The 144,179-nt window shown below is 42.7% G+C and overlaps 1 protein-coding gene and 1 pseudogene across 1 annotated transcript; one reads left to right on the plus strand and one right to left on the minus strand.

The window, feature by feature from the left end:
- The first annotated feature begins 5,235 nt into the window (after positions 1-5,235).
- On the plus strand, positions 5,236-69,798 carry LOC123171454 (probable O-methyltransferase 2). The gene is made up of 4 exons (XM_044588949.1): positions 5,236-5,524; positions 6,854-7,068; positions 69,067-69,369; positions 69,499-69,798. The coding sequence occupies exons 1-4, from the start codon at positions 5,236-5,238 to the stop codon at positions 69,796-69,798; spliced, it is 1,107 nt and encodes a 368-aa protein (XP_044444884.1).
- Positions 69,799-74,442: 4,644 nt separating this feature from the next.
- On the minus strand, positions 74,443-77,096 carry LOC123170416 (BURP domain-containing protein 12-like; annotated as a pseudogene).
- Between the last annotated feature and the right edge of the window lie 67,083 nt (positions 77,097-144,179).

Here is a 144,179-nt window from a genome sequence, read left to right on the forward strand (position 1 = left end):
TATTTTTATTCACCACATGATATGTGTTTTGCTTGGAGCGTCTTGTATGATTTGAGTGTTTGCTTTTTAGTTTACCACAATCATCTTTGCTGTACACACCTTTTGAGCGAGACACACATGATTCGGAAATTATTAGAATACTCTATGTGCTTCACTTATATCTTTTGAGTTATATAGTCTTTGCTCTAGTACTTCACTTATATCTTTTAGAGCACGGTGGTGGATTTGTTTTATAGAAACTATTATTCTCTCATGCTTCACTTAGATTATTTTGAGAGTCTTAAACATCATGGTAATTTGCTTAATCCCAATATGCTAGGTATTCAAGACTAGTAAAAACTTTCTTATGAGTGTGTTCAATACTAAGAGAAGTTTGATGCTTGATGATTGTTTTGAGACATGGAGGTAGTGATATCAAAGTTGTGCTAGTTGAGTAGTTGTGAATTTGAGAAATACTAGTGTTGAAGTTTGCAAGTCCCGTAGCATGCACGTATGGTAAACGTTATGTAACAAATTTGAAACATGAGGTGTTCTTTGATTGTCCTCCTTATGAGTGGTGGTCGGGGACGAGCGATGGTCTTTTCCTACCAATCTACCCCCCTAGGAGCATGCGCGTAGTGCTGGGTTTTTGATGACTTGTAGATTTTTGCAATAAGTATGTGAGTTCTTTTTGACTAATGTTGAGTCCATGGATTATACGCACTCTCATCGTTCCATCATTGCTAGCCTCTTCGATACCGTGCATTGCCCTTTCTCACATTGAGAGTTGGTGCAAACTTCGCCGGTGCATCCAAACCCCATGATATGATACGCTCTTTCACACATAAACCTCCTTATATCCTCCTCAAAACAGCCACCATACCTACCTATTATGGCATTTCCATAGCCATTCCGAGATATATTGCCATGCAACTTTCCACCGTTCCATTTAGCATGACACGTTCATCATTGTCATATTGCTTTGCATGATCATGTAGGTGACATAGTATTTGTGGCAAAGCCACCGTTCATAATTCTTTTATACATTTCACTCTTGTTTCATTGCATATCCCGGTACACCGCCGGAGGCATTCATATAGAGTTATACTTTGTTCTAGTATCGAGTTGTAATCATTGAGTTGTAAATAAATAGAAGTGTGATGATCATCATTTTGTAGAGCATTGTCCCAAGTGAGGAATAAAAAAAGAGATAAAGGCCATAAAAAAAAGAAGAAGGCCCAAAAATGAGAGAAAAAGAGAGAAGGGACAATGCTACTATCCTTTTCTGCACTTGTGCTTCAAAGTAGCACCATAATCTTCATGATAGAGAGTCTCTTGTTTTATCACTTTCATATACTAGTGGGAATTTTTCATTATAGAACTTGGCTTGTATATTCCAACAATGGGCCTCCTCAAGTGCCCTAGGTCTTCGTGAGCAAGCAAGTTGGATGCACACCCACTTAGTTTCTTTTGTTGAGCTTTCATATATTTATAGCTCTAGTGCATCCGTTGCATGGCAATCCCTACTCCTTGCATTAACATCAATCGATGGGCATCTCCATAGCTCATTGATTAGCCTCGTTGATGTGAGACTTTCTCCTTTTTTGTCTTCTCCACATAACCCCCATCATTATATTCTATTCCACCCATAGTGCTATATCCATGGCTCACGCTCATGTATTGCGTGAAAGTTGAAAAGGTTTGAGATTACTAAAGTATGAAACAATTGCTTGGCTTGTCATTGGGGTTGTGCATGATGAGAGCATTCTTGTGTGACGGAAATGGAGCATGACTAAACTATATGATTCTGTAGGGATGAACTTTCTTTGGCCATGTTATTTTGAGAAGACATAATTGCTTAGTTAGTATGCTTGAAATATTATTATTTTTATGTCAATGTTGAACTTTTATCTTGAATCTTTTGGATCTGAATATTCATACCACAATTAAGAAGAATTACATTGAAATTATGCCAAGTAGCATTCCACATCAAAAATTCTGTTTTTATCATTTACCTACTCGAGGACGAGCAGCAATTAAGCTTGGGGATGCTTGATACGTCTCCAACGTATGTATAATTTTTGATTGATCCATGCTATATTATATTCTGTTTTGGACATTATTGGGCTTTATTATACACTTTTATATTATTTTTGGGACTAACCTATTAACCGGAGGCCCAGCCCAGAATTGTTGTTTTTTTTGCCTGTTTCAGAGTTTCATAGAAAAAGAATATCAAACGGAGTCCAAACGGAATGAAACCTTCGGGAACGTGATTTTCGGAACGAACATGATCCAGAGGACTTGGACCCTACGTCAAGACATCAACCAGGAAGTCACGAGGTAGGGGGCGCGCCTACCCCCCTGGGCGCGCCCTCCACCCTCGTGGGCCCCCTGTTGCTCCACCGACGTACTCCTTCCTCCTATATATACCTACATACCTGCAAACTACCAGATACGGAGCCAAAAACCTAATTCCACCGCCGCAACCTTCTGTACCCGTGAGATCCCATCTTGGGGCCTGTTCCGGAGCTCCGCCGGAGGGGGCATCGATCACGGAGGGCTTCTACATCAACACCATAGCCTCTCCGATGATGTGTGAGTAGTTTACCTCAGACCTTCGGGTCCATAGTTATTAGCTAGATGGCTTCTTCTCTCTTTTTGGATCTCAATACAATGTTCTCCCCCTTTCTCGTGGAGATCTATTCGATGTAATCTTCTTTTGCGGTGTGTTTGTTGAGACCGATGAATTGTGGGTTTATGATCAAGTTTATCTATGGACATTATTTGGATCTTCTCTGAATTCTTTTATGTATGATTGGTTATCTTTGCAAGTCTCTTTGAATTATCAGTTCGGTTTGGCCTACTAGATTGATCTTTCTTGCAATGGGAGAAGTGCTTAGCTTTGGGTTCAATCTTGCGGTGCCATTTCCCAGTGACAGTAGGGGCAGCAAGGCACGTATTGTATTGTTGCCATCGAGGATAACAAGATGGGGTTTATATCATATTGCATGAATTTATCCCTTTACATCATGTCATCTTGCTTAAAGCATTACTCTGTTCTTATGAACTTAATACTCTAGATGCATGCTGGATAGCGGTCGATGTGTGGAGTAATAGTAGTAGATGCAGGCAGGAGTCGGTCTACTTGTCTCGGATGTGATGCCTATATACATGATCATACCTAGATATTCTCATAACTATACTCAATTCTGTCAGTTGCTCAACAGTAATTTGTTCACCCACCATAAATACTTATGCTCTTGAGAGAAGCCACTAGTGAAACCTATGGCCGCCGGGTCTATTTTTCCATCATATTAATCTCCCGACAACAAGCTATTTCTGGCGCCGTTTTTATTTTACTTTCTTTACTTTGCATATTTATCATAAAAATACCAAAAAAAATATCTTATCATATCTAACCGATCTCACTCTCGTAAGTGACCGTGTAGGGATTGACAACCCCTTATCGGGTTGGTTGCGAGGATTTATTTGTTTGTGTAGGTGCGGGGGACTCGTGCGTGGCCTCCTACTGGATTGATACCTTGGTTCTCAAAAACTGAGGGAAATACTTACGCTACTTTGCTGCATCACCCTTTCCTCTTCAAGGGAAAACCAACGCCGTGCTCAAGAGGTAGCAATGTTTCCTCCATACTTCGATAACCAATACATGTCTAGTATCACATCCAATCCTTGTGATTCCAGAATAATGAGGTCGGAGGGGAAAACATGTTTACCTATGTTCAATGTCAACTGCTAACATCCTCGGGTAGCCATATATTCCGCTCCTGGTGAGCTCACTAACATGGGTGACCTAAGGGCTATGGTTTGCAACTCAAACTTAGCCACAAATCTCCTTGATATGAATGAATGCGATGCACCGGTGTCAAAAAGAACAAGAGCAGTAAATGACTTAATAAAAAACTTACCAATAACTGTGTCAGCCTGCTCTTCAACTTCCTCCACATTGACGTGGTTCACCTGACCTCTGGTGAAGGTATTTTGCTTCTTCCCTGGGCTCCCATTTCCATTACCATTCTTTGATTCAGGACACTCGGTAGCATAGTGTCCAGTCTTCCCGCACTTGAAACAAGTAATGTGACTCAGATCCTTCTTGGCGGGTGTAGAGGGGTTGGAACGGCTCTGACTGCTTGTTCCTCCATTCCCATTTCCATTCTTAGGGCCGTTGTGGTTGAGTGAACTTCCTCCATTGTGGGAATGGCCTCCATGGTTATGTCCTCCATGGGTATGAGTATGTCCTCCCGAGTACGGGGAATAGCAAGGCTTCTGCTGAGCTCCAGAGTTGTACTTCCCCTGTCCATACTTCCGCTTGCGGCTCTCTATTTGCTGCTGCTTGCCTCCAATCATGAGGGCCCTGTCTACCAGCTCCTGGTAGTTGGTGAATGTTGCCACCATCAACTGCATACTTAGCTCATCATTCAGTCCTTCAAGAAACTGCTCCTGCTTCGCGGCATCTGTGGCCACATCATCTGGGGCGTAGCGTGCTAACTTGCTGAACTCATCCATGTACTGTGCCACAGTACGATTCCCCTGGAGTAAGTTGCAGAACTCACGCTTCTTCATACTCATATCTCCAGCTGAGAGATGTGCGGTGCGGAAAGCCTGCTGAAATTGATCCCAAGTCACATTGGCCACGGGGAAAGTGGCAGTGTAGTTCTCCCACCATGAGGCTGTGGGTCCATCCAGTTGATTTGCAGCAAAGCGCACCTTCCCAGCATCAGTGCAACCTGCGGTTGTTAGCTCCCTTCGAATCTTGCAGAGCCAGTCATCAGCAACAATCGGCTCGGTGCTCCTAGAGAACACCGGCGGATTCAACCTTAGGAAACGGGCTAGGTTATCAACTGGGGGTGGTGGCGGTGGGTTTTTGTTGTTGTTGCCTTGGTTCTGAATGAGCGTCTGCATCAAGGCATTCTGCTGTTGGATCAACTGGGTGAGCTCCGGCGGGAAAGCGAATCCGAGGTCACGTCTCGGAGGCATCTGGTAGGTTAGAGGGGTGAGAACAGAATAGAATAGGTCTAATGAGATATTTCACTACCCATATGCACATGAGACAAACATATTCAATCCACACCACTCAATTTCAAACAAGATTCATACAATCGATCCAAGATACTATTACAAAATCTCGCGAACGATTACTATATGCATGGAAGAACTCTAATGGTAATATGGTGGTCAACTAGAAATTTTGATCGGTGGAAGACTCCATAATATCCGCTCCAGCTTCGTACGCCGATGGCGACTGCGGAGGCGGAGGGTGCAGATGCAAAGCAAGGGGGAGAGGGTGTAATGGACGGAAATGTGACCGAGTGCGGGATTGGGTGGGCCGGGGGTGTTAGAGTCCTACGTGGCTGCTATCCAGACTCCTACAAAGTCCAGCACGTTTGTCTCCAATTTGCGGGAGGAAAGCGTCCGAACCACCCCGTGAACCGAGACAGGACTGCTCTGGACTGTTTTCGCGGTCCGAACTGCGCGACCCAGATAGATTGGGGCGGTTTGAGGGTTGCTGTTGGAGATGCCCTAAGTTTGTATATAATCTTGTACTTGTTCTCGTAATAGTGGAACAATGACGCTGAGCCTATGCCTCGCGAGTACATTACGACTCCTTGCAAGTTTCCCTCTCTAGGTCATTCTTATCGATTTATTCCTTAATTATATATTTTATGACTTGTAATCTGTTTTTACCTGAGTCATCACTGCGAGACATATACTAGAGGATACATCGGAAGTTGCTGTGGGAATTGTTCAAAAAATGAGAACTAACATTAAAAATACATATGACTCATTATATTTGATTATGTGTAGTTGTAATAATATTTATTATAATTGTAACAATATTTAATAAATACAAGTAGAAAAACAGAATGGAAAACATTTTCCATGCATGGGTGAATGTTGTGATAGGTTTATTTCTCATACATGATTGCACGTTGTGGTGGGCCTTATACCATTTATAATGATGAGGTGTCATGCTTGCATGTTCAAATAAGTAATTTAGTGGGGATGGTTCTCTTATGTACATAGGATTTCGACCTATGGATGATAACTCAATGAAGGTTTACAAAAATGCATGCAAGTCTGGCTACCAAATAACAATGCAATTGCTTGACTTAAACTGCAGAAACCACACGAATATTTCAAGGTGGACAAATGCTTGGCTGGAAGCGGCCAAATTAGTTAGAATGCACCGACATAAGTTCTTACGAATATCAAATCTTAAACTGCAGAAATCACAAGAATATCTGAACTTCTAGACTTCTACTAACTAGAAGCATACTCTTAATGTTGTGGAAAAATCACTCTCAAATACTGGTTGCGGCGAATAGAACATCACTTGACACTTAAAATTTGTTGCTTGCATTTTCTATATTTGGAGCATCTCTAGCAATTCCTCAAAATTTAGGACTTTACATGGCCAAGGTCCCCTTATCCTTTAACTCCTTATAATTTCTCTGCTAAAAGGAAGCACATCCTAGCCGATATCTTAAAATTTCCTCCCTAAGAAAACATTTCACACAAATTTGAACGTTGATAGATCAACTTAAATTAATCTACATTGCAAATATGGATATCACCATAGATGGCATAATCAAGTTCATACAACACTGCATAATAATTTTTTTAAGCTACTTGATTCAAATGAAATAATAAAAACAAACTAATTTTATGGGCCTTCCGCAGCCACTATTCCGGCCTCGATCATCGCCTAATCCAGGTTTGAGTTGTTGCCGTCGGAGCCAGAATAGTCTTCAGAGCTGTCCAACGAGAGATCGATCACGACCGCTCCCCCCCTACACACACATGCACACCAGAGTGCCCGACATCATACTCGTATGCCATCCCTTTATTGTAGACCTCGAGACACCGGCGCTCCTCGGTGATGAGCTTCGTATGCTTCAGGCCGAGCTCGACCATGTGTGCTTCATGGGCACACTGCGCCTTGAGCCGGTCGAAGGCCTCTGGGTTCTCCCGCAGCTCACGGTTGGAGACCTCTCAGGGGTCGAGGTCGATGGCCATTGGGACATTAGTGCCGCCAAAGGGGAAGTTCAACTTCGCCTTCTTGCCAAGGTGCGCCACTGTCTTTATGTTGGACGCCCTCGCCGCCAGCTCTGCCGATTGAAAGGACCTCAACCTGTACTATACGTGCGGTGTCCGATGCTATCAAAAACAAGCAAGATTCTGTACAGTTGAAATCTTGTCAAATACTCCCCCTTTCCGGTTTATAGGGCTCAAATCTGAAATCTCATCAACCAAGACATTTTGTGAGTGGAGGAATGTATCTCATACTTTAAAAATCTATCCCAATTAAACTGATGCATTAATTTGGATTAATTGCAGTGCATGCATGCTTGGCCACTAGATGAGTGGGAACATTACATGCATTAGTGTGTTCCTTTTTAATTCTTGCATGCAAAGTTTTAATGGAAAGTTTTATTTTTTGGCAGTCTAGGAGAGCAAGATGACTTAGTGCGATGGGATATGGACTACATAGCGCCCCATCACTTGCGCAAAATAAGCTTTTGCCCTGCTTTATATATAAAGCAACAATGCCTTTGAGATTTTTAGAAATTTCTGGTTTATATGAGCTAAAGCCCTTCATTTCGAACACCTACATGTCTACAGTGTTGCCATTTGTTATATGACCGACCAGTGAATGATTAACCACGTTGATTCTATCAGTTGACTCATCGCATAGGGATAGCCACATAAAGGCTACGGATTTAGGCAATTAATTAGTTTTTTAATTAAAAATGGTCCAAGACGTGTACCGCGGGCTCTTGAATGCGTAGCTGGTCATCTGATCTAGAGATGCAATCGACCTGATCTGCTTTAAAGCTGCATGCCAAGTGGTTGGTCATATAATCAACCCCAATCAGCCACACAATAACAACCACCCCTCCTATTTGGATGGGAAGATCAATGATCAGGTTCTGGCCTACATTTGAATATATGGTAAGCTATATTATCAACTCATTAACTTGCGTCTTCTTTAGGTTTATAATTTTATTCATCCGATAATTTGCTATTTTGTCGATATGAATGTAGTGCGTCCCTGTTATTATAAAATAACCACCTGGGGGCGGGGGGGGGGGGGTGGATAAATAGTGGTGACGATACTTTTAATTTGAAATATGTTCATATACTATATTTTAAATATTTTGAAAGCAAGTTACACAAAAAATTGCATATGAGTCCATAGTTTTTGTTATATTCGTGAAATACGTACATATTTTTTCGTTAAAAAATATGGTACATACTACCAAAAAGTAGTGTATTTTCATGATTTTTTTCTAACCGCTCGTCAGAACGATACAAATGATGCGATGTTCGAAAGATATCGCCGAGGCACAACTTTTACATATAAAACACTCTCTCTAATTCCTGATGGTTTAATAGGAGTTTCAAAATTACCAAAACATGCAAAACTCTGTTTTTCAAATTTGCGATATTTTTGCTACAATTTTTTAACCGATTGTCAACACGGGGCAAGTGATACCTTACGGTTGAATAGGCGCAATTTATGGTTTAATAGGCGAAACTTTCATATGTAGGACATGTTTTGAGATTCCTTACGGTTTTAAATTAATATTGAACAAAGTGCCGCAACCGACGATTTACAGTTGCCTTTTTTCTTGTTTTTTACAAATCGCTCATCGGAATGATAAAAATGATACGTTGTTGGAAAGATATAGATGACGCGCAACTTTTTCATGTAGAACAATCTCTCTAATTCCTTGCGGTTTAAGAGCAATTTTGAAATTACCGAAATATGGACACTCTGTTTTTGGCGATACCAAAAATCGACGAGTGAACCGCATCAGATAGAAAAACGCAGCGCTCCAGATTGAAAGCCTCATTGCATCAGACGGGCAGGCGAACTGCATGAGTTGTTTTGTCAGATGTAATTCTTTCCTAAACGGGGAACTGGACTGTGCTTCACATCGGGCATGAGTGAACCACAACACTATCGAGAAGTGAACTGCATTAAAATAATTGTCATTTCCGTAACATTTTTTGCACTTCACAGTTGGGAGTAAGTGAATCGCGATGATACTGAAAGTGAACCGCGACACTACCCGTATGTGATCCGCATGAGTTTTTGTTAGTCTTTTTTCTGAGTTTTTTATGAACGAGAGTGGAACGTAGAGACGAGGGCAAGTGAATCACAACAGTATCGAAAAGTGAACCTCAGAGATGAGGGCAAGTGAACCACATTATTTGTTTTCTTAACATTTTCACATTCCATATTGAGCGCAAGTGAACGACATCACTCTCGAAAGTGAATCGCGGAGCAAAAAATAATGAACAACATGTAAAAGAAGTGAACTTGCGAAAGTGAATCGCGGGGCAGAAACTAAAGAACTACATCGAAAAGAAGTGAACTTCTTTTGGATATGTTTTTTTTCTCGGTTTTACCCAGTGAACCACATAAGATTTTACACTGAACACCATCCGACTATAAGTTTACAATAACAAACTAGCTTTTGCAAATTGACACTCCATTATTTTACACAAGTAGCACACACCTTTTTCAAATAGGAAATTCCACTTGCATGCACACCATACACAACCATCAAACCATATAAGACTGTGGCCGTTTGCCGAGTGAACCACATTTCTTTGTTTTTTCTGCATGTTTTTGCTTACTAGACTTCTCACTAAAATGTGATTTGATCGACTTGTCAAAGTGAACTTCTTCAATAAAATGCATATGCTGCCAATCCGGACTGATGGGTGCCGCGAGTGAACCGCATAATAAACATTGAAAATATGCAACAACATGAACTTCTAAATTATGGCGCTCACACGTCCATGGCTCCTCGAGGGGGAGAGAGAGCTGCATGACTATGGGGACTGCAATTTTTTTGCACAATGACCATGGCGGTGGAGCCCTTGCCCCGATTAACTACATGCGGGGGGAGCTCCAAACTGCACGCGGAGTGGACTCCGGGTCGGCGCGTCATCATCCTTCGAAAACTACCGATGATGGTAGTGGAATGAAGTGGCCGAGGCCCAACGTGGCGGCGTGTAGACGAAGGATGAGGCGATGCAAGGCTCTGGCGCTGGGTCGATCTGTCGAGGTAGGTTAAGGTGGATGGGCAGGTCGGAGCAGGACCTCACTGGCGTCACCCTTCATTGGGTCGGTGTGCCAGGCAAGCCGGGGTGCTACAACATCCCGATGCACACTGGATCCAGCAGCCGGCCACTTGGATCTGGCAATCTCTAGCACCAAGACACGCCCACCACCGCCCCCTCTACGCGAATTCGTCAGATCCCAGGCTCCGCTCCTTCCCCCAACCTCCTCCTCTGGTAGCGGTGACCGGGAGCGACGGGCGACCGCGATGCGTGGCATGGGTGGATGATGGCACCATGGCGACATGAGGGTAGGTGGGGGGGCAGCGGCGCAGGGGGGCCGTGGGGCGACGGTGCGACAGTGGAAAGGGGGGAGGCGGTGTGGTCGGCTGGGAAGGGGGAGGTCGTGGGATGGAAGAGTGGAGAGAGAGAGAGAGAGAGAGAGAGGAGTGAGGTGGGTGACAGGATAAGGTGGGGTGCTTTCTTTCTTTTGTTCGTGATGTGAAGCACCTAGCATAATGATGTGTAAGAAGAAACAAACAAGGGATAACATTTATGCAATGCTCTTTTGTAACAAAAAAAGTGAAGCTTGAACTACATAGGTATGCTGCTGAAGTACACAAAGCATACTTTCCACTACAATATGAAAATAAATACAAACTTTATAAATGGTATAGCTTGTATATATGATTTGCTGATATCGTAGGGCTGCATGGATAGGCTAATGGCATGCACTGCTAGTTATATGGCAGGTCTAGATGGACATGTGAAAAAGTTGTGCACAACAACTATTTCGGTATGGAGGATGCACAAATTTAAATGTACCTCATGGTGTTGTTCCCTAGGCGCCTCATAGATATGCTGCATGAAAATCTCAGTGGAGATTTTTACACGAAGTCGAGGGTATTTACTATGGAACATGACATGAGTGGTTCGACATGACGTGTAATATATTATCAAATTTGTTGATACTAGTGCTGCAATAGTTTGTTAGTACGACCAAAACAATTATGTCAAGCACAGAAGAAAATGCATCTTTTTATGAACTATGGAAACTAACCAATTAGCCCACACAAAATCTGGCTAATTGTTCTCATGATAGTGGAACAATATGAAGGAAATATGACCTAGAGGCAATAATAAAGTTGTTATTTATATTTCCTTATATCCTGATAATGTTTATTATTCATGCTAGAATTGTATTAACCGGAAACTTAGTACATGTGTGAATACATACACAAACAGAGTGTCACTAGTATGCCTCTACTTGACTAGCTCGTTGAATCAAAGATGGTTAAGTTTCCTAGCCATAGACATGAGTTGTCATTTGATTAACGGGATCACATCATTAGAGAATGATGTGATTGACTTGACCCATTTAGTTAGCTTAGCACTTGATCGTTTAGTATATTGCTATTGCTTTCTTCATGACTTATACATGTTCCTATAACTATGAGATTATGCAACTCCTGAATACCGGAGGAACACTTTGTGTGCTACCAAACGTCACAACGTAACTGGGTGATTATAAAGGTGCTCTACCGGTGTCTCCGATGGTACTTGTTGAGTTGGCATAGATCAAGATTAGGATTTGTCACTCCGATTGTCGGAGAGGTATCTCTGGGCCCTCTCGGTAATGCACATCACTATAAGCCTTGCAAGCAATGGGACTAATGAGTTAGTTGCGGGGTGATGCATTACCAAGGAGGAGGAGGCGGCCAAGGTGGGGGCGCGCCCCCCAAGCCCAATCCGAATTGGGAGGGGGCCGGCCCCCCTTTCCTTCTCTCCTTCTTCCCCTTCCTTCCCTCTCCTACTCCAACTAGGGAAGGGGGAATCCTACTCCCACCGGGAGTAGGACTCCCCCCTTGGGCGCGCCTAGGAGGCCGGCCCTCTCCCCCTCCTCCACTCCTTTATATACGGGGGAAGGGGGCACCCCATAGACACACAAGTTGAGCATTGATCTCTTAGTCGTGTGCGGTGCCCCCCTTCACCATACTCCACCTCGGTCATAACATTGCCGTGCTTAGGCGAAGCCCTACGCCAGTAGCTTCATCATCACTGTCATCACGCCGTCTTGCTGACGAAGCTCTCCCTCGACGCTCTGCTGGATTGTGAGTTCGTGGGACGTCACCGAGCCGAACGTGTGCAGATCGCGGAGGTGCCGTACTTTCGGTACTACGATCGGTCGATCATGAAGATGTACGACTACATCAGCCGCGTTGTCATAACGCTTCCGCTTACGATCTACGAGGGTACGTGGACAACACTCTCCCCTCTCTTTGCTATGCATCACCATGATCTTGCGTGTGCGTAGGAATTTTTTTGAAATTACTACGTTCCCCAATAGTGGCTTTGGAGCCAGGTTTATGCGTAGATGTTATATGCACGAGTAGAACACAAGTGAGTTGTGGGCAATAATAGTCATACTGCTTACCAGCATGTCATACTTTGATTCCGCGGTATTGTTGGATGAAGCGGCCTGGACCGACATTACGCGTACGCTTATGCGAGACTGGTTCTACCGACATGCTTCGCACACAGGTGGCTGGCGGGTGTCAGTTTCTCCAACTTTAGTTGAATCGAGTGTGGCTACGCCCAGTCCTTGTTGAAGGTTAAAATAACACATACTTGACGAAAAATCATTGTGGTTTTGATGCGTAGGTAAGAACGGTTCTTGCTCAGCCCGTAGCAGCCACGTAAAACTTGCAACAACAAAGTAGAGGACGTCTAACTTGTTTTTGCAGGGCATGTTGTGATGTGATATGGTCAAGACATGATGCTAAATTTTATTGTATGAGATGATCATGTTTTGTAACAGAGTTATTGGCAACTGGCAGGAGACACATGGTTGTCGCTTTATTGTATGAAATGCAATCGCCATGTAATTGCTTTACTTTATCACTCTGCAGTAGCGATAGTCGTAGAATCAATAGTTGGCTAGAAGACAACGATGCTACGATGGAGATCATAACAGTGCTTTGGAGATGGAGATCAAAGGCACAAGATGATGATGGCCATATCATATCACTTATATTGATTGCATGTGATCTTTATCCTTTATGCATCTTATTTTGCTTAGTTCGACGGTAGCATTATAAGATAATCTCTCACTAAATTTCATGGTACAAGTGTTCTCCCTGAGTATGCACCATTGCGAAAGTTCATCGTGCCGGGACACCACATGATGATCGGGTGTGATAAGCTCTGCGTTCACATACAACGGGTGCAAGCCAGTTTTGCACACGCAGAATACTCGGGTTAAACTTGACGAGCCTAGCATATGAAGATATGGCCTCGGAATACTGAGACCGAAAGGTCGAGCATGAATCATATAGTAGATATGATCAACATAGTGATGGTCACCATTGAAAACTACTCCATCTCATGTAATGATCAGACATGGTTTAGTTGATATGGATCACGTGATCACTTAGATGATTAGAGGGATGTCTATCTAAGTGGGAGTTCTTTAGTAATACGATTAATTGAACTTTAATTTATCATGAACTTAGTACCTGATAGTATTTTGCATGTCTATGTTGTTGTAGATAGATGGCACATGCTGTTGTTCCATTGAATTTTAATGCGTTCCTAGAGAAAGCTAAGTTGAAAGATGCTGGTAGCAACTACACGGATTGGGTCCGTAACTTGAGGGTTATCCTAATTGCTGCAGAGAAGAATTACGTCCTGGAAGCACCGCTAGGTGCCAAACCTGGAGCAGGAGCAACGCCAAATGTTATGAAAGTCTGGCAGAGCAAAGCTGATTACTACTCGATAGTTCAGTGTGCCATGCTTTACGGCTTAAAACCAGGACTTCAACGACCTTTTGAACGTCATGGAGCATATGAGATGTTCCAGGAGTTGAAGCTACTATTTCAAGCAAATGCCCGGATTGAGAGATATGAAGTCTCCAATAAGTTCTATAGCTGCAAGATGGAGGAGAATAATTCTGTCAGTGAACATATACTCAAAATGTTTGGGTATAACAATCACTTGATTCAACTGGGAGTTAATCTTCCTGATGATAGTGTCATTGACAGAATTATTCAATCACTGCCACCAAGCTACAAGAGCTTCGTGATGAACTATAACATGCAAGGGATGGATAAGACAATTCCCAAGATCTTCGCAATGCTAAAGGCTGTGGAGGTAGAAATCAAGAAGGAGCATCAAGTGTTGATGGTCAACAAGACCACCAGTTTCAAGAAAAAGGGTAAAGGGAAGGAGGGGAACTTCAAGAAGAACGGCAAGCAAGTTGCTTCTCAAGTGAAGAAGCCCAAGTCTGGACCTAAGCCTGAGACCGAGTGCTTCTACTACAAAGGGACTGGTCACTGGAAGCGGAACTGCCCCAAGTATTTGGCGGATAAGAAGGATGGCAAGGTGAACAAAGGTATATGTGATATACATGTTATTGATGTGTACCTTACTAATGCTCGAAATAGCACCTGGGTATTTGATATTGGTTCTGTTGCTAATATTTGCAACTCGAAACAGGGACTACGGATTAAGCGAAGATTGGCTAAGGACGAGGTGACGATGCGCGTGGGAAATGGTTCCAAATCAATGTGATCGCGGTCGGCACGCTACCTCGACATCTACCTTCGGGATTAGTTTTAGACCTGAATAATTGTTATTTGGTGCCAGCGTTAAGCATGAACATTATATCTGGATCTTGTTTGATGTGAGAAGGTTATTCATTTAAATCAGAGAATAATGGTTGTTCTATTTATACTAGTAGAGTGGCCCGCCCGATGTGCGGGCTAGAATTCTCAAGTGCATTATTTGATTTTTTTTTCTACAGAAAATTGTTACCAAATGTGATCACGTTTAGAAAAATAAGCCTTTTGCAAACATAGTTTTGTGTGAGGTAATTTTTGTTTTCTCATTAATCTATAAATATGTATGTTGCGAAGTATTCATGTGCTTTCTTGTTATGGTGACTATACACTATTTTTTGCGGGGGACTATAGACTATATTAACTATACATAATAAGTCCTATTGTGCAGTTTATATTTGTATCATTATTTTGTCTTCCATGTTGGCTTGTTTGAAGGTTTTCTATTGAAACAAAGGTAGACATATGTATATTTGCTAATGTTGTGTAAGATTGACTTCCTGTAATATTCGCCACCTATATGTGATTTTGTATTTTAATTTGGAAATCTTAAACAAAGTTATATGGCCTAATTTTATGGAAGGGGGATGTAAGAACAGAAGAAAAAGAAGAAGATGTTTTTCTTGACTTGCCAGACAATGACCATATTAGTAACATAGTAAGAGACCATTCCTACTTGAATATTTCATTCATGGGTAATAGAATTTAAAAGACAGTATAGAGTCGTTAATAAGAAAGGTATAAAATAAAGAATTGGATAACTCTCCTATATTAAACCACATAAAAATTCAATGAAACAGGAAGAATCAATCACAAACATCTACGAAGATCAACCATGGAGACCCATGTGGTAAGTCTAGCCAAACATAAGATTAGAAGAGTTTATCAAAATTGGTTTTCTCACCTAGAGCAAAACGTATGCAATATCAACCATGCCAACAAAGGCAAGTTGTGCTTTTTTTAATCCTTTTATGTAGGGGCATCTACATGGCATGTTGCTATGCACATGTTGTTGGTAGATTGTTTATTTGTACATGATTGGTAATATTAGGAGTTGTCGCTCAATGAGATGTCCAGTAGCCTGGAAGCAAACAATCAAGATACTCGAAAAGGATTAGTCATTTACATAACACAAATAGAGTGGATAGGCAAACATAGGAAATGAAACAAATACATGAAGTTGTACACAATAGGAAGGGGAAACAATCCATGTTAAAGACTTATGTGCAATTTCTCGCCATGATTTATATGAGTTATGCAAATCTACAAATAGAACGCACAGAGTAAACTACAGAACTAATAGTACGCACATATGCTAATACTTTGTTTCCATTATTAAGGATGTGAATTCTCTACCTCTAGTTCCATCAGATCAAGAAACCTCGATCATCAAGTCGGATATGAACACCAACAATCTCTCTACTGTCGTCACTCACTTGAAACAAAGGCTGAGATAGATTTGTGGTCTCTGGCATCCATCACCTAAAGTCACCATGCCAAGAGAGAACGCCGACTTCTTTCATCCAGGGTTCGCACCATGGCGGCGGCGTTGAAGCAATAAGGTTGAAACATTACAATTGAGTAAGGTGCGGCTGATGGAAATACTCACTATATCAGCCTCCTCCATGATTCATCCCTGTTTCACTTAATCTGCATGTGTCGTGTGATTCTTCTCCATAGCATGAGCCACCCTAGCTGACTGCCATCTGCAGTGGGATAAAACCAAAGAGGTTATTTATAATAAATATTTGTGGAACAAATAAACTTAGGGTTGGTAAGTCCATAAGTACTCTAGCAGGAACCAATATTTGATGGATCATGCTCATTCTCCCGTCATCTCATTTTCTGGATACCTTGTCGTAGCAAACAACATTTTTTACCTCTAAAAATGATTTATTTTACTTGTGATGGCGTTGATTTAATTATCTTTGAAGGCGAAGTTTCTATTGGTGCAAAACAATGTGATTCGAGTAGGCATAGCCTATCAACCTTTTACCATGTGTCCTATTGACAAAAAAAAAACTAAAAAGAATGCACATTCCTGCAAGGAGAAGATACACTGACCGGAGACCTGAATGACTTCAGAATTGGTCAACCACCAGCCTCAACAACCTGTTGCTGCTGGCACTTGATAGTTTGCGTTTCGAGCCACCTAGGGCCGAGCTATGTATTGCAGCCTTGTTTGGTTGATGTTTTCCATTGCACTGAATATGTAGTGAGGAGAAATGGCATGGGGCTAATTAATAGAATCCGTGTACTTATGTATAGAAAGTCACATGACCAAAATGGCATATATCTTTAGATTTATATGTTACAACATGGATATGGTTAAAGAAACTAAAAAATCGGCATGTATGAGTTTTGGCCTTGTCATGGATGTATTCGATTTGTCCCTTGATCCTTGAGCACCTACTCCTCCTTTTGTCGTTCTGGAAACATGCAATAGGCAACAGGGTCCAAGGAATAGTGCAAAAGGATGTGTGCTAATCTTTTTTTCATGCTTTCATATTTGAAGAGGACAAAAATGCTTGCATGCCGTGGTAGTGGCACAAAAAAGTACCGACGGAGGTTGTACGACACACAACCTATGAACCCGTATATAGAAGTAAACAACGGTGGTAAAAAGCAACATTTTTTACCTCTAAAAACGATTTTATTTTACTTGTGATGGCGTTGATTTAATTATCTCTGAAGGCGAAGTTTCTATTGGTGCAAAACCATGTGATTCGAGTAGGCATAGCCTATCAACCTTTTACCATGTGTCCTATTGACAAAAAATTACTAAAAAGAATGCACATTCCTGCAAGGAGAAGATACACTGACCGGAGACCTGAATAACTTCAGAATTGTCAACCACCAGCCTCAACAACTTGTTGTTGCTGGCACTTGATAGTTTGCGTTTCGAGCCACCTAGGGCCGAGCTATGTATTGCAGCCTTGTTTGCTTGATGTTTTCCATTGCACTGAATATGTAGTGAGGAGAAATGGCATGGGGCTAATTAATAGAATCCGTGTACTTATGTATAGAAAGTCACATGACCAAAATGGCATATATCTGTAGATTTATATGCTACGACATGGATATTGTTAAAGAAACTAAAAAATCGGCCTGTATGAGTTTTAGCCTTGTCGTGGATGTATTCGATTTGTCCCTTGATCCTTGAGCACCTACTCCTCCTTTTGTCGTTCTGGAAACATGCAATAGGCAACAGGGTCCAAGGAATAGTGCAACAGGATGGGTGGTAATTTTTTTTTCATGCTTTCATATTTGAAGAGAAGAAAAATGCTTGCATGCCGTGGTAGTGGCACATCAAAGTACCAACGGACGTTGTACGACACACAACCTATGAACCCGTATATAGAAGTAAACAACGGTGGTAAAAAGCAGCGGCGGGACCTGAAATAGCAGAGTGGAGCAGAAACGCCTCAAAGCATGCCTAGAGTTTGGTTAGAGTCAATTTGTCTCGCTTTGCGATAAAAGGAATCGGTCGAGGCAAGGTGTGTTAGAGGAAGCTGCGCAACAAAACAAATACCCCTTCGGTTTGGTCCTTGATCCTTGAGTGCCTGCTCCTCCTTTGGTCGTTCTGGAAACATGTAGTAGGCAACATGGTCCGAGGAATGGTGGAATAGTATGGGCGCTAACTCTTTTTTCATGTGTTCATATTTGAAGAGAGGATAAATGCTTGCATATAGGGAGGTATCATCCATGCATTATGCTAGTTTTATTTGGAAATTGACCAGCACGTCCTAGCCCATGCTGTTTTTTTCAATGGAGTCTCACGCTGGTCTATATTTTAGTCAGAGTCCCATACTAATTTATTTTTCTACCGTATAAGGAAAGGTTTCAAAAAAAGGTGTAGCCTGATGTTGTTTTATTTTTTTACATGAAGTGCCACACTAATTTTTTTATTTAGAAATTGACCAGCACGTCCTAGCCCATGCTATGTTTTTCAATGGAGTCACACGCTGGTCTATATTTTAGTCAGAGTCCCATACTAATTTATTTTTCCACTGTGTAAGGAAAGGTTTCAAAAAAAAGGTGTAGTATGATGTTGTTTTATTTTTGTTACATGGAGTCCCACACTATTTTTTTTAGGGAGTCCCATGCTATTTCTCTTGGCAGCCAGGTTTTTTTTTTAAGTTGAGAGTCACACGCTAGTCTTTTTGTGGCAGCGACGCTAGTCTTTTTAAGTTGAGAGTCCCAGGGAATTATAAAAAATAAATAAAAGTTGAGAGTCCCAGGCTAGTTTTTTTTTGTTGGTTGAGGGAGTCCCACGCAAGTTTTTGTTTGGCAAAGTTGAGAGTCCCAGGCTAGTTTTTTTTTTCTTGGTTGAGGGAGTCCCACGTAAGTTTTTGTTTGGCAGGCACAGTTTTTTCTTGGTTGAGGGAGTTCCACCCAAGTTTTTGTTTGGCAGGCGCAGTTTTTTTTTAAGTTGAAGAGTCCCACGCAAGTTTTTCTTTTGAGGGAATGAGTCCCACGCTACTTCTTTTTCCTATCGTACACATAGCTGATCGAAACGTTTTATTGTAATGGCAATGGTGGGTAATATTTCTGACTTTCAATTACAATTACAATCTAAAGGCTATAAAAAATTAGTCTATTAAATTAACGGTTGGATAATTCTAATTTTTGTGGTAATTTCTAACCTATTTCTCTTCTCTCTGGTTAACCCATCAAATACTTTATATATATAAATAGATAAGTAATATCTTTTATGGTCATGCATCCTTGAAGAGTTGTCTATTTTTGTTGAATCTCGATAGTAGTGACACACATATTCATAATATTGAAGCCAAAAGATGCAGAGTTGATAATGATAGTGCAACTTATTTGTATCACTGCCGTTTGGGTCATATTGGTATAAAGCCCATGAAGAAACTCCATTCTGATGGAATTATGGAATCACTTGATTATGAATCACTTGGTGCTTGCGAACCATGCCTCATGGGCATGATGACTAAAACTCCGTTCTCCCGAACAATGGAGCGAGCAACAGATTTATTGGCAATCATACATACTGATGTATGTGGTCCGATGAATGTTGAGGCTCATGGCGGGTATCGTTATTATCTCACCTTCACAGATGATTTGAGCAGATATGGGTATATCTACTTGATGAAACATATCTGAAACATTTGAAAAGTTCAAAGAATTTCAGAGTGAAGTGGAAAATCATCGTAACAAGAAAATAAAGTTCCTACGATCTGGACGTGGAGGAGAATATTTGAGTTACGAGTTTGGTCTTCATTTGAAACAATGCGGAATAGTTTCGCAACTCACGCCACCCGGAACACCACAGCGTAATGGTGTGTCCGAATGTCGTAATCGTACTTTACTAGATATGGTGCGATCTATGATGTCTCTTACTGATTTGCCGCTATCGTTTTTGGGGTTATGTTTTATAGACGATTGCATTCACGTTAAATAGAGCACCATCTAAATCCGTTGAGACGACACCTTATGAACTGTGCTTTGGCAAGAAACCAAAGTTGTCATTTCTTAAAGTTTGGGGCTGCGATTCTTATGTGAAAAAGCTTCAACCTGATAAGCTTGAACTCAAATCGGAGAAATGTGTCTTCATAGGATACCCAAAGGAGACTGTTGGGTACACCCTCTATCACAGATCCGAAGGCAAGAAATTCGTTGCTAAGAATGGATTCTTTCTAGAGAAGGAGTTTCTCTCGAAAGAAGTGAGTGGGAGGAAAGTAGAACTTGATGAGGTAACTGTACCTGCTCCCTTATTGGAAAGTAGTTCATCACAGAAATATGTTCCTGTGACTCCTACACCAATTAGTCAGGAAGCTAATGATGATGATCATGTAACTTCAGATCAAGTTACTACCGAACCTCGTAGGTCAACCAGAGTAAGATCCGCACCAGAGTGGTACGGTAATCCTGTTTTGGAGGTCATGTTACTTGACCATGACGAACCTACGAACTATGAGGAAGCGATGATGAGCCCAGATTCCATGAAATGGCTTGAGGCCATGAAATCTGAGATAGGATCCATGTATGAGAACAAAGTGTGGACTTTGGTTGACTTGCTCGATGATCGGCAAGCCATCGAGAATAAATGGATCTTCAAGAAGAAGACTGACGCTGACGGTAATGTTACTGTCTACAAAGCTAGACTTGTTGCGAAAGGTTTTCGACAAGGAGTTGACTACGATGAGACCTTGTCACCCGTAGCGATGCTTAAGTCCGTCCGAATCATGTTAGCAATTGTTGCATTTTATGATTATGAAATTTGGCAAATGGATGTAAAGACTGCATTCCTGAATGGATTTCTGGAAGAAGAGTTGTATATGATGAACCTGAAGGTTTTATTGATCCAAAGGATGCTAACAAAGTGTGCAAGCTCCAGCGATCCATTTATGGACTGGTGCAAGTACCTCGGAGTTGGAATAAACGTTTTGATAGTGTGATCAATGCATATGGTTTTATACAGACTTTTGGAGAAGCCTGTATTTACAAGAAAGTGAGTGGAAGCTCTGTAGCATTTCTAATATTATATGTGGATGACATATTGTTGATTGGAAATGATATAAAATTTCTGGATAGCATAAAAGGATACTTGAACAAGAGTTTTTCAATGAAAGACCTCGGTGAAGCTGCTTATATATTGGGCATCAAGATCTATAGAGATAGATCAAGACGCTTAATTGGACTTTCACAAAGCACATACCTTGACAAAGTTTTGAAGAAGTTCAAAATGGATCAAGCAAAGAAAGGGTTCCTGCCTGTGTTACAAGGTGTGAAGTTGAGTCAGACTCAATGCCCGACCACTGCAGAAGATAGAGAGAAAATGAAAGGTGTCCTTATGCTTCAGCCATAGGCTCTATCATGTATGCAATGTTGTGTACCAGACCTAATGTGTGCCTTGCTATTAGTTTAGCAGGGAGGTACCAAAGTACTCCAGGAGTGGATCACTGGACAGCGGTCAAGAACATCCTGAAATACCTGAAAAGGACTAAGGATATGTTTCTCGTTTATGGAGGTGACAAAGAGCTCGTCGTAAATGGTTACGTCGAAGCAAGCTTTGAAACTGATCCAGATGAGTCTAAGTCACAAACCGGATACGTGTTTATATTGAATGGTGGAGCTGTCAGTTGGTGCAGTTCTAAGCAAAGCGTCGTGGCGGGATCCACGTGTGAAGCGGAGTACATAGCTGCTTCGGAAGCAGCAAATGAAGGAGTCTGGATGAAGGAGTTCATATCCGATCTAGGTGTCCTACCTAGTGCATCGGGTCCAATGAAAATCTTTTGTGATAATACTGGTGCAATTTCCTTGGCAAAGGAATCCAGATTTCACAAGAGAACCAAGCACATCAAGAGACGCTTCAATTCCATCCGCGATCAAGAGGGAGACATAGAGATTTGCAAGATACATACGGATCTGAATGTTGCACATCCGTTGACTAAGCCTCTCTCACGAGCAAAACATATTCAGCACCAAGACTCCATGGGTGTTAGAATCATTACTGTGTAATCTAGATTATTGACTCTAGTGCAAGTCGGAGACTGAAGGAAATATGCCCTAGAGGCAATAATAAAGTTGTTATTTATATTTCCTTATATCATGATAAATATTTATTATTCATGCTAGAATTGTACTAACCGGAAACTTAGTACATGTGTGAATACATAGACAAATAGAGTGTCACTAGTATGCCTCTACTTGACTAGCTCGTTGAATCAAAGATGGTTAAGTTTCCTAGCCATAGACATGAGTTATCATTTGATTAACGGGGTCACATCATTAGAGAATGATGTGATTGACTTGACCCATTCTGTTAGCTTAGCACTTGATCGTTTAGTATTTTGCTATTGCTTTCTTCATGACTTATACATGTTCCTATAACTATGAGATTATGCAACTCCCGAATACCGGAGGAACACTTTGTGTGCTACCAAACGTCACAACGTAACTGGGTGATTATAAAGGTGCTCTACAGGTGTCTCCGATGGTACTTGTTGAGTTGGCATAGATCAAGATTAGGATTTGTCACTCCGATTGTCGGAGAGGTATCTCTGGGCCCTCTCGGTAATGCACATCACTATAAGCCTTGCAAGCAATGTGACACATGACTTAGTTGCGGGATGATGCATTACGCAACGAGTAAAGAGACTTGCCGATAACGAGATTGAACTAGGTATTAAAATACCGATGATCGAATCTCGGGCAAGTAACATACCGATGACAAAGGGAACAACGTATGTTGTTATGCGGTTTGACAGATAAAGATCTTCGTAGAATATGCGGGAGCCCATATGAACATCCAGGTTCCGCTATTGGTTATTGACCGGGGACGTGTCTCGGTCATGTCTACATAGTTCTTGAACCCGTAGGGTCCGCACGCTTAACATTCGGTGACGATCGGTATTATGAGTTTATGTGTTTTGATGTACCGAAGGTAGTTCGGAGTCCCGGATATGATCACGGACATGACGAGGAGTCTCGAAATGGTCGAGACATAAAGATCGATATATTGGATGACTATGTTTGGACATCGGAAAGGTTTCAAGAGAGTTCGGGCATATACCGGAGTACACGGGGGTTACCGGAACCCCCCAGGGAGTCAATGGGCCTTAATGGGCCATAGTGGAAAGGAGGAGGAGGCGGCCAAGGTGGGGGCGCGCCCCCCAAGCCCAATCCGAATTGGGAGGGGCCCCGGCCCCCCTTTCCTTCTCTCCTTCTTCCCCTTCCTTCCCTCTCCTACTCGAACTAGGGAAGGGGGAATCCTACTCCCACCGGGAGTAGGACTCCCCCCTTGGGCGTGCCTAGGAGGCCAGCCCTCTCCCCCTCCTCCACTCCTTTATGTATGGGGGAAGGGGGCACCCCATACACACACAAGTTGATCATTGATCTCTTAGCCGTGTGCGGTGCCCCCCTCCACCATAATCCACCTCGGTCATATCGTTGCAGTGCATAGGCGAAGCCCTGCGCCGGTAGCTTCATCATCACCGTCATCATGTCGTCGTGCTGACGAAGCTCACCCTCGACACTCTGTTGGATCGTGAGTTCGTGGGACGTCACCGAGCCGAACGTGTGCGGATCACGGAGGTGTCGTACTTTCGGTACTAGGATCGGTCGATCGTGAAGACGTACGACTACATCAACCACGTTGTCATAACACTTCCGCTTACGGTCTATGAGGGTACGTGGACAACACTCTCCCCTCTCCTTGCTATGCATCACCATGATCTTGCGTGTGCGTAGGATTTTTTTTGAAATTACTTGGTTCCCCAACACAATAGCTATGTCATAAGAGATATTTTGTGCATTGGTTATTCCCCCTTCCCAAGTCATATTTTTCTTACTATTCGTTGATTGTATACTTATATTTGTACTTTTTGACTTGTCATCCTTTTGTGCTAGTGCAAATTGATACGTCTCCAATGTATCTATAATTTTTGATTGTTCCATGCTATTATATTATCCATCTAGGATGTTTTGTATGCATTTATGTGCTATTTTATATGATTTTTGGGACTAACCTATTAATCTAGAGCCCAGTGCCAGTTTGTGTTTTTCCTTGTTTTTGAGTTTTACAGAAAAGGAATACCAAACGGAGTCCAATTGACGTGCCAATTTTTGATGATTTTTTATGGACCAAAAGAAGACCCCAGAGTAAAAGAGTTTGGCCACAAGAGTCCCGGGCCGTCCACGAGGGTGGGGGGCGCCCCACCGCCCCCCCGGGCGCGTGGGCCTACCTCGTGGACGACTCGGGCACCTTCTTGACGTGGCACCTACGCCAAAAATTCCTATAAATACTGAAACCTCCAGAAAATAACCTAGATCGGGAGTTCCGCCGCCGCAAGCCTCTGTAGCCACCAAAAACCAATCGCGACCCTGTTTCGGCACCCTGCCGGAGGGGGGCAGCCCTCACCGGTGGCCATCTTCATCATCCCGGTGCTCTCCTTGACGAGGAGGGAGTAGTTCACCCTCGGGGCTGAGGGTATGTACCAGTAGCTATGTGTTTGATCTCTCTCTCTCTCTCTCTCTCTCTCTCTCTCTTGTGTTCTTGAGGTGGTACGATCTTGATGTATCGCGAGCTTTGCTATTATAATTGGATCTTATGATGTTTCTCCCCCTCTACTCTCTTGTAATGGATTGAGTTTTCCCTTTGAAGTTATCTTATCGGATTGAGTCTTTAAGGATTTGAGAACACTTGATGTATGTCTTGCATGTGCTTATCTGTGGTGACAATGGGATATCACGTGATTCACTTGATGTATGTTTTGGTGATCAACTTGCGAGTTCCGTAACCTCATGAACTTATGCATAGGGGTTGGCACACGTTTTCGTCTTGACTCTCCGGTAGAAACTTTGGGGCACTCTTTGAAGTAATTTGTGTTGGTTGAATAGATGAATCTTAGATTGTGTGATGCATATCGTATAATCATACCCACGGATACTTGAGGTGACATTGGAGTATCTAGGTGACATTAGGGTTTTGGTTGATATGTGTCTTAAGGTGTTAGTCTAGTACGAACTCTTGAATAGATCGATCCGAAAGAATAACTTTGAGGTGGTTTCGTACCCTACAATAATCTCTTCGTTTGTTCTCCGCTATTAGTGACTTTGGAGTGACTCTTTGTTGCATGTTGAGGGATTGTTATATGATCTAATTATGTTATTATTGTTGAGAGAACTTGCACTAGTGAAAGTATGAACCCTAGGCCTTGTTTCAACGCATTGCAATACCGTATACGCTCACTTTTATCATTATTTACCTTGCTGTTTTTATATTTTCAGATTACAAATACTCATATCTATCATCCATATTGCAGTTGTATCACCATCTCTTCGCCGAATTAGTGCACCTATACAATTTACAATTCTATTGGGTGTGTTGGGGACACAAGAGACTCTTTGTTATTTGGTTGCAGGGTTGTTTGAGAGAGACCATCTTCATCCTACGCCTCCCACAGATTGATAAACCTTAGGTCATCCACTTGAGGGAAATTTTCTACTGTCCTACAAACCTCTGCACTTGGAGGACCAACAACGTCTACAAGAAGAAGGTTGTGTAGTAGACATCAAGCTCTTTTCTGACGCCGTTGCCGGGGAGGTGAATGCTTGAAGGTATATCTTTAGATCTTGCAATCGAATCTTTTTGTTTCTTGTTTTATCACTAGTTTAGTTTATAAAAGAAAACTAAAAAAAATGGAATTGAGGGTGCCTCATATGCTTTATCTTTTTAATATCTTTCATGAGAATAAGGATTCTGACAATTGTGCTCAATTGGTAGAGGAAGAATGCATTAGAATTCTTGGCACTAAATCTTTGAATGATGAGCTTGATTGCAATGTTGTTAGTATGAACTCTTTGAATATCCATAGTACTAGTGATGATTGCACTAGTCATGATGAAAATGTCTCTTATAAGCATGTCAACTTTTGTGGAGTACATAGAGTTTGCAAGTACACACCAAATAGGGAAGATAGATTTTGCAAGAGGCATAAGTATTTAGAAACTAAATGGTTGCAAGAAAGGCTAGATGTTTGTGCTGAAAATTTAAAATTTCTTTGCCATCCTTGTGAACTTTGCAATGAACGTGATCATTTAAATCTCCAATGCAAATTGTTTCATGATCGAATCGTGTCCAAAAATTGTGATGACTTGATTTCCCTTGCACATCATAATGAACTTAGTTTGCTTTTTGGTTATGAAGAAATGAAACGTATAACTAAGGATATGCCAGAATTTGTCCTTGATAAAGTTCTTGATTTTGATCTAGAAGAAATTTTTATGTACTGTGCGGTGAATTGCATTGAAAATCCTTATATTGCCAATTACATAAAGAAAAGAAAACAAATAGAAGATGAAGAGAATACTAATGAAAGGGAAGAGACTTCCCAATATCCTCCTATTATTTCTTATGATGAATCAGGTAACGAGGAGGAGCTTTCTATTCAACCAATCTCATTAATAAGGAGCTCAAAAGAGAGGGTTAACCCACACATGATGTGAAGAAGAAAAAGAAAAGACGGAGAAGCAAAGGTAGAAAGGTATCCCTCCCAAATGATGTTGCTCCTATTACTCATTGTGATGATGATAATTGCTATACTATTGATGCTATCCATACTATTAATGATGAGAGTGATTATGCTTATGATATGAAAAGGCCCAAGCTTGGGGATGCTATGTTTGATGAAGATGATATGTTTAGTCCCCCAAGTTTTGATGAGAAAATTTATTATGATGAAAGCATGCCTCCTATTTATGATGATTATTGTGATGACGCATATGCTATAAAGAATAAAGATAACCATGAAACTTGTCATCATGATTTTAATTTTCAATTGGATTATGCTTCACATGATAGTTATTTTGTTGAGTTTGCTCCCACTACTATTGATGAGAATAAATTTGCTTATGTGGAGAGTAGTAAAATTTCTATGCAAGTGGACCATGAAAAGAATGCTTTATGTGCTGGTTATATGGTTGAATTCATTCATGATGCTACTGAAAATTATTATGAGAGAGGATCACATGCTTCTACATATTGCAATAATATCAAGTTTCCTCTCTATGTGCTTACAGTTTTGAAGTTATGCTCGTTTTGCCTTCCTATGCTAGTTGATTATTTTTCCCATAAGTTGTTTGCTCACAAAATCCCTATGCATAGGAAGTGGGTTAGACTTAAATGTGCTAGTCATATTCTTCATGATGCTCTATTTATGTTTCAATTCTTATCTTTTATGTGAGCATCATTGAAATCATCATGCCTAGCTAGGGGCATTAAACGTTTGCGCTTGTTGGGAGGCAACCCAATTTTATTTTTGTTCTTTGCCTTTTGCTCCTGTTTAGTAATAAATAATCCATCTAGCCTCTGGTTAGATGTGGTTTTATGTTTTAATTAGTTTTTGTGCCAAGTAGAACCTTTGGGAAGAATTGGGTGAAGTCTTTGTGATCTTGCTGTAAAAAACAGAAACTTTAGCACTCACGAGATTAGCTGCCATTTTTCACTGGAGAGTGCTTTTAGGTTGATTATTTTTGCAGATGATTAATAGACAAATTCCTCAGGTCAAAAATTTATTTCAGAATTTTGGGGTTCCATAAGTATACGTTTGATACAGATTACTACAGACTGTTCTGTTTGTTGACAGATTCTGTTTTCTATTTGTTGTTTGCTTATTTTGATGAATCTATGAGTAGTATCGGAGGGTATGAACCATAGAGAAGTTGCAATACAGTAGATATTACACCAATATGAATTTAGAATGATTTCACAACAGTACCTAAAGTGGCGATTTATTTTCTTATACTAACAGAGCTTACGAGTTTTCTGTTGAGTTTTGTGTTGTGAAGTTTTCAAGTTTTTGGTAAAGATTCGATGAACTATGGAATAAGGAGTGGCAAGAGCCTAAGCTTGGGGATTACCAAGGCACCCCAAGGTAATATTCAAGGACAACCAAAGCCTAAGCTTGGGGATGCCCGGAGGGCATCCCCTCTTTCGTCTTCGTTCATCGGTAACTTTACTTGGAGCTATATTTTTATTCACCACATGATATGTGTTTTGCTTGGAGCGTCATTTTGTTTTATTTTGATTTTGCTTGATGTTTGAATAATATCCCAATATCTGAAATTCTTAAATGTTAGAGAGTCTTCACATAGTTGCATAATTATTCAACTACTCATTGATCTTCACTTATATCTTTCGGAGTAGTTTGTCATTTGCTCTAGTGCTTCACTTATATCTTTTTAGGGCACGACGGTAGTTTTATTTTGAAGAAATAGATGAACTCTCATGCTTCCCTTATATTATTTTGAGAGTCTTAAACAGCAAGGTAATTTGCTTGGGTTATAAAATTTAGTCCTAATATGATAGGCATCAAAGAGGGATATAATTAAAACTCTCATATAAAGTGCATTGAATACTATGAGAAGTTTGATTCATTATGATTGTTTTGAGATATGAAGATGGTGATACTAGAGTCATGCTAGTTGAGTAGTCGTGAATTTGAGAGATACATGTGTTAAAGTTTGTGAATCCCGTAGCATGCACGTATGGTGAACCGTTATGTGATGAAGTCGGAGCATGATTTATTTATTGATTGTCTTCCTTATGAGTGGCGGTCGGGGACGAGCGATGGTCTTTTCCTAATAATCTATCCCCCTAGGATCATGTGCGTAGTACTTCATTTCGATAACTAATAGATTTTTGCAATAAGTATGTGAGTTCTTTATGACTAATGTTGAGTCCATGGATTATACGCACTCTCACCCTTCCACCATTGCTAGCCTATCCAGTATCACGCAACTTTCACCGGTACCAAACACCCACCATTACCTTCCTCAAAACAGCCACCATACCTACCTATTATGGCATTTCCATAGCCATTCCGAGATATATTGCCATGCAACATTCCACCGTTCTATTTATTATGACACACTTCATCATTGTCATATTGCTTTGCATGATCATGTAGTTGACATCGTATTTGTGGCAAAGCCACCTTCATAATTCTTTCATACATGTCACTCTTGATTCATTGCACATCCCGGTACACCGACGGAGGCATTCACATAGAGTCATATTTTGTTCTAAATATTGAGTTGTAATTCTTGAGTTGTAAGTAAATAAAAGTGTGATGATCTTCATTATTAGAGCATTGTCCCAGTGAGGAAAGGATGATGGAGACTATGAGTCCCCCGCAAGTCGGGATGAGACTCCGGACGAAAAGAAAAAAAAGAAAAAGAAAAAAGAGGCCATAAAAAAAGAAAAAGGCCCAAAAATTGAGAGAAAAAGAGAGAAGGGACAATGTTACTATCCTTTTACCACACTTGTGCTTCAAAGTAGCACCATGATCTTCATGATAGAGAGTCTCCTATGTTGTCACTTTCATATGCTAGTGGGAATGTTACATTATAGAACTTGGCTTGTATATTCCAATGATGGGCTTCCTCAAAAATGCCCTAGGTCTTCGTGAGCAAGCGAGTTGGATGCACACCCACTTAGTTTCTTTTGTTGAGCTTTCATACACTTATAGCTCAAGTGCATCCGTTTTGCATGGCAATCCCTACTCACTCACATTGATATCTATTGATTGGTATCTCCATAGCACATTGATACGCCTAGTTGATGTGAGACTATCTTCTCCTTTTTGTCCTCTCCACAGCCACCATTCTATTCCACATATAGTGCTATGTGCATGGCTCACGCTCATGTATTGCGTGAAGATTGAAAAAGTTTGAGAACATCAAAAGTATGAAACAATTGCTTGGCTTGTCATCAGGGTTGTGCATGATTAAATACTTTATGTGATGAGGATAGAGCATAGCCAGACTATATGATTTTGTAGGGATAGCTTGTTTTGGCCATGTTATTTTGAGAAGACATGATTGCTTTGTTAGTATGCTAGAAGTATTATTGTTTTCATGTCAATATTAAAGTTTTGGTTTGAATCTTATGGATCTGAATATTCTTGCCACAATAAAGAAGATTACATTGATAAATATGTTAGGTAGCATTCCACATCAAAAATTCTATTTTTATCATTTACCTACTCGCGGACGAGCAGGAATTAAGCTTGGGGATGCTTGATACGTCTCCAACGTATCTATAATTTTTGATTGTTCCATGCTATTATATTATCCATCTAGGATGTTTTGTATGCATTTATATGCTATTTTATATGATTTTTGGGACTAACCTATTAACCTAGAGCCCAGTGCCAGTTTCTGTTTTTTCCTTGTTTTTGAGTTTTACAGAAAAGGAATATCAAACGGTGTCCAATTGACGTGCCAATTTTTTACGATTTTTATGGACCAAAAGAAGACCCCGGAGTAAAAGAGTTGGGCCAGAAGAGTCCCGGGCCGTCCAAGAGGGTGGGGGGTGCGCCCACCACCCCCGGGCGCGTGGGCCTACCTCGTGGACATACAAAAAAATGAAAATATTATTTGAAATACCTAAACTTACAACGAAAACCACAGGAATATCTAAATTACTACCAGAAAAAATTAGACACATATTCTTATTATCCTCATTAGGAAGCATCTTCTCGTAATGGGTATATATAAAGTATATTAGCCTTTGATGCCGAAGATGTCAATCTCCATGAAATCCATCTCACGATTTCTACATGGAACCCTGTAGGCAATGAAACACCACTATCAGAGATGGTTGCTGCTATTTTCAACTTAAAATCTACTGCTTTGACTTTTCTTATTCTCTCATGATTGCACTTGTCTGATTAACTGGAAATTCCAGGAACATTTTCAAGTCACCCTCGACACCTAATGGGGAAATTTGGGAAAACCGGCATGAAGTTATTTTTACCTCTGACATCAAATCTATGAAACTTCTCTATGTTCTTTCTTGTTCTTTATCGTAAAATGTTCACCCTGTGCCGCTAGAAGTCATGAACCACTAAAGTCTGATATGGAGGATACCTATCACTCTCTCATCAAAATTGTCACTTTACCACCCACACACTAGACTACTGTTGGCTAGAAAGACCAATGATTAGGTTCTGGCTTAGATTTATATAAATAGCCCACTATATTTTGTCATAAAGACTCAATAAGAAATCTGATTATGTGAAACCTCAGCCAAGATGTCGTCGCGAAGCCCATGGTATAGAATGGAATATGACAAGAGTGGTTCAACATGTTGACTTAATATAAGTTATAAATTCATTTCATTGCAACACAAGTAATTTAGCTAGGACAACTAAACAATGAGGCAAACATAGAAGCAATGTTGACCATTTTATTTGGACTATGGAAACAACCTGTCAGTCCATATATAATTAGGAAGGAGTACTTATTATTGTCTATGGTGAAACAATGGCTATGACCTAAGAGAACATTAGGAGTCATTTCCTGTTGCCCCTTTTTAAGTCCTTTTTTATTTTTTTCTCTAATATATTCTTCATTTTGTATTCTATTACTTATCAGTTTTTCCCTGTCAAAGACACCAATGACGGATATACATTTCTACATGTCAATACTAATAACTTAATTTTAAGGTTTCAGACAAAAACATGCGTATCTACTTCACAACACTATTACATCAAATTCCTACTAACAGCATTTGGAAATATTCATTAGTGGCAGACCACCCACATGCCCCTAATATCATGCAACTGTGAAGGTGTGACAGGTGGCATACCTATCCGATGGCACTAATGGCCCACACATAAGTTACCGTGCTGCCGCACGTCACTACTTACGTACTTACCATTGGTGCCACCCGTCATACGCCATAGGTATTTCCTGTATTGGTGGCATTTGCGCTTATCCATTCACCAGTACTAAATTACTCCCTCCGCTCCTAAATATCTTTTTAGATATTTCAATAAGGAACTACATACGGATGTATAAAGACATATTTTAGTGTATAGATTCATTCATTTTGCTTCGTATATAGTCGCTTGTTGGAATCTCTAAAAATACATATATTTAGGAACGGAGGGAGTATATATTAATGGCATTCAGTTATATTTGGACGATACTAGTCAGTGTTGACAATCATATATAAAAAAATACTAAACACGTGGTGTTCTGCCTAATCAGTCCACATTCTGGGGTACAACCTACCTTGAAGCAATAAAATATAAATCATAGTACTATTTTTATTATGAGTAGTACTCGTTCCTACTTCTATCAATATACCACAGACACCTATACCCTCCATCAACTGGTAGAATAGCCCAGACCAAAAAAACAATGGTGCCGTGATCGCATTGCTGGCTGTTGTGGCAGGATTTTTAATTTTCTATAGTAATAGTAATATCTTATAGGCTACATATAGTATCATATAGCACAATTGAACATACTTAAGTTTAACAACACTCATGTGTTTAACATTTAATGTAACAATAACATACCATATAATATGTATAACGAAATTCTAATATGAACACGGGACAACACCGGGAACTATGGTGAGTTGGTGGAGTTGAACCACACATAGATGTCGTCGTTATCATGTCTCGCAGGAAACATCAACAGAGTCTTCCGAGCTACCATCCAGCATTTCGCTGCAAGGTCCTTCAACAAGAGCAACAAAAGAAAGTTCGTTCTACCTCATTGGCGACAAGAACGTTGAAGGGTATGCCATTTCTAACATGGCTAGTATGGCCTCAGATGTGAACTTTTCATCGATGCCATGTTCCCCTTATTCAGAAAGCCAGCCATGGCCCAACAATGGATGTATTGAGCAAAATTAGAAGAAGCAACAATTAGACATTTTTGGGCACAACTATAAAGGGTTGCGCTATTCGTCACGCTGGGTGAGAAATAGTTATTCTTCATCCCTATCTTATTAGTCCCTCCATTACTTTATGTAAGGTGTATTATATTTGGCATGCTGACCACGGCATATAATTATGGAGAAGTTAGGATGAAATCTCCCTTTGCAAAGTTGTTGGTTAGTGGCAAGTATATCTGTTAGTCCAGAAAAGTAAGAGGTACATACAATCGGTAAAGGGATACTTTCCTTATATACACACAATCAAGAGAGATAGTTTCCTTTTTTCTGGAGGGCTAACAAGCGAACTATGAGGAATTAAAAGAAATGCATCTTACATTTTTGAATTTTATCAAAAACAAATAAATATTATATGAAGGAACCGAGGGAGTAGGGAAGTGACAATAGAACTTAAGAAAATGTATGTTGTTTCAAATGGATATTTTAGGTGATGTAAAATTAGAAACATAACTATATAGTCTAACATATACATATAAATAAATGTAAATTTTGTGGTTTTATGACTCATATGCAAACATAAACTCTAAATGTAACAGCTTAAAAAAACTCAGGCCCAAAATAATATACTCCCTCTGTCCCAAAATAAGTGCCTCAACCATATTACAACCTTGTACTAAAGTTAGTACAAAGTTGAGACACTTATTTTTGGGACAGACGGGGTATATATATAGGACAAATGTTTCCTAGCACTCGGTGGTTGCTACCTTCATTTGAGTTTTGTATGTTGTATGTAGTATGTGTCAAAATCAATAGTATGTACATGTAGTTTGTAGTATATAACAGTATTTGAGAAGTATATATATACCACTTATTATGTATTATGTATTTTTAAGTATGTTGTTTTATACGTACAACTATGAAGGTATTTTCGAAATATCCAAAAAATATGGGCTCATGGGAAGTTTTTTTGTATAACTTGCTTTGAAATATCTTAGAAGATACTTAGAATGATAAAGTTGTATACATACTATCACATGGAAGTATATGAGACATGAGGATAGCTACCTCTGCGTGGCAGGATGTGTTTTTTGTATAACTTGCTTTGAAATACCAGCTATTCTATTTCGCGTAGCTGAATATTATTCTGTTAATATACTCGAACCGATGACTTAGAATGGTTGAACTAATGCTTTTTAGCTTGTCGAACAGATCGACTTCTTAGTTTAAAATTTTTGCGAATTTTGTGATCCGAACTGGGCGTATAATATATCATTGCAGAGCTCCTAATAGCTAGATTACATGTCATATAGGACTTTTTTGTAAAATCCTGACGGTTTAAGAGCAATTTTGGAAAAACCAATTTTGTGAAATTAGAAAACGGGAATCATATTGTGGACTTCATTTTCAAACCGTAGTCTGGAATTGAGCAAAGGAGATAGGTTGGTGAAATCTGCTTCTTTCATATATAAAATGTTTTTTCAAATTCTATATGGTTTAAAAGTAATTCAAAAAACTGTGAAATAATGAGCAAAATGTATTTCCGCGATTTTTTGCAAACGGTTTGTCACATTGACGCAAATGATACGGAGTTGAAAAGCTACGGAAAATGTGCAACTTTTGCATATATAAAGCTTTTTCTAATTCGAATACAGTCAAAGTTGATTTTCAAAGTAATTTTTTATAAAGTTTGTCGAAATGAGACAAGTAATATACCATTGAAAAGCTATCAAAAAATGCAAAATTTCTCATGTCGAATTCTCAAACCAGCAAGACTTACACGTAGTTTCTGTCTCTCAAAAAATCTCTACTCGAATTTGAAATGCAACTCAAAATTATTCTGCACATTTTTTATTTTCAGGAAAAAAACATTTTTATTCTACCCATTGCAACACATATACCAACACAAACAAAAAAATATAGACTTTGCCATGGAGTTCAATGCCATGTTTTCCCCATTGAGGCATGTCTTGTTAAGTAAGCACCTTCACCGACCTGCACACAGAGGAGAGTTTACAAAACTTCTGCAAGTCAAGAAGAAATAGCACAGAATAAACGAAAGAAGTTCAAAATGAAAACACTGAGAAGAGAACATGAACAGGAAGATCACATGCATCCACCAGTTACTCGATAAACTAATATATTAGACCAACGCCCAGAGGCCCAAAACATTAGAAGAAATTGGAACGGGTGCATAATAAATTCTTAGTACAAAGTCTAGCTCTATATTAAAAGCCATCATAACCAAGAGTTTGTGGTCATTACCCGCTTACAAAATTGTACATCTCATAGGCCTCCGGGATTAGGATCAGTACAAAATAGCAACATCGATAGAGCACTTAGGAAGTTATCATATAGTTCTCATCGACCCACAAATAATCCAACATATGATAAGTAGTACTACTCTAGGTGGAAAAGTAGCAGCGGCACAAAAGAAGGTCACCTACAACAGTGAGTTCTATAACTTTCCAGTTCACATGTGCTATAACACAATGCTTTAACTTTCCAGTTCACATGTGCAGACAAAACTGATTGAAAATCCCGCAGTTGGGGTAGTGAACATTTTTTCTGAACAACTACAATTTTTTCATATATTGAACTGATGTATAACAAGAAGACGGTCTGTATTTTTTGCACACACACATTACTGTTATATGTGTTTTTCACCATATGTATATTTTTGCTTCCAAACGTGGTTGCTATTTTTTTATTTGATGAATGTTGCATTATTGAATTGCTACAGGTTTGCAAGTTGAACTTTTAGTACTTTTTAAAATTTTGCATCGTTTACTGTAAAAATCTTCACCACAAAAGAACACATGTGCATTACCACATGGCACCTATGGTATGATATCTTCAAATGTCCAGGATATGAAGAAGAAAAAAAGAAAGTTTTTTTGTGTTAAAGAATGCATGCCTTGGTTTGCTGAGTAATTCTTCTGAACACATACGCATTACAACGTGATGTTCACCACAAAGCATTATCTTGTGCTCTAAAAGGCTACACAGAGCAAGTGTCGTTCTATTCGAGCCACAAACTTCTTTTCTAGCTTCGTTAGAACCATGAATCTCCAAACATTTTTGGAACCATGGACTTTAAATCTTTTCCTTTTTACTTTACACTCTTGCATGCGGGAATAGAGTGAAGCCCCATTTTGCCCATGTTTTGAACTGCCTGGGTGTTTGATGTGATTGGGGCTTGGGGCGAACAAGTGCACCTTTTCACAAATGGAATTTATGAACTAAAGCTACACCCCTGTTTGAACTTACCCACGTAGACAAACAATATTTTTTTTATTCAATTCAAACAAACTACAAAGTGTGGAGTTCATCGAGCCTCAACTATTAGTTAATAGAAACTATAGAGGATGAAGAGACAGTGTCGTACCTATCAGTTCAAAGACACTACAAATTCATTGAAACTACAAAGCCAAAGCCCACACCGACAGAAAATAGATACTCCCTGATGTGGTGCGTACAAGTTAAATTTTATATTTGGTGCATAAACCTGAGCCGTGGGTGAGGAAGGGACGGCCGGTGGATTTCACGCTGCATCATGGCCAATGTTTTTCCTGATCCTGCAACAACATCGACATAACGTAATAGTTTTCACAATTCAGTTCATGCTCCCAATTTGCTGAAGTCCAAATTTACATGTGCAATCGATAAATTGGATCTAAAGACTGAGAGTATGCAGAAGAGTGGACGGGGTGGGTGATGGTGTAAAGTGGCGGATCTAGGATTTCAAGTTACCCGGGGTGGACTTAGAAAGGAAAAAAATGAAGCCACAATGCAATCATTATCCCATGTAATTTGCCAAGTAGTAGTATGCATTTAGACAAGACAATCAACACAGTTATATCTTCAAAGCAGTTTCAAATTCAAGAACTAGGTAAATAACACTAGTTCACTCAAAATATAAGATATGTATTTACCACGAAATTGTAGTTATACGTGGAGGATTTCACTAGTAGAAAACAGGGCTTTGGTTGGGGCCTGGCCAGCCCATTAGTCCCGGTTCAGTCACGAACCGGGACCCATGGGGGCATACGTCCCGGTTCGTGAGCCCAGGGGGCCGGCCGGGGCCTCGTGGGCATTGGTCCCGGTTCGTATGGACCCTTTTGTACCGGTTCCTGGCACGAACCGGAACCAATAGGCCTCGCTCCTGGCCCACATACATTTGTCCCGGTTCGTGGCTTGAACCGGGACAAAAGGTTGGGCTTTAGTCCCGGTTTCAGCCACGAACCGGGACAAATGAGTTGCATATATATACCCCATCGCCGCGGCACAGCACTCCACAGTGCTCTTTATTTTCTGGCCGGCGAGGGGAGGGCATTTGGGTGTTCTATCTCACCTCCTATGCACATGAGGTGTTCAATGAAATGCCCGAGCCACACTAGTTAAGCTTTCTCCTCTCGAAGCTCGACCTTCAAGCTCCATTTTCCCCGAGATTTGCATAGGTTTAGCGGTCCGTCACGTCCTGTCCCCGTCTTCACCGCCGTCGATCGCCCGCGCCGATCTCGTCGCCGGCACCACCGTGGTGAGCCTCTTGTTCTTATCTTCTTTCTGAAAGAAAAGAATTCTTACTTTAGATAGATACTTGTCTAATTATATATAATGCACGTAGATGAACCGGCAATGGATGTATGGTGACAGACACACCTCCGAGTACGTTAAGGGCGTGCATAATTTTCTCGAAGTGGCTGAGGCAAACAAGCAGAATGGTTTTATATCTTGTCCATGCCCTAGTTGTGGGAATACGAAGTCTTACTCTGACCGGAAAATCCTTCACACCCACCTGCTTTATAAGGGTTTCATGCCACACTATAATGTTTGGACGAGGCACGGAGAAATAGGGGTTATGATGGAAGACATTGATGAAGAAGAGGACGATGACAACTATGTGCCCCCTGAATACGGTGATGCTGCAACGGGGGAAGCTGCTGAAGATCAAGATCAGGAACCAGACGATGTGCCCGATGATGATGATCTCTGTCGGGTCATTGTTGATGCAAGGACACAGTTCGAAAGTCAAAAGGAGAAGCTGAAGTTCGATCGCATGTTAGAGGATCACAAAAAGGGTTGTACCCCAATTGCGAAGATGGCAAAACAAAGCTCGGTACCATACTGGAATTGATGTAGTGGAAGGCAGAGAATGCTGTGACTGACAAAGGATTTGAGAAGCTACTGAAAATATTGAAGAAGAAGCTTCCAAAGGATAACGAATTGCCTGACAGTACGTACGCAGCAAAGAAGGTCGTATACCCTCTAGGATTGGAGGTGCAGAAGATACATGCATGCCCTAATGACTGCATCCTCTACCGCGGTGTGTACGAGGATTTGAACGCATGCCCGGTATGCGGTTCATTGTGGTATAAGATCATACGAGATGACCCTGGTGATGTTGACGGCGAGCCCCCCCCAGGAAGAGGGTTCCTGCGAAGGTGATGTGGTATGCTCCTATAATACTATGGTTGAAATGTCTGTTCAGAATTGAAGAGTATGCCAAGTTGATGCGATGGCACAGAGAGGGCCGTAACACTACTGGAATCAGCTAATTTGCCATCTGCCAGCTCTTTGCCGTCTGCTAGCTGACGGCAAAGAATCTTTGCCGTCCGCTGGCAGACGGCAAAGAGAGAGGTGGCCCCCACCCCCCGCCCGTTTGGAAAAACTAAACGCCCCACCTAGCAGACGGCAAAGAGACAAAAAGGCGGACGGCAAAGATTGGCGGACGGCAAAGAGGAGAGTACCTAACGGCCCGTACCCCCCCCCCCGCCCGTTACTCTCTATTCTCTCCCTCTCTCTCCTCCCCAACGCGCCCCGCCACCACATCCCACCCCACCGCCGTCGCCGCCGCCCGCCGCCCCCCAACCGCCGCCCGCCGCCGCCCGCCGCCGCCCCGTCGCCCCCCACCCGCCGCCCGGCGCCGCCCCGTCGCCCCCTCCGCCCTGTCGCCCCCCACCCCTCCGCCCCGTCGCCCCCTCCGCCCCGTCGCCCCCCACCCCTCCGCCCCGTCGCCCCCTCCGCCCCGTCGCCCCCCATCCCTCCGCCCCGTCGCCCCCACCCCTCCGCCCCGTCGCCCCCCACCCCTCCGCCCGGCCAGCGCCACCCCGCCGCCCCTCCGTCGGCGAGCGCCACCCCGCCGCCCCTCCGTCGGCGAGCGCCCCACCCCTGCCGCAGGTGAGCCCCACCCCTCTTCTCCTTTTTTTCTTCTGTTTTTTCTGTTTTTTAGTTTAGATTACTTTTAGTTTAGTTTTAGATTTACTTTAATTTAGTTTTTTAGTTTTAGATTTTTTTCTTCTGTTTTTTCTGTTTTTTAGTTTAGATTACTTTTAGTTTAGTTTTAGTTTTGTTTAGGTTACTTAGTGCTAGGTTTAAGAAGAGGAAAAAGGAGAAGAAGAAGAAGAAGAAGAAGAAGAAGAGGAGGAGGAGGAGGAGGAGGAGGAGGAGAAGAAAGAAGAAGAAGAAGAAGAAGAAGAAGAAGAAGAAAGAGGAGAGGAGGAGGAGGAGGAGGAGGAGGAGGAGGAGGAGGAGAAAGCTAGAGGAGAGGAGGAGAAGAAGAAGACCACCGACACCCCGACCCCGACCACCAACACCCCCACACCTGACACCCCGACCACCGACACCCCGACCACCGACACCCCGACCTCGACGACCGACACCCCCACCCCGACGCGACACCCCGACACGACACCCCGACCCCGACACGACACCCCGGCACGACACCCCGACACGACACGACACGACACCCCGACAGGACACGACACCCCGACCCTGACACGACACCCCGACACCGACACCCTGACACCACACCCACCCTTACCCCGACACCGACACGGCACCCCGACCCCGACCAGGCACCCTGACCCGACACCCCGACCACGAGACCCCGACCCCGAGACCCAGACCCCGAGCCTGACCCGACACCCCGACCCCGACACCGACACGGCACCCCGACCCCGACCCGGCACCCCGACACCGAGACCCCGACCCCGACCCCGACCCCGACCCTGAGACCCCGACCCCGAGCCTGACCCGACACCCCGACCCCGACACCGACCCGACACCCCGACCCCGAGACCCCGACCCCGACCCCGACACGGCACCCCGACACTGACACGACACCCCGACCCCCGACACCTCCCGAAAAGGTGTTCTTTGGCCTTCGAGAAGCCGACGGGGTCATATATTTGTGAATTATTAGTTAGGTCATATATTTTTCGATTTTGTTATGAAAAACATCATATATAATTGTGTTGATCGGGTAGTTTTAAATGTGTAGTTGTTTCATCGCTGCGAGGTTTGGTGTTCGATGACCTCGCCATGCGTTTGACGAGCTCTGCCCCTTCGTTCGTGGGTGAGCACAAATGACATGTCCTCCTCCCCCATTAATTATTTGATCTATTCCGATGAAACTTGATAGCTAGCTATATATGTGTCTTGAATCATCAGTATGCGTAACCAATATGTGTCTCCCGTTCGAAAGCATCATAGTTATAAATATGCATGCATTTGCATATTTATAACCTTGATTCTTTCGAATTGTCCAACGCTATCCATGGACAGCCCGAGTATGTTTAGATTGGGTTCGTTTTTCCATATGCTTTGCTCCGGATCCGACGCATAAATTTCGTCAGTGCCTCCCCTGTTGTTCTCCGGGTACACATCCTCTCTGTTTATTGCAGATACGTGTATCAGGAGAACAGCGGGGCGGTGATGCCAAAATTTTGCGTAGGATCCGGAGCATAGCATGGGAAAATGAACCCAATCTAAACATACTCGGGTGGGATTAGGACCTATCATTACCTATTAGAGTGTAGGTTGCATGGACGTAATAAAATTGACAAAGTAGATCAACTGATGAATATATACATGGTGAATTATATATATATATATTTTTTTGTTGTGTGTCTAGTAGCTTTGAAAGTCAAGATGAGTGATCGTGCGTGGATGTACACCGGTCACACTGGTCAGAACAAATGGAGCAGTGAATGGTTCACAAAAACCAAGGGGTTTGTGCGAGCCGCATTTGCAAATGGCCAGAGGAAAACCTGGTGCCCCTGTTTACGGTGCGGCAATTGGGAAAAGAGGACAGAGGCTGAAATGGGCAAACACCTGCAGAAGAGTGGTTTTACGCCCGATTATACGGTGTGGACATTTCATGGTGAGTCTGCCCAATGTGACCGAGCTGAGGTGGATCGTCGTCGCACCGACGAGCATGGTACCGGGATGGAAAACATGGTGCAAGACTTTGATGATGCTCGGGATTCGGACGAGGAGATGGAGGATGCAGAAGACGCTTCGACAAAAATGTAAAAATAAACGTAGAATTGAAGCATCGATGGCTGAGGCATTCATCACTGAGGAGGCGGCAAACTTCGTGACAGCACACTACGAAGCCAAAAATCGTCATTTGCATAATCCGAAGCCTCGGTACAATGCTGACGACCCTAAAAAGGGTGGATCCAACCTCAGCCTATTCAAAGGGAATCTCGCACCAGCCAGTGTTTCAAATCTAGTATCTTTGGATAACGAACAATGGCGGACCATTTCGTTGTATATCTTCAACAACCTGATAGAAGTGCGGCCGTACATCGAGTAAGTTCTCTGTACATAGTTTCACAACTTCTATTTCCTTTGAAATGCTCTTATTCCTGGATATTTCATACAGTCGATACGTCGCCTTATTCTCGTATGGAGCGGTGATCCAAAAGGATTCTGTCGAAGAGTATGAGCTTCTCGCAAAGCAAGGAGGCGGCTATCCCGGTTTCATCTCTTGGTTCAAACAAACGGTAATTTCTATTAGACAATTTCATTTCATTCACTAATTTGTGCGTAATGCAACAATCCTTTCATATTAAACTTGTAGGCTAATTCAGAGTCTATGGACGCCGAATTGAGACAAGCCGCTAATGGTTTTGACTATAAGGTCCGTTCATTTGAAAAATACGACATCAACGGGTATCGCTTTCGTACCTATGGCAAAGAGCTATCTATGGCCGACCGAAAGTCTACAAATTGTTTTTATCTGCTATCGGCGAAGGAGGTACCGAGTATTATGGGAGAGTTGAAGCAATTTATGAACTTCTATTCTATGGTGAAAACCCACCGAATGTCGTAGTCTTCAAATGTTATTGGTTTCAGCCGAAGGAGACTAGAAGGACTCATGAACATATAGGGCTAGTTGAAATCAACCAAAGCACCCATTTAGATGTTCCTGATGTCTATATTACGGCTCAACAGGCGACCCAAGTATTCTATCTACCGTGGGCCTGCCAACCAAATCCAAATCTGAAAGGTTGGGATGTGGTTTATGAAGTGCCGCCACGTGCTAGACTATCTCCCCCAAAGGAAGAGTATTATGAACCTCACATTAACCCAGACACATATGAAGGAGAATTCTTCCAAGAGACACGTCTTTCCAAAAAGCGTTTCAAGAACCGCTATACTTCACCCCAAAACATTGAAGTAGACAGCGACAGTGAATCCGACATCACCCCAGAGGAGGAACAAGAAGAGCCGGAACAAGAAGAGGTTACTGCTGCGGATGACCTGTAATTGCTTGACCAATTACGTCAAGGTGGCCTTCCACATGTTGATGCCACTGAACCCTATGAGCCCGTCATTGATTATAGTGATGATGATGATTATGCATTTATTGATGATACTGATCGAGACTATTAGGAGTGTCAGGTATTAAATTTTTTTATGTTGTACTTGATGATGATACACTTAAGTGATACTCATATTTTTATTCATGTCGGTCTTTTTTTTATGTTGTACTAATTTCGTTTACTGTTTGTCATGGCAGGTGTTGAAAGATGGTGGGCGCTGGTCGGGAGCGCGCCAAGGCCCCTTCTTCGTCAGCGCGTGGTCTGAGGTCTTCCATTCCAGACGCACCTCTCCGCCGAGCGTTGCTGGACAGTATGGCCACACCGTCGGGCCCTTCTTCGTCGACCGCGGTGCCCAGCAGGGGACGAGGTAGGAAGAGAGGAGGTGGGGCACGTGGTCGCGGGAGAGGAGGTAGGGTGACTGCTACGGCGCCTTCCTCGCCGCCACCCCTAGCTGTTTCACCCGAGCACGTGACTGCTTCGTCCGAGGAGGAGGCTACACGGACTCCGGTCCACGAGCCTCCGGTCCACGGATCTTGGGCCCATGAGCCTCGGGTCGACTGGCCTTCGACCCACGAGAGTTCGGCCCACGAGACCCCGGAGGAGCACACGTCCGGATGGGGTACCTGGCCGGATCAGCTCGAGGAGCCGAGTGGCCATGCTGATGATGGCGGGGAGCCGACTGATTTTGAGGAGGAGGGGGGCACCGTCTACCAGCGTGGTGCTACTCGGCTCCCGTCCGTGTCGGCGACCCGCGAGCAGAGGTGGTTGATTTTCCCTGATGGGGAGAGGTACGTAAGTGCATTTAATATTTTTGTACCTTCTGCATTCACGTTTCTTCAAATAACTAATGCGTTGGCCTTTTCATGCGGCAGGGGTTGGGACCACCATCATAGTGTCCGCCGGCCCAACTCCGTCCTTGGAGTTCTTTGCCGGCAAAACTTCCCGGGGTTTGTCACGTTGCCTGGTGAGGGTCGGCTTCCAGAGCTTGGATTGAGCTGGGAGCACTACGTGGCTGCCCTGGCCCCGCCGGATGAGATTATCGACGGTGTCGTGTGCGACACGAGGGCAGACATGGTGATCAGAAAGTTCTGGGTAATTTCTCCTTTACACATTTAAAAATCTTCAACTAGCTAGTTATTAATTGTACTAATCAATATTGTCTCATTTGATTGCAGACATTCTACAGGTGTGAGGAGGGATACGAGGAGGACGCGGCACATGTTATCGAGAACGTCTGCAAGCGCCTACTACAGAACTTACGGCACGAGGCTCGGGTGCAGGCTGTTCGAGACTACTACGCCTTGCGTGGTATCAAGAAGACCAAGCCGGCGTGCCGCGATAAGTTCCTGAGTAAGGAGCAGTACATGAAGGTAATTCTTAAGGCCTTCTACTTAAGTTCCTTCATTTAGTAATTCTTAGCCGTAGCGCTCAAGTTTCTATTTGCTAACTTAGGCGCCTCCGAGATGGTGTGCGGATCGGATGGATTGTTGGGAGGTGTTGGTCAATGAGTGGTGCTCAAAGGAATGGCTAGCCCTCCACAACGAGGCCAAGGACAAACGTGCCCAAATGGAAGGTGTGCCACACCATCAAGGCAGCTCCAACTTATATCAGTTCGGGCGCAACTGGGTATGTGGTTTGCTTCATGATTCATGCAATTCATTCATCATGCTAGCTTGAGCCTTTAATTACTAATTTACATTGTTTCTCTCTTTCAGGCACGCCACAATAAGGTGGATAAGGTGCCAGAGGTGTACGACCTGTATGCCATGGCCCACACTGCCTCTTTCAAGAAAGTCAAGGCTTTCTCTCAGTCTGACCTCGATGATGCAAACAACTTCACCAACATCTCCTCCCACAACAAGCTCGTGAGATATAGAGATGAGGGGAAGGCGAGGAAAGGGGAGGACTTTAACCCGAGCCAGGGTCCCATTGATCCAGAGCTGGTGATGATATCTGGTGGCGGGAGGTCCCATGGCTCCATAGCCATTGGAGATGGACTTATCCGTTGTCCTAGCACTCTCCCGGAGATCAAGGCGCGCCAGTCGAGCTCCGCTCCTGAGATAAGGCCTCGTGAACGGCCAGTGCAACTCGCCATCAAGGTTAGTGATACGTACTCAGTTATCTTTCTCCATTACATTGTGTGCGCTTCCATCAATGATTACAAATGGTCATGTGAGTGGTGTTGCAGGCTGCTATACAGAGTGAGAGAGATAGAACGGAGAAACTTCTGGCGGAGGCGGCGGAGAGGCAGCGGGAGTTGGAGGAGAGGACGACAAAGATGATGGAGGAGGAGAGGGCACGGAATGACATGCAGGCAAGGGCCATGTACGAGCTCCTTGTGGTAAGTTTCTTCTGCAGATTAGCCAAAACATTCATGTAGTGTTTGTCTCATTACTAACTAGTATGACTGAGTCGTCAAAACCAAATGTGCAGTCTGTGTGCGAGAAGACCGGTCAGACCGCTCCGCCGATGCCAGTGATTGCTCCTGGGACCACGGTGAGTTTAATTTGAATGGACATTACTTGCTAGTCTTAACATTTGAGTGTCATCATGCTAACAAGACATTGGAAATGATCTTTGGTGCAGCGTAACTCCAGACAAGCATCGCACGATCCTTCTCCAGCTACCGACACGAGCCAGCCCGCTCCTACACCTCCTGGATCATGGTAAGTTTATCTAGTGTTTTGCTTAACACATGCATAAAGACCTAGACTTAGCTTTATTTCCTCCAATGCTTACCATAATGACCTAGACTTAGCTTCTTCTCCTCCAAAATGACTTAATAAGCTTACTGACCTCCAAAACCATCCATTTTACCTAAGTTAGCTCTAAAACGATCTGTACTTAGCTTACTTATGTCAAAAATTGCATAATTAGCTTAGTTAGCTCATAAACGATCCATTTTACCTAAGTTAGCTCTAAAATGACCCATTTTACCTAGGTTAGCTTATAAATGATCCAGTTCATCCAAGTTAGCTCAAAAATGACCCATTTTACCTAGATTAGCTCCTAAATGATCCATTTTACCTACGTTAGCTTTAAAATGACCCATTTCACCTAGGTTAACTCCAAAATGACCCATCTTACCTAGGTTATCTCATAAACGATCCATTTCAACTAATTTAGCTCATAAACGATCCATTTCACCAAGTTAGCTAAAAAACAATCCATTTCACCTAAATTAGCTCTTAAATGATCCATTTCACCTAAGTTAGCTCAAAAAGATCCATTTCAACTAAATTAGCTCATAAATGATCCATTTCACCTAAGTTAGCTAAAAACGATCCATTTCAACTAAGTTAGCTCATAAATGATCCATTTCACCTAAGTTAGCTAAAAAACGATCCATTTCACCTTAGTTACCTCAAAAACGATCCATTTGACCTTAGTTAGCTCATAAACGACCCATTTCAACTAAGTTAGCTCATAAATGATCCATTTCACCTTAGCTAGCTCATAAACGACCCTCTTCAACTTAGTTAGCTCATATATGATCCATTTCACGTAAGTTAGCTCATAAATGACATACTCTTGTTGTTCTAGTCTTCTTCTTGTTCTACTCTTCTTGTTCTAGTCTTCTTATTCTAGTCACCTATTTCTAACTTTCTTATTTTTCATTTTGCAGATTTCATTCACTTGACGAAAGCTTGCATAGATGGAGTGCTCCTTATCCCTTTCTCTGTTTCTTTTGTATCGTTGAACTATGCATGTATCGTTGGATGAAACTATTGTACTATATATGGTTGGATGCCTCTATGTTGAACTTGCTATGTATGATGGAACTATGCATGGAACTTGGTATGCTTGGATGGAACTATGCATGTATGATGAAGTTATGTGTTGGATATCTTATATGTTTGCTCTGTAATTGCCTTGTGAAATATATCTATATATGTCATATATATTTGCTGTGAAAATGTTGGATTTAATAAAAAACAGAAAAAAGAGCCAATATGCAGGCTCTTTGCCGTCTGCCACCGACGGCAACGGGCTCTTTGCCGTCTGCCGCGGACGGCAAAGAAGACACGTGGCATCCAGCTGTGCTTCCTGGGAGCTGACCCATTTGGTCAGTTTGCCTACAGTGGCAGACGGCAAAGAGTAAACGATTTTGCCGTCAGCGGCGGACGGCAAAGGCCTGCCATGTAGTGACGTGTAGATGACATCATACGGCAGACGGCAAAGACACTAGAAAGTTTCCCGTCAGCGGCGGACGACAAAGGCACTAGAAAGTTTGCCGTCAGCGGCGGACGGCAAAGGCCTGCCGTTAGCCACTTAACGGACTGACAGCGCAATTATTGCCGTCCGCTCTCTTTGCCGTCCGCGGCAGACGGCAAAGGGCCTTTGCCGTCAGCCGCCAGGAAGCAGACGGCAAAGTAGCTCTTTACCGTAGCCTACTTTGCCGGAGCCTTTTGCCGTCCGCGGCTGACGGCAAAGGTCTTTGCCGTCCGCCGTTCATGCCTTTGCCGTCCGCCGTGGAAGACGGCAAAATAGCTGATTCCTGTAGTGGAGAAGAATCGAGAGAAAGTACTGGGCTGAGTTTGCAGGTGGCCCAAGGAACGTATGGTTTGGTTTAAGCGCGGATGGCATTAATCCTTTCGGGGAACAGAGCAGCAATCACAGCACCTGGCCCGTGACTCTATGTATGTATAACCTTCCTCCTTGGATGTGCATGAAGCGGAAGTTCATTATGATGCCAATTCTCATCCAAGGCCCTAAGCAACCCGGCAACGACATTGATGTGTACCTAAGCCCATTAGTTGAAGAACTTTTACAGCTGTGGAATGGAAACGGTGTACGTGTGTGGGATGAGCACAAACAGGAGGAATTTAACCTGCACGCGTTGTTGTTTGTAACCATCAACGAATGGCCCGCTCTCAGTAACCTTTCAGGACAGACAAACAAGAGATACCACGCATGCACGCACTGTTTAGCTGACACCGAAAGTATATACCCAGACAAATGCCGGAAGAATGTGTACCTGGGCCATCGTAGATTTCTTCCGACCAACCATCAATGTCGCAAGAAAGGCAAGCATTTTAAAGGTGAGGCAGATCACCGGAAGAAGCCCGCCATGCGTACCGGTGATCATGTACTTGCTATGGTCAATGATTTACATGTAATCTTTGGAAAGGGTCCCGGCGGACTAGCTGTTCCGAATGACACTGAGGGACGCACACCCATGTGGAAGAAGAAATCTATATTTTGGGACCTACCCTACTGCAAAGACCTAGAGGTCCGTTCTTCAATCAACGTGATGCACGTGACGAAGAACCTTTGCGTGAACCTGCTAGGCTTCTTGGGCGTGTATGGGAAGACAAAAGATACACCTGAGGCATGGGAGGACATGCAACGTTTGCACGAAAAAGACGGCATGCCTCTAAAGCAGTATGAAGGTCCTGCCAGCTACGCTCTTACCAAAGAAGAGAAGGAAATCTTCTTTGAATGCCTGCTCAGTATGAAGGTCCCGACTGGCTTCTCGTCGAATATAAAGGGAATAATAAATATGCCAGAGAAAAAGTTCCAGAACCTAAAGTCTCAGAACTGCCATGTGATTATGACGCAACTGCTTCCGATTGCATTGAGGGGGCTTCCACCGACGTCCGATTAGCCATTGTGAAGCTATATGCATTCCTCAATGCAATCTCTCAGAAGGTGATCGATCCAGAAATCATACCAAGGCTAAGGAGTGATGTGGTGCAATGTCTTGTCAGTTTCGAGCTGGTGTTCCCACCATCCTTCTTCAATATCATGACGCACGTCCTAGTTCATCTAGTCGACGAGATTGTCATTCTAGGGCCTGTATTTCTACACAATATGTTCCCATTTGAGAGGTTCATGGGACTCCTAAAGAAATATGTCCGTAACCGCGCTAGGCCAGAAGGAAGCATCTCCATGGGCCATCAAACAGAGGATGTCATTGGGTTTTGTGTTGACTTCATTCCTGGCCTTAAGAAGATAGGTCTCCCTAAATCGTGGTATGAGGGGAGACTGACTGGAAAAAGCACGTCCTACAAAACTCTACCTTGGTGACCCTGTATGTCGATGAACACAAAAACAGTCTGTGCTGCAAACACCCAGAGCAGTGTGACGACTGGATTACATGTGAACACATCAGGACTTTCAGCAGTTGGTTGGAAACACATCTCAGAGGTGACAACACTGTTTGTGATGACATGTACTTGTTGTCCAGGGGACCATCTTCGATTGTACTGACTTACAAAGGATACGAGATAAATTGGAATACATTTTACAAGATCGCCCAAGATCAAAAGAGCACCATCCAAAACAGTTGTGTCCGCTTTGATGCAGCAACCAAGAGGGGAAAGGACACATATTATGGTTACATAGTGGACATATGGGAACTTGACTATGGACATGATTTTAAGGTCCCTTTGTTTAAGTGCAAATGAGTCAATCTGTCAGGACGCGGGGTACAGGTAGACCCACTGTACGGAATGACAACAGTGGATCTGAACAATCTTGGGTACACTGACGAACCGTTCGTCCTAGCCAATGATGTGGTACAGGTTATCTATGTGAAGGACATATCTACCAAACCGAGAAAAATAAAAGATAAGGAAGCGAATACATCATACGATGAGCCAAAGCGCCACATAGTTCTTTCAGGAGAAAGGGACATCGTGGGAGTAGAGAGCAAGACAGACATGTCCAAAGATTATGAAAAGTTTCATGAAATTCCTCCCTTCAAAGTCAAGGCTGACCCAAGCATCCTGATAAACGATGAAGATTATCCATGGTTACGGCGCAATAAGCAAAGGACACAAGCAAAGAAAAAGTGAAGACTTTCTCTACACAACTGTTATGATGATACCATGCCAACTTTCAACCTTTTCGTAGTTCATTTGAAATGCCTGTTGTAACAGACGAGTTTCCGTATGAAACCCTGATATCTCGAATGTTGCATTTTGAACACACAAGAAGTCCGGAGTTGTAATAAGTTATTAAAAATAAAAGAGAGGTGCAATGCTCACCTGCACGTTGCTTAGCTTCAGGCCTTGAGGAAATAGTGTAGACTGCACGGAGCTATGTGTAGTTTCGTCCAAAACCCTGATAGCTCCGTGCAGTGTACACCACTTCCTCAAGGCCTGAAGCTAAGCAACGTGCAGGTGAGCATTGCGCCTCTCCTTCATCGTCTCTGCACTCAGGGCTTATAAACCGCTGCGAGTGCCTCTCGCTTGGCGAGGTGGGACTAAAAAACAACTGTAGAAAGAATCAACTAAAAAACTCTTTTACCGGTTCATGCCACGAACCGGTACTAAAGGTGCTCGTGGGGCCCTAGCCTTAGAACCGGTACCAAATAAAATGCCTTTCTAACAGCCTTAGAACTGGTACTAAAGGAAGCAACTAAAAAGCTTTTATAAACCTCTAGTATTATTGAAACTAAAATTATATAGAATTTATGCAACTAAAATTATCAAAGTATTTTCTGTTCAAAACATTAAAAGAAAAAATAATTTTCATAAAATAAATACAAAAATAAAAAAAGAAAACAAAAGGAAAGTATTTTGTTGAAAGTAGAAAAAATAAAATAAAATAAATACAAAAAGAAAGCATAAAATAAATATGTAGAAACAAAATAAACTATAATAAAATAAAATAAATAAACCTTAATAAAATAAATAAAAATAGCAACAGTAAGTAGAACAAAAAAAATTAAAAAAGCAACAAAGAAAACAAAAAAATGGGAAAAATGAAAAAAATGCCACCTACTGGGCCACCACGGCCTGAATACGACTAGAAACCCACCCATGGGCCAGGATTCAGGCCCGCAGAAGGCCTAGTAGGCCCACAGGCAGATACAGTGTGTCTAGGCCTGAAAGCCTGCATTTGAGAGGAGCTCGAGAGGGCAGCGGGAGTGGGGCTTATAAACCACTCTCGAGCTCCCTCAACTAGCATGGTGGGACTAAACATTCGTGCCGTGACGCAGGCAGCACAAGAACTTCAGTCCCGGTTGGTGACACCAACCGGGACTAAAGGTATGCATTGGTACCGGTTCATGGTACCAACCGGAACCAATGCACACCTTTTAGTCCCGGTTGGTGCCACCAACCGGGACCAAAGGCCTCTGCTTCGCGCCCTTTGGGTTGCTGAAAAGAGACCTTTAGTCCCGGTTTGTGGCACCAACCGGGACTAAAGGGGGCATTGGTCCCGGTTGGTGGCACGACCCGGGACCAATGCTCTGTCTATATAATCAACACTTGTGAAATTTTTTGTTCAGTTCTTCGATCCCGCCCCGACGACGCCGCCAGGCTGCCCTCTGCCTCGCCGTCGCCGCGCGCCGTCCCGCGCCGCCCCAACGCCGTCGCCGCCCCGCGCCACCCCTGCCCCGACGTGGCCGCCCTCTACCCCGACCTCGCCGTCGCCGCCCTCTTCTGCACCTCATCGTCGCCGCCCAGTGAGCCCCCTCCCTTCCCTCGCGGCGCCGCCCCTGCCTGCTCTGCTTGCCGAGCGCCGCCTCCGCCGCCCCGGCCTGCCCTCTGGTTTTTTTTCATACACTTTTTTGTAATTCATTGATAAACGTATATATGGATGTTGTATGTATATGTATATATATGCAGATGTATGTATGATCCATGGATATGTATGCATTGATGTATGATTTTTTTTTCATAGATTTTTTTTTGTCAAATTTATGTATATATATATATGTGCATATTTAGAAAAAAATTGTGTTGCAAAAGTTACATTTAAGGTTAGTTGATTTAGTGCATTTTAAGTTATTAATTCTACTGTTAGTGCATTTTAGGATAGTTGATTTAATAAAACTACTTTATTTTACTATAGAAGTAGTTTATTTATAGGAAGTACTACTTTATTTTATTTATAGTAAGTGCTTATTAGTTGAACTAGTTGATTTAATAAAACTACTTTATTGTACTATAGAAGTAGTTTATTTTTAGTAAGCACTACTTTATTTTATTTATAGTAAGTGCTTAGTAGTTGAACTAGTTGATTTAATAAAACTACTTTATTTTACTATAGAAGTAGTTTATTTTTAGCAAGAAAATTAATAGAACTAGTTTATTTTTTAGTTCAAGCAATTATTCCCGCATTGACGTCGACGATGCCGATCCCGCATCCTCGTCGTCGACTCGGCGGAGGAGGCCGGCTTGATTAGAGGGGCCATGTCCGGGACTGGGCTCCACCGGCCTGGTATTGGGAGGTGCTACCTTCCGGGGGCGTAGGTTGGTGAGGAGCCAGCCCGTTGTTGACCCGATCCTTGTTTGGTGGCGGTCGCGTGGGCCAGTGACGGTGCTGAAGCTTCCGGACACCGCGGAGGTGGTACGTCACCGTGTCAGCGAGGATGACGAGCACGTCCATCGCTACATGGTTCCGTTGGAGGGCAGGTTCGACAATACCTGGCAGGTTCTTCAGGGATCTCACTGGCGCTATGATCCTGTGATGGTTCCTTCTCTTTGGTTGTCCACCGCCCGCACCGATACCCGTCGGGCGCTACGGTTCTAGCTGTATTAGCGATGCTATATGTATGATAGTATTCGAGGTGTATTAGTGATAATATTCGACGATGTACGGACACAAGAGATGATGTAGTTTTGCTTATAATTGAATGCATGCTAATTTGAATACTATTTTATTTTATGATTTGGTTTTGCTTATTGAATGCTCAAATTGGAAAATTACTCCTACTTTGAATGCTAAAATTGGAGAGCACTATGCAAGGCGTATGCATTTGATTAGTTCACTACTAGGAAAAGGCTAATTAGTGGCGCACCTATTTTGGCCATTAATGGTGCACTACAGGTGCTCCACTATCATCACGCCATTAGTAACTAATACTAATGGCGTACCCCTAGTGCGCCATTAGTATACCAGAAAGTAGTGGCGCACCAGGGAGTGCGCCATTAGTAAGTCAAACGGTGCGCCATTACTATGCCTCCCAGGGGGGCATATTTACCTTGTGCTCTGGGTTACTAATGGCGCACTACTAGATAGTGCGCCACTAGTGTGTTTATTGCAGTGCGCCACTAAAGTGATGTGTGGTGCGCCACTAGTATGAATATTAGGAATTTTTTTTCTTTTCTGATATTTGCCCAGGTTACAAAATATATTACTGCACAGAATATAGACAGCACAACATATAAACATCAGATTTATCGAATACAATAGAAGATTAGTCTCCGAATACAATTCATCATATTAGTCTCCGAATTCAAAAGACCGGACAAAGTTAGAACATTACAAGTCTCGAGACCGCGAGTAGCGAGTTTGTCTTCACATTACAAGTCGATATCGATCATCTAAACTACCATCACATAGAAGAGAGCTGCGGTCATCACGATTAGCATCATCACGATGAAACTGGTCTTCATCCGGTTCCTCCTCTGCTCCCTCCTCTCTCCCGCTAGATAGCACGCGTATCTAGCTTCCGCCTCCGCCCTAGTGGTGTACCCTTTGTAACTGTTACCGCTGAAACGGTGAACCTGTCTCCGACACTCCTCCCAGTCGTCGTAGACTCTGGGAACCTTACCCTTGTACACGACATACGACGGCATCTCTATGCACTAGCCAAACAAAACGTTAGTAGCAATTCACAGACAATACATAAGCAATATATAAGTATGCAACAAAAGGATCGGAAGAGAAAAGCAAGACATTAATAACACGATTCATGGTCCTACTAATAAATAGCATCAATTACATATAAGTTGATCGACTGTCCAAACCAAAGAGACATACAAGTTCATTAAAGTTTAATTACAACATGAGCTAATCGATATTTCAGAACTACATAGCATCACTACTTTCGACTCGACTCAGGGATCGGAGCGTGGATGAAGCCGCCGTCTGTCGTGATGGTCATGAAATCGCGGGCGTTGTCAGCCTGCATTTGTAGCAATGTTTCTATCTCACTGTTGGACGGTTGATATCTAAGGTAGAACTGCCCCGAGGTACGAAGGACATCTTGATGGATGATTTCTGCAAACTCCGACTGGATGCGAAAGAATTCTTGTCTGATGTCCGCGTCCTGGATTGCCGACAAGCGTGCGGCCCAATCTTTGAGATTATTTGGTAGCAGAAGGTGATTATGGTCCCGTAAGATCGCCCGCATGTGATGGAGGGCGTAGTAGGCATCCTTCTGACCGCCAGGCGGCTGCTTGACACAGGGGAACGTCGTATTGTGGGTGAACACGTGCTTTCCGTACCTACGAACTGGCCTACTGCAGGTGCCTCCAGATCTGGCGTAGCCGGGGAGAACATCATCAAGAACTTTCTGGATATTTGTGTAGTCTTTCTTCGACTGACGGTCCGAGTCAAAATACGTGGCCATGGAATATTTCAGGCTTAAGAGGATGAGTGTGCAATGTGCGTCACTGCACAAAACACGGAATGTTAGAAAAAAAAGAACGATCGAAATCTAAGAAATCATATGTTACGGGGCGGTGAGGGGATAACTTACTCGGGAAAGTAAGGCACGAGGAAGTTATCCTTATCTGGGTTTGCCAGAATGACGCCTTCGAGGTATGAACTCGTGACTTGCCGGTCCCCAGCGCTGCCCAAGATCTTGGCATGCATGTAGAAGGGGTCGACTATCACGATGTCCGGGGTCTTGTCTCTAATGATCCGCATCTCCATACTCAGCAAAAATAGCCGAACGTAGGTGTAGTGCAGCAGATGAAGGTTAAACATAGCGAAGATGTCATCAAACCGCAGGACGATCGTACCCCCGATGGCGCTATCCACAAAGCCCTTGCCCTCTGACACGTTGGCCACGAAAATCGGGTATGCCACATCATTCTCGGAGAGACGCCGCTTCTCCAAAGAAAGAACACTGTCATGCAGACTCCGCATAGCATCGGTTGCAGCATTGAGAAGATTAGTCGGTAGCATCGGCCTACCCGCCAGATGCACCCTCCTTGAGATATCCTTAGGTGAAGGTGGCCCGTCCTGAGCACGGATCGTACTTGGTGCCAGCTGGCATGCACCCTTGTTAGTCTTTCTTTTCCGTCCCTTCTTCTTCTTCTGTAATGGGATTGAGTTCTGCTCAGAGACCGCCTTCTTGAGTGTGTTGGGGCTGATAATATTTTGCACCTCGGCTATCTGAGGCTCGGTGAAGGCGGCAGCTGGAGGCGTCTCCTGAGAACTGAATGCCAGACGACGCCTGTTGCAATTGGGTTTCTCCACGGTACCAGCTAGATCGTCTTTTGCAGGGTTGGGTTCTTGAGAAGGAGGCCCCAAGAATTCGTCACCGTACCCATGTTCGTTGAAGTACTTATCAACGTTGGTAAATGTACCGTCGTCGTCGTCGTTGTCCGGATCCTGTGCCATATGCATGTCCGGCATGTCCGGTAGCGTTGCGGGGGTCTTCCCATGGCTTGGCGCCGGCACGACTGGCGGTGTTGTCTGTGGGGTGGTGTCCCCCGCCCCCAAACGAATCTGGCTCTTCGGCCAAAGCATGGGCCAACTTATGCAGGTGCTGAGGGTCATCACATCATCTTCGTCGGCCCCATGGTGTCAATACGGAGGTAATATGTCGTCGAAGCCCAGCAGCACACGAACCAGTTGAACCCTATAAACGGTGGGTGACATCTGATTACCATGGAACACGCGGCTGCCCGGTTGAACGATTCTGCCCTTGGCGACATCGACCAACTCGTCGTTCATGAAGTGCAGTAGAGTGCACGGAACGTCGGCGGCGCCCTGCGAAAACATGTAGGGCGTCAGGGATGCCTAGTCAAAGGCAAGGAGATGAAGTCATCGGCCGAGAGGCTTAATTAGTTACCATGATGGCGTCGAGCTCGGCTAATGTTGAGGCACCGCCAACGTCGGGCGTGCAATTGACGGAGGGGCCGCTTGCTACCGAGGTACCGGCCGGCGTATTCTTCCCACACCCGGGTGCATTAAGCTACAATGCCGGCGCCTCCGCGGGAGACACCAATGCCGCCTCCGCCAGAGACACCAATGGCGCCGCCGCGGGAGACACCAATGGCGCCGCCGGCGCGTTGCGCGAGTTGCTGCCCGTGAAGCTGGGAATCGGGGGCGGCCCCTGTTGGCCGCCCGCCATCCACGCCTGCAGCCCAGAAACCAAGGTAGGTATAATGGCGGTGATCGTCGCTCCCAGTTGGTCTCGCACTTGCTCTTCGACCATCTCCGAAATCCGCGCCACTTGTGCCTTGAGTTATTGAACCTCGCGCTGCTGGCTTTCCGAGCTGGTCTTTCTCTCCTTTCGCCCAGCGGTATAGTATTCCGACCATTTCGTGGACAAGCCTTTGTCGGCCACACGACCAGCTGACGATAACTTACTGAGCTTATCCTTGTTTTTCATTACGTTCAACACCCTATTTAAAGGGGTGTCGAAAGGGGATCTCTGAGACCACCCCGCGCTACTGCTTTCAGTGTCCTGCGGAAGGAACGTGAACCATTTAGAAATTTGGCTTCATTAATTAGAATGCAACCATATGGAGCTAATTACGCGGGGGTGTATTCCTTACCAGAACATGCTCAAGCGCCTTGGTCTTCGGATCCGTGGTAAGCTCCTTGGTTACTGGCTCAATCTTGTACCGGGCCCTGACATAGTTCCTGGTCTGCTTGTCACGGTATTTCTCGAAGAGGGGCAGTAGGCCTTGCTCGGCACGCTCCGCATCCTCCTTGTCCCATATAGGTTCCGCCACTCTGTAACTGCCGGGACCGAGTTTGTGGACCCCTAAGTTCAAGTCCCGCACATCTTTCCCCCACTGACTTGATTCCGCAGATGCGTTGCTCTCGCACTTGATCTTGAACTCCCGGTAGTCATCTTCGCTGATCGAAGGATTTTTCTCCTTGATCTTCTCATAACTATCACCTTTTTCAATCATGCTCTTCACCGCGACTCTCCAAGTAGCTTCGTGAAGAGGCGTGTGTTTGCGAAGTCACCGGGGAACTTGTATCGTTCGTGCAGCTTGGTGAAGAGGAGGTTGCGCAAATTCCCTCGGTCACGATGCCTTAGGTTCTCAGTGTTGATCGAGACTGTGCTCCGGAGAATGCACCCGAGCTGTCCCGCGTACCCCTTGACTATTTCTTTGGGCGCCGTTGGATGCCCCTCGGAGGACACTTTAGTAAATTCCTCCTTGACGGTGCCGAGCACGTTCGGGCGCCGGTCCTTCCATTGCCTCTTCGGTTGGCTGCCATCTGTGCGTGTGCCGCCATCATCAGTGGTGGCATCCTCGGCAGCACCATCAGTGGTGTCATCCCCGACGCCACTAGGGGTTGTGTAGTCAGGATCGGTGTCTTCCACAGCGTCCTCATAGCGGTGAGGTTCTTCCTCCATCTCCTGGGACAGCTCCCAGGATGCCTTGCCCGAACCACCGGCCTCATCGTTGTGGGCCATGTTTCACTCTAAATAGGAAAAAAGTTTGTCAAAAAGTTGGTTATTGTCAAGGAACAAGATCATGGTCTCATCATTTAGGGTTTGTCGACACCGAGGCATTCTAAAAGCTAAGCTTTTATCATTTAGGGTTTGTCGACGCCGAGGCACCCTAAAAGCCTAAGCTTTCATCATTTAGGTTTTTATCGACACCAAGGCACCCTAAAAGCCAAGGTTTTATCATTTAGGGTTTGTCGACGCTGAGGCACCCTAAATGCTAAGTTATGTTTTCATCATTTAGGGTTATCGATGCCGAGGCACCCTAGGTTGACTCATATATATGGGTATCTTCTAATAATATACCCTATCAAGTTGGGCCTAATCACTTGGCTCTATTGCACCTATGGTTTAATGCAGCAAGAATAAAGGGGCAGTTGATCCTACTTAATTAAGTACTACGATACCCCGGCCCATGCATTAGTCGCAAATACCCCATATGTCCTATTTTTAGCAAAGTCATGCTAAAATTCACGGAAAATTTCAGCATGACCTTTGCTGAAAATAGGACATATGGAGTACCCGAATTTGCCGGAACGGAAGTTAATCGACATTCCGGCAAACTCAAGGGCCTCTCGGGGTACAGCAGCAACATCACAAGTTGACAAAATTCCCAAGTAGTACAGCAGCAGCATCACAAGTAGTACCAATGAACATATAGTCCAGCACATTCTGAATTTCGATAAATGACAGCAAGTTAACTCATGCTGACAGCAACAAACTTATAACAACATAAATGAAATTGCAGTTGTACGATCATAAACTTATAACAACATAAACTCATGCTGACAGCAACAAATTGCAATGATCAAGCTATCTGAAAACAGAGTACTTGTTGATTAACTATCAAGCTATCTGGAAACATAGTACTTGTTTATTAACTGGCAGGGTAGATAAGAGACTGCTTTGGAATCTTGAAAAGCATAAAGCATTCTACATGTGTCTGGGAAATAATAAAACCAGATAACTGACAGTTCCAAGTGGAGGTTCAATCAGCACAGCTACATGAAAAATAGTCATCCATGATAAATTGGCAAGGATGCTTATAACTGAAACAGTGTCATACTATTCTGCATGTCCTTAGACAGTTATGGTAGATGAGATCATGTACCACAATAGCCAAGTGATAGTGATAACACAAGTGAAAAAGGTTCAGTGACTTCAGTCATTCAGAAACAATGGAGCACCTAATTCTAAAACAAGCGCAATATCTGATAACTAGGATATGAAAGCACAAGTTACTAGCATTTGCCTAAAAACCAGAGCATTCTATGCCCTCTGATTACAATGCACTTCCTGGTTATTTTACACTGGTCAGACATCAGGAAGTAGTGCAGTTCATATGCATCCAGTGGCTCTACAGATATCCAATAGACAACTAACACATGATGTACTAATTCTGTTATTTTTTCTGCAAATTAAATAGCCATATATCCATCTTCTGAGCTATGAGCCATGGACCATCCACCCCATGAACTAGGGGCGTCATGCAGCATAAAAACTGCCAGTGGCCAGAAGAAAAAACAAGCATATCAAAACTAGGAGCATCCAAAGCAGTAGGATCACAGTGGCCAATTGCTCAGTTTGGAGTTTGGCACAGGCACCAACTCTAGTTTGAGCTACACACATCACATCAAGAACTGCAGTTTAGATGCCCTGATGTATCATCATCCTTGATGCTAACATTCAAGATTCAGTAGTCTTTTTCCATGGCTGTGGACGACGCAGCGGCGGGCTCCATGCCAAGGCTCACACGTGGCTCGCTCCCATTCGCTGCCTTGGACATGCATGGATAATGCACCACCCAATACCTTCACTGACACCAAGGGACCCACCACCACACCCAGTTCTCTCACACCACACCAGCTACATCAAGGACATCTAACAATCATCATCTAAAAATGACTGTAAAAATAGTTTTTTCTACTTCCAAATTACCCAGTTTTCTCAAGCACTCAATTACACCATGATGATACCAAATTCTTATAGTAGTACAATGAGTTCACAGGATAAAACAAAATCATCCACATTCACCAATCACCTTGTTACAGCAAGCAAAAAAATTCATTTTCATGGGCAACTAAGGACCGGGTGAACTGTGGACTAACTTCAGTCACAGATGTTGGTGGCTACATAATCTCCTCAATCAAGAGCTGCTAGCTATAGGGTGCACCTAGTGACCCTGTTTCTTATAAATCTAAAATAAATAGGCCCAAATCTGCACCTAGTGACACTGTTTGATATATAGTAGGCAACAAGTATCATACGCAATCCAGTGGTTATTCAAGATTCTTACTGAAAATTGCGCCAAGCAATGCGCGCGGGGACACGGGGGTCCGGCCATGGTGGCCACGGGCAGAGATCGGGGCGTGCTTGGAGTGAGGGGAGAGAGGGGATCTGGCGAGGGAGGGAAGCGATCAGGGGGGCTCACAGTGAGGTCGGGGCGTGCTTGGAGAGGTCGGGGGCGCCGGTGTTGCAGGTCAAGGCGGCGGCAGCGGCGATGCCGACGATGGTGGAGCGAGGTGATCCGGCGGAGGAGAGCTTCCCGGCTCCAGCTGGTGGTCCAGGAGGAAGAAGCAGTGGGCAGTGCACCACGTCGGAGCGGGCGCGGTGGTCGTCGGAACGGGCGCGGGGGGTCGTCGGTGGCGGTGGAGCGGGCGCGGGGATCTGGCGAGGGAGGGAAGGGGGATCTGGCGAGCGATGGACAGAACGCACGTACATAGCTAGAGGGGGGAAGGATAGTAATGGCGCACCATCTAGGGGTGCGCCATAAAAACAGTGATAGCAATGGCGCACCCACCTCCGGTGCGCCATTAGTAACTCTTTTTTTTATTTTTTGTTGCATCTAATAATTTTTTAGAACATGAAAATGAATATGAAACAGTAATATTTTTTTATAAAAACAGTGATAGCAATGGCGCGCCCACCTCTGTTGCGCCATTAGTAACTTTATTTTTTTTGTTGCATCTAATAATTTTTTAGAAAATGAATATGAATATGAAACAGTAATAATTTTTTATAAAAACAGTGATAGCAATGGCGCACCCACCTCTGGTGCGCCATTAGTAACTTTTATTATTATTATTTTTTGTTGCATCTAATAATTTTTTAGAAAATAAATATGAATATGAAACAGTAATATTTTTTATAAAAACAGTAATAATTTTTTTAAAAATATCATCAAATTTGTTATTTGAAAATATTTATGAATATGAAAAAATATCATCAAATTTGTTATTTGAAAATATCATCAAATTTGTTATTCGAAAATATTATCAATTGTTTTTTGGATTTTTAATTGCATTCATTTGTGAATTGGTAAAACATTTATGAATATGAAAAAATATCATCAAATTTGAAAAAATATTCATGAATTCAAAACGTGCCCATGAAATTTAAAAATATTCATGAGTTCAAAAAATATTAACAAATTCAATACTTTTTGTGAGTTAGAAATTCAATACTATAATAAACATAAATAAATATTCATGAGGACTAAAACATAAGAAATATCATTTCAATATGTCGAATTACAATCGAGAAATGAAGACTACGATTTAAGTACAATCGATCTTAGCTAGCAATCTTTTCACAATCTTCTTGCCCTTCTTTTTCGCAAATGGAGTTCTTCTCTTAAACGGACGTCCTTTAGGTAGGGTGGTCCTGCTTCTTCTTGTGGTGTATGGCACTTCATCTTCGTCGTCATGTTCCATCTTCGGGTCGCCGTACTTGTCGAAGTCTTGCTCATTGGCGACTCCATCCATTCCGATGATCTTCCTTTTGCCTCTCCTCACGACAACACGACTGGGCTTTGACGGGTCGATAATGAAGAAGCATTGGTCCACTTGGGAAGCCAGTACCCATGGCTCATTTTTCGCGGTGATGTTCGCGCCTGCGGTCTTGGATTTGGCTTCGGGTATAACCATGGTGGTGAAATACCGGTCTTCTTTTATGACGCTCTTGGCCCATCTGACACGGAACATCGGGACCTTCTCTCCAGCATAGCTCAGCTCCCAGATCTCCTCGACCCTTCCGTAGTATTTGTCCTTGTCGTTACCGGTGTAGGATTCCATCGTTACCCCGGAGTTCTGATAACCATCGCTCTTCATGTCCTTGTCCTCGGTGTAGAATGTGTAGCCGTTGATATCGTACGCCTCATAGGTCATCAGGTTGTGCTCGGCGCCCTCTGACAAGCCGAATATGAGTTTTTCTTCCACAGAGGAATCCTCATGTAAAGGGTACGACAGAAGCTTCTCCTTGAACCAACGCGTGAAACATGAGTTGTGCTCTTTGATTATATCTCCGTCCGTCCTCTGTTGGCCTCGGTCATTGTACGTCTTCTCAATAAAGGTTTTGTGCTCTACCACCCAAGGATCGACCACGTCTATGTGTTGTAGCGCGACTAGGTTTGCTCTTTCAAAGTCGGCGAGTCGGCCCTCGAAGTCGACATGCATTTCGCGGCGACCATCGCGGTGACCCCATCCAGCGAGCCTGCCGAGGTGCCTGTTGATGGGCAGACCAACGGGGTTCTCGATGCCTAGATAATTCGTGCAGTAGGAGATGCACTCTTCGGTCAGAAAGCCCCTGGCTATGCTTCGCTCTGGACGTGACATGTTGCGAACGTATCCTTTGATGACACCATTCATCCTTTCGAACGGCATCATGCTGTGCAGGAACGTCGGCCCGAGTTGGATGATATCCTCCACAATATGGACCAGCAGATGCACCATAACATCGAAGAATGCGGGCGGGGAGTACATCTCAAGCTCGCATAGTATCACCACGATCTCTTCCTGTAGCCTTCTGAGTTGCCTCACGCCAACCGACTTTCGAGAGATGACGTCAAAAGAGTTGCATAGGCCAAATAGCGTTTCACAGACGTGCGCGTCCATGATCCCATGAATTGCAGCTGGAAGTATCTGCATCATCAGCACGTGACAGTCGTGAGACTTCATCCCGCTGAACTTCTGCTTCGTTGAGTCTAGGTATCTGCTTATCTTTCCACGTAACCGTAAGGAAGTTTTACTCCTACGAGGCAGGTGAAAAACTGCTCGATCTCCTCCTGACTTAGAGTGAAGCACGCGGGAGGGTAGTCATTTCCGGTCTTCTTGGCCTTTTTGCCTTTGCGACGACTTTCCGTGTCCTGCTTCGCCTCATCATCATCATCATTAGCGTGAAGCTCCTCCCTGATGCCCACTGATTTCAAGTCTGCCCTTGCTTTCGGCCCATCTTTGGTCCTCTCTGGCATGTTGAGCAGGGTACCAAGCTGACTCTCGCACACGGTCTTCGTGATATGCATGACATCAAGGCTGTGAGGCACACGTTGGATCTTCCAGTACGGCAAGTCCCAGAAAACAGACCTCGTTTTCCATACCTTCAGCAGCGGCTCTGGCGCCTTTCGCTTCTTTCCCGGCTCTGGGCACTCTTTCCAATTTTTCAACACCTCGTCTATTTCCTCGCCGCTCCTCGTACGCGGGCGTCTTCGGGGTTCGGTTTCACCATCGAACAGATCCTTGCGTTTTCTCCATGAGTCATCATCGCGAAACCACCTTCGATGTCCCACGAACACGGTTTTCGAAGACCCGGGATATCTATCTAGCTGGCGATACGTTGTGTCATCCATGCACCTGACGCATCCAGAAAATCCGTGGACCACCTGCCCCGCGAGATATCCGTAACCGAGATAGTCGTGCACCGTCGTGAGCAGTGCGGCTCTCATATGGAAATATTCTTTCTCTGCGGCGTCCCACGTATTGGCTGGCGTTTTCCACAGCGTGTCTAGCTCCTCTTTCAGCAGCCCCAGATACAGATTGATGTCGTTCCCTGGTTGTTTCGGCCCTTCAATTAGCATACTCATGTGAATGTACTTCCTCTTCATGCACAACCAGGGGGAAGGTTCTACATCCACACAAACACAGGCCAGGTGCTATGTGTGCTTCTCTGGCTGCCAAACGGATTGACTCCATCGGTGCTCGCGCCCAGCACGATGTTCCTTGGATCGTCCCCAAATTCTGGGTGTTCGAAGTTGAACGCTTTCCACTGGCTCGCATCCTTAGGGTGACTCAGCATCTTGTCTTTTTTATTTATCTCCAGATCATTTCCGTCATCTTCTCGCTTCTTCTCCTCCCTATCCGCGTGCCAACGCAGGAGCTTTGCTAGCTTAGGGTCCGCGAAATACCGCTGCAGACGAGGAGTGATCGGAAAGTACCACACCACTTTTCGAGGAGCTTTCTTCCTCTTCTTGTATCGAGTGACGCCGCACACCGGACATATGGTAGACTCCGCATGCTCGTCCGGATAAATGATGCAATTGTTCATGCACACATGGTATTTCATGTGCGGTAAATCCAGAGGACACACGATTTTCTTCGCCTCCTCGAAACTGGTCGGGCACTTGTTCCCCTTGGGAAGACGTTCGTGCCAGAATGACATGTTGTCGTCGAAGCATGCGTCGGCCATTTTGTGTTTTACCTTCATCTCCAGAGCCATGAGCGTTACTTTCAGGCGGGTATCCTCGGGCTTGCATCCTTCATACAATGGAGTAACCGCGTCTATCTCCAGTTGATCCAGCTTGGCTTTCTCTCGGGCGGCAGCTCTTGCGTTATCCGTCTGCTTGAGAAGCAGCTCTTGAATATGAGGGTCCTGCACCCAGCCCATCGATGGTCCATCGTCGTCTGCTCCGGCATCTTCATCTTCATGATCATGCCCTTCCTCTTGATCTTCCTCATCATCATGTCCGGGATCTTCTACATGATGGTTGTGTACATCATCACCGTCGTGATCATGTCCTGGAGATTCTTCGTCTTCTCGCCCGCCCTCGCCGCGGTGGTTGTCTTGCTGCCCTTCCTCATTTCTTGCCCGGCCCCTATGGACGACTTCATAGTCATCCTCATCACCTTGCCACCGATAGCCATCCATGAAACCACGCAAGAGCAGGTGGTCCCGCACCTGTCCGGAATCCGGGTCCGCAATAAGGCTCTTCAGCTTGCATCTTCGACATGGACATCTTATCTCCGTCTCGTTCTTTTGAAGCATCTCGGCCTTCGCGGAGCTCAAAAACCTATTCATGATGCCTTCGGTCATCGTGCGGACCATGGTCGCCTGCGGGGTAGAGCAAAACGATATTTTAGAACCAAGAAAAAATTTGGCATGACTTTGCCTAAAAATAGGACAAAAAAGAATGCATAGTGCCAAATTCTCGCCGAAACGGAAATGAATCAAGATTCCGGCAAAATATTGGCAACTATCGCATTTCAAATACCGGTACGTGCAAACACAAACATATATGCAACACCACAAACATACGTAGATTTTGCTAGGCCATAAAAAGTGCATGTGCACGTTGTTGGAGGGAGAAAAAAGTATATCTACAACATAAAGAAAGCTTTCCCCTTACTTACCTATCAAAAAAAGGTAATTTAACCACTTAATTTGGGTGAATCTATGGTGCAAACAAATGAGGTGAGGAGGAGGCAGCCGAGACAAGCTTGGAGGAGGTGGAGAGAATGAAGTGGGGAAAGTGAGTGTGGTAGGTTGTTGTCCAAAATATTTAGCTGGTCTCAGGTTACCAATGGCGCACCACATAAAAATGCGCCATTAGTAACCCTGGTTACTAATGGCGCACCTGTTACGTGGTGCGCCATTACTAGTTTTGCAAAAAAAAAAATTGTTAGTAGTAGCGCACCGTGTCTGGGATGCGCCATTACTAGTTTGAACTAGTAATGGTGCACTGTACCCCAGTGCGCCATTACTAGTTTTTAAAAAAAGTAAAAAAAATTGTTAGTAGTGGCGCACGGAGTATGTGGTGCGCCATTACTAGTTAAAACTAGTAATGGCGCACTGTGCCCTGGTGCGCCATTAATAGTTTTAGAAAAAAAATTGCTAGTAATGGCGCACCGTATGTCTGGTGCGCCATTAGTAATGAGAACACTAATGGCGCACCTGTATCTAGCAGTGGCGCACCACATACATGGTGCGCCATTAATGTCCATATTAGCTATAGCCCTTTTCCTAGTAGTGGCTGATAGCTTATAGGGTTTTTGTTTTTGCAGAAATCTAGGAGCCCCCTCCATCATCCCCGCCGTCGTCCCCGTCACCGACCCCCTCCGACCTCGAGGTGAGACCAGCCAAATCTCCATGCATGTCAATATGAGTCCTATAAGATATTTTGAAATGTTTTTGCTCATATTTTGAACCATTGAAATGTAATGGCCATCAAGTTTGAATGCTCATATGATGTAGATAAAAATATGTATATTTCCGTTCCGGCAAATTTCAGGCGCTCGATATGTCCTTTTTTAGAAAGATAATTAAACGATATTTCGGGTTGACTTTAAGTCTGTTGAGTCTCTACCATATATGAGAGGACGAAGAATACCGACTGTTGTCGTGGGGGTAGCTTCTCCCTCGTTCTTGTGTGCTAGACAATTTGGTGTAGTGCACTCGGGAACGAAAGGTGGAGCTACCATCACCGACGGTCGCAAATGTCAGAGAGGAATCAGTGAGGGAGAGTATCCACCATATATATATGAGAGCACGAAGAATCCCGACTATTGTCGTGGGGGTAGCTTCTCCTTCATTCCCGTGTGCTAGACAACTTGGTGTAATGCACTCGGGAATGAAAGGAGGAGCTACCATCACCGACGGTCGAATATGTACACCACATGAGCTGAGAGTTTTCAAGAAAAGACTCGACAGACCGATAGTCAGCCCGTGATGAATAATAATGATCTAATTTAGGTTTTTTATAGTACATATATTTAATTGTACAAGTTTAATATTTGAATTATGAACATAGAAAATGTTGTACTCGGACGACGAAAGTCTCCTGGGGGAGTGTGACTGGTGCCACGACGACCGAGGTCTGTGCGACAGGCCTCATCTGGGCGAAGATCGGCGCTTCAGCATTAAGCTGGAGGAGACCTTCGATGTTGCAACGGTACGTAACGACGACAAGTGTTTTTTTCGTAATTAAGCACGACTTCAACTATTTCAACGAGTAATTTTCATCTTTTACAATTTGACTAGCTTATACCATGCCATGCAAGATGCTATGTCTTGGAGAGGATGGGTTTTGAAGACCATGAAAGTTTCGAAACAAAGAAATTCACCTAAGGACCCATTATGGTGTCGATTTTGAAGTAAAGTTGTACAATTCTGAGAGCGTAACCCATTTTGGTTGCAGAAAATGGGAAGCACTTTGCAAGATGTATGGTTTTCATGAGGATAAGCTTGTCACCATGGATCTTGGCGATCCTGAAATCGAGCAAGACAATATGGACATTTGGGTCCTTGTTGATACGCCTCCAATTCTACCGCTATGTGAGTTTCTCAAACATAGTTATTAGCTATATATTGTTCATTTCAAAATAATTGACAGCTTATTTCCATTGACAGCTTATTTTCATTCTTCAAAGAATGTGCGGAAGATGGTAGACAGAACCTACTACACCGAAGGCTCCGAATTAACTTATCAGGACAAAAATCATCTGATCGCATTTTCTACTGATCTCGAGAATTACAATATCTACAATCAAACTCCTCAACATTATGGTCAATACGTGCCACTAGTGCACGTGTTGAACTACGGTAACTACTATGGAGATACCCTGGTAAGATTTTTTACTATTATGACATTCGTGCATCTTTTGCATACTTCTAAAACTAGTACATCATTGCTAACTATGAAGTTATTACTATGTTTTTCAACAGATAATCCCAGAGGATTGTGTGCCTCATTTCATGTATCAGAATGGTAGCCTTGATGTTTTGAATATACAGCCAGGTCATCCTACGAATCTCAACTATCCATACCGGATTTCTAAAAGAAGTGGAGACATGAAGACTGGAAAAAATGTATGGACAGTCGTAAGGAGGTTCTTGGAAGCAAAAGGAAGCGAAGCGCAAGAATTGGAGACAGGATGATCTCCATTCTCCATAATGGAGAGTCAGGGTCTATATTGTTTTATGCTATTTTACATTAAAGAGGGTATTTAGGTCCTACCTAATATTGATGATCATGTGCTAAGAGCAATTAAGTAGGGTTGGTTCAATGACTATGAGGATGATGATCGTATGACTTGTTATTAATAACGAGTAGAAGTTGTATGATGATGATTAGTAGGACTTATTATTATGATGATGCATGATGCGAGCATGAAGAGTTATTATATATCAGTGGGTGAAATGAACATGGATTGGATTGAAGTGAAGGCAACATGCATGTGGTGCATGTCGAAAGTAGTACTAATCCAAACTTGATCAAGTTAGGATTAGTATTACTTTCGACATGCAACACATGTTGCCTTCACTTTAATCTAAACCATGTTTAGGCATAGCAGTAGCGTTGGTAAACCAAGCACGGAGATAAGAGAGGACACTTCTCTCTATTAGCTAGCTAACACACCCTAAATTACCCCCTAAACCAACCCCTTTCAGAAAAAAAAACCTCAGCTCCTGCCACCTGCTAACGCGTGGATGCCTATTGGTCCCGGTTGGTGCCACCAACCGGGACCAAAGGCCCTCCTGCCTGGGCTCGCCACACCGGCCACGTGGAGGCACATCTGTCCCGGTTCGTGTAAGAACCGGGACTAAAGGCCTAGGGCTTTAGTAACGACCCCTTAGTCCCGGTTCAAAAATCGGGACAAATGGGCCTTACGAACCGGGACAAATGGCCGTTTTTCTATTAGTGTTTGGTAGATGGCCACTAGTGTTTCGTATGCCATGGGAACGCTCAAGAATTTTCTGCTCTCCGATCCCAGCAATTCTCTTTTCAGTATCCAATTTTCATGAATTAGGACAATGTGAACTAGGCCATTGGTGGAGCTCGTGGTGGCAGCACGGCGGGCGACATGTCGGTGAGGGGCATTCACTAGAAAAACGCTCCTAGCTGACGTTCGCCAGAGAACGTTTCACCTTATTGCTAAATTAATAGAGGGAACTATTACATTTAAAGTGAAAAAAACTACATAAATTTTGCAAGAGTGAATTTTTTATGTATATGCTTAGGTACCTATCTATCTTGCCCATTGGTTCGATTTGAATTCTATGGAATCAAGGGTTCCATTCTGGTTTTACTCGGCATCAATTTTACCCAGTCTCACAGGCGCTTGGGTCCGGGAGGAAAATGAGTGGCTGGGACAAAGAGTTACCTAAGCATAGGACAACCCATATATTTCCCTGACTTTTGCCGCGTTTGCTAAGAGGATTACAAAGTTTTCCTGGTTTTATCATGATACTAAACATTATAATGACCATGTAGATTAGCTGTATTTTTTTTATCTGGAACACATGGCATTCCAAAAGTACATCGGACCAACCCTATCGGCGGTCACAACACGGGCTATATCAATTGGGAGATCCATATGCCAGACATATTTGTCATATGGGGGACACCCGAAACCATGAGAGGCAAGCACATGCGCTGCCCCATTAGTCTGTCGTGTAGATTAGTTGTATTGAAAATAAAGAAATGTGCATGGGGTAATTAATTTGTTCCCTAAAAGTTCAATTGTTCTAATCCACATCAGCTAGAGCAAGTATAATAACGTACAGTCAACAGGCTATAAAAATTAAACAATTATATTTGTTCTGAGTTGGATAAGATATAAGAAGAGAGAAGGGAAACGGCTTATAGATTAACAGCCGGCTGCAGCATGGGCTCCAAGAAATATTGTGAGTGTGTACGATAGACCATGCATTAATAAAGTAGTACTACTTAGCAACTACTACCTCCGTCCTGGTTTATTGGTCCCCTTCGTATTTTGTGTCAAATTTTGATCATAAATTTAACTAAAAATTATATCATTGGATTCGTATTTGAACATAGTTTTAAATTATATTATTTTTTATGACTTACATTAACATTTTGTTAGTTAAAACTAGGGTCAAAGTTTGACACAAAATACAAAAAGGACCAATAAATCAGGACGAAGGTAGTAGCTACTATACATGTTGGCTATTAAGTTGATTATAAATGACATGGACAACTCTATATATCCAGTTGCTGGCTATTAAGTTGATTATATATGACATTGACAACTTTATATATCCGGTTGTTGGTTGTACTATTAACCATGATCGTAGGGTAGAAACCAAGAATGTGGTATACGTTCCTCTGAAAAAAAGGATGTGGCATACGGGGAAGACAAGTACATACAACTCCTATTGATTGACATTTATTTCCAATCCACCTACTCAACAACCTTACGCATTTATCGGAAGAAAAAAAAAACACCTCGCCTCGACGCACTGGTCACCGAAGGTCTGGCCGCCCACGACAACCTTAGGATCGGCACCATCATGCGTGAGTGCCATGACCTCTTCAAGGGGCTTGAGTCTCTAACTGACTGCTGTGGTGGTGATAGAACCACGGCGAGGGCCATCACCAAGGCTCACCCGCATGTCAAGTGCACCGTGCTGGATCTCCCCAAGGTGATCGACAAAACTCCTTCTGACGGCATAGTCAACTATGTCGCCGGTGACCTCTTCCACACCGTCCCGAAGGCTCAGGCGGTGATGCTCAAGGTACGTATTTTTTGTGATATAGGACTTGTGTCACCAGTGCAGACAAAAAAAAGCAAGTAAATCTAAAAAATTGTACTATAGTTTAATATTCAACTGAGGCTAACAGGGCTATATACTTTTTGTTCGTAGCTTGTGTTACACCACTGGAGTGACGACGATTGTGTCAAAATCCTAACCCAATGTAAGAATGCCATTCCTTCACGTGAGGAGGGAGGAAAGGTGATTGTCATAGACATTGTGGTCGAACCATCATTAGGACCAGCCATGTTTGAGGCACAGACTCTAATGGACATCCTCATGCTTGTGTTCACGAGAGGCCGTGAACATAGTGAAAATGACTGGCATGAGCTTTTCATGAAAGCAGGGTTTAGCGACTACAAAATTGTCAAGAAACTGGGTGCACGAGGTGTTATCGAGGTCTACAAGTGAACGGTTTCATAAAAGTTTATCCAAGGAGTACTCTGAAGTACCCTTGCCGTATGCTTTGCTTATGTGTGAATGGTTTGCTTTAATGAAGAAAAATAAAGGGACTACCTTATGTTTGCAAGGATATTATCATGTAACAGCCTAAGTGATAAGCTTGTAATTTCTATCATCTTTGTATCACGTTTCCTTTTTCAATTATTAATAATGAGTGTGTTTGTGTATGTATTGATATAATGAGTGTTTTTCTTTCTCATGTACTCCCTCTGAAAAGTAATATAAGAACTTTTATATCACTAGATCTTTTAGATCAATGGTATACCCAATTTGCCGAAACTTATTGCCCAAGGGTATAGAAAGAAGTTGTCTAAAAGATCTTATATTAGTTTACAAAGGGAGTACAAGCTTATGCTTGGGAACAGGAGAAGTCATCAACGTCATAAGGATGACTGGCATGAGCTCTTCACGAAAAGCAGGGTACAAGGACTACAAAATTATCAAGTGGGAGCATGAGATGTGATCGAGATCTATCAGTGAACGGTTTCACCAAAGTGTATGATTTTTATCCAGCAAGGCATACTACTAAAAACATTTCAAGTGTTCTTTGCTTATATATGGATGATGTGATCTAATGAAGAAAAATAAAGGGAGTGCGTTATAGTCGCAAGGATACTACCATAGAACTAATTAGTTGACAAGCTTGTCAATTTTTTTAATCTTTGTAACATTTCCTTCTGGAAGTAATATATAATAGGTGTGTTGGTGTATGTATTATTGTGTATGCTCTACCAGGACCTACATGATGTTTGATATAAGAGAAAGTTTAATGGCCTCATGCTCTCGGAAGACAAAAATATTTTATTTCATTCAGGAAAAATATAAGAAGGATATTAGGAGAAGGCTACTAGTATCACGAAGATCCACGAAGTTCATGATGGCTTCTCGTGTCCTTTGCCTTTTATTCATGGGAAGGCAATGATAAGAGTTATATTGAGACTTTGAGAGACACAACGGTGACAGATATTTCAAAAAAAAAAGATATATAATTCATTCATTTAAATTCATTGATTGATTTCCGCTATCCTAACTGGTGCATTAGTACTTACGGGAAACTATAGTGATGTTACCTTGTTTTTGCGGAGAACTTCCATGTCCATAAATTAAGTAAAATAAGCCCTTTCAAGATTATGAAATTGTAGACAATATTTACAGTAGTGTTTCCAGAGAGAATCCATCAGTTGGCTAATCGACATATGGATAGATCGTTTATTTTCCTCCATGGTTGGTTTCCTTTTTATGTTCTTTTGTTATATGCATGTTGGCTTTGAACACAATTGATTATGGGCTGTTTTTGGGTCATGTACACTTACACGTTGATAGCTTTAGCTATAGCCTATGGCAAGCGATGCGAAATAATGTAGTTATTTGTTGTTATAGCGCGTGTAGTTATGATAGTGGTACAAAGTGGAATAGGTTAGCTTTGAGGCTCCTCGGATAGACCTAGAAGGGGGACGCAAAGTTCACAAGTTCTCCAATAGAGCCGTATCTGGGTGAGCACCATGGGATGGAGATAAAACTAGAGAACACAAAACACATCGCAACACCGTTCCCACCACAGGAAGTCACCATCATGGCCAAAAGCTAAGAGCATCTCCAGCCGTTCGGCCTCCCAGAGCGCCAAAAAAGAGCCGCATGGGGGCGAGCCGGCGCTAGATTGGCGTGTAGGGGCGACTTTGTTTCCAGTCGTCGGCCCACAGGTCGCCCCGGGTTCGGCGATGTTCCGTACAAATATATGCAAACTTGACGATTTTTACATGAACTTGGCGAAACTTCATTGAAATTTGTACAAAAACATAAAACAATGCAAAGTACGCCTGAACTACGCCTAAACTACGCCTAGCCGCCACCACTGCCGCCGTCGCCGTCTTCTACATGCCGAGAAGCCTGTAGAAGCGGGTGTAGTCGCCGTCGTCGTCGTCGTCGTCGTCGCGCGGTGGCTTGCGCCGGCGCCGTCCCTGCTGCAGCCCTGGCCAGGGGTGCCGAGGCATGGTAGCGCGCTGGACGGCCCGGCCTCGTCCTCCTCGTCGTTGTCGAGGACGATGACGCCGCCCTCCTCGCGCCCGCGGCACCGGGACTGGAGTTCCGTGTACGCTCGGCGCTGCCGGCGTACCTGCTCCCGGACGTATTCCTCCTTCGCCCACTTGAGGGCGGACTCGTCGTCGGGGGCCGCCATCTCGACGTGCTCCGGCTTCACCGGGAGCAGCCCCGGCTCAGGCTTCGGCCGGACCAGGCGGAGGGAGCAGCGCGGGGAGGGCCGGGCACCCTCGTCGATGACGAGGGCGCCGCTGCGGGTGCGGCGCCCGAGCGGCGTCTCCTCCGGCTCGGGCTTGATGGGGCTCAGCGCGGCCGGCGAGCCGGAGCCCGATGACGAGGACGACCCCGGCTCCATCCGCCGCGGCATCCAGGAGCTACCACGGCGGAGAGAGAAGGACGGCCGCGGCGAGTACTTGAGGTGCGGCACGTTGCCGGTCTCGATGTGGTCGAGGACGGCCTCGAGGGTGCGGCTTGGCACGCCCCACCAATCGCGCCGCCCGTCGGCGTTGAGGCGGCCCCGTGGGATGACGTCGTTGGTGGTGGCGATCTGCTCCTCGCGGCGGCGTTGGAAGTACATGGTCCAGAGGGTGTGGCTGTCAGTGGCGTAGCGCGGCTCGTTCCGCTGCTCCTCCATCAGGGACGAACGGATGCGGGCGATCTCGGCCCGCCGCGCCGCCCCTTCGGGCACCGGTGGCACCGGGACGCCACCGGTGCTCAGCCTCCACGTCCCTGGCACCCGCATGTCTAGGGGCGCCGGGTACTCGGCCTCGTAGAGCAGGCGCGCCTCCGGCTCTTGGAGGTGGCGGCGGCTGAAGCCGTTCGCCGCCGCGCCGTCGCCTGGGTACCTCTCGGCCATCTTTTTCGTCGGCGGGAAGAGGGGAGAGTGTTGCTTTCTGCGCTGGAGAGGAGGGAAATGAGAGCTGTGGCGTCCACTGGCGGGGAGGTCGCCTTTTTATAGCCGTAGCTGGGCGGCGACGGGCGGGACACGCGTCGCGGCGCGTTTGCTGCGCGCCCGTGAGGCATCAATGGAGGCTGACCGGTGCGGCAGCGCGGCAGCCTTGGCCAGCCGCATTGATTCCCGCGGGAACCGAGGCGATGAGGGCGACGAAGCGGCGTCTCGCTGACTCGGCGGGCCCATCCTCTTCCGCGCCAAAAACGCTTGCCCCGGCGCCCCCGGGGCTCCCAGCGCGCCGGGTTCGGCCTGGGTCCGCCGGCGCCAGTTTCGTCCCAAACCGGCAAAAAAAGGGGGCTCCTGGGACGCGACTGGGCCTATTTTTGGATGCCGGCGCGAACAAATCGGCTGGGAAGGACCTGTTGGGGGCACGGCTGGAGACGCTCTAACCACGCTAGACCAAATGCCCGGCAATCACAGCCATTCTCAGAGTCATGGACGCCCGTCCAAGGAAGGTCAATGACATGAAAAATGTTGAGGAATCATGATTTTCATCGCTGCTGCTGCGCAACTTCATCGGCTACGAAGAACTCGAAAACCTGACTGGCATGACCAAACACATATCTCTTTGTGATGTGTGCAAATTGGTTGTCCAGTCATGAATATGATTACGCAGCGATTTGCATCTGCATGTATATGCACTGCCTACAGATCTGGTATTATTTGCCGTTCAGCATGTTGCACTGCTTACTGGTTTGTAAGAAGCATATGATGTGCTTACAACATAGATTGGTACAACAAAGAACGACGTGAGATGTGTCCATATCATAGGCAGATGGCGCTAGAAGCCGGCTTGTGATCGTAGACATCTCCCTCCGAGCCATCTATCAACCTCACACACTACTGGAATCAATGGGTTTCTCTAGTGCCCAAAACACTAGATAAATGGCACAAAACCCTCTCGGCAAAGACTTTACCGACTGCTTTTTTTTCTTTTGCCAAGCGTAACATTATGCTAACCACCAATGTGCCGAGTTTTTTTTTTTTCTGTGTGTTTTTCCCGACACACTCGGCAAAAGGCATGTTTGCCGAATGCTTGATAAAATAGACTCGGCAAACAACTGTCACTCGACAATTCCAGTAATGATTGTCATCAGCAGCAAGAACGCAAATGTAAATATAGATGTTCACTAGGTTGCAAATGTAAATATAGAGGTTCACCAGGTTGCAACCTTTTGTCCTAAAACGCTTTAGTCTGTGTCCTTCTTTGGTACTACCTCCGTCACGGTTTATTAGGCCCCTCTTATTTTGAGCTAAAGCTTGATCTAGAAATTTAACTACCAAAATGTAAACTTATGTCACAAAAATTATATTGTCGGAAAGCTTTTTCAAATACAAATTAAACAGTATAAATTTTTATAACATATATTTTATATTTTAGTAGTTTATAGATGATTAAAGTTTGACTCAAAATACGAAAGGGCTCAGTAAATCCTTACGGAGGTAGTACAACCAAAATTTTATCAGACATAAGAAACTAATATCTCATGGTTCTTGATTATCAAGTGGTATTGGCAAACGCCCACTTATTTGTTACCACATATCTCGATACATGCATGCCATAGCTCACATAAACAGACACTTGTGGGCGTGAACGTTCGCTTCTACAGTGTGTCGACATGCCCGTCGACTGACACCCAGATGATGCTCAGCTTAGTGAGGAAGTGGCACACGGCCACATCACCTGGCCTAACTTTGTGCAGCTCAAAGAACGGGTTCTTCGGGCTCCACAATGACGTGTCGAGGTGGCACACGGCCATGACCTCCATCGTCGCCGGCGAGGCACCCTCGCCCACGCTCGCCAGCGTTACCATGTACGCGGCCGTAGGGCTGGACGTGTGGCAGTAGTACACCGCGTAGGGGTAGGTCAGGTCATGGCAGGTCACGACCTCAGATGATGACCCGGAGAGCTTCCGTGCAGCCGTCACGTTGTACCTCCCCCTAAGCGCCGGTGTCCCCGCGGCATCCATGGGCAGATCCACGGCGGAGAACGCGCGGACGTTTCGCCTCCCAAGCAGGGACGCCGGCAGCTCGGCGAGGGACTCGAGGGAGGTGGCGCAGCCTGCTTTCTGGCCGGGGAGCGTCCGTGGGTGCTCGCAGGTGTCCAGCGTCCACCGTATCTCTCTGGTCATCGTGAGTGACGCCGGCGCGAACATCGTGATGATGTCGGAGAGGTGCTCGGTGGTGAATGGGATGGAGTCGGCGACGTTGCCGGAGAGAAGCGCCGGCATGGAGGTGGTCGGCGGGATGGTCGGAGTGATCATGGACCCTGGCCTCAACGTGTCGTGGAAGAAAAAGACATCAGCCTCTTTCTTGTTCTTGTAACTGTGAGCGTGAACATGGTGGCTCCCCTCTCCTTTTACTGCAACAGGTACAATAGCAAAAAAATCGATTGAGGGTTTGTATGTAGAGTAATAAAATAATTAACTATACTTCCTTGTAGAACATGATCTTCACCTTGATTCAGAACGTCGGGTTGTTCATCTTTCTCTTCGACTGACCCATATGACAGAGTGACTTCCTTTGAATTTTCTTCGTGTGATGTGGAGCCTCCCTTTGGAACCTCCTGGCCGTCTACACCATAAAACACTGAGATTTCTTTCAAATCCCTTTCACCTTTTAACCCATAGGATCCAAATGCTTCCTTGCCAATTTTTTGGTCCTTTGATCCATATGTTACGGATATTTCCTTCAGATTTTCATGGCCGTCTGTCCCATAAGACACTGAGATCTCTTTTAAATCCTTTTCACCTCTTAAAACATATGACCCTGACGGTTCCTTCAGAATTTGTTGGTCTTTTGATCCGTATGTCACAGATATTTCCTTTAGGTTTTCTTGGCCATCTACACCATAAGACACTGAGATTTCTTTTAAATCCTTTTCACCTTTTAACCCAGATATTCCTGATGCTTCCTTTGAATTCTCTTGGCCTTTTGATCCATATGACACAGATATTTCCTTTAGATTTTCATCTTTCCAAGGTGTGTAGGCTGCAAGGATCTTCTTTAAATTTAGTGGAACTTTCTTTAAACTCTTTGAACCTTCTAACCCATATGACACTGAGATTTTCTTTACATTTTCTTCATGTGCCAATTCTTCCTTTGGAGTATCATCGCTATTTATACCATAAGACAGAGATATTTCTTTTAAATTATTTTCACCTTCTAACCTATATGACCCTGAAACTTTTTCGTGGGCTTCTCTAACTTTTGATCCATATGACACTGATATTTCCATAAGGTTTTCATCTTTCAGTGTTGTATATGCTGCAAGGATCTTCTTCAAATTTAATGAAACTTTCTTAAAATTGTTGTCACTTTCTGAACCATATGGCACTGATATTTCCTTCAGATTTTCTGCGATTTTTGCTCTATGCGCATCATTTTTTTCTTCTACATAATTATTAGCTTGTAACCCATGTGACAATGGTTGTCTCTTCAGATCCTTACCGATTTTTGGCTCATGTGTCATCATGACCTTCTTTCTACTTTCTTCACCATGAGAACCATGGGCCTCTTTTAAATCATCTTTAACCTGTGATATGATATGAACATGGTTGTCCCTGTGACCACCTTCTGAGTTGACTCTTTCATAGTTTGGTCCAATTTTTTGCTGCCCTGTAATAAACTAGATGTTACTGGGACTAATTATAACATCATCTCAAGAAAATGCGCTGAATGCACATATGTCGTATGCATATCAACAGACACGACTCAAAACAGAAATGAAACTAACCAAAATCGTGTTTCTAGTACGCACAGACGCTGATCATATATATCCATGTGATAAAAGGATACATTTAGACCAAATATTTTATTTTCCTGCATCTAGACACATTAATTCCTCCTCAACTATTATTGTCCAACCATTGCTTTGGTTTAGTTTACAGTACACAGTGTGAGCTCCAAAACACTCAAAATTACGTATACGTTAATTATCAAAAACGATGAAGAGAGAGAGAGAGACCTTTTGGTTGGGCTAACAGGTCGCTGATTGCCGGGGGAATTGGGAATTCCTGGAAGCGCGGCCTCCCAATATGCCGTCTGTGTCTGCATGTTTGTCAGCGTCATCTTGGCCGCATCGGCAAAACTAGCATGCTGCTTACCTTGTCCTCCGGCAATCTGCATGCAACATAACAAATAACAGTATGATTGTCATTACGCTCGACTTACAAATCCGCACTTACTACATATATAGGGACGGCCATTCGTACGTCGATGTGATGCACGCACCAAAATCAATGAGACGAGTGGTGTATGTATGCACTCACCAAAATCAATGAGACGAGTGGCAGAAACAAATCCATATTCGTGGGTTGCTATGTGTGGCAGTGCGGGTAGGAATGGTGACTCAAATCAGTTCATCGGATGCCCTATTTATAGTCCAGATGCGGTTGTTATTTGCAGAAATTATTGCTTAACAAGTACGTACATCACGTGACCTATTTATAGTCGTGATGCGGTAGCTAGTTGCACAAATTATTGCCACACAAGTACATGAATAGCTGAATTTAAAATTCATGAAAGGTATAAGCTGGCCTACAGATATGAATCAAATGCCAGCGTATCAATCTGACCAGTGACCACCCAACCACTCACATGAGCTCTTATACTTGAAAACTACACCACGCGTTTCTCGTGTTTCTTTTTTTACTGCATGTTGCAGTCCACTGTTCCTAATGTACTATTCTGGATGTTTATATAATAATTGTTTGTTAACATTTTATCGGGATAAAAAACTTGCATTTTTTGAACCGGGGTAAAACAAGCATAATTCCAGAGCTTGAGTGGTACAAGCTGGCCCCACGGACCCGGGGGACAAGATATCTGGATCAAATTATCAGGAAAAAACACTATGCCCCTGTGTCGCCCTTGGGCGACTCGGGAGGTGCCTCCATGCTGCCGCCACCAGCGTCCTCTAGTTCATGCCTCTTCCCCTTGCTGCCGCCAGTGTCTGTCAGACAAAGCCCGCTTGGTCGGTGCCAGCGAGGTCCTTGCTTCTGGGCGGCTGTCAAAAGTTCCTAGGCACGGGTTGGCGGGTGATGTATGACATCAAGGCTCTACGATCACCCTTGCGGATCAATGCGGTCTCTTCCACTGCGTCAGACTCAACTTTCACTGTGAAATGTAGCATCTTGTTCGGCAGACGTGTGTCAGGCTAGATTGGAGGTTCGACGATCATGTGTGTGGCTACCAATATCGATTGGTTCGGTATAGTTGGTTGCATGACTCAGGGCATGATAGATTTGTCGTCTGGTGGGTGCGGCCTTTGGTGTGACGCGGGTTTGATGGCTTCCTAGTGGTCGTGGTGCTGGTAGTAGGAGGGAGATTTCCTGCCCAAACTTCTACCAGCGCTAATCCCTTTGATTGTCACCAGTGGCGGCAAAGGGGCATTCATGTTTGGAGTTGGTCGGACGGGGGCTCTAAAGCAAGAGGTGAATTTATTAGAGGTCTACCAATGTCGAAGGGTTCCAATGAAGGCCATTCGTGGCTATCCCCGGAGGATACCGTGGTTGCTTTTGCAGTGCTATATGGTGCACCTCCGTCAAGATGGTGACAGGAACACCATGTCATATCCGAGATGAAAATCCGCATTTCGACCTTTCTTGGTCAGAGCCAGTAGCCATGAACTTCTATCATTACCTTGGTAAAGGCATTGTCTATGTGTCCATGCTCTAGCCTTGATGTAATGATATTGAGGATGAAAATTTTTATCCAGTTCATCTTTGGCAGGATGCCATGGCCTTGGTGCAAGTGTGTTCTCCCTCGTTGAAGGTGTTGTCGTGGAAAAGGTCGACTTAGTCGTGGGTATCTTTTTTACTGGTTCTCAAATTGTTTTCTATATTATGTCTTTGCACGTTGATGACTTTGACCAGGTTGCCTTGCATCAACTTCAATAATATTATGTTCACTACTAAAGAGCCAAAAAGCACTGGCTGGCCAAATCATGTCATTACTGACACAACAGCTGTCGGAAATATGCCTCAGAAGCAATAGTAAATGTTATCATGTATTTCCGTATTCATAATTAACCATTACATTTCTGTTCTGTGCAATGGTTCTCAAGTCTGCATATAAATGAGATTCCAAGGAAAAAGTCATTTGCATGTGAGGAATAATAAACGCCAAATAGATCCTTAGGCTTGCCTCTAAGCTTAGCTCATTTAATGTTGATGATCCTGTTTTCTTGATCATGGGCAGTGTTAAAGTAACAAGGATGTCGGCAATAATGCAAACATATTGTTGGCGGAACAATAGTGTTGGATAGACTCAAATTGTGGTATACCACGAGATTCATCATCAACTTTGTTGTCTTAACATAATATGTTAGTGTATACTCATGTTAGACCATGAGAATATCGTAGGACTTTCATATCGGATGGTTACTATGGGTTATCAAATGCTACTCATGATAGGATAGCTATAACATTGTTTACATTCAAGATCAACTTTCAACTATGGGGTATCCTTAGTAGCATGATTAGAAATTTGTTATGGTGTGTACGACAACCTTATGTAGAAGGTCTCCGTACACTCAACAAAGTGATGCAGTGATGTTAGGTTCAGCTGCCTCGTGGGAGCGCGACATACGTCCTATGGGAGAGTCATCGAGAGAAGTTCCCGGGGCATGGGGTACTTGGAGTGTGTCCATTTCTGGAGACCCACGACTCTCGTCTATTCTGAGCCTTACTATGTCCCTCTGACTCCAAGCTCTCGGCCGTTTGTCCTTCTGAAGGGGCTTGAAAGAGGAGAGTGATCATCCATGATACGTCTCCATCGTATCTATAATTTTTGATTATTCCATGCCAATATTATACAACTTTCATATACTTTTGGCAACTTTTTATTCTATTTTTGGGACTAACATATTGATCCAGTGCCCAGTGCCAATTCCTGTTTGTTGCATGTTTTTGTTTTGCAGAAAATCCATATCAAACGGAGTCTAAACGGGATAAAAAACTTACGGAGATTTTTTTTGGAATATATGTGATTTTTTGGAAGAAGAATCAACGCGAGACGATGCCCAAGGAGGCCACGAGGCAGGGGGCGCGCCCCAGGGGAGTGGGCGCGCCCCTGACCCTCGTGGCCACCCCGTAAGGCGGTTGGTGCCCTTCTTTCGCCGCAAGAAAGCCAATATCCGGGAAAAAAAATCATGTCCAAATTTCAGCCCAATCGGAGTTACGGATCTCCGGGAATTTAAGAAACGGTGAAAGGGCAGAATCAGGGAGCGTAGAAACAGAAGGAAACAGAGAGAGAGATCCAATCTCGGAGGGGCTCCCGCCCCTCCGCCACCAAGGAAGCCAAGGACCAGAGGGGAAACCCTTCTCCCATCTAGGGGGAAGGTCAAGGAAGAAAAAGAAGAAGGAGTGGGCCCTCTCCCCCTCTCTCCCGGTGGGGCCGGAACGCCGCCGGGGCCATCATCGTCACCGCAATTTACACCAACACCTCCGTCATCTTCACCAACATCTTCATCACCTTCCCCCATCAATCTACAGCGGTCCACTCTCCCGCAACCCGCTGTACCCTCTACTCGAACATGGTGCTTTATGCTTCATATTATTATCCAATGATGTGATGCCATCCTATGATGTCTGAGTAGATTTTCGTTGTCCTATCGGTAATTGGTGAATTTCTACGATTGGTTTAATTTGCTTGTCGTTATGTTGCTGTCCTTTGGTGCCCATCATATGAGCGCGCGCGTGGATCACACCATAGGGTTAGTTGTATGTTGATAGGACTATGTATTGGAGGGCAAGAGTGACATAAGCTTCAACCTAGCATAGAAATTGATGCATACGGGATTGAAGGGGGACCAATATATCTTAATGCTATGGTTGGGTTTTAGCTTAATGAACGTTAGTAATTGCGGATCCTTGCTAATAGTTCCAATCATAAGTGCATAGAATTCCAAGTCAGGTATGACATGCTAGCAGTGGCCTCTCCCACATAAAACTTGCTATCGGTCTAGTAAAGTAGTCGGTTGCTTATGGACAGTTTCGCAACTCCTACCACCACTTTTCCACACTCGCTATACTAACTTTATTGCTTCTTTATCTAAATAGCCCCTAGTTATTATTTACGCGCTCTTTATTATCTTGCAAACCTATCCAACAACACCTACAAAGTACTTCTAGTTTCATACTTGTTCTAGGTAAAGCGAACGTTAAGTGTGCGTAGAGTTGTATCGGTGGTCGATAGAACTTGAGGGAATATTTGTTCTACCTTTAGCTCCTCGTTGGGTTCGACACTCTTACTTATCGAAATAGGCTACAATTGATCCCCTATACTTGTGGGTTATCAAGATCTTTTTCTGGCGCCGTTGCCAGGGAGTTATAGCGTGGGGTGAATATTCTCGTGTGTGCTTGTTTGCTTTATCACTAAGTAGTTTTTATTTTCTATTCTAAGTTGTTTTCTATCTTTAGTTATGGATATGGAACACGAAATACCATAAAAATTAGGTGTACTTGCTACTCATGGAGATGGGGAACCTCATAAAACCCTCGATGTTGGTTATGTGAAAAATATTAAGCACTACTTTAATAATCCTGAGAAAACCCCATTCAATTATGTAATGGAAGACACGTTGGATCAACGTGAATACTTTAGGTAGTATAGCTTGACTCAAAAAGGGAAACTATTATGGGATCAAATTCATATGTTGCATTGGTATGCTCGGGAACTATGCTTGAGATATGATTATACTTGTTGCTCTAGGATGAAGGCTCCACACCTTCCCTTTTCATGCAAATTTAATGATGATAAAACCTTGGCTTCTTATGCTAATGGTAAATATGATTACTATGATGTGGAACAAATAGAAGAATTTGTCGCTTTTAAGGGTGCTTGTGAAATTGAACCTTTGTTTAAAGAGTGTGAAAATCTTGATGATGCTGTTTACAGACCTGAAAATTTTGCTATACTTAAATATTGCTATGAGGATTATGAATTCAATTCCGATATTGATGAATTTATCGAGAAAGTCTCCACTGCCTGAGAAGAGACTAATATTTTGCAGGAGTCTATGGAAGAAGAAATTAATGACATTGTGAGCTCATTGGATGAAAAAGATGAGGTGGAGAGCGAAGAACAAAAGGAGGAAGAGCGGATTGATCACCCATTCCCACCATCTAACGAGAGTAACTATTTATCCCATACATTGTTTAATTTCCCTTCGAATTTACCGAAGGATGAATGCTATGATGATTGTTATGATCCCGTTGATTCGTTTGAAATATCCCTTTTTGATGATGCTTGCTATGCTTGTGGCCAAGATGCCAAGATGAATTATGCTTATGGAGATGAAGTTGCTATAGTTCCTTATGTTAAACATGAAATTGCTGCTATTGCACCCACGCATGATAGTCCTATTATCTTTTTGAATTCTCCCGACTACACTATATCAGAGAAGTTTGCCCTTATTAAGGATTATATTGATGGGTTGCGTTTTACTACTACACATGATGATTTTGATAGATATAATATGCACGTGCTTGCTGCTCCTACTTGCAATTATTATGAGAGAGGAACTACATCTCCGCCTCTTTATGTTTCCAACACGATAGAATTGCAAGAAACTGCTTATGTTATGTATTGGCCTTTACTTGATGTGCATGAATTTTTCTTGTATGACATGCCGATGCATAGGAAGAGAGTTAGACTTTGTCATTGCTTGATATATTTTGCTTTGTGCTCACTACTAAATGCCAAATCATTGTTAATTAAAATTGGCTTTGATATACCTTGGGATCCGGGTGGTTCGTTACTTGAGCACTTTATGTCTAGCTTAATGGCTTTAAAGAAAGAGCTGCCAGTGAGACAACCCGGAAATTTTAGAGAGTCATTTATTTCTGTTGAGTGCTTTTATAAAGTTTAAAAACAAAAAAATAAAGAGGGGAACCCAAAACTTTTCAAAAAGGAAAGTGAAAGTGAGAGAGACAAGCATTGTTGAAGTGGGGGAGCTCCTTGAACTTTGTTCATGCTCACAGAAACTTTGTGAATGATTACAGAAACTTTTCAACAAAAATAATTATCCTCTTGTACAATTCCATTGTATTATAAAAATAATGTGCCAAGATTTGCCTTTAGGATGTTTACATTGCTTGTTGATTTGTGCGGTGCAAAACAGAAACTTTGGCTATAGTGCGCGATTTTACATTTTTTTACTGGAATGGCAAACGGTTCTGAAATTTCTTTGATTGTATTTCTATTCAAATTTTTTATTTTTCCTAATTTTTTCCGAATTGTTGGAGTACCAGAAGTATGGTGAATGTTCAGATTACTACAGACTGTCCTATTTAAGACAGATTCTATTTTTGATGCATTGTTTGCTTGTTTTGATGAAACTATCGATTTCTATCAGTGGATTAAGCCATGGAAAAGTTATATTAAAGTAGCTACAATGGAAAAACAAAATATGAATTGGTTTGCAACAGCACTTAGAGTAGTGATTTGCTTTATTATACTAACGGACCTTACCGAGCTTTCTTTTGAGTTTTGTGTGGATGAAGTGATCAAAGATCGAGGAGGTCTCAATATGAGGAGAAGGGGGAGAGGCAAGAGCTCAAGCTTGGGGATTCCCAAGGCACCCCAAGTAAATATTCAAGGAGACTCAAGCGTCTAAGCTTGGGGATGCCCCGGAAGGAATCCCATCTTTCTTCAACAAGTATCGGTATGTTTTCGGTTTCGTTTCGTTCATGTGATATGTGCAAATTTTGGAGCATCTTTTGCATTTAGTTTTCACTTTTCTTTGATGCACCATTATGGTATGAGATAGTCCATGGTTGATTTATAGAATGCTCTTTGCACTTCACTTATATCTTTTGAGTATGGCTTTATAGAATGCTTCATGTGCTTCACTTATATCATTTGAAGGTTGGATTGCCTATTTCCCTACACATAGAAAACCGCCATTTTTAGAATGCTCTTTTGCTTCACTTATATTTGTTAGAGCATGGGCATATCTTTTGTATAAATAATTAAACTCTCTTGCTTCACTTATATCTATTTAGACAGTTGACAGGAATTGGTCATTCACAAGGTTAGTCATAAAATCCTACATAAACTTGTAGATCGCTGAATATGATATGTTTGATTCCTTGCAATAGTTTTGCGATATAGAGATGCTAATATGTGGGAGGTACTAGTGAATGATTGTGGTTTAGTAAAAATATTGGTGTTAAGGTTTGTGATTCCCGAAGCATGCACGTACGGTCTCCTAACTATGTAACCAAATTGGCGCGCATTGTATTTTGATTGTTTATCTTTGTGTGAAGGTCGGGGGCGCGCGATGGTTAACTCCTACCAACATCCCCCTAGGAGCATGTGTCGTAGTATTTTGCTTCGAGGGCTAATAGATTTTTTGCAATAAGTATGTGAGTTCTTTATGACTAATGTTGAGTCCATGGATTATACGCACTCTCGCCCTTCCATCATTGCTAGCCTCTTCGGTACCGTGCATTCCCTTTCTCACCTCGAGAGTTGGTGCAAACTTCGCCGGTGCATCCAAACCCCGTGATACGATACGCTCTATCACACATAAGCCTCCTTATATCTTCCTCAAAACAGCCACCATACCTACCTATCATGGCATTTCCATAGCCATTCCGAGATATATTGCCATGCAACTTCCATCATCATCATATACATGACTTGAGCATTTATTGTCATATTGCTTTGCATGATCGTAAGATAGCCAGCATGATGTTTTCATGGCTTGTCTGTTTTTTTAAGTCATTGCTACGCTAGATCATTGCACATCCCGGTACACCGCCGGAGGCATTCATATAGAGTCATACGTTGTTCTAGACATCGAGTTGTAATATTGAGTTGTAAGTAAATAAAAGTGTGATGATCATCATTATTAGAGCATTGCCCCAGTGAGGAAAGGATGATGGAGACTATGATTCCCCCACAAGTCGGGATGAGACTCCGGACTTACAAAAAATAAAAGAGGCCAAAGAAGCCCAAATAAAAAAAAGGCCAAAGAAGCCCATCAAAAAAACAAAATAAAACAAAACAAAAAAATGAGAGAAAAAGAGAGAAGGGGCAATGCTACTATCCTTTTACCACACTTGTGCTTCAAAGTAGCACCATGTTCTTCATATAGAGAGTCTCTTGAGTTATCACTTTCATATACTAGTGGGAATTTTTATTATAGAACTTGGCTTGTATATTCCGATGATGGGCTTCCTCAAATGCCCGAGGTCTCCATGAGCAAGCAAGTTGGATGCACGCCCACCCACTTAGTTTCTAGTTTGAGCTTTCATACACTTATAGCTCTTAGTGCATCTGTTGCATGGCAATCCTACTCCTCGCACTGACATCAATCGATGGGCATTTCCATAGCCCGTTGATTAGCCGCGTCGATGTGAGACTTTCTCCCTTTTTTGTCTTCTCCACACAACATCCATCATCATATTCTATTCCACCCATAGTGATATATATGTCCATGGCTCACGCTCATGTATTGCGTGAAGAGTTGAAAAGGTTCGAAAAAGTAAAGTATGAAAACAATTGCTTGGCTGACACCGGGATGGGCATGAGGGGTACCTTGTGTTAAGAAAAGGGAGCATACAAGACTATATGATTTTGTAGGGATAGCGTTCTTTAGCATTGATATTTTGAAAGACATGATTGTTTGTTGGGATGCCCGAGTATTAAATTCTTTTATGTGAAATGATAGACTATTGCTTTGAATCACTCATGTCTTAATATTGATGCCATGATTAGATTACATGATCAAGATTATGCTAGGTAGCATTCCACAACAAAAATTATCCTTTTTATCATTTACCTACTCGAGGACGAGCAGGAATTAAGCTTGGGATGCTGATACGTCTACGTCGTATCTATAATTTTTCATTGTTCCATGCCAATATTATACAACTTTCATATACTTTTGGCAACTTTTTATACTATTTTTGGGAATAACATATTGATCCAGTGCCCAGTGCCAGTTCCTGTTTGTTGCATGTTTTTTGTTTCGCAGAAAATCCATATCAAACGGAGTCCAAACGGGATAAAAACTTACGGAGATTTTTTTGGAATATATATGATATTTCGGAAGAAGAATCAACGCGAGACGATGCCCGAGGGGGCCACGAGGCAGGGGGCGCGCCCCTGACCCTCATGGACACCGTGTAAGGCGGTTGGTGCCCTTCTTTCGCCGCACGAAAGCCAATATCCGGATAAAAATCGTGTCCAAATTTCAGCCCAATCGGAGTTACGGATCTCCGGAAATTTAAGAAACGGTGAAAGGGCAGAATCAGGGAGCGCAGAAATAGAAGAAAACAGAGAGAGAGATCCAATCTCGGAGGGGCTCCCACCCCTTCGCCGCAATGGAAGCGAAGGAACAGAGGGGAAACCATTCTCCCATCTAGGGGGAAGGTGAAGGAAGAAGAAGAAGGAGGGGGGCCCTCTCCCCCTCTCTCCCGGTGGCGCCGGAACGCTGCCGGGGCCATCATCGTCACCACAAACTACACCAACACCTCCGTCATCTTCACCAACATCTTCATCACCTCCCCCCATCTATCTACAGCGGTCCACTCTCCTGCAGCCCGCTGTACCCTCTACTTGAACATGGTGCTTTATGCTCCGTATTATTATCCAATGATGTGTTGCCATCCTATGATGTCTGAGTAGATTTTCGTTGTCGTATCGATAATTGGTGAATTGCTATGATTGGTTTAATTTCTTTGTGGTTATGTTGATGTCCTTTGGTGCCCATCATATGAGCGCGCGCGTGGATCACACCATAGGGTTAGTTGTATGTTGATAGGACTATGTATTGGAGGGCAAGAGTGACATAAGCTTCAACCTAGCATAGAAATTGATGCATACGGGATTGAAGGGGGACCAATATATCTTAATGCTATGGTTGGGTTTTAGCTTAATGAACGTTAGTAATTGCGGATCCTTGCTAATAGTTCCAATCATAAGTGCATAGAATTCCAAGTCAGGTATGACATGCTAGCAGTGGCCTCTCCCACATAAAACTTGCTATCGGTCTAGTAAAGTAGTCGGTTGCTTATGGACAGTTTCGCAACTCCTACCACCACTTTTCCACACTCGCTATACTAACTTTATTGCTTCTTTATCTAAATAGCCCCTAGTTATTATTTACGCGCTCTTTATTATCTTGCAAACCTATCCAACAACACCTACAAAGTACTTCTAGTTTCATACTTGTTCTAGGTAAAGCGAACGTTAAGTGTGCGTAGAGTTGTATCGGTGGTCGATAGAACTTGAGGGAATATTTGTTCTACCTTTAGCTCCTCGTTGGGTTCGACACTCTTACTTATCGAAATAGGCTACAATTGATCCCCTATACTTGTGGGTTATCAAGATCTTTTTCTGGCGCCGTTGCCAGGGAGTTATAGCGTGGGGTGAATATTCTCGTGTGTGCTTGTTTGCTTTAACTAAGTAGTTTTTATTTTCTGTTCTAAGTTGTTCTCTATCTTTAGTTATGGATGTGGAACACGAAATACCAAAAAAATTAGGTCTACTTTCCACTCATGGAGATGGGGAACCTCCTAAAACCCTCGATGCTGGTTATGTGAAAAATATTATGCACTACTTTAATAATCCTGAGAAAACCCCATTCAATTATGTAATGGAAGACACGTTGGATCAACGTGAATACTTTAGGGATTATCGCTTGAATCAAAAAGGAGAACTATTATGGGATCAAATTCATATGTTGCATTGGTATGCTCGGGAACTATGCTTGAGGTATGATTATACTTGTTGCTCCAGGATGAAGGCTCCACACCTTCCCTTTTCATCCAAATTTAATGATGATAAAACCTTGGCTTCTTATGCTAATGGTATATATGATTACTATGATGTGGAACAAATAGAAGAATTTGCTGCTTTTAAGGGTGCTTGTGAAATTGAATCTTTGTTTAAAGAGTGTGAAAATCTTGATGATGTTGTTTACAGACCTGAAAATTTTGCTATACTTAAATATTGCTATGATAATTATGAATTCAATTCCAATATTGATGAATTTATTGAGAAAGACTCTGCTGCCCGAGAAGAGACTAATATTTTGCAGGAGTCTATGGAGAAGAAATTAATGACATTGTGAGCTCATTGGATGAAAAAGATGAGGAGGAGAGCGAAGAACAAAAGGAGGAAGAGCGGATTGATCACCCGTTCCCACCATCTAACGAGAGTAACTCTTTATCCCATACATTGTTTAATTTCCCTTTGAATTTACCGAAGGATGAATGCTATGATGATTGTTATGATTCTGTTGATTCTTTTGAAATATCCCTTTTTGATGATGCTTGCTATGCTTGTGGCCAAGACGCCAATATGAATTATGCTTATGGAGATGAACTTGCTATAGTTCCTTATGTTAAACATGAAATTGTGTCTATTGCACCCACGCATGATAGTCCTATTATCTTTTTGAATTCTCCCGGCTACACTATATCGGAGAAGTTTGCCCTTATTAAGGATTATATTGATCGGTTGCGTTTTACTACTACATATGATGATTTAGATAGATATAATATGCATGTGCTTGCTGCTCCTACTTGCAATTATTATGAGAGAGGAACTACATATCCGCCTCTTTATGTTTCCAACATGATAGAATTGCAAGAAACTTCTTATGCTACCCTTGAAGTAAGGAGGTGGGAGGTTTGTCCTTTAGCCCATGTCCTCCTTATTGGGCTTGGAGGAGGTTTGTAGCCCATTAGGGGGAAATACCTACACCAGGAGAGGCCTTCTTGCTTGGTATTGGGCTTCTTTGCTTCCTTGTCTCTTCCTTTGACTTACTCTTTCTTCGGGTTTTCTCTACATCACTTGCGTTAACTGGTCTTGACTTCAAGTGTGGCACTCTAGGACAGGGGGCGGCATCTTAAGAAGGATTAAAATACACTGCTACAATAGGAGTCCCCTTGATCCGAAGTCACTGAAGTCTTCTTTGTGCGTTCAGGTCAACAATTTTCTCTTGTCGAAAAATCTTCTTGGGTTGGATCAGACATCACTAAGCCGGGAGTGGTCCCTGTTTTGTTGTTTCCACACCTTACCTAGAGAGTTCACTTCTGTTATCCTTTTTGTGCCTTCCTGATATTTGTTGATGTCCTCTGGAGTCACTTGGACTCGTTTGTGGCCTTCGAGATTTTTTTCCAGACTCGGGAATGACCTCTGGAAGTCCCCAGCAGTGCTTCTGGGAAAGTACGGCTTCCGAGGAACTTTTAGGAATTTCTTAGCAATTTTATGTTGACTCCTTGAAATTTTGTGTGAAATCCCGGTTGAAGCAGGGGATTTAAGGCATTTTTCGCTTCGAGGGACTCCTCTAAAAAACGATGCGGCTTCCGAGGGCTTGTGTGTGAAAATCTTAGTGGTGGAGGGACATATTCATCATTCTCCTTAAATCCTGGGGCCTCCTTGTAATTTCCTCTCTTTATGTAAAAAATAAAAAGTCTAAGTCGCATGAAAGCACTCATGGGCCTATTTTGGTTTGCTTTGCGTCGCGAGTGTTCGACCACCCGTGCGGCCTCTTATCTTCTTATTTTTTTTCCTTTTTTGCAGCCGAGACCTCCTTCATCATCTGGCTTGTGTGTTGGATGGCCCGGTCCGTATGCACCTAAATGGTGCACGGCCTTGGACGGCCATGACCATGACTCCTCTCCTAATTGGACGGTCTAGGTCGTCTTCCTCCTTCGTACGGCAACCGTAATTGTAGTTGCGGTGACGTTGGCGGGGCCGACCGCCCAGGCCTATAAGAAGGGACCCCTAGGGGCATCGGGGGTCATTCCTGTCCTTATACCCTCATCTCTCTGGCGATGATGTGTGAGCTGTGATGGGTGCCTTCATGTGGTGGAGGCCATGTCGGTGCTCCGGTAGCATAATGTGGAGGCGCGGTGCCCTTTAGGCAGAGACAGGAGGCCTTCCCCTCCTTGCCTTCCTTGGGTGCGGTGGCAGAGCTTTCCGCAGGTAGTAGCTGCAGCTCGAGCACTTGAACAGGCACACTCGAGTGGGTCATTCATACATCCATTTTGCATCATGTTTCCTATTGATATTTATTGCAATAAGTACTGTTATTTCACTTTATTTCACTTTATGTCACAATTCTTCTGCCTTTATACAAGTTTCACATGAAGAGGTAGATTGCCGGCAGCTGGAATTTTGGACCGGAAAGGGCTATATCGGTGACACCTTTTCTGCACAACTCCAAATGACCTGAAAATTGACGGTGAATTAATTTGGAGTATATATAAATTATTGGCGAAATCATCAGAAGTGGGCCCACCAGGCAGCCACAAACCTAGGGGCGTGCCCTACCCCTGATACGTCCATTTTGCATCATGTTTTTATGTTGATATTTATTGCGTAATGGACTTTTATTTCACTTTATGATACAATTGTTATGCCTTTTCTCTCTTATTTTGCAAGTTTCACATAAAGAGGGAGATTGCCGACAGCTGAAATTCTGGACCGGAAAGGGCTATATCGGAGGCATTTTTCTGAACATCCTAAAATGAGCTAAAAATTGATGGAGAATTAGTTTGTGTTATATTAAAATTATTGGCGAAAGAAATACCAGAGGGAGACCCACCAGGCAGCCACAAGCCTGGGGGCGCGTGATACGTCCATTTTGCATCATGCTTTTATATCGATATTTATTGCATTATGGGATGTTATTACACATCATGTGACAATACTTATGCCTTTTCTGTCTTATTTTACAAGGTTTACATGAAGAGGGAGAATGCCGGCAGCTGGAATTCTGGGCTGGAAATCAGCTTTATGGTTACTTTATGGAAAGCCACCTTTTGGGGCTTTGCTCCAAAAGATCTTGGGGATGACATGGATGGATAGGAGCCATTTTTGGGGCCCCTCATGGGGGTGTGGCCGGCCACATGGGGTATCCCCCATTGGGACCCTCTTGTTCCTTGGTTTCACTCCTAGGTCCTTGTGGAAGGACTTCATTCATGTGCATTTTGGGTTTTTTGTGAAACTACCCTACCCCCTTGGGATTTCCTATAAATAGAGGTGGAGGGGCAGCCCTCCACACTCATCCCTTGCTCTCATACACATGCCATGCATTATCTGGCTTCTTCTCTCCCTCCCACGAAAAGAGTTTCGTAGAGCCGTAAGGCTGTCTGGGTTCCGGCAGGAACTAGTTCTGGACGGCGAAGCCCTGCCGGATAGATGACACCGTATGTGTGCAACTCTGTAGAGAGATCGTAGTTTCGGTCTTAGTTCGTTAGTGCCTCCCGAAGGACTCTCCGTGTGACCGTCCGAGTTTCGAAGGTCCTCCCGAAGGGCTGTCCGAGTGACCGTTCGAGTTTCGAAGGTCCTCCCGAAGGGCTGTCCACGACACCGTCCGAGGGGCTGTTGACCGCCTCCTGGAGGGCTGTCTGAGGAGCAGATGAGGGTATACATCCTCGCGGTTGGGAGGTTGTAAATCCTAGCTGCGGGGATCTGCACCGCCGATCGTCGTCGACTCTACTTCCCGCTGCGCTACGAGTCGGTAACGAAAAAGATCAAACCATGTATGCAGTCTCCATAGTGGTCCTGGGCTGGTGCGTAGGTCGGAAATTTTTTGTTTTCTGTTGCGTTCCCCTACATGTCCAAGGAAGGGCAGTACCCAAGCACCGGTCCACCCACATATCAAATTATCAAAGTAACGAACGCGAATCATATGAGCATGATGAAAACTAGCTTGACGATAATTCCCATGTGTCCTCGGGAGCGCTTTCCTTTATATAAGAGTTTGTCCAGGCTCGTCCTTTGCTACAAAAAGGAGTGGTCCACCTTGCTGCACCTTGTTTACTTTTGTTACTAGTTACCCGTTACGAATTACCTTATCACAAAACTATCTGTTATCGATAATTTCAGAGCTTGCAGAGAATACCTTACTGAAAACTGCTTGTCATTTCCTTCTGCTCCTCGTTGGGTTTGACACTCTTACTTACCGAAAGGACTACGATAGATCCCCTATACTTGTGGGTCATCAAGACTCCTTTCTGGTGCCGTTGCCGGGGAGTGAAGCGCCTTCGGTAAGGAAAAAATTTATATAGTGTGCTGAAATTTACTGTCACTTGTTACTATGGAATGTAATCCTTTGAGGGGCTTGTTCAGGGTATCTTCAGCCCGACCAGTAGAGCAAAGAGTTGCTCCTCAACCTACTGAACCTACTGAAAATGTTTACTTTGAAATTCCTTCGGGTATGATAGAGAAACTGCTAGCTGATTCTTTTACAGGAGATGGAACATTGAATCCCGATTTGCACCTAATCCATGTGGACGAAGTTTGTGCATTACTTAAGCTTGCAGGTATGCCCGAGGATGTTATCAAGAAGATGGTCTTCCCTTTATCTTTGAAGGGAAAGGCATTGACATGGTTTAGGCTATGTGATGTATTGGATCATGGAACTACAACATATTGAAATTAGAATTTCATCAGAAGTTTTATCATATGCATCAGGTTATCATGATCGTAATTATATATATAATGTTTGGCCTCGCGAAGGAGAAAGCATCGCTCAAGCTTGGGGGAGGCTTAAGTCAATGTTATATTCATGCCCCAATCATGAGCTCTCAAGAGAAATTATTATTCAAAATTTGTATGCTCTGCTTTCTCTCAATAATCGCTCCATGCTCGATACTTCTTGTACTGGTTCCTTTATGATGAAGACTATTGAATTCAAATGGGATTTATTGGAAAGAATTAAACGCAACTCTAAAGATTGGGATCTAGACGAAGGTAAGGAGTCAGGTATAACACCTAAGTTTGATTGTGTTAAATCTTTTATGGATACCGATGTTTTCCGTGAATTTAGCACTAAATATGGACTTGACTCTGAGATAGTAGCTTCTTTCTGTGAATCATTTTCTACTTATGTTGATCTCCCTAAGGATAAGTGGTTTAAATATCATCCTCCCATTGAAGTAAAAGTAGTTGAACCTATTAAAGTTGAAGAACAGACTATCACTTATAATGTTGATCCTATTGTTCCTACTGCTTATATTGAGAAACCACCTTTCCCTGTTAGAATAAAGGATCATGCTAAAGATTCAACTATGGTTCGTAAGAGTAATACTAGGACACCTACACCCTCAGAGCAAATTAAAGTTGCACCTAGTATTGATATGGTTAAAGATCTCTTGGCCGATAATATTGATGGGCATGTTATTTACTTCTGTGATGAAGCTGTTAGAATTGCTAGACCTGATACTAAGGGTAAACATAGACCTATTGTTGGCATGCCTATTGTTTCTGTTAAAATAGGCGATCATTGTTATCATGACTTATGTGATATGGGTGCTAGTGCAAGTGCAATACCTCATTCCTTATACAAAGAAATTATGCACGATATTGCACCTGCTGAGATAGAAGAAATTGATGTTACAGTTAAGCTTGCCAATAGAGATACTATTTCACCAGTTGGGATTGTTAGAGATGTTGAAGTCTTGTGTGGGAAAGTTAAATATCCTACTGATTTTCTTATTCTTGGTTCCCCACAAGATGACTTTTGTCCCATTATATTTCGTAGACCCTTCTTGAATATTGTTAATGCTAAGATAGACTGCAAAAAGGATGTTGTTACTATTGGTTTAGGGGATATGTCTCATGATTTTAACTTTGCTAAATTTCGTAGACAACCCCATGATAAAGAATTTCCTAGTAAAGATAAAATTATTGGTCTTGCTTCTATTGCCGTGCCTCCTAATGATCCTTTAGAACAATATTTGCTAGACCATGAAAATGATATGTTTATGAATGAAAGAAGGGAAATAGATGAAGTATTCTTTAAACAGGGACCTATTTTGAAACACAACTTGCCTGTTGAAATTCTAGGGGATCCTCCTCCACCCAAGCGTGATCCCGTGTTTGAGATTCAACCATTACCTGACACTCTTAAATATGCTTATCTTGATGAAAAGAATATATATCCTGTCATTATTAGTGCTAACCTTTCAGAGCAGGAAGAAGAGAAATTATTGAGAACTCTGAAGAAGCACCGTGCTGCTATTGGATATACTCTTGATGATCTTAAGGGCATTAGTCCCACTCTATGCCAGCACAAAATAAAATTGGAGAAAGACGCTAAACCAGTTGTCGATCACCAACGACGGTTAAATCCTAAGATGAAAGAAGTGGTAAGAAAAGAAATATTAAAGCTTTTGGAGGCAGGTATAATTTATCCTGTTGCGGATAGTCAGTGGGTAAGTCATGTCCATTGTGTCCCTAAGAAGGGAGGTATTACTGTCGTTCCTAATGATAAACATGAATTGATCCCACAAAGAATTGTTATAGGTTATAGAATGGCAATAGACTTCCGCAAATTAAATAAAGCTACTAAAAAGGATCATTACCCTTTACCTTTTATTGATCAAATGCTAGAAAGATTATCCAAACATACACATATTTGCTTTCTAGAAGGTTATTCCGGTTTGTCTCAAATACCTGTGTCAAAAGAGGATCAAAAAAAGACCACTTTTACTTGCCCTTTCGGTACCTTTGCTTATAGACGTATGCCTTTTGGTTTATGCAATGTACCTGCTACCTTTCAAAGATGTATGACTGCTATATTCTCTGACTTTTCTGAAAAGATTGTTGAGGTTTTCATGGATGATTTCTCCGTATATGGAACTTCTTTTGATGACTGCTTAAGCAACCTTGATCGAGTTTTGCAGAGATGTGAAGAAACTAATCTCGTCATGAATTGGGAGAAGTGCCACTTTATGGTTAATGAAGGTATTGTCTTGGGGCATAAAATTTTTGAAAGAGGTATTGAAGTTGATAAAGCTAAAGTTGATGCTATTGAAAAGATGTCGTGTCCTAAGGACATCAAAGGTATAAGAAGTTTCCTTGGTCATGCCGGTTTTTATAGGTGGTTCATTAAAGACTTCTCAAAAATTTCTAGATCTCTCTGACTAATCTCTTACAAAAATATGTTCCTTTTGTCTTTGATGATGATTGTGTAGAAGCATTTGAAATACTTAAGAAAGCCTTGATTTCTGCACCTATTGTTCAGCCTCCTGATTGGAATTTACCCTTTGAAATTATGTGTGATGCTAGTGATTATGCTGTAGGTGCAGTTCTAGGACAAATAGTTGATAAGAAATTAAATGTTATCCAATATGCTAGTAAAACTCTAGACAGTTCCCAGAGAAATTATGCTACTACTGAAAAAGAATTTCTAGCAGTTGTATTTGCTTGTGATAAGTTCAGACCTTATATTTTTGATTCTAAAGTAACTGTTCACACCGATCATGCTGCTATTAAATATCTTATAGAAAAGAAAGATGCTAAACCTAGGCATATTAGATGGGTTCTCTTGCTACAAGAATTTGATTTGCATGTTATTGATTGAAAGGGAGCTGAGAACCCCGTTGCAGACAACTTGTCTAGGTTAGAAAATGTTCTTGATGACCCACTCCCTATTGATGACAGCTTTCCTAATGAACAATTAGATGTCATAAATGCTTCTCGTACTGCTCCATGGTATGTTGATTATGCTAATTACATTGTTGCTAAATTTATATCACCTAGTTTCACATACCAGCAAAAGAAAAAGTTTTTCTATGATTTAAGACATTACTTCTGGGATGACCCACACCTTTATAAAGAAGGAGTAGATGGTGTTATTAGATTTTGTGTACCTGAGCATGAACAGGAACAGATCATACGCAAGTGTCATTCCGAGGCTTATGGAGGACACCACGCTGGAGACAGAACTGCACATAAGGTATTGTAATCCGGTTTTTATTGGCCTACTCTCTTTGAAGATGCCCGTAAGTTTGTCTTGTCTTGTGATGAATGTCAAAGAATTGGTAATGTTAATAGACGTCAAGAAATGCCTATGAACTATTCACTTGTTACTGAACCATTTGATGTTTGGGGCTTTGATTATATGGGACCGTTTCCTTCCTCTAATGGGTATACACATATTTTAGTTGTTGTTGATTATGTTACTAAGTGGGTAGAAGCCATTCCAATTAGTAGTGCTGATCATAACTCCTCTATTAATATGCTTAAAGAAGTTATTTTTCTGAGGTTTGGAGTCCCTAGATACTTAATGACTGATGGTGGTTCACATTTTATTCATGGTGCTTTTCGTAAAATGCTTGCTAAGTATGATGTTAATCATAGAATTGCATCTCCATATGACCCACAGTCTAGTGGTCAAGTAGAGCTGAGTAATAGAGAGATTAAATTAATTTTGCAAAAGACTGTTAATAGATCTCGAAAGAATTTGTCCAAGAAACTTGATGATGCATTATGGGCCTATAGAACTGCATATAAAAATCCTAAGGGTATGTCTCCATATAAAATGGTTTATGGAAAAGCATGTCACTTACCTCTTGAACTAGAACATAAGGCATATTGGGCCATTAAAGAGCTCAATTATGATTTCAAACTTGCCGGTAAGAAGAGACTATTTGACATTAGCTCACTTGATGAATGGAGAACTCAGACCTATGAGAATGCCAAACTTTTTAAAGAAAAAATTAAAAGATGGCATGACAAAAGGATACAAAAGCATGAGTTTAATGTAGATGATTATGTTTTGCTATACAACTCTCGTTTAAGGTTTTTTGCCGGAAAACTCCTCTCTAAATGGGAAGGTCCTTACGTTATCGAGGAGGTCTATCGTTCCGGTGCCATAAAAATCAAAAACTTCGAAGGCACAAATCCGAAGGTGGTGAACGGTCAAAGAATCAAACATTATATCTCAGGTAATCCCATAAATGTTGAAACTAATGTTATTGAAACCGAAACCTCGGAGGAGTACATAAGGGACACTTTCCAGAATGTTTCAGACTCCGAAAAGGAATAGGTATGTGGTACGGTAAGTAAACCGACTCCAAAACAGTTCTAATAGCAATTTTTCTCCATTTTGGAATATTTAAGAAAATAGGAAAATAATAAGTAGTCCGGGAAGGACACGAGGCATCCACGAGGGTGGAGGGCGCGCCCTACCCCTGGGCGTGCCCCCTGCCTCGTGGGCACCTCCTGTGCTCTCCGGACTCCATTTTCTTGCATGATACTTCTTTTGGTCGGTAAAAATTCATTATATAATCTCCCTAGGGTTTTGACCACCGTACCATGCAAATATCATCTGTTTTTGTTTTGAGTTGTTTCTACCACAGATTAGAGCAAGATGTCTTCTCAAGAGTAAGTCGGGGAGAGTCGGGTGTCTCATCCGACACCGGGACCAGGAGAAAACAGTGATGCTGACCACTTTGGGCCATCAACGGAGGAAGAGATGGAGGCTGACTTGAAAATGATAGATGCCATGGAAGAGGATCAAGAAGTTACTTCTCGTTTCCGAGCCGGGTTCACGATGGGGGAACTAAAGAGCTCAGCTATTCCAAACTCGGTCATCCCTTCCAATGTTAGATGTCTTTCTTATGAAAATATGAAAAAGAGTGTTACTTGTCTCCCGCAGCTATGCAACATCCATGGGTGAAAGGAGCTTTAGCCGTCACGGGCAAGCTCCATAAGGAAATAATGGACCTCAAGCAGCAAGTCAATAAGCTCGAGGAAGAGAATCATATTCTGAGGGGCATCATCGCCAAGAATATCACATCACCACCTCCGAAGAAAGAGACATAATCACACGGGTATGGGCACTCCCCTTGGCAACTGCCAAGCTTGGGGGAGGTGCCCCGGTATCGTATCACCATCACACTCCAATCTTTACCGTTTTTCTTAGTTCGATCCTTTTGGTAATATCTTCATCTAGTAGAATGAAGTTTTAGTATGATCTAGTTTCGAGTTTTGCTTTATGATCCTTCTATGTAATCGAGTCCTTGAGCTATATATAATAAAGATTAGTTTTGAGTCGAGGGCTTGGTTATCTCACTATGATCTTGAGGGAATAAAAGAAAGAGTAAAAAGAATTAAAGAGATCATATTGATCTTATGGAGAGTAATGACTTCACATATAAAGAGTATGATGAATAAAAGTTGTTGAGAGTTGACAAACATAGTTTTGGTCATCGTTGCAATTAATAGGAAGTAATAAAGAAAGAGAGGTTGTCACATATAAATATACTATCTTGGACATATTTTATGATTGTGAGCACTCATTAAAATATGACATGCTAAAAAGTTGATGTTGGACAAGGAAGACAACGTAATGGGTTATGTTTTCTTATATCTGAAATAAAGTATATTGTCATGGATCATCCAACATGTTGAGCTTGCCTTTCCCTCTCATGCTAGCCAAATTCTTTGCACCAAGTAGAGATACTACTTGTGCTTCCGAATATCCTTAAACCCGATTTTTCCATGAGAGTCCACCATATCTACCTATGGATTGAGTAAGATCCTTCAAGTAAGTTGTCATTGTTGCATGCAATAAAAATTGATCTCTAAATATGTATGATCTATTAGTGTGGAGAAAATAAGCTTTATACGATCTTGTGATATGGAAGCAATAAAAGCGACGGACTGCATAATGAAGGTCCCTATCACAAGTGGCAATATAAAGTGACGTTTTTTCGCATTAAGATTTCATGCATCCAACCATAAAAGCACATGACAACCTCTGCTTCCCTCTATGAAGGGCCTATCTTTTATTCTTGTCTTATACCTTATACAAGAGTCATGGTGATCTTCACCTTTCCTTTTTACACTTTATCCTTTGGCAAGCACATTGTGTTGGAAAGATCCTGATATATATATCCAATTGGATGTAAGTTATCATAAGCTATTATTGTTGACATTACCCTCGAGGTAAAAGGTTGGGAGGCAACACTATAAGCCCCTATCTTTCTCTGTGTCCGATTAAAACTCCATACCCATAAGTATTGCGTGAATGTTAGCAATTGTGAAAGACTAAATGATAGTTGAGTATGTGGACTTGCTGAAAAGCTCTTATATTGACTCTTTCCGATGTTATGATAAATTGCAATTGCTTCAGTGACCGAGATTATAGTTTGTTAGTTTTCAATGAAGTTTCTGATTCATACTTTACATTGTGAATAGATTGTTACTTTAGCATAAGAAATCACATGACAATATATCTATATATATATATATATATATATGTTGTTGTTATAAGAATGATCATGATGCCCTCATGTCCGTATTTTATTTTATCGACACCTCTATCTCTAAACATGTGGACAGATTTTTCGTTATCGGCTTCCGCTTGAGGACAAGCGAGGTCTAAGCTTGGGGGAGTTGATACGTCCATTTCACATCATGATTTTATATCGATATTTATTGCATTATGGGCTGTTATTACACATTATGTCACAATACTTATGCCTTTTCTCTCTTATTTTACAAAGTTCACATGAAGAGGAAGAATACCGGCAGCTGGAATTGTGGGCTGGAAAAGGAGCAAATATTAGAGACCTATTCTGCACAACTCCAAAAGTCCTGAAACTTCACAGAAGTCAGTTTTGGAGTATATTAAAAATATTGGGCGAAGAAAGAACCAGAGGCCCACCATCCACGAGGGTGGGGGCGCGCCCTACCCCCCTGGGCGCGCCCCCTGCCTCATGGGCCCCCTGGTAGGCCTTCGGTGCCCATCTTTTGCTATATGAAGTCTTTCGCCCTCGAAAAAATCATAAGGAAGCTTTCGGGACGAAGCGCCGCCGTCCCAAGGCGGAACCTTGGCGGAACAAATCTAGGGCTCCGGCGGAGCTGTTCTGCCGGGGAAACATCCCTCCGGGAGGGGGAAATCGTCACCATCGTCATGAACATCGATCCTCTTATCGGGAGGGGGTGAATCTCCATCAACATCTTCACCAGCACCATCTCCTCTCAAACCCTAGTTCATCTCTTGTATCCGATCTTTGTCTCAAAACCTCAGATTGGGACCTGTGGGTTGCTAGTAGTGTTCATTACTCCTTGTAGTTGATGCTAGTTGGTTTATTCGGTGGAAGATTATATGTTCAGATCCTTTATGCACATTAATACCCCTCTGATTATGAACATGAATATGATTTGTGAGTAGTTACGTTTGTTCCTGAGGACATGGGAGAAGTCTTGTTATAAGTAGTCATGTGAATTTGGTATTCGTTCGATATTTTGATGAGATGTATGTTGGCTTTCCTCTAATGGTGTTATTTGAACGTCGACTACATGACACTTCACCATTGTTTGGGCCTAGGGAAAGGCATTGGGAAGTAATTAGTAGATGATCGGTTGCTAGAGTGACAAAAGCTTAAACCCTAGTTTATATCTTGCTTCGTGAGGGGCTGATTTGGATCCGGATGTTTCATGCTATGGTTTGGTTTACCTTAATTCTTCTTTCGTAGTTGTGGATGCTTGCGAGGGGGGTTAATCACAAGTGGGATGCTTGTCCAAGGAAGGGAGTACCCAAGCACTGGTCCACCCACATATCAAATTATCAAAGTAACTAACGTGAATCATATGAGCATGATGAAAACTAGCTTGACGATAATTCCCATGTGTCCTCGGGAGTGCTTTCCTTTATAGAAGAGTTTGTCCAGGCTCGTCCTTTGCTACGAAAAGGATTGGGCCACCTTGCTGCACCTTGTTTACTTTTGTTACTAGTTACTCGTTATGAATTACCTTATCACAAAACTATCTGTTACTGATAATTTCAGTGCTTGCAGAGAATACCTTACTGAAAACTGCTTGTCATTTGCTTCTGCTCCTCGTTGGGTTCGACACTCTTACTTGTCCAAAGGACTACGATAGATCCCCTATACTTGTGGGTCATCAGCGCACCCCTAGGGCTTGTGGTGATCCTAGCAGGCTTCCGGGGCCCATCTTCACGTATATGGTCACATTTGACCTAGAAAATAATCAGAGGGAAGGTTTCGGGACAAAGCACCGCCGTCTCGAGGCGGAACCTGGGCAGGAGCACTTTTGCTATCCGGCGGAGCGATTCGCCGGGGAAACTTCCCTCCGGGAGGGGGAAATCGAAGCCATCGTCATCACCAACGATCCTCTCAACGTGGGAGGACCAATCTTCATCAACATCTTCACCAGCACCATCTCATCTCAAACCCTAGTTCATCTCTTGTATTCAATCTTTGTCTCAAAACCTCAGATTGGTACCTGTGGGTTGCTAGTAGTCTTGATTACATCTTGTAGTTGATGCTTGTTGGTTTATTTGGTGGAAGATCATACATTCAGATCCATTATGCTATGCAATACCCCTCAGATCTTGGACATGAATATGTTTCATGAGTTGTTGATACGTCCATTTTGCATCATGCTTTTATATCAATATTTATTGCATTATGGGCTGTTATTACGCATTATGTCACAATACTTATGCCTTTTCTCTCTTATTTTACAAGGTTTACATGAAGAGGGAGAATGCCGGCACCTGGAATTCTGGGCTGGAAAAGGAGCAAATATTAGAGACCTATTCTGCACAACACCAAAAGTCATGAAACTCCACGGAAGTCAGTTTTGGAATATATTAAAAATATTGGGCGAAGAAAGCACCAGAGGGGGGCCACACCCTGTCCACGAGGGTGGGGGCGCGCCCTACCCCCTGGGCATGCCCCCTACCTCGTGGGCCCCCTGGCAGGCCTCCGGTGCCCATCTTTTCCTATATGAAGTCTTTCTCCTTGGAAAAAATCAGAAGGAAGCTTTCAGGACGAAGCACCGCCGTCTCGAGGCGGAACCTGGCGAAACCAATCTAGGGCTCCGGTGGAGCTGTTCTGCCGGGGAAACATCACTCCGGGAGGGGGAAGTTGATACGTTCATTTTGCATCATGCTTTTATATCGATATTTATTGCATTATGGGCTGTTATTACACATTATGTCATAATACTTATGCCTATTCTCTCTTATTTTACAAGGTTTACATAAAGAGGGAGAATGCCGGCAGCTGGAATTCTGGGCTGGAAAAGGAGCAAATATTAGAGACCTATTCTGCACAACTCCAAAAGTCCTGAAACTCCACGGAAGTTATTTTTGGAAATAATAACAAATACTGAGCGAAGAAAATACCAGAGGGGACCCACACCCTGGCCACGAGGGTGGGGGCGCGCCCCCTGCCTCGTGGGCCCCCTGGTGGCCCTCCGGTGCCCACCTTCTGCTATATGAAGTCTTTCATCCGAGAAAAAATCATAAGCAAGCTTTCGGGACGAGACTCCGCCGCCACGAGGTGGAACCTTGGCAGAACCAATCGAGGGCTCCGGCGGAGCTGTTCTGCCGGGGACACTTCCCTTCGGGAGGAGGAAATCATCGCCATCGTCATCACCAACGATCCTCTCATCGGGAGGGGGTCCATCTTCATCAACATCTTCACCAGCACCATCTCCTCTCAAACCCTAGTTCATCTCTTGTATCCAATCCTTGCCTCTAAGTCTGATATTGATACCTCTAGGTTGCTAGTAGTGTTGATTACTCCTTGTAGTTGATGCTAGTTAGTTTATTTGGTGGAAGATCTATGTTTAGATCCATTATGCATATTAATACCCCTCTGATTATGAACATGAATATGCTTTGTGAGTAGTTACGTTTGTTCCTGAGGACATGGGATAAGTCTTGCTATTAGTAGTCATGTGAATTTGGTATTCGTTCGATATTTTGATGAGATGTATGTTGTCTCTCCTCTAGTGGTGTTATGTGAACGTCGACTACATGACACTTCACCATTGTTTGGGCCTAGAGGAAGGCATTGGGAAGTAATAAGTAGATGATGGGTTGCTAGAGTGACAGAAGCTTAAACCCTAGTTTATGCGTTCCTTCGTAAGGGGCTGATTTGGATCCATATGTTTCATGCTATGGTTAGGTTTACCTTAATACTTCTTTTGTAGTTGCGGATGCTTGCAATAGGAGTTAATCATAAGTGGGATGCTTGTCCAAGTAAGTACAGCACCCAAGCACCGGTCCACCCACATATCAAATTATCAAAGTACCGAACGTGAATCATATGAGCATGATGAAAACTAGCTTGACGATAATTCCCATGTGTCCTCGGGAGCGCTTTTCTCTATATAAGAGTTTGTCCAGGCTTGTCCTTTGCTACAAAAAGGATTGGGCCATCTTGCTGCACTTTATTTACACTTGTCACTTGTTACTCGTTACCAATTACCTTATCACAACACTATCTGTTACCGATAATTTCAGTGCTTGCAGAGAATACCTTGCTGAAAACCGCTAATCATTTCCTTCTGCTCCTCGTTGGGTTCGACACTCTTACTTATCGAAAGGACTACGATAGATCCCCTATACTTGTGGGTCATCAAGACTCTTTTCTGGCGCCGTTGCCGGGGAGTGAAGCGCCTTGGGTAGGTGGAATTTGGTAAGGAAAAATTTATATAGTGTGCTGAAATTTACTGTCACTTGTTACTATGGAAAGTAATCCTTTGAGGGACTTGTTCGGGGTATCTTCACCTCGACCAGTAGAGCAAAGAGTTGCTCCTCAACCTACCGAACCTACTGAAAATGAAAATGTTTACTTTGAAACTCCTTCGGGTATGATAGAGAAACTGCTAGCTAATCCTTTTGCTGGAGATGGAACATTGCATCCCGATTTACACTTAATCTATGTGGATGAAGTTTGTGGATTATTTAAGCTTGCAGGCATGCCCGATGATGTTATCAAGAAGAAGGTCTTCCCTTTATCTTTGAAGGGAGATGCATTGACATGGTATAGGCTAAGTGATGATATGGGGTCATGGGACTACAAACGGTTGAAATTGGAATTCCATCAGAAGTTTTATCCTATGCATCTTGTTCATCGTGATCGTAATTATATATATTATTTTTGGCCTCGCGAAGGAGAAAGCAACGCTCAAGCTTGGGGGAGGCTTATGTCAATGTTATATTCATGCCCCAATCATGAGGTCTCAAGAGAAATGATTATTCAAAAATTTTATGCTCGGCTTTCTGACAACAATCGCTCCATGCTCGATACTTCTTGTACTGGTTCTTTTATGATGAAGACTATTGAATTCAAATGGGATTTATTGGAAAGAATTAAATGCAACTCTGAAGATTGGGATCTCGACGAAGGTAAGGAGTCAGGTATAACACCTGAGTTTGATTGTGTTATATCTTTTATGGATACCGATGTTTTCTGTAAATTTAGCACTAAATATGGACTTGACTCTGAGATAGTAGCTTCTTTTTGTGAATCTTTTGCTGCTCATGTTGATCTCCCTAAGGAGAATATCATCCTCCCATAGAAGTAAAAGTAGTTGAACCTATTAAAGTTGAAGAAAAGACTATCACTTATAATGATCCTATTGTTCCTACTGCTTATGTTGAGAAACCACCTTTTCCTGTTAGGATAAAGGATCATGCTACAGCTTCAACTATGGTTCGTAAAAGTAATATTAGAACTTATACACCTCATGAGCAAGTTAAAGTTGAACCTAATATTTCTATTGTTAAAGATCTCTTGGCTGATAATATCGATGGGCATGTTATTTATTTCTGTGATGAGACTGCTAGAATTGCTAAACCTGGTGCTAAAGATAAACATAGACCTGTGGTAGGCATGCCTGTTATTTCTGTTAAAATAGGAGATCATTGTTATCATGGCTTGTGCGATATGGGTGCTAGTGCTAGTGCAATACCCATTTTCTTATACAAAGAAATTATGCATGATATTGCCCCCGCTGAGTTAGAAGATATTGATGTCACCATTAAACCTTGCCAATAGAGATACTATTTCACCAATTGGGATTGTTAGAGATGTTGAAGTCTTGTGTGGGAAGGCTAAATATCCTGCTGATTTTCTTGTTCTTGGTTCCCCACAAGATAGCTTTTGTCCCATTATATTTGGTAGACCCTTCTTGAACTATGTTAATGCTAAGATAGACTGTGAAAAGGATGTTGTTACTATTGATTTGGATGTCTCATGAGTTTAATTTTTCTAAATTTCGTAGACAACCTCGTGATGTGGAATTTCCTAGTAAGGATAAAATTACTGGTCTTGCTTCTATTGCCGTGCCTCCTAGTGATCCTTTAGAACAATATTTGCTAGACCATGAAAATGATATGTTTATGAATGAAAGAAGGGAAATAGATGAAGTATTCTTTAAACAGTGACCTATTCTGAAACACAATGCCTGTTGAAATCCTAGGGGATCCTCCTCGACCCAAGGGTGATCCCATGTTTGAGCTTAAACCATTTCCTGATACTCTTAAATATGCTTATCTTGAAGAAAAGAAGATATATCATGTTATTATTAGTGCGAACCTTTCAGAGATGGAGGAAGAAAAATTATTGAAAAGTCTGAAGAAGCACCGTGCTGCTATTGGATATACTCTTGATGATCTTAAGGGCATTAGTCCCGCTCTATGTCAACACAAAATAAATTTGGAGAAAGATGCCAAACCAGTTATTGATCATCAACAACGGTTGAATCCTAAGATGAAAGAAGTGGTAAGAAAGGAAATACTAAAGCTCCTTGATGATGCTATGATGATTACTATGATGTGGAACAAATAGAAGAATTTGCTGCTTTTAAGGGTGCTTGTGAAATTGAATCTTTGTTTAAAGAGTGTGAAAATCTTGATGATGCTGTTTACAAACCTGAAAATTTTGCTATACTTAAATATTGCTATGATAATTATGAATTCAATTCCAATATTGATGAATTTATTGAGAAAGACTCCGCTGCCCGAGAAGAGACTAATATTTTGCAGGAGTCTATGGAGAAGAAATTAATGACATTGTGAGCTCATTGGATGAAAAAGATGAGGAGGAGAGCGAAGAACAAAAGGAGGAAGAGCGGATTGATCACCCGTTCCCACCATCTAACGAGAGTAACTCTTTATCCCATACATTGTTTAATTTCCCTTTGAATTTACCGAAGGATGAATGCTATGATGATTGTTATGATTCTGTTGATTCTTTTGAAATATCCCTTTTTGATGATGCTTGCTATGCTTGTGGCCAAGACGCCAATATGAATTATGCTTATGGAGATGAACTTGCTATAGTTCCTTATGTTAAACATGAAATTGTGTCTATTGCACCCACGCATGATAGTCCTATTATCTTTTTGAATTCTCCCGGCTACACTATATCGGAGAAGTTTGCCCTTATTAAGGATTATATTGATCGGTTGCGTTTTACTACTACATATGATGATTTAGATAGATATAATATGCATGTGCTTGCTGCTCCTACTTGCAATTATTATGAGAGAGGAACTACATATCCGCCTCTTTATGTTTCCAACACGATAGAATTGCAAGAAACTTCTTATGCTACCCTTGAAGTAAGGAGGTGGGAGGTTTGTCCTTTAGCCCATGTCCTCCTTATTGGGCTTGGAGGAGGTTTGTAGCCCATTAGGGGGAAATACCTACACCAGGAGAGGCCTTCTTGCTTGGTATTGGGCTTCTTTGCTTCCTTGTCTCTTCCTTTGACTTACTCTTTCTTCGGGTTTTCTCTACATCACTTGCGTTAACTGGTCTTGACTTCAAGTGTGGCACTCTAGGACAGGGGGCGGCATCTTAAGAAGGATTAAAATACACTACTACAACAGGAGTCCCCTTGATCCGAAGTCACTGAAGTCTTCTTTGTGCGTTCAGGTCAACAATTTTCTCTTGTCGAAAAATCTTCTTGGGTTGGATCAGACATCACTAAGCCGGGAGTGGTCCCTGTTTTGTTGTTTCCACACCTTACCTAGAGAGTTCACTTCTGTTATCCTTTTTGTGCCTTCCTGATATTTGTTGATGTCCTCTGGAGTCACTTGGACTCGTTTGTGGCCTTCGAGATTTTTTTCCAGACTCGGGAATGACCTCTGGAAGTCCCCAGCAGTGCTTCTGGGAAAGTACGGCTTCCGAGGAACTTTTAGGAATTTCTTAGCAATTTTATGTTGACTCCTTGAAATTTTGTGTGAAATCCCGGTTGAAGCAGGGGATTTAAGGCATTTTTCGCTTCGAGGGACTCCTCTAAAAAACGATGCGGCTTCCGAGGGCTTGTGTGTGAAAATCTTAGTGGTGGAGGGACATATTCATCATTCTCCTTAAATCCTGGGGCCTCCTTGTAATTTCCTCTCTTTATGTAAAAAATAAAAAGTCTAAGTCGCATGAAAGCACTCATGGGCCTATTTTGGTCTGCTTTGCGTCGCGAGTGTTCGACCACCCGTGCGGCCTCTTATCTTCTTATTTTTTTTTCCTTTTTTGCAGCCGAGACCTCCTTCATCATCTGGCTTGTGTGTTGGATGGCCCGGTCCGTATGCACCTAAATGGTGCACGGCCTTGGACGGCCATGACCATGACTCCTCTCCTAATTGGACGGTCTAGGTCGTCTTCCTCCTTCGTACGGCAACCGTAATTGTAGTTGCGGTGACGTTGGCGGGGCCGACCGCCCAGGCCTATAAGAAGGGACCCCTAGGGGCATCGGGGGTCATTCCTGTCCTTATACCCTCATCTCTCTGGCGATGATGTGTGAGCTGTGATGGGTGCCTTCATGTGGTGGAGGCCATGTCGGTGCTCCGGTAGCATAATGTGGAGGCGCGGTGCCCTTTAGGCAGAGACAGGAGGCCTTCCCCTCCTTGCCTTCCTTGGGTGCGGTGGCAGAGCTTTCCGCAGGTAGTAGCTGCAGCTCGAGCACTTGAACAGGCACACTCGAGTGGGTCATTCATACGTCCATTTTGCATCATGTTTCCTATTGATATTTATTGCAATAAGTACTGTTATTTCACTTTATTTCACTTTATGTCACAATTCTTCTGTCTTTATACAAGTTTCACATGAAGAGGTAGATTGCCGGCAGCTGGAATTTTGGACCGGAAAGGGCTATATTGGTGACACCTTTTCTGCACAACTCCAAATGACCTGAAAATTGACGGTGAATTAATTTGGAGTATATATAAATTATTGGCGAAATCATCAGAAGTGGGCCCACCAGGCAGCCACAAACCTAGGGGCGTGCCCTACCCCTGATACGTCCATTTTGCATCATGTTTTTATGTTGATATTTATTGCGTAATGGACTTTTATTTCACTTTATGATACAATTCTTATGCCTTTTCTCTCTTATTTTGCAAGTTTCACATAAAGAGGGAGATTGCCGACAGCTGAAATTCTGGACCGGAAAGGGCTATATCGGAGGCATTTTTCTGAACATCTTAAAATGAGCTAAAAATTGATGGAGAATTAGTTTGTGTTATATTAAAATTATTGGCGAAAGAAATACCAGAGGGAGACCCACCAGGCAGCCACAAGCCTGGGGGCGCGTGATACGTCCATTTTGCATCATGCTTTTATATCGATATTTATTGCATTATGGGATGTTATTACACATCATGTGACAATACTTATGCCTTTTCTGTCTTATTTTACAAGGTTTACATGAAGAGGGAGAATGCCGGCAGCTGGAATTCTGGGCTGGAAAAGGAGCAAATATTAGAGACCTATTCTGCACAACTCCAAAAGTCCTGAAACTTCATGGAAGTCAGTTTTGGAATATATTAAAAATATTGGGCGAAGAAAGAACCAGAGGGGGGCCACCCACCATCCACGAGGGTGGGGGGCGCCCTACCCCCTGGGCGCGCCCCCTGCCTCATGGGCCCCCTGACAGGCCTCCGGTGCCCATCTTTTATTATATGAAGTCTTTCGCCGTGGAAAAAATCATAAGGAAGCTTTCGGGACGAAGCGACGCCGTCTCAAGGCGGAACCAATCTAGGGCTCTGGCGGAGCTGTTCTGCCGAGGAAACATCCCTCCGGGAGGGGGAAATCGTCACCATCGTAATCACCATCGATCCTCTCATTAGGAAGGGGTAAATCTGCATCAACATCTTCACCAGCACCATCTCCTCTCAAACCCTAGTTCATCTGTTGTATCCGATCTTTGTCTCAAAACCTCAGATTGGTACCTGTGGGTTGCTAGTAGTGTTGATTACTCCTTGTAGTTGATGCTAGTTAGTTTAATCGGTGGAAGATTATATGTTCAGATCCTTTATGCACATTAAAACCCCTCTGAATATGAACATGAATATGATTCGTGAGTAGTTACGTTTGTTCCTGAGGACATGGGAGAAGTCTTGTTATAAGTAGTCAAGTGCATTTGGTATTCGTTCGATATTTTGATGAGATGTATGTTGTCTTTCCTCTAGTGGTGTTTTTTGAAAGTCAACTACATTACACTTCACCATTGTTTGGGCCTAGGGGAAGGCATTGGGAAGTAATAAGTAGATGATTGGTTGCCTGAGTGACAGAAGCTTAAACCCTAGTTTATGCGTTGCTTCGTAAGGGGGTGATTTGGATCCGTATGTTTCATGCTATGGTTAGGTTTACCTTAATTCTTCTTTCATAGTTGTGGATGCTTGCGAGGGGGATTAATCATAAGTGGGATGCTTGTCCTGCAGGAGATATGCCCTAGAGGCAATAATAAATGATATTATTTATCTCCGAGTTCATAATTATTTTTATGTTCCATGCTATAACTGCTATGGTTCTCGAGTCTGCAATAACCACGAGGCTCGGAGGAAGACTCATATGCACGTGTGGAATAATAAATGGTAAAATGTATTCCTAGTCTGGCCTCTAAGACTAGCTCAAGTGTTGCATGATGGTTATGTTTTCCTGATCATGGGCATGTCTATGTCAGCAACCTTGAGGGCACAATGTTAAGAGAACATTTGTGTTGAATCGACCCGGCATGATGTTATGCTATGAGATTCATTCGTCACAAGTTTATTGGTACATAACACAGAGATGGTTAACGTTTGCATGATTCCTTAGACCATGAGAGTATCGTGTTTCTTCATGCTTGCTTCATGAACTTTGGGGTTTGTTAAACGTCATCCGTAAATGGGTGGCTATTACGGCGGCTTACGGGTTCATGGAAAAGTGTGTCAAGTAACTTGATAGCTCAAGATTGGGATTTGCTCCTCCGACGATGGAGAGATATCTCTAGGCCCTCTCGGTGTTACGGTATCCATCATCGTCTGGCCACACACTTTGTGATTTGATCACGGGGATGCCGGAACACGATAACGAGAAAAGAGAACAATACCGGTAACGAGGTAGCTAGCATAGTGGACAAGTTGTTGATCCACAGGAATGCCAACATGTCTCACCTCGGGTATTTATAACATATCGCGAAGCAAAAGGAATAGCACACGGCAACTAGAGGTTCACTCGAATATTTATTCGTGTGGGTATAGGGGTCAATATGGGTGTCCACGGCTCCGATGTTGATCATTGATCGGAAGGGGTTCTGGGTCATGTCTATACTTCACCGAACCTATAGGGTCACACGCTTAAGGGTCATCTATCTGCTGAATACTAGACAGGGAGTCTGAGAGAAAATCACCGAAAAAGTTTCGGACACCGAAAAGTTTCGGACAGCGGAATCGTACCGCAGAGAGAGGTCATCGGATAAGTTTCGATGATACCGAAAAGTTGTTTCGGGATACACCATTAAGTCAAATTGGTTTCGGCACATGCCTGATAATTCTTGGAGGATGCCAGAATCATTCTGGAAGCTTTTTGGAATTTTCTGAGATAAAAACCGGAAATGTTCCGGAGCTGCCGGAGCCACTTCAGATGCGTTTCGCAGATGAAAATCACTAAAACCGGAATTGTTTCGGAACGCGTTGAAAATCATTTTAGTGGGTACTGGAAATGTTCTTAGCCCACATAAATATTTTCAGTTCGATCAGACGCTGAAAAATGTCGTCGTGAATAGTGAAAATCAGCTTTATGGTTACTTTATGGAAAGCCACCTTTTGGGGCTTTGCTCCAAAAGATCTTGGGGATGACATGGATGGATAGGAGCCATTTTTGGGGCCCCTCATGGGGGTGTGGCCGGCCACATGGGGTATCCCCCATTGGGGACCCTCTTGTTCCTTGGTTTCACTCCTAGGTCCTTGTGGAAGGACTTCATTCATGTGCATTTTGGGTTTTTTGTGAAACTACCCTACCCCCTTGGGATTTCCTATAAATAGAGGTGGAGGGGCAGCCCTCCACACTCATCCCTTGCTCTCATACACATGCCATGCATTATCTGGCTTCTTCTCTCCCTCCCACGAAAAGAGTTTCGTAGAGCCGTAAGGCTGTCTGGGTTCCGGCAGGAACTAGTTCTGGACGGCGAAGCCCTGCCGGATAGATGACACCGTATGTGTGCAACTCTGTAGAGAGATCGTAGTTTCGGTCTTAGTTCGTTAGTGCCTCCCGAAGGACTCTCCGTGTGACCGTCCGAGTTTCGAAGGTCCTCCCGAAGGGCTGTCCGAGTGACCGTTCGAGTTTCGAAGGTCCTCCCGAAGGGCTGTCCGCGACACCGTCCGAGGGGCTGTTCGACCGCCTCCTGGAGGGCTGTCTGAGGAGCAGATGAGGGTATACATCCTCGCGGTTGGGAGGTTTGAAATCCTAGCTGCGGGGATCTGCACCGCCGATCGTCGTCGACTCTACTTCCCGCCGCGCTACGAGTCGGTAACGAAAAAGATCAAACCATGTATGCAGTCTCCATAGTGGTCCTGGGCTGGTGCGTAGGTCGGAAATTTTTTGTTTTCTGTTGCGTTCCCCTACAGTGGCATCAAGAGCCGTGCTATGCGTAGATGCAGGTTTCGATCTAGAATACATGGAGATGTATGGGTATTGCATAATATAATTAGGTAGTAGATGAGATCTATTGCTGAAAATTATTTATGCGGGTGACAGATGAAATCTGTTACCCGAGGTTCTTGTTGCTTCCCTAGAATTTGCGTTTGCTCAATCTCGAGACAGCATGGTGGAATTTGACAAAGTTCTGGCAATCCGTGATCCTGATTGATCATGGAAGTGCTATCAGTTCTTTGGGTTCTGCCGTAGTCAAAAGAAAGATGAAATTCGCAGATGAAAGGGCATTGCAGATATGATCTGCACGGGGGTCATGCGTATGACGAAGTTTAGTATGGGGCTCGAGATTTAATTATCTCATGTTTCATACACCCCGAGATGTTAATCTAGCAACCTGAATAATCATACTTGATGATAAAACGTTGGTAGCTGCGGTTTAAGTCAAAACCTTAGAAGCCACGTAAAATAAAATTTTGCATAAACCTATTAGATGCGTCTAACTTGGTTTTGCAGGATGTGCATGTGATGTGGTATAGCAGTGCTCATACTAATTCGATTATGTATGAGATGACTATATGATGTAATTTGATTAACATGACCTGCGTGTCATGATTCGGCATGATGGCTGGAGCCATATGATTGCATTTTAATGACCCGCGTGTCAACCTTGTTGTAATGCATTATTTTGTTAGCTATAGAGATAGCAATATTATCTGGTGCATCGACAAGGTGGTGGCAATCTTCGTGAAGGTGATCACCGACGCGAATGCCGAAGACGAAGAAATGAAATACTTCTCCGTCAGAAAGGGCTATACCATATCATGCTATTATGAATGGCCTGAGATGTTTATCCCTTATGATGCACCCTTCTTGATTGCGTGGTAGTCTCTTTTATTAGGGTGATCTCTCACTTAAAATATCAAGTAGTTAGTGTTCTCCCAAGTGTAGCACCGTCACGGCACCTATCTTTTCGGGGTGCGCCATGGATGCATGGGTACGAACGATTAGAGAAGTGTGAGGCGGGTGAGGTCAGACCTCGCAGCAAGATCACTTGGTTGTCTTGACGTTCATGGCAGGATCGTCCTGAGCTCGAAACACACGCATCGAAAGATGAGCAAGAGTCACATAGAGATGTGATCGGCAAGTTGGCCTACCGATTAAAATTCCCGTTATGAGATGATGATTCTATGGCGATGAATTGAAGTCTGGATCTTGTATCACTCAAAATTAATTGTGAGAGATATTAATTTGAGTGGGAGCGCACTGTTGAATTAACATGTTTAATTCTCAGTGCAATTAATTATGAACACTGTCTAAGTGTTTCTTGCATAATAGTTGTAGAATAATGGCTCGCATTTCCACCTTCCCTATTAAAATTGAATAGCTGTTAAATATCTGGTTAAAACTTTACGATTAGTAACGTAATATGAGGATTGTCCTCAAAAGTGCCGAGAAGGACTTTGTCCTATCGCATGCTTTCCGTATCCTCCCGCTAATGCTATGGATCATGTGACTCTCGTCCTTCGATCCAAAAGCTAGAATTCTGTTATGGTCAAGTGGAATATGTTTGCTTCCATGAAACCCAAACTTCGAAAGTTGGGATAGTTATATGATATTCATGGAACTGAAAATTATTTTCAGATACAAACAAAGCAATGTTTGTTTGCAAGTATTAGTAAAAGTGTTTACTATGCATTTGACTATTGGGAAAGGGATCCAGAAGAACGCCTGTCATATAATGAAAGGTGAATAAAACAACAACTTAAAGAGAAAGGAAGTGTCCAAAGGGTGTTAGTATGACTTACACGCCTAGGAAGTCCGGGGCTAATGCCACTCTTAAGTTGGGTGCTTCTTCTGAGAGTAGGAGAAATACTAAAAGTTAAACTGTTAGAAGTATAAAGGCAAAAGGAAAGAAGACTGGAATATCCAGCTCATGTATGAATGTCATACAAGTTTTTGATGTATAGAAGGCTGGTCAAAGATATAGTTCTTGCGAATTATGGTTAAACATGTTAATCACTAATTCTTGGGTATTGTGAGTTCATCACAAAAATGCCCGCTCGATTGCATTCTGTTGCAACTCGATGTAAGAACTACTATGGCCTGAAAGACTAGCTAGAAATGAGGTTAAGGTATACACAGGGAACATAGTAAATGTTACTATACCTTCCATCGGTGTATTGCCGTCTGTATTTATTTTCATAATTCATTTAGAGGTTTTACAAACTCTATCCCATTGCATAAGGTATCTTGCAAGAAGGTTGTTCATAAGAGAACTTTTGATGTTCGATGTTATGAATAACACAAGGGCCATACTTTCATTATGAATGAGATGCATGTTATGAATATTGATAATAATACAATACCTCTGGGTTTACTTTCATAATTCATTTTAGAGTTTCATACACTCTAGCCCATTGCACAATGTTTGTTGCAAAAGAGTTGTTCATAAAAACAACAATTGTTGTTAAGTATTATGAATAACATAAGGGCCATACTTCCATCATCGATGGGACGTATGTTATGAATATTGAGGGTAATATGATACATCCATAACACTGACGCTAAATGTCGCAAGACTAAAAGAATACCACACAAGTGTGGCACTACATTTGGTCACATTTGAGAAACCCGCATGGAAAATTCCATTATGATGGATTTTGAAGTCTTTTTGATTTTGAATCATCTAACACTTGCAACTTTCCTCCGAAAAGTGAAGTGACTAAAATACCGTTCACAGGCCATAAGGAACGAACAACAAACTTATTAGTGATCATACATTTGATGTGTGTAGTCCGATAAGTGTTGTTAGTGGTGGATTTATTTATCTGCAGAAATGACTCAAGTAGATATATGGATATTTACTTGATGAGACGTAAGTCTGGATCTTTTGAAATCATTCGAAAGGTTCTCAAAAATGAAGTAGAAGTTATTGTAACAAGAAAATTATGCTTCCGCAATTTGATTGCACAAAGGAATATTTGAGTTACATGTTTAGCGAATGTCTGATGAGTTGTGAAAGGGGTTTCATAACTTGCACCTCCCGGAACACCACTGCAAGTGGACAGTCCGTGGAGATGTAATCAAACCATTTATGACATGGTAAGGTCAAAGATGACATAAATAAATTTTCCATTATCCCTTTTAAAGTGATGCTTTAGAGACTGCGGCTTTTACACTGAAAAGAGCTACATCGGGTTTGTTGAAAGGAAGCCATGGTATGGTACGCCCAACCATGTTATATCTTTTCTTAACATTTGGAATATGGGGCTTGTGTAAAAGGTTACAAACCTATTCCAAATCAGACAAGTGCTACTTTGTAGGTTATACCAAAATGTTGGGTATTCGTCCCTCACTATACCGAGGCAAATAGTTTTGCCGCGAAACGGTGTGCTTTTAAAGAGAATGGTTCTTTAAAAAAGGTGAGTGGGAGAATAGTGCAACTCAACGAGATAAATAGTATCTACGTCATCAGATCAAAGGAAAGAGACCTTGGAAGTAATTCCAGAGTTTCCTACTGCGACTGATACGGAAGTCTCTACAATAAAATGTATGAACTTCGGTCGAACTTGCAGCTGAACCACGTAGGCAAGGCTCGTGCAAACCTCTCAGGTGCGCAAACGAGATATTGTTGTTAGACAACATTATACCTACGATACACAAGGAAGCGTTGATGGGCCCTGACTCCGGAATTGGCTAAATGCCAATACAACCCAAGTTAGTTTCCATATAAGTGATTCAAGATTAAAACCTTGATACACCTTTCGGAAGACTTAGAGTCTAACGAATATTTATGGAACTTAAAACTGATACGGATAAAATGTTTTATCCATAAAGCTCGACTTGTTGAAATAACAAGTTCAAGAGTTGACTACGATGAGGTTGTTTTCATCGTAGCGATGCTTAAAGTCGGTTCGGGTTGAACTAGCAATTAATACATATTTCAATCATGAGATATGAAACATGGATGATAAAAGGATTTCCATCTGATGGAAATGAAAGCTAGGACTGGTATATGATACAGTCCAAAGTAATTTGTCGATCCAGAGGATGCTAGTAGGTATGCAAACTTCAGAGTTCTAACAATGGACAGAAGAGAGCAAAATGGAGTTGGAATCTTCGTGTTTTTATGAAATGGTCAAAGGGGGTTTTGACTTCATTAATGGGTAACGAAGATGCTTGTAATTCAAGAAAGTAAGTGGGAGCGTAATAATATTTCTAAAAACCTTATGTGCTTGGCACATTGGTAATTGGAAATAAATTTCTTGACACGAATTAGGACTTCATTTGAAAATAGTTTTTCGATGAAGTGCTCAGGCTAAATAGCCTCAATATTAGGCATGATGATCTATGGAGATAGATTTACCTAATGGGGCTAAGCAATGAATACATATTGACAAGATGCTAAAACCTTTTAGCATTTAAAACGCCAAGCAGTGATTATTGCCAAAGTCACATGGAAAGAGTTTTTGCAAGACTCGGTGTCCCAAAACACTGATGAGTAAAATACATGATGCAGATTCCACACACTTTTGTGTTTGGATTAATCATGTATTCCATGGTATGTAAAACAACCAGATATGTCCGATACTCCCAAGGTGTTGCGAGTATGGATACTAAAGTGATCAAAGTACTGATCGTGGGACAACAGTGAAAGATGTCATTGAGTACTAGAGTAAGTACTGATGATATGTTTTCTTGCAAGCGGAGATCATGAAGAGTTCGTTGTAAAATGTTACATCGATAGTCTTCATCTTTTCACCGTGCGATTTTTGATTTAAGTTAAGGGTTTTGTGTAACACACAATGTGGTGGCACAGTTAGTTGGAATTTGTTCAAACTAGTTACTGTGGCGAATTCTATAACAAGGGCTAAGTATGTTGACGCTTTAGAAGCGACAAAGAAGATGTTGAATCATATAGTTCATTCATGAACTTAGTATAGTTCCAAGATGGCTTTTGACAATGGGACACTACTGCAGGTAGTTGCTCCATAACTCAGTCTGAGGAATCTAGGTTCGACCTGTGATTCACATACATACAAAGCCAAGTCCACACAAAATATGAATTTTGTGAAAACGTGAAAACGCGAGGACATGCAAAGATACACACGGAACTGAAGTCGTCAGGTCCGTTGGACATCAGGCTATACCACAAGCGAAGCATATTTACACCGGTGTGCCACAGGTGTAAAGTGCATTAGCATTAACTAGATTATTGACTCTAGTGCAAGTGGGAGTCTGCAGGAGATATGCCCTAGAGGCAATAATAAATGATATTATTTATCTCCGAGTTCATAATTATGTTTATGTTCCATGCTATAACTGCTATGGTTCTCGAGTCTGCAATAACCACGAGGCTCGGAGGAAGACTCATATGCACGTGTGGAATAATAAATGGTAAAATGTATTCCTAGTCTGGCCTCTAAGACTAGCTCAAGTGTTGCATGATGGTTATGTTTTCCTGATCATGGGCATGTCTATGTCAGCAACCTTGAGGGCACAATGTTAAGAGAACATTTGTGTTGAATCGACCCGGCATGATGTTATGCTATGAGATTCATTCGTCACAAGTTTATTGGTACATAACACAGAGATGGTTAACGTTTGCATGATTCCTTAGACCATGAGAGTATCGTGTTTCTTCATGCTTGCTTCATGAACTTTGGGGTTTGTTAAACGTCATCCGTAAATGGGTGGCTATTACGGCGGCTTACGGGTTCATGGAAAAGTGTGTCAAGTAACTTGATAGCTCAAGATTGGGATTTGCTCCTCCGACGATGGAGAGATATCTCTAGGCCCTCTCGGTGTTACGGTATCCATCATCGTCTGGCCACACACTTTGTGATTTGATCACGGGGATGCCGGAACACGATAACGAGAAAAGAGAACAATACCGGTAACGAGGTAGCTAGCATAGTGGACAAGTTGTTGATCCACAGGAATGCCAACATGTCTCACCTCGGGTATTTATAACATATCGCGAAGCAAAAGGAATAGCACACGGCAACTGGAGGTTCACTCGAATATTTATTCGTGTGGGTATAGGGGTCAATATGGGTGTCCACGGCTCCGATGTTGATCATTGATCGGAAGGGGTTCTGGGTCATGTCTATACTTCACCGAACCTATAGGGTCACACGCTTAAGGGTCATCTATCTGCTGAATACTAGACAGGGAGTCTGAGAGAAAATCACCGAAAAAGTTTCGGACACCGAAAAGTTTCGGACAGCGGAATCGTACCGCAGAGAGAGGTCATCGGATAAGTTTCGATGATACCGAAAAGTTGTTTCGGGATACACCATTAAGTCAAATTGGTTTCGGCACATGCCTGATAATTCTTGGAGGATGCCAGAATCATTCTGGAAGCTTTTTGGAATTTTCTGAGATAAAAACCGGAAATGTTCCGGAGCTGCCGGAGCCACTTCAGATGCGTTTCGCAGATGAAAATCACTAAAACCGGAATTGTTTCGGAACGCGTTGAAAATCATTTTAGTGGGTACTGGAAATGTTCTTAGCCCACATAAATATTTTCAGTTCGATCAGACGCTGAAAAATGTCGTCGTGAATAGTGAAAATCAGCTTTATGGTTACTTTATGGAAAGCCACCTTTTGGGGCTTTGCTCCAAAAGATCTTGGGGATGACATGGATGGATAGGAGCCATTTTTGGGGCCCCTCATGGGGGTGTGGCCGGCCACATGGGGTATCCCCCATTGGGGACCCTCTTGTTCCTTGGTTTCACTCCTAGGTCCTTGTGGAAGGACTTCATTCATGTGCATTTTGGGTTTTTTGTGAAACTACCCTACCCCCTTGGGATTTCCTATAAATAGAGGTGGAGGGGCAGCCCTCCACACTCATCCCTTGCTCTCATACACATGCCATGCATTATCTGGCTTCTTCTCTCCCTCCCACGAAAAGAGTTTCGTAGAGCCGTAAGGCTGTCTGGGTTCCGGCAGGAACTAGTTCTCGACGGCGAAGCCCTGCCGGATAGATGACACCGTATGTGTGCAACTCTGTAGAGAGATCGTAGTTTCGGTCTTAGTTCGTTAGTGCCTCCCGAAGGACTCTCCCTGTGACCGTCCGAGTTTCGAAGGTCCTCCCGAAGGGCTGTCCGAGTGACCGTTCGAGTTTCGAAGGTCCTCCCGAAGGGCTGTCCGCGACACCGTCCGAGGGGCTGTTCGACCGCCTCCTGGAGGGCTGTCTGAGGAGCAGATGAGGGTATACATCCTCGCGGTTGGGAGGTTGTAAATCCTAGCTGCGGGGATCTGCACCGCCGATCGTCGTCGACTCTACTTCCCGCTGCGCTACGAGTCGGTAACGAAAAAGATCAAACCATGTATGCAGTCTCCATAGTGGTCCTGGGCTGGTGCGTAGGTCGGAAATTTTTTGTTTTCTGTTGCATTCCCCTACATGTCCAAGGAAGGGCAGTACCCAAGCACCGGTCCACCCACATATCAAATTATCAAAGTAACGAACGCGAATCATATGAGCATGATGAAAACTAGCTTGACGATAATTCCCATGTGTCCTCGGGAGCGCTTTCCTTTATATAAGAGTTTGTCCAGGCTCGTCCTTTGCTACAAAAAGGAGTGGTCCACCTTGCTGCACCTTGTTTACTTTTGTTACTAGTTACCCGTTACGAATTACCTTATCACAAAACTATCTGTTATCGATAATTTCAGAGCTTGCAGAGAATACCTTACTGAAAACTGCTTGTCATTTCCTTCTGCTCCTCGTTGGGTTTGACACTCTTACTTACCGAAAGGACTACGATAGATCCCCTATACTTGTGGGTCATCAAGACTCCTTTCTGGCGCCGTTGCCGGGGAGTGAAGCGCCTTCGGTAAGGAAAAAATTTATATAGTGTGCTTAAATTTACTGTCACTTGTTACTATGGAATGTAATCCTTTGAGGGGCTTGTTCAGGGTATCTTCACCCCGACCAGTAGAGCAAAGAGTTGCTCCTCAACCTACTGAACCTACTGAAAATGTTTACTTTGAAATTCCTTCGGGTATGATAGAGAAACTGCTAGCTGATTCTTTTACAGGAGATGGAACATTGAATCCCGATTTGCACCTAATCCATGTGGACGAAGTTTGTGCATTACTTAAGCTTGCAGGTATGCCCGAGGATGTTATCAAGAAGATGGTCTTCCCTTTATCTTTCAAGGGAAAGGCATTGACATGGTTTAGGCTATGTGATGTATTGGATCATGGAACTACAACATATTGAAATTGGACTTTCATCAGAAGTTTTATCCTATGCATCAGGTTCATCATGATCGTAATTATATATATAATTTTTGGCCTCGCGAAGGAGAAAGCATCGCTCAAGCTTGGGGGAGGCTTAAGTCAATGTTATATTCATGCCCCAATCATGAGCTCTCAAGAGAAATTATTATTCAAAAATTTTATGCTCTGCTTTCTCTCAATAATCGCTCCATGCTCGATACTTCTTGTACTGGTTCCTTTATGATGAAGACTATTGAATTCAAATGGGATTTATTGGAAAGAATTAAACGCAACTCTGAAGATTGGGATCTAGACGAAGGTAAGGAGTCAGGTATAACACCTAAGTTTGATTGTGTTAAATCTTTTATGGATACCGATGTTTTCCGTGAATTTAGCACTAAATATGGACTTGACTCTGAGATAGTAGCTTCTTTCTGTGAATCATTTTCTACTTATGTTGATCTCCCTAAGGATAAGTGGTTTAAATATCATCCTCCCATTGAAGTAAAAGTAGTTGAACCTATTAAAGTTGAAGAACAGACTATCACTTATAATGTTGATCCTATTGTTCCTACTGCTTATATTGAGAAACCACCTTTCCCTGTTAGAATAAAGGATCATGCTAAAGATTCAACTGTGGTTCGTAAGAGTAATACTAGGACACCTACACCCTCAAAGCAAATTAAAGTTGCACCTAGTATTGCTATGGTTAAAGATCTCTTGGCCGATAATATTGATGGGCATGTTATTTACTTCTGTGATGAAGCTGTTAGAATTGCTAGACCTGATACTAAGGGTAAACATAGACCTATTGTTGGCATGCCTATTGTTTCTGTTAAAATAGGCGATCATTGTTATCATGACTTATGTGATATGGGTGCTAGTGCAAGTGCAATACCTCATTCCTTATACAAAGAAATTATGCACGATATTGCACCTGCTGAGATAGAAGAAATTGATGTTACAGTTAAGCTTGCCAATAGAGATACTATTTCACCAGTTGGGATTGTTAGAGATGTTGAAGTCTTGTGTGGGAAAGTTAAATATCCTACTGATTTTCTTATTCTTGGTTCCCCACAAGATGACTTTTGTCCCATTATATTTCGTAGACCCTTCTTGAATATTGTTAATGCTAAGATAGACTGCAAAAAGGATGTTGTTACTATTGGTTTAGGGGATATGTCTCATGATTTTAACTTTGCTAAATTTCGTAGACAACCCCATGATAAAGAATTTCCTAGTAAAGATAAAATTATTGGTCTTGCTTCTATTGCCGTGCCTCCTAATGATCCTTTAGAACAATATTTGCTAGACCATGAAAATGATATGTTTATGAATGAAAGAAGGGAAATAGATGAAGTATTCTTTAAACAGGGACCTATTTTGAAACACAACTTGCCTGTTGAAATTCTAGGGGATCCTCCTCCACCCAAGCGTGATCCCGTGTTTGAGATTCAACCATTACCTGACACTCTTAAATATGCTTATCTTGATGAAAAGAATATATATCCTGTCATTATTAGTGCTAACCTTTCAGAGCAGGAAGAAGAGAAATTATTGAGAACTCTGAAGAAGCACCGTGCTGCTATTGGATATACTCTTGATGATCTTAAGGGCATTAGTCCCACTCTATGCCAGCACAAAATAAAATTGGAGAAAGACGCTAAACCAGTTGTCGATCACCAACGACGGTTAAATCCTAAGATGAAAGAAGTGGTAAGAAAAGAAATATTAAAGCTTTTGGAGGCAGGTATAATTTATCCTGTTGCGGATAGTCAGTGGGTAAGTCATGTCCATTGTGTCCCTAAGAAGGGAGGTATTACTGTCGTTCCTAATGATAAACATGAATTGATCCCACAAAGAATTGTTATAGGTTATAGAATGGCAATAGACTTCCGCAAATTAAATAAAGCTACTAAAAAGGATCATTACCCTTTACCTTTTATTGATCAAATGCTAGAAAGATTATCCAAACATACACATATTTGCTTTCTAGAAGGTTATTCCGGTTTGTCTCAAATACCTGTGTCAAAAGAGGATCAAAAAAAGACCACTTTTACTTGCCCTTTCGGTACCTTTGCTTATAGACGTATGCCTTTTGGTTTATGCAATGTACCTGCTACCTTTCAAAGATGTATGACTGCTATATTCTCTGACTTTTCTGAAAAGATTGTTGAGGTTTTCATGGATGATTTCTCCGTATATGGAACTTCTTTTGATGACTGCTTAAGCAACCTTGATCGAGTTTTGCAGAGATGTGAAGAAACTAATCTCTTCATGAATTGGGAGAAGTGCCACTTTATGGTTAATGAAGGTATTGTCTTGGGGCATAAAATTTTTGAAAGAGGTATTGAAGTTGATAAAGCTAAAGTTGATGCTATTGAAAAGATGTCGTGTCCTAAGGACATCAAAGGTATAAGAAGTTTCCTTGGTCATGCCGGTTTTTATAGGTGGTTCATTAAAGACTTCTCAAAAATTTCTAGGCCTCTCTGACTAATCTCTTACAAAAAGATGTTCCTTTTGTCTTTGATGATGATTGTGTAGAAGCATTTGAAATACTTAAGAAAGCCTTGATTTCTGCACCTATTGTTCAGCCTCCTGATTGGAATTTACCCTTTGAAATTATGTGTGATGCTAGTGATTATGCTGTAGGTGCAGTTCTAGGACAAATAGGTGATAAGAAATTAAATGTTATCCAATATGCTAGTAAAACTCTAGATAGTTCCCAGAGAAATTATGCTACTACTGAAAAAGAATTTCTAGCAGTTGTATTTGCTTGTGATAAGTTCAGACCTTATATTTTTGATTCTAAAGTAACTGTTCACACCGATCATGCTGCTATTAAATATCTTATAGAAAAGAAAGATGCTAAACCTAGGCATATTAGATGGGTTCTCTTGCTACAAGAATTTGATTTGCATGTTATTGATTGAAAGGGAGTTGAGAACCCCGTTGCAGACAACTTGTCTAGGTTAGAAAATGTTCTTGATGACCCACTCCCTATTGATGACAGCTTTCCTAATGAACAATTAGATGTCATAAATGCTTCTCGTACTGCTCCATGGTATGTTGATTATGCTAATTACATTGTTGCTAAATTTATATCACCTAGTTTCACATACCAGCAAAAGAAAAAGTTTTTCTATGATTTAAGACATTACTTCTGGGATGACCCACACCTTTATAAAGAAGGAGTAGATGGTGTTATTAGATTTTGTGTACCTGAGCATGAACAGGAACAGATCATACGCAAGTGTCATTCCGAGGCTTATGGAGGACACCACGCTGGAGACAGAACTGCACATAAGGTATTGTAATCCGGTTTTTATTGGCCTACTCTCTTTGAAGATGCCCGTAAGTTTGTCTTGTCTTGTGATGAATGTCAAAGAATTGGTAATGTTAATAGACGTCAAGAAATGCCTATGAACTATTCACTTGTTACTGAACCATTTGATGTTTGGGGCTTTGATTATATGGGACCGTTTCCTTCCTCTAATGGGTATACACATATTTTAGTTGCTGTTGATTATGTTACTAAGTGGGTAGAAGCCATTCCAATTAGTAGTGCTGATCATAACTCCTCTATTAATATGCTTAAAGAAGTTATTTTTCTGAGGTTTGGAGTCCCTAGATACTTAATGACTGATGGTGGTTCACATTTTATTCATGGTGCTTTTCGTAAAATGCTTGCTAAGTATGATGTTAATCATAGAATTGCATCTCCATACGACCCACAGTCTAGTGGTCAAGTAGAGCTGAGTAATAGAGAGATTAAATTAACTTTGCAAAAGACTGTTAATAGATCTCGAAAGAATTTGTCCAAGAAACTTGATGATGCATTATGGGCCTATAGAACTGCATATAAAAATCCTAAGGGTATGTCTCCATATAAAATGGTTTATGGAAAAGCATGTCACTTACCTCTTGAACTAGAACATAAGGCATATTGGGCCATTAAAGAGCTCAATTATGATTTCAAACTTGCCGGTAAGAAGAGACTATTTGACATTAGCTCACTTGATGAATGGAGAACTCAGACCTATGAGAATGCCAAACTTTTTAAAGAAAAAATTAAAAGATGGCATGACAAAAGGATACAAAAGCATGAGTTTAATGTAGGTGATTATGTTTTGCTATACAACTCTCGTTTAAGGTTTTTTGCAGGAAAACTCCTCTCTAAATGGGAAGGTCCTTACGTTATCGAGGAGGTCTATCGTTCCGGTGCCATAAAAATCAAAAACTTCGAAGGCACAAATCCGAAGGTGGTGAACGGTCAAAGAATCAAACATTATATCTCAGGTAATCCCATAAATGTTGAAACTAATATTATTGAAACCGAAACCTCGGAGGAGTACATAAGGGACACTTTCCAGAATGTTTCAGACTCCGAAAAGGAATAGGTATGTGGTACGGTAAGTAAACCGACTCCAAAACAGTTCTAATAGCAATTTTTCTCCATTTTGGAATATTTAAGAAAATAGGAAAATAATAAGTAGTCCGGGAAGGACATGAGGCATCCACGAGGGTGGAGGGCGCGCCCTACCCCTGGGCGTGCCCCCTGCCTCGTGGGCACCTCCTGTGCTCTCCGGACTCCGTTTTCTTGCATGATACTTCTTTTGGTCGGTAAAAATTCATTATATAATCTCCCTAGGGTTTTGACCACCGTACCATGCAAATATCATCTGTTTTTGTTTTGAGTTGTTTCTACCGCAGATTAGAGCAAGATGTCTTCTCAAGAGTAAGTCGGGGAGAGTCGGGTGTCTCATCCGACACCGGGACCAGGAGAAAACAGTGATGCTGACCACTTTGGGCCATCAACGGAGGAAGAGATGGAGGATGACTTGAAAATGATAGATGCCATGGAAGAGGATCAAGAAGTTACATCTTGTTTCCGAGCCGGGTTCACGATGGGGGAACTAAAGAGCTCAGCTATTCCAAACTCGGTCATCCCTTCCAATGTTAGATGTCTTTCTTATGAAAATATGAAAAAGAGTGTTACTTGTCTCCCGCAGCTATGCAACATTCATGGGTGAAAGGAGCTTTAGCCGTCACGGGCAAGCTCCATAAGGAAATAATGGACCTCAAGCAGCAAGTCAATAAGCTCGAGGAAGAGAATCGTATTCTGAGGGGCATCATCGCCAAGAATATCACATCACCACCTCCGAAGAAAGAGACATAATCACACGGGTATGGGCACTCCCCTTGGCAACTGCCAAGCTTGGGGGAGGTGCCCCGGTATCGTATCACCATCACACTCCAATCTTTACCGTTTTTCTTAGTTCGATCCTTTTGGTAATATCTTCATCTAGTAGAATGAAGTTTTAGTATGATCTAGTTTCGAGTTTTGCTTTATGATCCTTCTATGTAATCGAGTCCTTGAGCTATATATAATAAAGATTAGTTTTGAGTCGAGGGCTTGGTTATCTCACTATGATCTTGAGGGAATAAAAGAAAGAGTAAAAAGAATTAAAGAGATCATATTGATCTTATGGAGAGTAATGACTTCACATATAAAGAGTATGATGAATAAAAGTTGTTGAGAGTTGACAAACATAGTTTTGGTCATCGTTGCAATTAATAGGAAGTAATAAAGAAAGAGAGGTTGTCACATATAAATATACTATCTTGGACATATTTTATGATTGTGAGCACTCATTAAAATATGACATGCTAAAAAGTTGATGTTGGACAAGGAAGACAACATAATGGGTTATGTTTTCTTATATCTGAAATAAAGTATATTGTCATGGATCATCCAACATGTTGAGCTTGCCTTTCCCTCTCATGCTAGCCAAATTCTTTGCACCAAGTAGAGATACTACTTGTGCTTCCGAATATCCTTAAACCCGATTTTTCCATGAGAGTCCACCATATCTACCTATGGATTGAGTAAGATCCTTCAAGTAAGTTGTCATTGTTGCATGCAATAAAAATTGATCTCTAAATATGTATGATCTATTAGTGTGGAGAAAATAAGCTTTATACGATCTTGTGATATGGAAGCAATAAAAGCGACGGACTGCATAATGAAGGTCCCTATCACAAGTGGCAATATAAAGTGACGTTTTTTCGCATTAAGATTTCATGCATCCAACCATAAAAGCACATGACAACCTCTGCTTCCCTCTATGAAGGGCCTATCTTTTATTCTTGTCTTATACCTTATACAAGAGTCATGGTGATCTTCACCTTTCCTTTTTAAACTTTATACTTTGGCAAGCACATTGTGTTGGAAAGATCCTGATATATATATCCAATTGGATGTAAGTTATCATAAACTATTATTGTTGACATTACCCTCGAGGTAAAAGGTTGGGAGGCAACACTATAAGCCCCTATCTTTCTCTGTGTCCGATTAAAACTCCATACCCATAAGTATTGCGTGAATGTTAGCAATTGTGAAAGACTAAATGATAGTTGAGTATGTGGACTTGCTGAAAAGCTCTTATATTGACTCTTTCCGATGTTATGATAAATTGCAATTGCTTCAGTGACCGAGATTATAGTTTGTTAGTTTTCAATGAAGTTTCTGATTCATACTTTACATTGTGAATAGATTGTTACTTTAGCATAAGAAATCACATGACAATATATATATATATATATATATGTTGTTGTTATAAGAATGATCATGATGCCCTCATGTCCGTATTTTATTTTATCGACACCTCTATCTCTAAACATGTGGACAGATTTTTCGTTATCGGCTTCCGCTTGAGGACAAGCGAGGTCTAAGCTTGGGGGAGTTGATACGTCCATTTCACATCATGATTTTATATCGATATTTATTGCATTATGGGCTGTTATTACACATTATGTCACAATACTTAAGCCTTTTCTCTCTTATTTTACAAAGTTCACATGAAGAGGAAGAATACCGGCAGCTGGAATTGTGGGCTGGAAAAGGAGCAAATATTAGAGACCTATTCTGCACAACTCCAAAAGTCCTGAAACTTCACGGAAGTCAGTATTGGAGTATATGAAAAATATTGGGCGAAGAAAGAACCAGAGGCCCACCATCCACGAGGGTGGGGGCGCGCCCTACCCCCCTGGGCGCGCCCCCTGCCTCATGGGCCCCCTGGTAGGCCTTCGGTGCCCATCTTTTGCTATATGAAGCCTTTCGCCCTCGAAAAAATCATAAGGAAGCTTTCGGGACGAAGCGCCGCCGTCCCAAGGCGGAACAAATCTAGGGCTCCGGCGGAGCTGTTCTGCCGGGGAAACATCCCTCCGGGAGGGGGAAATCGTCACCATCGTCATGACCATCGATCCTCTTATCGGGAGGGGGTGAATCTCCATCAACATCTTCACCAGCACCATCTCCTCTCAAACCCTAGTTCATCTCTTGTATCCGATCTTTGTCTCAAAACCTCAGATTGGGACCTGTGGGTTGCTAGTAGTGTTCATTACTCCTTGTAGTTGATGCTAGTTGGTTTATTCTGTGGAAGATTATATGTTCAGATCCTTTATGCACATTAATACCCCTCTGATTATGAACATGAATATGATTTGTGAGTAGTTACGTTTGTTCCTGAGGACATGGGAGAAGTCTTGTTATAAGTAGTCATGTGAATTTGGTATTCGTTCGATATTTTGATGAGATGTATGTTGGCTTTCCTCTAATGGTGTTATTTGAACGTCGACTACATGACACTTCACCATTGTTTGGGCCTAGGGAAAGGCATTGGGAAGTAATTAGTAGATGATCGGTTGCTAGAGTGACAAAAGCTTAAACCCTAGTTTATATGTTGCTTCGTGAGGGGCTGATTTGGATCCGGATGTTTCATGCTATGGTTTGGTTTACCTTAATTCTTCTTTCGTAGTTGTGGATGCTTGCGAGGGGGGTTAATCACAAGTGGGATGCTTGTCCAAGGAAGGGAGTACCCAAGCACTGGTCCACCCACATATCAAATTATCAAAGTAACTAACGTGAATCATATGAGCATGATGAAAACTAGCTTGACGATAATTCCCATGTGTCCTCGGGAGTGCTTTCCTTTATAGAAGAGTTTGTCCAGGCTCGTCCTTTGCTACGAAAAGGATTGGGCCACCTTGCTGCACCTTGTTTACTTTTGTTACTAGTTACTCGTTATGAATTACCTTATCACAAAACTATCTGTTACTGATAATTTCAGTGCTTGCAGAGAATACCTTACTGAAAACTGCTTGTCATTTGCTTCTGCTCCTCGTTGGGTTCGACACTCTTACTTGTCCAAAGGACTACGATAGATCCCCTATACTTGTGGGTCATCAGCGCACCCCTAGGGCTTGTGGTGATCCTAGCAGGCTTCCGGGGCCCATCTTCACGTATATGGTCACATTTGACCTAGAAAATAATCAGAGGGAAGGTTTCGGGACAAAGCACCGCCATCTCGAGGCGGAACCTGGGCAGGAGCACTTTTGCTATCCGGCGGAGCGATTCGCCGGGGAAACTTCCCTCCGGGAGGGGGAAATCGAAGCCATCGTCATCACCAACGATCCTCTCAACGTGGGAGGACCAATCTTCATCAACATCTTCACCAGCACCATCTCATCTCAAACCCTAGTTCATCTCTTGTATTCAATCTTTGTCTCAAAACCTCAGATTGGTACCTGTGGGTTGCTAGTAGTCTTGATTACATCTTGTAGTTGATGCTTGTTGGTTTATTTGGTGGAAGATCATACGTTCAGATCCATTATGCTATGCAATACCCCTCAGATCTTGGACATGAATATGTTTCATGAGTTGTTGATACGTCCATTTTGCATCATGCTTTTATATCAATATTTATTGCATTATGGGCTGTTATTACGCATTATGTCACAATACTTATGCCTTTTCTCTCTTATTTTACAAGGTTTACATGAAGAGGGAGAATGCCGGCACCTGGAATTCTGGGCTGGAAAAGGAGCAAATATTAGAGACCTATTCTGCACAACACCAAAAATCATGAAACTCCACGGAAGTCAGTTTTGGAATATATTAAAAATATTGGGCGAAGAAAGCACCAGAGGGGGGCCACACCCTGTCCACGAGGGTGGGGGCGCGCCCTACCCCCTGGGCATGCCCCCTACCTCGTGGGCCCCCTGGCAGGCCTCCGGTGCCCATCTTTTCCTATATGAAGTCTTTCTCCTTGGAAAAAATCAGAAGGAAGCTTTCAGGACGAAGCACCGCCGTCTCGAGGCGGAACCTGGCGAAACCAATCTAGGGCTCCGGTGGAGCTGTTCTGCCGGGGAAACATCACTCCGGGAGGGGGAAGTTGATACGTTCATTTTGCATCATGCTTTTATATCGATATTTATTGCATTATGGGCTGTTATTACACATTATGTCATAATACTTATGCCTATTCTCTCTTATTTTACAAGGTTTACATAAAGAGGGAGAATGCCGGCAGCTGGAATTCTGGGCTGGAAAAGGAGCAAATATTAGAGACCTATTCTGCACAACTCCAAAAGTCCTGAAACTCCACGGAAGTTATTTTTGGAAATAATAACAAATACTGAGCGAAGAAACTACCAGAGGGGACCCACACCCTGGCCACGAGGGTGGGGGCGCGCCCCCTGCCTCGTGGGCCCCCTGGTGGCCCTCCGGTGCCCACCTTCTGCTATATGAAGTCTTTCATCCGAGAAAAAATCATAAGCAAGCTTTCGGGACGAGACTCCGCCGCCACGAGGCGGAACCTTGGCAGAACCAATCGAGGGCTCCGGCGGAGCTGTTCTGCCGGGGACACTTCCCTTCGGGAGGAGGAAATCATCGCCATCGTCATCACCAACGATCCTCTCATCGGGAGGGGGTCCATCTTCATCAACATCTTCACCAGCACCATCTCCTCTCAAACCCTAGTTCATCTCTTGTATCCAATCCTTGCCTCTAAGTCTGATATTGATACCTGTAGGTTGCTAGTAGTGTTGATTACTCCTTGTAGTTGATGCTAGTTAGTTTATTTGGTGGAAGATCTATGTTTAGATCCATTATGCATATTAATACCCCTCTGATTATGAACATGAATATGCTTTGTGAGTAGTTACGTTTGTTCCTGAGGACATGGGATAAGTCTTGCTATTAGTAGTCATGTGAATTTGGTATTCGTTCGATATTTTGATGAGATGTATGTTGTCTCTCCTCTAGTGGTGTTATGTGAACGTCGACTACATGACACTTCACCATTGTTTGGGCCTAGAGGAAGGCATTGGGAAGTAATAAGTAGATGATGGGTTGCTAGAGTGACAGAAGCTTAAACCCTAGTTTATGCGTTCCTTCGTAAGGGGCTGATTTGGATCCATATGTTTCATGCTATGGTTAGGTTTACCTTAATACTTCTTTTGTAGTTGCGGATGCTTGCAATAGGAGTTGATCATAAGTGGGATGCTTGTCCAAGTAAGGACAGCACCCAAGCACCGGTCCACCCACATATCAAATTATCAAAGTACCGAACGTGAATCATATGAGCATGATGAAAACTAGCTTGACGATAATTCCCATGTGTCCTCGGGAGCGCTTTTCTCTATATAAGAGTTTGTCCAGGCTTGTCCTTTGCTACAAAAAGGATTGGGCCATCTTGCTGCACTTTATTTACACTTGTCACTTGTTACTCGTTACCAATTACCTTATCACAACACTATCTGTTACCGATAATTTCAGTGCTTGCAGAGAATACCTTGCTGAAAACCGCTAATCATTTCCTTCTGCTCCTCGTTGGGTTCGACACTCTTACTTATCGAAAGGACTACGATAGATCCCCTATACTTGTGGGTCATCAAGACTCTTTTCTGGCACCGTTGCCGGGGAGTGAAGCGCCTTGGGTAGGTGGAATTTGGTAAGGAAAAATTTATATAGTGTGCTGAAATTTACTGTCACTTGTTACTATGGAAAGTAATCCTTTGAGGGACTTGTTCGGGGTATCTTCACCTCGACCAGTAGAGCAAAGAGTTGCTCCTCAACCTACCGAACCTACTGAAAATGAAAATGTTTACTTTGAAACTCCTTCGGGTATGATAGAGAAACTGCTAGCTAATCCTTTTGCTGGAGATGGAACATTGCATCCCGATTTACACTTAATCTATGTGGATGAAGTTTGTGGATTATTTAAGCTTGCAGGTATGCCCGATGATGTTATCAAGAAGAAGGTCTTCCCTTTATCTTTGAAGGGAGATGCATTGACATGGTATAGGCTAAGTGATGATATGGGGTCATGGGACTACAAACGGTTGAAATTGGAATTCCATCAGAAGTTTTATCCTATGCATCTTGTTCATCATGATCGTAATTATATATATTATTTTTGGCCTCGCGAAGGAGAAAGCAACGCTCAAGCTTGGGGGAGGCTTATGTCAATGTTATATTCATGCCCCAATCATGAGGTCTCAAGAGAAATGATTATTCAAAAATTTTATGCTCGGCTTTCTGACAACAATCGCTCCATGCTCGATACTTCTTGTACTGGTTCTTTTATGATGAAGACTATTGAATTCAAATGGGATTTATTGGAAAGAATTAAATGCAACTCTGAAGATTGGGATCTCGACGAAGGTAAGGAGTCAGGTATAACACCTGAGTTTGATTGTGTTATATCTTTTATGGATACCGATGTTTTCTGTAAATTTAGCACTAAATATGGACTTGACTCTGAGATAGTAGCTTCTTTTTGTGAATCTTTTGCTGCTCATGTTGATCTCCCTAAGGAGAATATCATCCTCCCATAGAAGTAAAAGTAGTTGAACCTATTAAAGTTGAAGAAAAGACTATCACTTATAATGATCCTATTGTTCCTACTGCTTATGTTGAGAAACCACCTTTTCCTGTTAGGATAAAGGATCATGCTACAGCTTCAACTATGGTTCGTAAAAGTAATATTAGAACTTATACACCTCATGAGCAAGTTAAAGTTGAACCTAATATTTCTATTGTTAAAGATCTCTTGGCTGATAATATCGATGGGCATGTTATTTATTTCTGTGATGAGACTGCTAGAATTGCTAAGCCTGGTGCTAAAGATAAACATAGACCTGTGGTAGGCATGCCTGTTATTTCTGTTAAAATAGGAGATCATTGTTATCATGGCTTGTGCGATATGGGTGCTAGTGCTAGTGCAATACCCATTTCCTTATACAAAGAAATTATGCATGATATTGCCCCCGCTGAGTTAGAAGATATTGATGTCACCATTAAACCTTGCCAATAGAGATACTATTTCACCAATTGGGATTGTTAGAGATGTTGAAGTCTTGTGTGGGAAGGCTAAATATCCTGCTGATTTTCTTGTTCGTGGTTCCCCACAAGATAGCTTTTGTCCCATTATATTTGGTAGACCCTTCTTGAACTATGTTAATGCTAAGATAGACTGTGAAAAGGATGTTGTTACTATTGATTTGGATGATATGTCTCATGAGTTTAATTTTTCTAAATTTCGTAGACAACCTCGTGTGGAATTTCCTAGTAAGGATAAAATTATTGGTCTTGCTTCTATTGCCGTGCCTCCTAGTGATCCTTTAGAACAATATTTGCTAGACCATGAAAATGATATGTTTATGAATGAAAGAAGGGAAATAGATGAAGTATCCTTTAAACAGTGACCTATTCTGAAACACAATGCCTGTTGAAATCCTAGGGGATCCTCCTCGACCCAAGGGTGATCCCATGTTTGAGCTTAAACCATTTCCTGATACTCTTAAATATGCTTATCTTGAAGAAAAGAAGATATATCATGTTATTATTAGTGCGAACCTTTCAGAGATGGAGGAAGAAAAATTATTGAAAAGTCTGAAGAAGCACCGTGCTGCTATTGGATATACTCTTGATGATCTTAAGAGCATTAGTCCCGCTCTATGTCAACACAAAATAAATTTGGAGAAAGATGCCAAACCAGTTATTGATCATCAACAACGGTTGAATCCTAAGATGAAAGAAGTGGTAAGAAAGGAAATACTAAAGCTCCTTAAGGCAGGTATAATTTATCCCTTTGCTGATAGTCAGTGGGTAAGTCCTGTCCATTGTGTCCCTAAGAAAGGAGGTATTACTGTCGTTCCTAATGATAAAGATGAATTGATTCCGCAAAGAATTATTACAGGTTATAGGATGGTAATTGATTTTCGCAAATTAAATAAGGCTACTAAAAAGGATCATTGCCCCTTACCCTTTATTGATCAGATTCTAGAAAGATTATCCAAACATACACATTTTTGCTTTCTAGATGGTTACTCTGGTTTCTCTCAAATACCTGTGTCAGCTGATGATCAAGCAAAGACCACTTTTACTTGCCCTTTCAGTACTTATGCTTATAGACGTATTCCTTTTGGTTTATGTAATGCACCTGCTACCTTTCAAAGATGCATGATGGCTATATTCTCTGATTTTTGTGAAAAGATATGTGAGGTTTTCATGGATGATTTCTCCGTTTATGGATCCTCTTTTGATGATTGCTTAAGTAACCTTGATCGAGTTTTGCAGAGATGTGAAGAAACTAATCTTGTCTTGAATTGGGAGAAGTGCCACTTTATGGTTAATGAAGGCATTGTCTTGGGGCATAAAATTTCTGAAAGAGGTATTGAAGTTGATAGAGCTAAAGTGGATGCTATTGAAAAGATGCCATGTCCCAAGGACATCAAAGGTATAAGAAATTTCCTTGGTCATGCCGGTTTTTATAGGAGGTTCATTAAGGACTTCTCAAAAATTTCTCGGCCTCTGACTAATCTCTTACAAAAAGATATACCATTTGTCTTTGATGATGATTGTGTAGAAGCATTTGAAATACTTAAGAAAGCATTGATTTCTGCACCTATCGTTCAGCCACCAGATTGGAATTTGCCCTTTGAAATTATGTGTGATGCTAGTGATTATGTTGTAGGTGCTGTTCTAGGTCAAAAGAGTTAACAAGAAATTAAATGTTATCTAATATGCTAGTAAAACTCTAGACAGTGCCCAAAGAAATTATGATACTACAGAAAAATAATTCTTAGCAGTTGTATTTGCTTGTGATAAGTTCAGACCTTATATTGTTGATTCTAAAGTAACTATTCACACTGATCACGCTGCTATTAAATATCTTATGGAAAAGAAAGATGCTAAACCTAGACTTATTAGATGGGTTCTCTTGCTACAAGAATTTGATTTACATATTATTGATAGAAAGGGAGCTGAGAACCCCATTGCAGATAACTTGTCTAGGTTAGAAAATGTTCTTGATGACCCACTACCTATTAATGATAGCTTTCCTGATGAACAATTAAATGTCATAAATGCTTCTCGTACTGCTCCATGGTATGTTGATTATGCCAATTACATTGTTGCTAAATTTATAACACCTAGTTTCACATACCAGCAAAAGAAAAAGTTTTTCTATGATTTAAGACATTACTTCTGGGATGACCCACATCTTTATAAACAAGGAGTAGATGGTGTTATTAGGCGTTGTGTACCTGAGCATGAACAGGAACAGATCCTACGCAAGTGCCACTCCGAGGCTTATCGAGGACACCACGCTGGAGATAGAACTGCACATAAGGTATGGCAATCCGTTTTTATTGGCCTACTCTCTTCAAAGATGCCCGTAAGTTTGTCTTATCTTGTGATGAATGTCAAAGAATTGGTAATATTAGTAGACGTCAAGAAATGCCTATGAATTATTCACTTGTTATTGAACCATTCGATGTTTGGGGCTTTGATTATATGCGACCGTTTCCTTCCTCTAATGGGTATACACATATTCCTCGATGGCAACAATAAAATACGTGCCTTGCTGCCCCTACTGTCACTGGGAAAGGACACCGCAAGATTGAACCCAAAGCTAAGCACTTCTCCCATTGCAAGAAAGATCAATCTAGTAGGCCAAACCAAACTGATAATTCGAAGAGACTTGCAAAGATAACCAATCATACATAAAAGAATTCAGAGAAGATTCAAATATTGTTCATAGATAAACTTGATCATAAACCCACATTTCATCGGTCTCAACAAACACACGGCAAAAGAAGATTACATCGAATAGATCTCCACAAGAGAGGGGGAGAACATAGTATTGAGATCCAAAAAGGGAGAATAAGCCATCTAGCTAATAACTATGGACCCGAAGGTCTGAGGTAAACTACTCACACAACATCGGAGAGGCTATGGTGTTGATGTAGAAGCCCTCCATGATCAATGCCCCCTCCGATGAAGCTCCGGAAAAGGCCCCAAGATGGGATCTCACGGGTACAGAAGGTTGCGGCGGTGGAATTAGGTTTTTGGCTCCGTATCTGGTAGTTTGGGGGTACGTAGGTATATATAGGAGGAAGAAGTACGTCGGTGGAGCAACGTGGGGCCCACGATGGTGGAGGGCGCACCTGGGGGGGTAGGCGCGCCCCCTACCTCGTGCCTTCCTGTTTGATGTCTTGACGTAGGGTCCAAGTCCTCTGGATCACGTTCGTTCCGAAAATCACGTTCCCGAAGGTTTCATTCCGTTTGGACTCCATTTGATATTCTTTTTCTGCGAAACTCTGAAATAGGCAAAAACCAACAATTCTGGGCTGGGCCTCCGGTTAATAGGTTAGTCCCAAAATAATATAAAGTGTATAATAAAGCCCAATAATGTCCAAAACAGAATATAATATAGCATGGAACAATCAAAAATTATAGATACGTTGGAGACGTATCAAGCATCCCCAAGCTTAATTCCTGCTCGTCCTCGAGTACGTAAATGATAAAAACAGAATTTTTGATGTGGAATGCTACTTGGCATAATTTCAATGTAATTCTCTTAATTGTGGTATGAATATTCAGATCCAAAAGATTCAAGATAAAAGTTTAATATTGACATAAAAGTAATAATACTTCAAGCATACTAACTAAGCAATTATGTCCTCTCAAAATAACATGGCCAAAGAAAGTTCATCCCTACAAAATCATATAGTTTAGTCATGGTCCATTTTCGTCACACAAGAATGCTTTCATCATGCCCAACCCCGATGACAAGCCAAGCAATTGTTTCATACTTCAGTAATCTCAAACTTTTTCAACCTTCACGCAATACATGAGCGTGAGCCATGGATATAGCACTATGGGTGGAATAGAATATAATGATGGGGGTTATGTGGAGAAGACAAAAAAAGGAGAAATTCTCGCATCAACGCGGCTAATCAATGAGCTATGGAGATGCCCATCGATTGACGTTAATGCAAGGAGTAGGGATTGCCATGCAACGGATGCACTAGAGCTATAAATGCATGAAAGCTCAACAAAAGAAACTAAGTGGGTGTGCATCCAACTTGCTTGCTCACGAAGACCTAGGGCATTTGAGGAAGCCCATTGTTGGAATATACAAGCCAATTTCTATAATGAAAAATTCCCACTAGTATATGAAAGTGACAAAACAAGAGACTCTCTATCATGAAGATCATGGTGCTACTTTGAAGCACAAGTGTGGAAAAAGGATAGTAGCATTGTCCCCCCTTTTTTTGGGCCTTCTTTTTTGGCCTTTCTCTCTTTTTTTATTTGGGACAATGCTCTATGAATGATGATCATCAACTTCTATTTATTTACAACTCAATGATTACAACTCGATACTAGAACAAAGTATGACTCTATATGAATGCCTCCGGCGGTATACCGGGATAGCAATGAATCAAGAGTGACATGTATGAAAAAATTATGAACGGTGGCTTTGCCACAAATACGATGTCAACTACATGATCAAGCAAAGCTCTATGACAATGATGAACGTGTCATGATAAACGGAACGGTGGAAAGTTGCATGGCAATATATCTCGGAATGGCTATGGAAATGTCATAATAGGTAGGTATGGTGGCTATTTTGAAAGAGTGTATCATATCACGGGGTTTGGATGCACCAGCGAAGTTTGCACCAACTCTTAGTGTGAGAAAGGGCAATGCATGGTACCGAAGAGGCTAGCAATGACGCAAGGGTAAGAGTGCGTCTAATCCATGGACTCAACATTAGTCATAAAGAACTCACATACTTATTGTAACATCCCAAATTTTCAATTTGGAATGTTATACATTAGATCATCATTGCATATCATACTTTAATTGCATTTTGGTTTGATACTAGAAATTCTACGCAACTCAAGGACCCGCGGAGAGAGTTCGGGATTTCATTATTTTCATATTCGAGTTTTTCTCGAGTTTTGAAAAGAGGATCGTTTGATTTTAATTATTTTTCTCTTGAATATTTCTTTTATAAAAACAAAAGAGAGAGGGTAAAATGACTTCCTCAAAATAAAGAAATATCGGAGATTTAATATTAAAATCAAATAAGATTTTTATTCGGAGTTTTATCGCTATTTTATTTGAATTAGGAAAAATATGCGTTTTTCAAAATTACATTTTTGGCCCAAATAAATGTTCACCTTGTCCGGCCTATTTTCAGAGGACGGGAAAAATTTATTTCGAGATTTTTGGTGTCCGTTTAGTATTTCTTTTCTTTATTTTTCTGCACGTCAGAATTATTTTTTTTTAAAAGAGAAACCGACTCCGGGCCGTACCCGAGCGGGACTCCGCCCCGGGGGGGCTTTATAAGCCGCCGCCCAAGCCGCCCCAAGGCCCAGCCACTGCCGCCAGCCCACCCGCGCCCCAAACCCTAACCCCTAGCCCGCCGCCGCCGCCGCCGCCCAGCGCCGCCACCGCCTCCGCCCCGCGCCGCCACTCCCGCGCCTCGCCGCCGACGCCGCCGCCGACCCGCCGCCGCGCCGTCGCCTCGTCGTCGCCAGAGGTAGCCGCCGCCGCCTCGGTTTTCGCGAGAAAACCGAACGGTTTTTTTTCTAAACCCTGGTCCTTTTTTTAGATCCGGTTCGGTTTTTTTTGGTTTAGTTATTTAGCGAACGCCCGTTCATATGTTCGTTTTAACAAACGGTTTTAACCGTTTAGCCGCAGACAGCGAACGTTCGTTCGTTAGCCTGTTCGTCAGTTTTTCTTTTTCTCGGATTTTCCGCGATTATTTTCGATCGCGATTTCTGATCTGATTTTTGTTTTAGTTTAACTTTTCGCTCGTTTATCGGAATCAGGCGATTCAAGCGCCTAGAGTTTCGTCTCGAAGCCCTCTTTCTGTTTAACCAACCTAAACAAGTTTTTGCTACTGTAAAATTTGACTTTAGTCCAGATTAGTAAACGAAGCTTGTTTCTTTCGCCGTTTGAGTTTTGTTGCTTCGTTTGATTTGATTCTTTTTGCAAACCGGAGTTCTTAAGTTGAACTTTCTGGTTAGATCTCTTATTTGAGTTTTACCCGTGCCCTTGCGTGATTGCTTATTGTATGCTTGTTTGTTTGCGATAGAGTACCCGGAGTGTGAAGCGTGCTACTACGAGTCTCTAGGTTTCGCGGATCATCAGCAAGGCAAGTAACACTTTGATCATACCTCTTACTACCCAGTTTTATTGAATTAGATCAATCCTCAAACAATTGCATGGTTAGGATCTGATTTAAATTATGGGTTTGGGAAGTAGATGAGGTAGTACCTATTCACCTGTTTATTATCCAACCTTGGGAGCTACTTCTACGTTGCTTATACTGCTATGCTATGCTCATAGACGTGGATTGGCTTTGAGTGTATTCATGACAGATGTGAGTATTGTTAATTAATGGTTAACTTAAGGTGGCAACTTTAATACACATCTGGGTGGATTGAGGCACCTGGGGAATTCTAGTGATTGCCTGTATTTTTGGAAATCCCGGGGTACCGTGTGATTCTCCTATGGACTGCCACCCAGGCTTAAAGGGATCATAAGATTATTCATGCTAGAAACTTCTGTGTGCAGCCACATGCCAATATGGGCTCTGGCATAGTTGATTAAGTTGTGGGAAACTTTTCCATGATGGGCTAGCAGATGTAGGGGATTGTAGGTGTACAGGCCTATCTATCGGTTAAAGGGACCTCTTCGGAAAGACTGTGTCTCGGTCATCCGTTTCTGAAACATCATGTAGTGCGAGAAATCAAACGGAGGAGATCAAGTCTTGTGGGGAAAAGTGCACAAACCTCTGCAGAGTGTACAAACTAATCATGGTTAGCCGTGTCCCCGGTTATGGATGTCTTGAGTATCTAGTTTCTTGGATTATCATGTGGATCTCATCACTCTTAATATAATTTGATTGGATTTAATGATGATGCTTAATTGGGATTGAGTTGGGTGAACCTTCTCAATGTTTAACAACCACCATGATAGTTAAATGAAATTTATTCCTTTGTTGTAGGGAAAAATTGGCTTTTCGCAAAACATATTAACCATACAGCCTCCACCAGCCATATATGCATGTAGTGATAGCTTTATTCTGTTCATTACTCTCTTGTGTTACATTGCCAGCATATTCCATGTGCTGACCCGTTTTCAGGCTGCAGCGTATCATGTTGCAGACTTTTCAGACGATGAGTAAGGAGCCTTAGGTCGTGGTCTTTCACTCAGTGATGCCGTTGGAGATGATGGAGTCACTTTATCTTCCAAGCCTTCCGCTGTTATCGTATTAGATGGCCTTATGCCAAATTTATTGTAATAAGTTCTCTTTTGAGACATTCGATGTAATAAGTGTGTGATTGCTACTCTGTTATAAATCCTTCAAGTACTGTCTGTGTCAGCATTACCGATCCAGGGATGACACTGATGCACAGAGATCAGACAGTTTGAGGTCTGGTCGCTACAAGATGGTATCAAAGCACACGCTGACTGTAGGACACGACCACTAAGCTAAAGCCCTAGATCACTACTCTCTTCTCATTTCTGACTCCTCTCCATTTTCTACTTTAGGATGGCGGATGCAAGGATCAAGTTCACGCAACCGGATGAAGACACCCCTTTTGGACGCCACTTTAAGGAAGTCACTAGGTACTTGGACATCGGAATACCAAGCTTCACCGGGATTTACAATGCCACTTTACCAGAAGAGGAGTGCTGGATGATTCAAGTTCAAGATCCAGGAAGGACATTCACGCCAGTCACTGAGCCCATAGAGTTTTCCTTTGATGCACCAACCTGGAGTCTAGGAAAGAGTATGGCAGCTCACATTACCATGGGACGCATTGGAGAAGTTTACCACAAGGATCTCAAGGATACTATCTACCAGATATGTGGGCACCGAGATGAGCAATGGGAGATGATCAGCACCGGGAAGGATAGATCGATTGCAGCTTTCATCCAGGAGTTAAACCAGCACATTCGACGCCAGGAGAACCAGATGTGCGCAGGTATGACAGATTTGAAGAAGGCGATGACAAGGATCATGGAGCTGGAGGAAGAACTCAAGGCTACTCGCGAAGATTATATGGAGGAAATTGTCGTACTAGTGGAGAAGAATGACGACCTGATAAAGAAGATCGGAGTATTCATGGGAGACCCCGCGCCAGGAGGAGAAGATGACGATTCCACTTGCCCGGAGAACTACATCATCATCGACGACACTGACTCGGACCCTGACGATAGTGATGATGACTATGTTGATGAAGCCGGAGCAGATATCATGGAGTCTTCGACCGATCAATTTTTCTAGTCGACCACCATATCAGTAGTAGTATTCCACCATGTATATAGTATAGTCCAAGCACCTTTGTAACGATAGTTCTAGACCGATTGTATGCCCTTGTTTGATTGATTGAGTGATATGTTTGTGTTTGTCTCATGTGCATATGGGTAGTGTTTTCCCCCTAGACCTCATTCTATTCTGTTTTCTCATCTTTTCTAAACCCAGCAGATGCCTTCGAGGCGCGACAATGGATTTGCTTTCCCACTGGAGCTCACTCAGTTGATCCAGCAGCAGAATGCATTGATGCAGATACTAGTCCAGAATCAGAACCAGGGGAACAACAACAACAACCCACCACCACCACCACCAGTTGATCACTTAGCCCGTTTTCTTAGGCTGAATCCGCCGGTGTTCTCCAGTAGCACCGAGCCGATTGTTGCAGATGATTGGCTCCGTAAGATTGAAAGGGAGTTGACTACTGTAGGATGCACAGATGCGGAGAGAGTGCGTTTTGCTGCACATCAGCTTGATGGACCCGCAGCATCATGGTGGGAGAATTTCATAGTCACTTACCCCATTGACACTGTGACATGGGACCAGTTCCAGCAGGCTTTTCGCACTGCCCATGTATCAGCAGGAGCTATGGCCATGAAGAAGCGTGAGTTTCGCAACTTACGCCAAGGAGGGCGCACTGTTGGCTAGTATGTGGATGACTTTAGTAAGCTAGCACGTTATGCCCCAGATGACGTCGCTACAGATGCAGCTAAGAAGGAGAAGTTTCTGGAAGGACTGAATGATGAGCTGAGCATGCAGTTGATGGTGGCAAATTTCAATAACTACCAGGAGTTGGTGGATAGAGCTCTCATGCTTGAAGGGAAGCAGTAGCAGATTGACAGCCGCAAGAGGAAGTATGGACAAGGGAAGTATAATTCTGGAGCTCAGCAGAGACCCCGTATCACCCCGAACTCGGGAGGACTTGTTCATAACCATGGAGGCCACACTCATAATGGAGGAATTTTGCACAATCATAGTGGCCCCAAGAATGGGAATGGTAATGGAGGAAGTAGCGGACAGAACCGTTCCAACCCGGCAACACCCGCCAAGAAAGATCTAAGCCACGTTACTTGCTACAAGTGCCAGAAGACCGGACATTACGCCAACGAGTGTCCTGAAGCTAAGAATGGAAACGGCAATGGAAGCTTTGGGAAGAAGCCCAACCCTTTCACCAGGGGACAAGTGAACCACGTTAACATGGAGGAGGTTGAAGCTCAACCAGATGCAGTAATAGGTAAGTTTTTGGTTAAGTCATTTACTGCAGTCGTTCTTTTTTATACTGGTGCATCGCATTCATACATATCAAGGGGATTTGTGGATAAGTATAAACTGCCCACCAAAGTTCTTAGTACAACTTTGTTAGTAAGCTCGCCAGGAGCAGAGTATATGGCAAGCCAAGGATGTTTTCAGATGCCATTGACCATAGGTAGGCATGTTTTCCCCTCAGATCTGATAGTTTTGGAGTCGCAAGGTTTGGATGTGATTCTGGATATGGATTGGCTATCGATGTATGGAGGAAACATCGATTGCGCTAGTAAGACGATTTTGCTCACCACCCCAGAAGGAAGAAGGATCAAGTATGTATCCCAGCATGTGCTGAATAGGACTCAAGTAAATCCCTTATCAGGAGTTGTACAGGAGGAAGTACCAGCGGTGAAGGATTTTCCAGATGTATTTCCAGAAGAGTTGCCAGGCATGCCACCGGATAGAGACATTGAGTTTTTAATTGAGCTTTTGCCAGGCACAGGGCCAATATCTAAGAGACCGTACAGAATGCCCGCAAAGGATTTGGAGGAAATTAAGAAGCAAATTAAGGAGTTACTGGATAAAGGTTATATCCGCCCAAGTTCGTCACCTTGGGGATCCCCAGTACTTCTAGTGGAGAAGAAGGATGGATCGTTAAGGATGGTTGTTGATTATCGAGGATTGAATGAAGTGACGATCAAGAACAAGTACCCACTGCTGATGATCAATGATTTGTTTGACCAGCTGCAAGGAGCTAAGGTGTTTTCCAAGATCGATATGCGATCAGGGTACCACCAGCTGAAGATTCGAGAGCAGGATATACCTAAGACAGCTTTTACCACGAGGTATGGGCTATGTGAGTATACCGTTATGTCATTTGGCCTGACTAACGCACCTGCCTATTTTATGAACATGATGAACAAGGTGTTTATGGAGTTTTTTGATAAGTTCGTTGTGGTGTTCATTGATGATATTCTGGTCTACTCGAAGAATGAAGAAGAGCATAAAGAGCATTTGTGTTTGGTACTTGGGAAGCTCAGAGAACATCAGTTATACGCCAAGTTCAGCAAGTGTGAGTTTTGGTTGAAGGAAGTTGGATTTCTTGGACATGTTATATCCGGAGAAGGAATAGCGGTAGACCCCACCAAGGTTGTCACTAAGACAAATTGGGAGTCACCCATGACAGTTGGAGAGATCCGGAGTTTTCCTGGACTCGCAGGATACTACCGGAGATTCATTGAGAATTTCTCAAAGATTGTGAAGCCCATGACGGAGTTGTTGAAGAAGGACACCAAATTCAAATGGACTGAGGAATGTGAGGCCAGTTTTCAGGAGTTGAAGAGACGCTTGGTTACATCGCCAGTGTTGTTTCTACCAGATCAACGCAAGAATTACGAAGTGTATTGCGACGCTTCTTGTCGAGGACTTGGAGCCATACTTATGCAGGAGGGAAGAGTTGTTTCATATGCCTCACGACAGCTTAAACCCCATGAGTTAAATTATGCTACGCATGATTTGGAGTTAGCAGCCGTAGTACATGGATTGAAGACATGGAGACATTTTCTCGTCGGAAACCATTGTGAGGTATACATGGATCACAAGAGTTTGAAGTATATCTTCACGCAGAAGGAGTTAAATATTAGGCAAAGGAGATGGTTGGAACTCATTAAGGATTATGATATGAGATTACATTATCATCCCGGAAAGGCTAATGTAGTAGCTGATGCGTTGAGCCGCAAAAGTCATGTCAATACACTCATGACTGGAGAATTACCCAAGGAGTTCGCAGAAAACCTTCGCGAGCTATGTTTGGAGATAGTTCCGAGAGGTTATGTAGCAGCTTTGGAGATTCATTCTACTTTGATGGATAAGATCAGAGAAGCTCAGAAGACAGACAAGGAGATTGCCGAGATAAAGGAAAGAATGAGCAAAGGAAAAGCTAAAGGATTTCATGAGGATGAGCACGATACCTTATGGTTTGAGGACCACGTATATGTGCCAAATGATCAGGAGATCAGGAAGTTGATTCTGCAAGAGGCCCATGATTCACCATATTCGATTCACCCAGGAAATACCAAGATGTATCTGGATTTGAAGGATATTTTCTGGTGGACCGGAATGAAGAAGGATATTGCAAAGTATGTAGCAGTTTGTGATGTATGTCAGAGAGTGAAGGCAGAGCATCAGAAGCAAGCAGGATTGCTACAACCATTGCCGATACCCGAATGGAAGTGGGATAAACTAGGCATGGACTTTATCACGGGATTACCCAGGACTCGTTCAGGCTATGACTCGATATGGGTTGTAGTCGATCGTTTGACGAAAGTAGCACCCTGCCTCGTGGGCACCTCGGGCACTCTCCGGACTCCGTTTTCTTGCACGATACTTCTTTCGGTCGGTAAAAATTCATTATATAATCTCCCGAAGGTTTTGACCCTCGTATCATGCAAATATCCTCTATTTTTTTCGACATGTCTCTGTAGCAGATCTGGAGCAAGATGTCATCTCAGGATTCTGATGGAGAGAGCTATGTCTCACACCTCGTTGCTGACCCAAAGACCTATGGGGATCTATCTCCTTGTGGTCGAACTACGGATGAGGAGGAGGATGCTCATTTCATGAGGATCAATGATTCAAGCTCGGAGGAGGAGGATGTCCCTCTACCTCAACCTGGGGATATGCACGTGAAGTTGAAGAAGTCTAGTCTCCCTAAGAGGGCTAAACTATCTAACAACCGATCTATTCCTTCTCGTTTTCGGCAGAAAAGCAACGGAGATTTATGTGACAAGATCTTGAAGCTGGAATCGGAGGTCGATGATTTAAAGGAGGAAATTGCTCTTCTCAATTACAATATGAAGAAGCTGAAAGCACAATTTACATCATCAACAACTCCATCATCACCATCCCCGAAGAAGGAGACATAATCACATGGGTATGGGCACTCCCCTTGGCAACA

The sequence above is a fragment of the Triticum aestivum genome, chromosome 7D (genome assembly GCF_018294505.1).
Source record: "Triticum aestivum cultivar Chinese Spring chromosome 7D, IWGSC CS RefSeq v2.1, whole genome shotgun sequence".
NCBI lineage: Eukaryota > Viridiplantae > Streptophyta > Magnoliopsida > Poales > Poaceae > Triticum > Triticum aestivum.

Excerpts from the sequence above, each read along its gene's own strand:
- LOC123171454 (XM_044588949.1), top strand. The coding sequence starts at position 5,236 with ATGGCGACTGCGGAGGCGGAGGGTGCAGATGCAAAGCAAGGGGGAGAG. Across the intron at positions 5,525-6,853 it reads TGCTGTTGGAGATGCCCTAA|ACCTCGAGACACCGGCGCTC; the intron begins GTTTGTATATAA and ends CCTTTATTGTAG. Across the intron at positions 7,069-69,066 it reads AACTTCGCCTTCTTGCCAAG|AAAAAAAAAACACCTCGCCT; the intron begins GTGCGCCACTGT and ends ATTTATCGGAAG.